Genomic DNA, 144179 nt, shown 5'->3' with positions numbered 1-144179 from the left:
ATTCTTTTACTCCTCTTGTGGAATCCTCTTGTCAGTCTGATTAAAGTATAATTTGTTTTGCAGTATGGACCAACATGGTTGTCTTTCCATAGTTTCCAACTACGTATTTTCAATCACCACTGAGTAGTAGTAATTGTTCTAGTCTTCTGGGTTATTCATATCTTTTTAGGAAAATATAATGTTTTGTAAACTAAGGTTCCACTATCCAGCGACTTTTCTTACAATGGTTTGCTTTTAGGTGATTGATTTCTTCTTCTGCAGATCAGAGAGAACTGTCCTGAAGCTACTGAAGCTGTTGTGACCTCCAGGTCCGGGTAGAGGAAGGCAGCCACGCAACTTTAAATTTTGGAAGAAACAACTCAACCTCCAAATGCGCAGCCCAGCACATCCGCTAAAAAAGTCCCAGACCAACCGAGGGTAACACATGCACAGCAAACGCTTTGGGCTCTTCAAATTAAAAAATCCTTTGATCAACTTATTTTTCCTAATTATTTGTACATTATCAATATGCACATTTGTAACCACATTTTTATATTTTACCTTGTTTAATAAGTGCAGATGTGTAGGGCTAATTCTGACTCTGAGGGGTTATATTGACTCTAAGGGGTTATACTGAGGGTTTTACTGACTCTGAGGGGTTATACTCACTCTGAAGGTTTCAGCTTATGCATCCTCACATTGTCTTTGGGGAATACAAGACCTCTAAATAAATAATTTCCTGATTAAATCTTAAAGCGTGCTGGGACACATCTAATATTAATATGATTATTGATACAGCTCTCCTACAATGTGCACAAAGCGGAGAATGCAAGCAAATGTAACTCCGATGGGTGGCCCTATTTTAATCACGTATTCATAGGGCTACTCAGCATGCTATGAAGTATTTACTTCAAGGCCCTTTCTAAAGCAGTCTACATCGTGGAGCACTTAAGTTAGCTGCACAGCCTGAGGGAAGAGCAGAAGCAGGAGGCCACTGCAGATGTCAAAGCCTTCGCTGATTACCAAGGTCTGAAAATCACTACAACCGACACACACACACACAGACACACGCGCACAGTGTGTCCGCCTCCATCGGCTGCACTCCTGTTACTTTGCTTTGTGTCTGTCTGTCTGGGCAGACTCTACAGGGCAACAAAAAAAATGGCCGCACACAGATGTTTGAGTGTTTCTCCGAAGCATTTAAGGCTTGATGTATGCTATTATAAAAGCAGTGTGACGGCGGCTGCATTGTCAGCACTCTGCAGCTCTGCTGGCTGATGGGAGGCTGGGGGCTGATTGAGGAGCGGATGACTGAGGACATCACCAGATAAAGAATATGGAATTACGCACCCAACATTAATTAGATTTTGGAATTAGGCGTTGACGTTGTTAACTATATTGTTAACGCTGTACCCTTTAATTTGTCACGGTAATTATTTTCCACTGAAATGTTTTTGTTTTTCGGGAAACAATGGCAAAATAAAGCGTTGCATTGTTCCGGGGAGAGATGTCGCTGCAAGCAGAGCTCATTTACTGATCCAGCAGCATGACAGATGTCATCATGGGAATCACTTTAGGCTCAGAAATTCAACTAAGAGCTTGGGATTCCATACATTACTGAAGAATAATCTAGAAATGAGCGTGGAGATGTATCCGTGACCCTGAATTGGTTGTTATGTGAAGACTTCCTGATCCTGAGCGAATAGTCTCAGGGTGAAACTGTGCGTGATATGTTCACTCAAGCCTGTGACAAATCCCACAGCACTGCCTCCGCTTTCTCAGATTTTTTTAACCCCTTCAGTGTAGGACAGAGAGATCTGGGATTCTTTTTTCCCCCCAAACAGAGCATCAAACATCTTTATCATTCAGAAGAAAGTCCTAGAAAGGTGTTTGAAAATCCTCAACCAGACCACCGAAACAACTTTTAGCATGTTAGCCATATTTTGCACCAATATGGCTTTTTATTAGAGCAGTGGTTCCCAAACTTTTTACAGTCCTGTACCACTTCAGACAATTAACCTGAAGCCATGAACCCCCTACTCATGTACACTTAAAAATATATAATAACGTAATGTCATTTACAATGTAGCCCTACAGTGCAATTTGTCCATGAATTATACATTCCCGTCAAGGAATATCAGAAAGAATACTAATAATAATCTGTAAGTACACAATAAAACATGTTATTTAGAATTACCACTCAATTTATTTAGTTAGCCTACTGTCATTTTCTGTGAGACAAAATCCCTCTTTTTTATCACCCTGAAACTGCCATTTACAAATATGTTATTCCCTTTATTTTCATGAAAAAGTGGGGAAATGGCTGAATTTGAGAGAGTATGAGTCTTAAATCTCTCTACGTAAAGTATGGTTCTATATTTTGTTTTCATTTTTGTCAAAGCTGAAAATCTAATTTCACACAACTACATGGTGACAAAGAGCATCAGTCTTGAAGGCATGTTTTGCTAGTGCAAAGCAATGTAGCTCTTGTCATATTTACATTTTTTGATAATATTGTTTCACTGCCACTACTAGTCTACACATTGGCGTCTTACAGGCGCCAATGTGTAGTTTGTGGCAATGCATGGAGGCTCCTGACTAATGGTCCATTTATATTCTAGTTTCCGATTTTTTTATTTTTATTTACTTTATTCACGTACCCCCATCACTATTAGTAGTGTTGTGTTCAAGACCGCACTATCCGAGACCAAGACTTGCCCGAGACCAGCATGCACCGAGACCAAGACAAGACCAAGACTTTCGGGAGCCGAGACCGAGTCAAGACCAAGACCGAGACAAGCCGAGACCAAGACCAAGACCATAAACATTTTTTTTTTCAATTTAAAAAAATAAATAAATAAAATTATGGCAAGGTTCAACAGTTAAATAACATCTCTCTTTAATTTTAGTTTATTTTAAATACATTTGACGGACAAAAAAAAAGGTGCCTGCAAAAAATTAACTAAAATATTAAAACTACTACTGCTACTGATAAATTCACAATTATTCTACATATTTGAAAACAAGATTTTTATGTCAGCTGAATGTACAGCAAGTGTTTAAAAGCATTTCTGCCAAGAAATAATGATTCTTTATTCTGATTCTTTGAGTTGTTCAGGTTTAACAGGTCACAGATTTCACAAGATAAGATTTTAGTTTGAAAAAGCCTTTACACAGGTTATTTTTATTAATTCACTTAGTTGATATAGTTTAATTTGGTTGCTGTAATATAACTGGATATTCAATTCACAAAGATTTCCAACTGTAACTGTAAAAGTGAAACTTTCTGAAATAAAACTAAAAACAAGTTGTCAGCAGTCTAAAAAACATAGAGCTACAGGTAGATGTGAAACTAAATAAAACAAACTCAAACCCTGGAAAAGTCATGTAACAAATTAATCAATAGTTATTATATATATATATATATATATATATATATATATATATAATTATTATTATTCTGGATACAGTGGAAACAGAAACTATAAAAAATAATTATATTTTGAACCTGTTTATATTGTGGGGAACATATTATATACATACATGTAATTGGAGTCTAAAGACACAAAAAAACCACCACTTTAAAAATATTTAATATTATTTGAGTGCAACTCTGCGGCGATGACGCGCTGGTGACGACATAAACCAAGATGGCGGCGGCCCGGACTACAGCCGACATTATGTAATAAAGCCTTAAAAGACATGGATATAATGAAAAGAGTGGATGGACAGATGCATAAACATGCAGACTTTCACACGGACACACACGGACTTATTAAACACACACAAACTTATTAAACACACACGGACTTATTAAACACACACGGACCTCAGTAAACACGGTAAACGGAACAGGCTTCATCGCTCGGCTAGCACTAGGACCCAGAAGCAGAGTAAGTGCGTCCCCTATCCAGCATTCACAGACTGTAATATCATCAGTTTATCATTTTACCAGTTGTTAGAGCTACTGTCTTTACCAGGGAGATAATATTTATTACTGGTGATTGTTTTCAGGAGTTTTACTGGGATTTTTACCGGTGATTAGTTCATTTCTCCCTTGCGCTCCGCGGTCCAAACTGACACCGGAGCCACACAGTATGAATGTGTCACACACGTCACTCAGTCACAATAAGGAAGGTTGTGGTCATTATACGGGGTGGATTAAATAATGACTAAAGGATTGTTTTATCCCGTTCTTCTCCGTGTTATTATCACATTATAAAAATGTTTAAAAATAGCAGGAATTAGTGCTGGTCTCTAACGGTCTTGACGGAAAATCCCGAGTCCGGGCAGCCCGAGTCCAAGACAAGACCGAGTCAAAATGCTTCAGAGACCGAGACAAGACCAAGACCTTTAAAATTTGGTCTCGAGACCGGTCTCGAGACCAAGACCGGTCTTGACCACCACAACACTAACTATTAGCGTACCCCACACATTAGAGCATGACTGACAAAACAGCTGGTAAGCTGCGAGTCAAAGTTCAGTCAATGCCATTGAGCCAAACAGAAATTATTTAACATAACTTTTTATGAAGTCAGATCCCACTGCAGCTCGTTGCAATAGACAGCTGATTTACTCAGTTTAGAGTTCAGTGGTGTTTAGTGAAGCTCACTGGTGTCACTACAGGGTGACTGTCACTGCAGTGTGTGTCTGACAGACTGACAGCACTGCTCTTTGTAATGCATTCATCTCAATGACTCCAAAGTGATTCTAAGTAAATTCATAGTGGACATTTACAGTTTTTTTTTTTTTTTTTTTCATGAAATCAGCCAATTCCTAATGCATCACTATAGACTGCTGAAGTGCTAATGGCTTAGGTTGATGTGCACCTAAAGCACATCAGGTTGGAACGGAAAGTGCAAAATGAATAATCTGGATTCCTCACAACCTCATGCACTATTTAATTTGGAGCTTTTCCCAAAAAATACTATGCAATGCATCAGATTGGATGTAATTCAGCATTAATTTCTTTTTCCCTTTCACTACTGACCAAATCAATCTTTGTTTGCCTTAAATTAGTGGGACAAACTGAACCTCCGGCACAGCCCCAGACTCTGTTTGCCTACACAAAGCTATTGTTTACAGTCTGATGATGACACACGTTTGATGAAAACTTGTCTGATTTGAGTCGTTGCAAAAATCTAGTTTGTGGTGTAAAGCATTTCTTCTCATAATTCTGACTTGCATGCATTGTAGTTGATGTATTTATTCAGAATTTTGAAACCAAGGCTTTACATCACTCTTCTCACATAATTAAACTAAAATGGTAATGGTCGTGACAGAGATAACTTCTGATTGGCTCATTGAACATCATAAGGATATTTCAGAAAAGAGGTTCAACAAACTCTGAGCCTATCCATAAACTCTGAGTTAACAAACCCTGGGATGGGAAACTGAGAATCCAGTTCCTTTACAGCACGTGTAGTTGATCAATCAACTCTGAGTATGTAAACCTTGAGTTACTCTTAAAATAAAAAGCCATCATTAATGGAGCAAAGATACTACGAGCTCCCATGAAAAGGAGCAAGAAGAGAGCGATGTATTTCACCCCGATGGAGTTAGAAGTTTTCTTGCAGGTTTTAGGGGAATATGAGCCTATTCTATTCTATTGGGAGGAGCTTGTTGCTCGAGTGAATGTGTACGTTAGAATGCAGTAACTCAAACACTCAACTGTACTTAAAGCTGCAGTTTGTAGAATTCTCTCTCCGCTCTGTTGTGAAACCGAAACTGAACCTTCCTTATCGGTGTGTGTGGGGCGGACCCTGCACAGTCACGGGGATCCATGTGGACACAAAGCATTCCTCCAAAGTATGTTACTGACTTAATGGATGGACGTCATTACACTTTTTACTACTGAGGGTATGTGAACGCGCCTGACTTCAGTCGAGCAGCCAATACAAATGCCCAAAACAGCTCATGGAGCACGAGGGATGGGTATCGTTAAGGATTTAGTGGTACTACTACTCTCATCAATACTTTCCTTTTTTCTTTTTTAAAAAAAAAAAATCAATGGAAAAACACAAAATAACAAAAAACCCAAATAATGAACATCTGTTTATTTCTGAACATTTTTAACAATATGGCACACAAAATAAATGAAAACAAAAAAAAATACAGAATAAATAACTTTTATATTAACAAAACACTAAACAAATATAATATATATATATATATATTAGGGATGCTCTGATCAGGTTTTATGCTGACGATCACCGATACCGATCACATGGATTGGCTGTAAATTTTGCATTGTAGTATGATGAGTGCTACCGGCTCGACGGTTTGGAAAAAAGAACCATAAAATCACTTTGATTTAGAGAAAAGCATGTTTTTCTTTTTCAAAAGAAAAAATACTAAAACCTTGCAGGGACAATGTAGCAACTGAAAAAAAAAAAACAGTTAAAATGACCTGCTATCAGTAACACAATCTTTAACAGACTGAAAACATTAAAGCTCTCAACAGGCTGAATAGTGCAGAAAATCAAATAAAAAAAAGTATATCTCACAACATGTCAAGTAACAAAGGATACATTCAAAGTCAAATGCAGATTGAATTCAAATAAACTATCATTAGTTGCTAAATCAAAATGCCCGAGAACATGGCTTGGCAAACTCTGTTGTGCCTTGTCAAAAAAAAAAAAACTACTTAGTACTTACTTTTCTTATGATTTATAAAATAAATATAAGGGGTCTGTTGCTTCGTATGTAAAAAAAGTAAAATAAATAAAAAATAGCCCATTTGTCACTTAAATAACATAAATATGGTATTAAAGACCTTGAAACAGAAAAATAGCACAACTGAACGTAAAGTGCGTTTGCTTTGAAGAAAAAAAAATATCCTAAACAGCATTTCCACATGCCAAATATCTATGATTTGTTGAGAAGCATTGTGGGAAGATTATTTTTAATAAAGAGGAGCATCTCTGCTTTTTCAGTCATGAGTCTATTCCTGTGTTCGTCCACCCTCTGGCAGGGCTACGTCTGTGAAACATTTACGTCCCGGTAGCATGTAGCGGGGCTCCAAGTGAGAGAGTAGTCGGCGGAACCCGGTGTCCTCCACCACTGAGAAAGGCTGGTCATCTAGTCCGATGAATTCAATTATTTTCCTGGTTATTTTCTTAGCCTTCTGACGCTCATACGGACGAGTGTTGCCAAGCGTAGGCTGCGTTTACTGCCTTCTGACTGTTGCAGTCTTTTTTTCTTTGTCTGCCGTGAGCCTCGAAAACTAACCATCCTCCGTCAAGTGTTTGTTCTTCAAATGTCGGATCAAGTTTGTTGTGTTGAAGTCTTTTAACGTGCTTCCCCCGCGAGGTATTTTTTCGTTGCATGTGTTGCAGGATGCAAACTTTACATCACTCTCACTGATCTTATAAAAGCTCCACACGGCAGACATGTTTGTTGTTGTGGTTTACCACCGCGCACCTGCGCAGTGTGAAGGAAAGGGGGAGGAGACACTACTCTGCACACAGAGCCTCTGCCGGCTGCAAAGTATGAGCTACAGGACAGGTGATCAGTTTTTGTGATCGGCAATGTAAGGCATTGGTCGGCGAACGCCGATCACATACTTTTCCACGGAGATCGTCCGATAATGATCGGAGGCCGATCGATCGGAGCACCATTAATATACATATATAATATAATGTATAAACAAATATTCAAATCAAGCATATCAAACATAACTTAACAATGAAAAATTGTGCAAAAGGAGAATTGTTGAGCTGCGTCTCTGATGGCTGAAGCTGTACTAGCTTGTGACAACGAGGCAAACTATGTTGATTTACCCCTGTTTTGCCATATTAACTCGCAACGTTTTAGCTGTAAGATAATATATAATCGCAAGTCACTACTTGAACTAAACGTTGCCAGCAGCCGATGAACCCTGCACGGCGCACACACACAACTCATCTGCTGCTCTGGTTCTGCAGCGGAACGCACTTTTATGACTCAAAATCACAATAGCCGCTTAAATGACCATGTGTTTTACTGTAAAGTGCAGTTTTTTGGCTGAAAACAATAACAAGAGTGTGTGGATAGCGTCTACAGACACGCCTACTCATGAAGCAAGGCGAACAGGCGAGCACTGTCTACAGTAGCTCCTCCCATCAGTCAGCTTTGTATGTGGGTTCTTAAGGAGGACTGACAGGCAGCGTGGCAGTATTAATGCTTGTCTGAGGCTTGAGGATTAAAGCGACCTTAAAAATACCGTTAACAAGACCGATAAGGATGTAGCTTGTCGGTCCAAGAGGAACAACAGACGTGGCCCCGTTTGTAGAAAGATCTCTGATTGGCTGACGTCCAGCGTCACGCTCCTGGATTTATAAACTTCATTGACAGGGAAGGAGAATAGATTCACTGTCCACTCAGAACACTGATTACAATATGCTCAAAGATGATTATTGATTTTTGACCAAATGATGCCAAAAAAAGTTAAATATTGCAGCTTTAAAAAATCCTATCATACATAACGAATAATTGGTAAAAATGTTCATCTAGGGTAAATCCTACAGGAGAAAAGCGCATTTGGCAGAAGCTAAAAATTAAATATAAAAACGGTAATGCATATTTAGGTTTTTATTGGACTTTTTAAATTGTAGTATCATATTGAAGGGTATAAATGTGTGTTCCTTTAAATTGACATAATAAAAAAAGTGATTGGAAGCCAAACGACCTTTAACTGTCCTCATCTTCTGTAGGCTATTTATTCTTCTGTTTAGGAAGAAGACGGCAGTAGGCGTTTTAATGCAAGAGCAACCTTTCTAATTGCTCTCAGTGCCATTCCTTAAATGCTCTGCATCCCTGCATGTAAAGAAAACAACTGTTTGCAAAAAAAGTGTTTGTTAGAAGCGGTAGCTTTTCCGAAGATATTCCTCAGGAAAAGAAAGATCATCCGGTATTGAATGGAAACACATCTCTAGAGATGCGTAAAGCAGGGGTTCTCAACTCGTCTCATCCTGGGACCCACATTTTGCCTTGGTCATCAAATCGCGACGCACTTTTTACATTTTTTTTTTAATTCAACCATCCATATTTAGTTTTTTTCAAAGATAGCTGTTGAAAACACGCATATATAATCTTTATTAAAACATAAATCTATATTTTTTGCTGTGCAACATGGTTTTCACAGCATGCCTGTCAAAAAAAATATTTTCTTTCAAAATAAAAGACAAGTCCAACATGACAAACATTAAGTATTTTTTATTTTTTTGGCCAGCTTTCCGCAACCCACCCAGTATTGGTCCGCGACCCACTTTTGGGTGCCGACCCACCAGTTGAGAATCACTGGCGTAGAGCATCTGTAATTACTTGAATCTCAACCTTAACTTTTAGTATTTCAAATTATTTGGCCCGAGCGGCATGAGCTGGCGAAGGGCCTCGTGCGCTAATAGTGGCCACGAGGGGAGGGGCGGAGCCTATGCAAACGCCACATGTCCGTCAGTGACCAGAGACCCTTGTCATGTCGTAGGCATGCCCCCGCGCTTTCCGAAAATGTATAGTTCATGGTACTCAAAATGGCGGAAACCTCGTTATTATGCTGGAATATTGTTTTTCTTTCTTTCTTGTTTCCCGATGTCAGAACCAACTCACCCACTTTTCACCCACTGAACCATTATGTGGAGTCTGGCTATTTCCGAAAATGCATTATGAAATAGGAATTGCCCACAAAATTAATTCATCGTAGAATCTTGAAAATTGACACAGAAGTAGATAATGAGAAGTCCAGAATCTTGAATAACAAATTGCTGACACGTTTCACTGAAGGAGTTCACAATCGCAGGAGATCATCTAGAGAAGTGGGACACCAAAAACATGGATTTTGAAAACTTTTACAGTGTTAACAGGGCAGAGCCGTTAATTTTGGGCAAAAATTACAAATTCTTTTTTTTTAAAATGCTCCCATTTGCGTCAAATGTGAATCAGTTGTTAAACTCTTGGCCCTAAACCAGCTCAATGTGGAAATTGCCTTGTTTTTGGTTTTGTTTCTTACTTTTAAATAAGAATGTCATGCATTTCATTCATGAATTTAACAATCCTGCCTTTGTTTTGCATTTGGTATAGAAAACAATTTAGGCTGAACAACAAAGTCTGTTTAGATAGGTCTACATGGTTAGGGAAGGACATTTTCTACAGTTTTTAAACCCAGCTGCCAACAGCCCTAATTGATAAAACCAACAGATAATGAGGATTTCCTCCTAAAATCTAATCAACATGTGTTGCTGCAGGTCTCACTTATGATAATCACAGCAAGACAAACTGTCAGTGATTAATATTTAGACATTGCCTCTCCATCACTCCAAACCTTGGCTCTATCATACTAATTCTTCACTAATAAATTGTATATTATGCATATAATCCTGTCTGATTGTTGTGGTCCTATACGGTAACCATAGCGACCGAGTGAACCGCCTGATTGGTAAATCATCCCTTTCCTCAGCGGTCATCACTCCCCTCTGGTATAACAATAACAGCAGTGCATGCTGGTCTTTTTATCTGCCCCCTGTTCTCTCTACAAAGGCGATGCAGTCCTGTTGTGTAACAGAGGCTTTGATTCACCGACGGCCAACTTGCGGCACCTAAGCAAACACAAATTTTTGTGATCCAACTACCTCTCCACCTAATTAGGCACAAATCACAAAGTGCATTTGAAAATCATCACTAACCTTACCTATAAAGAACACCAATAAAAATGAGAAGGTCTTCGATTAAAGCGTTTAAACCCCATATGTGGAGTGGTGCAGTAGAGTACATTAAGTGATTGTAGTGGATTTCTATTGACGAGAGAGGAATGCACACATACCCACACAATACTGCATCCATGAAGTATGAGCTCCATGCTTTCCCTGATAAATCATTTTATTATGTGCCACTGGGGCTTAAAAACTTACCCTGGCAGTATTTTAATCAATCCCTTTATGTCTCAAGGCCCACAAAAACAGTTTCTACTGTAAACCTGGGTTGGGGTCAATTATAATTGTAATCATGATGTATGTATTATGATATAGTTATATGTTGTCATTTTAAAAATCTGTTGCCGTTGTAATCGTAATTAAGTTGAGATAATTGATTTTGTAATTGTAAATTGACATGAAAATTCTGTAAAAATTATCAGTTAGAATTTAACGCAAAAGTGGGGAACCATGTGTATTTAATCAAAATCATATAAAGATTTGATACAATTAAACTATTAACAACAGCAATGGCTGGAAAACAGGATGCTGAAAATGGATTATTTGTAACTATAATGAAAAGAGGTGGAACTAATAAGTCTATTCTTCCACCCTCTCCCTTTAGAACAAATTGTTTATTTTTAGCAATCTGCATCAAATATTTTGTTTATTGTAATATTGTTTTTTATATTATTGCATTTGTTCGAAAATAAAACACTATATCATATCATCACCCCAACCCTGCTGTAAACCCATACAACATTAGGAATACATGATATATTAATTTTGGTGTCAAGACACACATTGCTACATGAAGCTGAAAACCAAAAACAGAAAAACATTATTATAATCAATAGCATGTTTCCCAAACACTGAATATCCAAATAACCTTTACAAAGGCTCCCTTGCACAGCTCTCTGAAACTATGCTGAACTCATGAATCTGTATATACAGTATGCACTATAGTAAGGCATGTTGCTTCACAGCACAGAGGAAGACATGTAGGAGACATTTCCAAATGCAGAGAATATGTCTGACTATTTGATTAATGCCACAGTTGGGAGCAGGATCTAATTGTAAAAGCAGGATAAACACTTACTCGGAGAAAGGAAACGGTGCAAATCAGACCCCTCCCCAGAGTATTGAGGAAGGAAATTGGTTTAAGGATGAGACACGGGCTTGCTTACCAATACAGAAGCTGTCACAATGCACGTACTTGCTCTGCCTAACCTTTCCTTTCCCTGTACAGAGGTATCTTTGATTAAAAATTTTACAAAAAACCAAAGGTGACATACCTCTCAATCTAAAGCTTTGCATGTGTAACCGGTGTGGTTTTCCTTCTGTGTTGTGATTTGTGTAATAAAGACGATCCCAGAACCAGGTCTGTCCTCTGGATCACTTTCATTTTCTGTTTTAATGAAGAACCACACACTACCGTGAGCTAGTGTGCTCTCAGCGGCACATCTCTTCTTCCTCTCTGGCCATGCAGATTACAGCTCTACATACAGTATAATTATACATGTACAAAATAAAAAATTGTCTTACAAAAAAACATTTATAAAACATAAAAGTAAATTTCAATATCAATGTAAAGATAATACATAGAAAAATAACTTCAAATAAATGAAATATTTTAACGGCAAAATAAATTAAAGTACCCAGAAAACTTACATGATGTACCTAACATTACTGAATAAGACAACATAACCAGCTATTCTTGTACCTGTTTGAATGAAAAACCATACAGTACAGTGAGCTGGTGTGCTCACCTTTTTTTCTGTAAAAAATACATAAACACGGATGTGATTTTTGAGGTTTTTCTCAGCAACCGTGTACATAACAGGTTCCCACTTGTCAGCCAGTTTCTTCTTTCCACGTTCCCCTTTGTTAGAGATGTATTTGACTTTCTTGTTGTATTGACAGGCCTGGTGTTTCTGCTCTTTGCTGGCATGTTGCTGTGCAATTTTGGTGGCCTTGGGTAGGTAGGATATGAGAGTCCTTGAGTAGTTGCTGAAGTCCATGACAAGTAGATCGTGCAGGACGGACTGGAACATAACTTCAACTGGGAGCCTCAGGACACGGCCAAACATCAAGTAGAATGGAACATAACCAGTGGTCTCATGAACAGTAGCATTGTAGGCAAATGTCAATGTCTGGATTTGTTAGGGTTATTCTTGCTTAGTTCTCATATGGAACTTTCTATGCCCCCATTACCCATGGGATGATAGGCTGTGGTATGAGTCTTGGCAACATCCGACAGCTGCAGCAGTTTAGACAGTAACTCACTCTCAAAGCCGGCTCCCTGGTCCAAGTGAATGTGCTCTGGGAACCCATACACACAAAACACAGTCCCACAGCTTCCTGGCGACCTGCCTTACAGTCTGGTTCCTACAGGAGAAGGCATATGTCATTTTGCAAAGTGGTCAGTCGCCACAAGGACGTCAACAGACCTCTTAATTTTGTCTTCCGCCAACCAGAAGTCAATGCAGACTAGCTCCATGGGTGCTGTGGTCTTGAAGCTCTACAGTGGTGCTCGTGCTGCAGGCTCTGGGGTCTTGGCAAGTACACCTCTCACACCAGAATACATACTTCCTTACCTCTCTGAATGGTAGGCCAGGGCGCATGCTGATGGACGAGGTGAAGGGGACACACATCGTGCTTCAGCCACAACATTTTTGGGACCTTGGATGTACTTCATGTCAAAGTTGTACGACGACAGTTTGGCCACCCATCTTTGCTCATAAGCATCAAGCTTGGGCTTGGTCAGTACATGTGTTAGTGGTTTATTGTCTGTACACACTGAAATCATGTCGTTTAAGCCAGCAGCTGAACTTCTCCGAGATACACCACTTCAGAGCCATAAACCTGAGGCAATGTTCAGGATATCGCTGCTGAGACTTGAGGGCTTTACTTGTGAACACGATGGGGTGAGCTCCATCCTCCCGCTCGGGCAGTTGGGACAACACTGCACCCAAGCCATCTAGAGATGCATCTACAGATAGAATGAAAGGTCTCGAGAAGTCCGGATGAGCCAGGACAGCACAGTTGAGGAGTTCACTCTTCAGCCTGTGGAAGGCTGTCTTACATGCGGGGGTCCAATCAGTGGCGATCTTTCTTCTGAACATGCCAGAACCTCTATTGGCGCAACTAGCCTTTCAGAGCCAGCTGTCAGAGCAGACAGAGGCTTTTCAACAGCAGAGCATCAAGGGAAGAAACTCTGGTAGAAGAAAATCATGGCCAAAAAGGACTTGAGTTTCTTCACCAAAAGAGTGCAGCCATCCTCCATCACAGTTTCCATTGGCATTGCAGAAATCACCTCCAACTTAGCAAAATCCACAGTGACACCACTCTAATCAATGACATGGCCAAGGAATTTGACAGACTTGCATAGCAGGTGATGTTTTTTGGGGCTGAGCTTGAGATGGTCTCTCAGTTTCTGAAACACGATTCTGAGCCGGCTCAGTGCCTCCTCATCAGTTGGCGCAAAGACGAGAAGGTCTTCCAAATAACAAAGCAAACAGCTGAAGATGAGGTCTCCAAAGATGTTCAACATCATACACATGAATAACGGTGGACTGTTAAGTAGCCCTTGTGGCACCTTTTTGTAATCGTACAGGCCAATGGGTGTTGTAAAGGCGGTGTACTTCTTGTCCTCCTTGCATATGGGGAAAACCTGGAGGTTAGAACCATAGTGCTGAAGAAGCCATTGCCCCCCAGAGCTGCAAGACAGTCTGCTTGATGGGGGAGTGGATGTGAGTCTTGCACAGTCCGTGTGTTCAACCACAGGAAGTCTGTGCAGATCCTGAGACTGCCTTCTTTCTTCCACACCATGACGAGAGGCGAAGCATAATCGCTGACAGACCTGCGGATGAACCCTTGCTCCTTAATATCTGAGAGAACCTGTCAAAGCTGCTGGTAATGAGCAGGGGGCACTCTCCTGTAGGGCATGCAGAACTGCAATACAGGGTGAAATATCAGCGACTTTGAAATTTTGTTTCAAAATGACTGGTTTGGGCGATAGATTGGTGATCTTCATGGTTATCAATCAGTCACCCCAAATGGGCATGATGACTCGACCAACAAGAATGTCTCTCGGTCTGGACTTGGAGGGGCTAGGTTGTACGATGACTGTGCTGCCTGGGGACACAGATACGTTGCCGAGCAGCCTACCCCACAAGTGTTCACGCTGAGGGAGTAGCATAACAGCATTAGGTAGCTTCACAGTGCCCATCTTATCCGGGACATCAGGGCTCCTCCATCTTGTGGTGCATGACATCATATCCAAGAAACACTAGTCAGGAAGATAATGTTTGCAACCTGTGGATATGAGCTTCCAGTAGTAATTTCCTTTCATGCAGCTCATAAGGTGCTTGAGAACATTAGAGCCAATGATGAGCTCATCCCGCTGGCCTGAAACCACCAAGATAGGAACGATGTATAGTACTCATGGTCCATGTCAGATTATAAATACAGTTGGGGCGAGACTGCATTCTTCCAAAGCCGACTATAGCACTATCTTTTCTGCCAACCGCAATTCCAATGTAAGGGCTCCAGCATCTCTGAGTAAACATACAGCCACATCAATGAGAGTGCAAACCATGGACCCGGAATCTATCATGTCCTTCAGTGTAACCTTGTCATTCACTGCCACCTGAGTGTAGAATAACTCACTATAAACTGCACCTCTGCTGGTCCCTGGACTACCACCTGGTGTCCTGGCGTGACTGAATAAGTGTTGATGTAAAGAAGCTCAAAGTCTGACACACCACTGCAAAGGGTTTTAGGTCCACCTCCCACACTGCCCCAGTCTTCAAGTGTGGGTGGACAAGTAGCCTGACCCTTTGGTTTTTGATTATATTTAGTGGAGTTTTTTTTTTAGTGTCCAGGGGCAAAGCATGAGAGACAGCTTCTCTTTTCTGCAGTGCACAAGGGTAGAATGCCTGGTATCACCAGACTCAACAATTCCGTCCTCGAAATGCGCCTTGGGCAAGTTGTTGTGATGGTGCTGGAGCTGCTACCTGATGTGCCATTAGCCAGTCCAAAAGGCTGATCAGCGTATACATACCATTCACATCGAGGGCCAGCGTGGGGGTCGGAGCTAGGATAAACTGGGCTGCTCTGGGTGAGAGTTGAGATTAAATGACTGGATTTGTCATCGGCACTGATTCTGCGCCAAACGTTGCTGTCGACATGGGCTGTGAAGAGTGGCACGATGTAGAGGGCTGTGAGGTGGGACTAACCCATAGTGGTTGTGATCACTCCAATCCAGGCACTTCAAGTCTCTGGATGTGGCAGGCAACATATCTCTCTGAAACTTGAGTGCGGGACCTAAGCTCACGCTGGAAGCTGTCAATGCATTCTTGGACCTCACTTGTTGTCCACTCCTCTGCTGCTTTAAAGCAGTCTGATGCAGAGGACTGGGTCTGGACAGTATTTGATAAACATCATTGTCACTGCACAACCTGGGTCTTCAATACTTCGGCCCCGCCTCAGCAAACACTCATTAACAAAGTCAATGGCATTGTTCAGTTTGATCCAATATTCCATAATGCCCTCATCATGCAGTGGCTTGTTGTTATAAAAGTAGGCCATCGGCATAGAGGAGTAAGTCGGGTCACTAAAGTGCTGTTTCATGATGTCAAAGATCAGTTCAGGAGTCTGGATATGGTCAATTGAGAGGTTGCGGCTCAAACTAACCTTTACTTCATCTTTTGCCTTCCCCATTAGCCTTGCCAAGATCTCACGACTGAAGGTTTTTAGGTATGCTTCTTTTCAATAGATTAAGCTCCACTATTTCCACCCACTCACGTGTAGAGTATCTATCACTGCTGTCACCTCTGAAAACTGGAGGCTCCTTAACATTAGAATGCATAACAAGTCTAACTCCAGATAAGTTTATCTCTGGAGGTGACTGCTCTGGCATAAGGGTCTCAGCTGAGAGAGTACACATTACTGAACAAGACAAGTAACATAACAACCAGCTATTCTCGTACCTGTTTGAATGAAAAACCATACAGTACAGTGAGCTGGTGTGCTCTCAGCAGCATGTCTCATCTTCCTGTGTAAAAATACACAACACACCCATTCAGACTGGCGGAGGAAGCTGACTTCTATGTTAGTATAGCTGTTAGCTTTACACCCACCTGGGGATGGGCGATATAGGAAGAAAAAAAAAAAGAAAAAAAATCACCACGATTTTTTCTTTGTAAAAATCAGAATCATGATTTTATCACAATTTATTTACCTCAATTCTACCTAAAATAATTGCCCTAAATGGAAAAAAGGAATAAAAGATAATTTAGGACAAGGTAATTTTCAAATATTTTTTTATATTGTATGCAAGAAATTCATCAAACTGGTTCCAAGTACAATTAACATCAAACAAAAGGGATTACATGTTCTTTTAGTCACAGTCTTTTTACTTTGTTTAACTAAAGTAGTATAGCATTAGCATTACTTGCTACATAACAAGGCAGCAGATCAGTCGAGTGATTTCCATTAGTTTTTTAGGTAACATATGTTAATGAAATCCTACTTTAAGCAGTTTTGAACGCCTCATTTCACAATTTGGACAATAATATCCTTTACAAGATAAAACGTTACTGCTTTGGTTACATTAGGCCTAGGTGAAATGGACCAATATTCATATCTATTTTTCCTCAAAATGGCACTAGGTGATATAAATTCTTTTTTTTTTCCCAATAGTTTTACAAAAAAAAAAAATAATGGGTCCAATTATGTGGAAAAAAATGCAACAAAGACCGTTTTATTAATCACTAGCACCACAATATCAACATGTTATGTCACTTTTGACTTTTTCCTTCATTAAGGCTGAAATGTGTGATTACATTCTGTATAGTTGCTTCTTTCAGGGCAGTTCTGAGTTGCTGAAAGTAGTTTTTAAAGTAAATCCCATTCAGGACACTGTCCCTTTAAGAATGTGTAAACAGCCCTGTGAGCTGCAGCAGCTCTGCGCTGCGGAGCGACAGCTTTAGTTACAGAAGAGAAATACATGCAGCGTCTTTCAGTGCTTCAACTCTCAGAACTGATGGAGTTTTACAGACAGACAGACATCTACACTGAACCTCTGCCAGAGTCGTTAACACAAAGGAAGCGGCATAGCGAACTCTGTGTGTCCGTGCACTGAGGGGGAGCAGAGTGTACTTCTGCACTGCTTAAGCACTTAATAATCCTCTAATGTCTGTAATGTTGACATGCTGTGTGTGATTTAAAAGAGAAAAAAAAAATCTTTGGATGTGCTGTGTATGGACCACAGACATGACGCAGACACGGCACCGCAAGGATTAAAATTTGCACGACAGATGGTTCTACGATCTCTGTGATTTGGGAGATCGTCGTCATGTTTTAATCCTTAACAATCTAGTATTGTCAGATCGCACATCCTTACACCCACCCCTACGGTAAAAGTACATATTTTACCGACAAAACCCAGCTAAACTGAGGTAAAATAATGTTCACACTGGCCACAATCACCCACAACACTTAACACCACCCTTAAAGGGAACATATCATGCTAAATCCACTTTTTTAGCCCTTAGATGCATTTTGTTGTACATTTAGTGTTTAGAAGTACTGAAAAGTTCAAAGTAGTCTCTTCAGGTGCTCCGTTGATATCTTTATATTCTGTTTTGGTCATTTTTCAATCTGTTTCAATTTTTCGATTCTCTATTACGTTTTTTGAACAATAACGTCACATTATTTGCAGCGGAACTGCCAAATTAGGACATCGACTCCAGGCCCAACACTTCGAGCAATCCGCCATTATTATTTCTCGCTTTTTTTGTAGTCCAAGCTCTAGGATGCCGAAGTTACGAGAGGATAAGTCAAAATGTTTGGTTGTTGGATGTAGTAACCCACACGCTTCATTACACCATCTCCCAGCATTCGAACCTTTTCAAAGTGCCTGGTTGAGTTCTATTTTTCACGGAAATGTACCCACATCTGTGGGTAAGGTCATTTTTGTGTGCGCGGTAAGCTGTAAATAACGCTAAAAAGTGTGATAAGACGTCATTGTTTTGTTAGCATTAGCACCGTCTTCATATGTTAGCGCTGTGTGCTCGTTTTAGATCCTTGATGATATGGCCTACTTAATTTAATTTAAGTTTAAAGTTTTCATTAGTCATTTAATTTTGCCGTTTTTGTCTCAGAAAAGACTATTAAAATGCATTTCGTGACGTTAGCTTGGCGCTAGCGTTAGCTCGGTGCTTGTGTTAGCTCACTTGATAGGGTTCTGCAGGTTCATCATCTTCATTTTCATCTCGCTCCGCTGGGTCAGACTCTGGCTCGAACATGTAAAGGCTGGATGGACAAGTCTTCCGTTGTTGACATTTTGTAAATAACGTGTGAATAAACATTTTCTGCGCCGCTAGACAAACTACAAAAATGGCCGAACAGGGTGGAGTTGAACCGAGTGTCACCTCTGCAACCTGGAGAAGGGGCGGGGTATGGAGTGTCTCATTTGCATTTAAAGAGACCGCACCAAAACGAGTTGCTCTCAGAAGAACATCAGAAAAGGGGTAGAAAAGGGGTCTGTGGAGCTATAATAATGAGGAATTCAGACCCAAGCATTGCAGTTCCACTTTATATAGACCACAACTGTATGATTTATATGTAAAAAGGAAGGATTTAAAAACATGATATGTCTCCTTTAAGAAACAAATAACTCAAAACTTCTCTCAGAGGTGTGTGCTCAAACTGTGACGTACCTCTGGCCATGCAGATTACAGCTCTGGCCTGAGTACGCATGCAAGGAGCACATTGACATGGCAACACACAAAGACCCTTAAAGGGACAGGCACGCGAATAGCATACATGAAGAAGATACATAACAAACGGGGGATTATAGTGAAATACAATCGTTATGCATGACAATCTGTTACATATGTCGAGTATGCACAAAGTCCTTTCCTGGAACCTAATTGTAGCTGATGACTTGAGAAGATATAAATCACACTTGAAGTGCAGCCTAGAGATGTCAGCCATTAAAATACAGTGCTGGCTGAAGTGAGTACCTGGAATACATATGAGGTGATTGGTAGTCAGCAATGCAGAATGACACTGCAGTGAATGTTTCATATCTGAGTCTGTTTGAATAGCTGTTAGGGTGTACGTTTATTACCGCAAAGGGGAATCTTTACATTCTACGGGAGGGTTTGAGTATTTTAGGCTGCTCTCTCACTTCCTCACAGGAAAGAGCCAAGCAGCGGATCGAACGAGTCCAGCTTGAGATGCATGGATTTAGGTGTTTGCAAATAATCTACGTACTGGGCCTTGACTGGAGACAACACTGTGCCATGAGGACAACCTGACGGACACAAATCACCCTAGCCTAAAGTCAATTAAAGAGCCAGCTAAAAAGCATTTTACATCTAATTACATCACACAAATCGTCCCAGACAGCGCACACATGTTCACAACCATTTATCCACAAACCACCGACAGCAGTCCCCAGTGAAACGCTCACGGTATTCGACCGTCCCTGGTTCTCCTCCAAGCTTTCATTACAAAAAGAGTTTTTAACATAATTACCAAAGTCTGTGGCACTGCTGATTCTATTACTATTTACTGCTCTTTTTTGGAGGATTCTTTGGAAGCTGATTAGAGAAGTGACTTTAAATGAAATGATAGAGTTTTATAAATGGCTGCACGATTTTACTGGATTGTATAGCATTCGACCCTACAGTGGTTTCAGACCATACAATCATGGGAATAAACATCCCAAGCCTGCACTTACTTTAGAAAGAGGTGATTTTAGGATGTAGTTTCTCCCTAACTGGTCTCCGAGGCAGTGCCATAAAAAGGTGAAGGTATGAAATTGTGCCTCAGAGAAGCACGACCACTGAGGTAAAGGAGACAGTAATGGATTTTTCAGCCACACTAGGTGTTTCTCTATATTTAGCTCCTTAGCAATGTGATTGTCAAGCTGCAGTTTTATGTTCATTTCAAATCAAAGTGTTCAGTCATAGCTCCTGGACTACGGCGAGGCCTGGTTGTCTGCTGGAACTGCTTCCCGTCTTTGGCAAACATGCCTCACTGCTGGCAGACTCATGCCTATTAAAAAAATGGCCATAAGACTCTAGAGTCTTAATAAAAGCCTGTTACTGGCTTACGGGGGAGGTTTTTTCAAACTTTATAAGATAAAGGCTGAGAAGATTGAAAGCCCCCGCACCACATCGCTAATTACACTTCCACAATGAAAACGCAACAGAAATCCCCCAGAGGACAATACTCACAATGAACATGACAAGTGTGTAACTGTGTTAGTATGACCTAACAGGGCAGCTAGCGTCTCTGTGAAAGTAACTGATTACAAGTACTCAAGTTACTGTGATTGAGTGGTTTTTATGGGCACTTGTACTTTGAGGATATTTCTAAATCAGTCATTTCACTTGTACTTGACTACATTTTAAAAGAAGTAATTAAATAAATTTCTACACCCAACCATTACTAAGTAAATTATTATTTTTGTGACTATTTTTTTATTTATTTATATTTTTGGTCTCTTCATAAATGACCTCAGGTCAGTTTATGAAGAGACCATTGAACATAATCCATATACTCATAGTAGTGCCTTTTCTAATCAAAGCCCAGCCACCTTCTTTGGTTCAGGTTGATATTTTTAATTTTTTTTATTTTAATTCATTGGTGTTATTTTACTTTTTAAAAGAATTGTACATTTTGACAAACCTTTTATGTATACAGATGCCTTTGTGGAAAAATAAATACAATTCCAATTGTCCAAAAATGTAACTAGTAACTTTTACTTTGAGTACTATTTAACTACTTTTTTTACTTGAACTTTAATATTTTATGTATGACTTATTTGTACATCAGTACTCTTTACACCTCTGCTTTCAGGTAACCAGCACTCTCTACGGAGTTTATTTGGACAAGTCTTTTGACTAAATACAAAATTATGTCATCAGGACTGAATCAGTTAATAGCCTATTTTAAAAAACATTAAAATTTACCACAAGTTACCACATTTGCAAACTGTGCATAGCATGAGGGGCACTGGTCTGTAACCAACTAAACATAGGGTTCCCTATTAATGAATGCCCAGGTCAGCCCCATAATGAACACAGAGAGATGTTACTGTACAATCATAGCAATATAAAATGACTTTATTATTATTACTATTTGTTTTTTAAAACCACAACACAAACAATGGTGTATCCAAACAATGAAGAGGTTACAAAACCAAATCAAAGTAAACTAAATTAGTAACACACACACACACACACACACAACACATCAAAATAAACTGTACAAAACTAACCAAGATGCTTGAAGGTTAACTAAGAAGAACAGAATAGAAACACTAAACGAGAGAGAATAACTCAGGCATAAAAGTGAGAGCATAGCACGACCACAGGGGCATAGCTGTAACAGGAATAAAGCTTTAATATTAAATATTCACTGCGACATTATGTTAGTTTAGAGAAAGCACCTGATCTAACTCTATTCCAGCACCACATGACTCTCAGGGTAGTGTCTTAAACAGAATTCGACACAACCCCAAAACAGGAGCTAATATTAATGTTTGTCATAATAAAACAGACATTCCAATAAAAAAAAAGAGCTACTTACATCCTGCCTCACCAAACCAGACCAACAGTTCAGACATGGCCAAACCAAAGGGTGCACATGTGTTCTACATTACCTAATTAAGCATGCAGCAATGGTGCATTCAAGGACACTAGGAAATGTGCAACTCAACTCACCTCGCTACACTAAAATAAACTGATATGGGATGGTAATAATGTTTGTAAATATACACAAACTCATTTGATGTGATGATCAATACTAAGACCACGATTTTATCCCATGTGACAACGTTATAGTTTAGTTTGTATTAGTTGCCAAAAATATCGAGATATTTTGATAGTTTGGGCTCGTTATTCTCAAATGTAGTTGACGAAACACTTGTAGCCTCTTAGTTTTAACTTTGCTTTGTAACCTTTTGTTTGGCAAACAGAGAAGAAATGTATCTGTCTCTGCGAAGAAACTCACCTCTGCCAATTGCCTTAAATTAACATGATGGAAAAGAAAAGGTCCATTTTTTTGTTTATAGAGGGTTTGAAGGGGTTTTGGCTGTTAAAGGTGGAAGCAGTGTTCTTATAACAGGTGGGAAAATATCCTCCTTTCTATAAAAGTAGATTGCCTTCCTCCTGTTATAGCCTGATCTCATTTCAGGTGAGTTTTCAGTGAATATTGAATAAACCCTCTCTCTTAAACAACCTTTTAAAGTGAATTTCTCCACAGCTTCTCCAGCTGTCATGGTGGCTGACTTATTAAATATGACAGCTGATCAGCTGAACCCTGTGACCTATCGGGAAGCAAAGTATTTCAAACTGTATTTGATGTTCAGTGTGTGTCAATCTATTTTTTTTAAATACATAAAAGTGATTCTATAGCAGTCGAAAATGGTTGGTTGACAATAATAGTTGAGTTTTTGAAGTTGGGCGAGTCCCGTTCATACAAACGAGACATTCACTGACAGACTGACAGTTTGGCTCCTGTATAAAACCATTTCTCTCCTGCATTGATCAGGGCTGGAACTGCAGACGACTTCACCCCCCCCCCCCCCCCCCCCCCCCCCCCCCCCCCACAGCTCCAGCCTGCCTCTCCCTCTTTCAAAATAATGTGAATCTCTCAGAAAACTTATCCTATTGATTAAACTGTCGCACTTGACCGCTGTGACTGATAAAGCTTCTTTCAATTGTGTCATGTGATGACAGCTGTTTGAGTGATACTGCAATACACAAATGTGTGCGTATGTGAGTGTGTGGGTGGGTGTTTGTGGTAGGGGAGGGGGGTCGGTGGACTCGCATCAACGTTTGGACATAAGGAGACATTCCGTGTTGTCACCTTTGCATCATTTATGCATTCTGAAGTCTCTTAAGTGAAACAGCGAAGCGCGGTCTTCACTTAAAACCTCATTCCTGATTGAACACCATCACAGCAGCCTGCATCCGTTCATCCGTCAGAATTCTGATATTTCTCCTGGGTGGCCATCGTTGGAGACTCCTGGGTGCCTGGGGACGATTTATGGTGAGTTCTGCATTAAACAAGAAGGGATAAAAGCAGAGGAGCACTAAACCAGGTTTAGCTCTTTAAGCCAAGCACATTTGTTTTGTCCTTTCCTTTGCTAAGAAATAAAAATGTATAGTTTTTACAGGGAATTTATATTTGATAGGTATGGGGCGCCAACTGTAAAGTTGCGCACGCTAAAATAAACAGCAACTTTTTGCACGCTTACAAAATGGAAAATTTATTTTTATGTTACTTTTGACCAGATTTACAGCAGTATATGTGAAATCTAAATGTTAGATATAAAATCTAAATCTAAATGTTACATTTAAATATAAATGTTAAATTTAAATATAAATGTAAAATTTGAATGCTAAAACTTAAGATCTAAATGTTAAATCTAAATGTTAAATGTTGAATCTAAATCTAAACAATTAATTTGCATTAGCTATATATTTAGTTTAACCCATGATATTTAGATTTAACATTTAGATTTAGATTTTATATTTAACATTTAGATTTAGATTTAACATTTAGATTTAACATTTAGATTTAGATTTAGATTTAACATTTAGATTTAGATTTAACATTTAGACTCAATATTTAGCATTTAGATTTAACATTTATATTTAAAGGCACACTGTGGAACTTTTGGCCACTAGTGGCGCGAGACCTGTAACTTTCACGTCAAGCGCCCCTAGTGGCCACAAGCGCCGCAGCACTGTCGCAAAAATCAACAGTCAGTCGGGCCCTTGTCTTTTGATTGTGTATGCAGACAGTAGTTGACCTGTAACTTTGGGATAAGGATTGGCTCTAAGGGCTGGGTCAGTTGGGCTGGGGTGCGGAGCGGGGTTGGGCTCACTCTGCGACTGGAGGAGCAGCAGCCGCCGCCGCCGCCGTAGGCGCTTGGCCCTCCTTGCCGCGGCGAATGGGGGGACCCCAGCAAGAGAGATCCGTGAGAAGGGCCCAGTGCTCATCCAAAGTCGCCACCAAGACCTGACCCCAGACACCGCCTCGCTACCGGTGTCCTAAGCAAAGGTAGCCGACGACGGCGGCGAGGCCAGGGAGTAGTGGGGGAGCGGCACCAACGTGTCGAGGTGGGCCAAGCACCGGTTCTCCACCAGCGGGGACAGGTGGGCGGCGGAGGTTGCTCCTCCAGCCGCGGTGCGAGCCCAGCCCTGCTTCGCACCCCAGCCCTGAGAGCCAATCCGTATCCCGACATTACGGATCTGACTTGCCGACTTCCCTTACTAAAGAATTCCCGTCTAACTGAACTATCACGGCAATTAGTGCACCATTAACCCAACGCGAAACTACCATATTGTGCTCGTTTGGCTGTGAACAGAGGCTAAACTCGTTTCAGCTGCCCACAGCAATGGCACCCGGTCGGGAAATGCCTGTATGTTGTGACGTCATGAGGGAACTATATATAGCCGGGCCTATGATCACGGGACTGCCGTAAAGTGAAACATTCTCCAGGTCACGTGACCTGGCCAAAGACGGTCCGTCTCTCCAAACTTACAAATTCGGTATTTTAAGAGGGCAGCCCCGCTCGGAGCATTGATACTGTCAAATACTGTATATTGGCCTGAGGAATCATTTAGAATAACTCATATGGATCAACTCTTCAAAAACTCCACGGTGTGCCTTTAATTGTAACATTTAGATTTAACATCACATTTTTACGAGAAAAAAACATCACGAATTTCACAAGTATTGCTCTAAATCTGGTCAAAAGTAACATAAAATAATTCACATACGTTTTTTAAACGTATTTTAAACATATTTGTTTTAGCATGCACAACTTTACACTCGGCACCCCATAGATATGCTGCAAATGTTTGAAATCCATGCACAGCATTCTTTTAACGTCAAGTCAGTAAAAGACGTAACTCAAACTCTCATTCTGGAGATTGACTCAGCGCTTTTTACATCTACAACCTCCCTCTATTGCTTGTGTTATAAATAGTGACCAACCGACTACATCGTAATTCTTTTCTAATGTTATTCTTTCACTTACATCTGTGAAGTATTGGATGCTGTTGCTTTTGTTGTTTGCCTCAGTCCGTTGCCTTGCTAGTAGCCCTAAATCCATCCCAAGTCAAAGTTTTGTTTAAAAGTTGAGATGACATTGTCCTCCCTGCATTTTTGGTACATTCATTTTAGCCTTAATGGGAGTGAGAGTGTTCCAAGAGCAGCTGTCAACAATCATCCCCGTATGGCATCGTCCCCACCACACGGTAGACGAAGGATGGTCATAATTGATTGATGAATTATAATGTACTGAAGGGGATTGGGTGGGAAAAAAGCCACACGCACATTTCAGCACCACATTCGTACGGACAGTTCCAGCTGATGCAGAGGAGAACTTTAGTAGCACAGTTTCAAAGAGGAAATCACGTATTCCTTTCAGGTGAATAAGATTAGCAAGAACATATTTAAATAATTCTCTTTCAACTTCATACACGTCTGCATTTTGATGTAAACCGTGACAAGAAAAGGTGTTTTTTTTTTTTCTTTTTTTTCAGAAAAACCTATCACACGAATGCTTTTATCAAACCCACTAGAAACATTTTCACTCAGTAAAATATTTAAGCTGGATGTGCCGAGCCTGCGCTGCTCCAAAATTCATTGCTAATTCAAACAAAGACTCATCGTTTACTTTGTAGGGAGGAAAATTACTCACTCAATAGAGGAGAAGATTTATTTCTATTAATGTTCTACTTATAACACTGACAATAGCTGATAGCACACAGTGGCTTGTGTGCTGCAAAGTATGAGACCTTGTTTGTGTGTGTGTGTGTGTGTGTGTGTCATCATTCCACTTTATGTGAGAAACTCACCAACATAATATGTAAATGACCTCATAAACTTTTATTTTGTTTAAATATGTTCACAGTGAATTTGAGATGATTGGTTTTAAAATGAAGAACATTATGTAGTAGTACGGCTTATTTCCTGTCAAGAAGGTTTATGTCAGTGGTTCCCACAGTTTTTGGCTCAAGTCCCCCGTTTGTCTTACAGTATTTCTAAACACAAGTACCCCCTTTGTCCAGCTACTACGTTTTGCATAGAAAACTATTTAAAAACACCTATAGAGCATAATGATGGAATGAATGAGTGATAAAACACATTTCATAGAATGTCATTGTGTAAATAAGTGGAAGGAAACAGTTTTTATTGCAGTGGTTCCACATGTTTTTTGGCTCATGACCCCATTTTGATACTGATAAACGCCTGCGACCCCATTTTTTACAGCAATTTAGCAGAACTAGACTCAGATTTCACAAAGTGAAAGAATAGAAATACAGTTGTTTAAGATTGTTTGTTGTTTTAATGAAAAAAAGAACAATAATTTAAAACATTCAAAAATCTATTTTAAATTTTCAGAAAATTCAGGCAACCCAATTTTAACTCCAGGCGACCCCAAGGTTGAAAAACACTGATTTAGTGGTTCCTGAATAGATTATTTACCTTTTTTTTTTTTTTTTTTTTTTTTATCATTTTGGGTCATCTCACACTTAATTAATTAATTTTCTACTCTCTTTCTCTCAAGTACCCCCTGTAGTGCCATCGCGTACCCTAATTTGAGAAACATTGCTATGAGCCAAGTTCAGCCCACGGGAAGATTTTGTTCAGTCAAAATTACAGTAAAAACCAGACATTTTGTAAATGATCATAAGTTGTAGACAAAATATGATACGGTTGCAGTGCTACATTATTGCAGTGATATTTAATTGCAATGATTTTTAAAAACCTGGAAAATTCTTGCAAATTATCCCACAAATTACATTGCAAATTTCAAGAAAATGTGTTGCAAAGCCAAGGAAATTTCACCAACTGCTTAACATTCAAGATTTTGTTTGAATTTGTTACTTTTTTCTTCACAAAAACATAGATTTTTCTGGTCTGGCCCACTTAAGGTCAAACTGGGTCGTATGTGGCCCTTGAACTAAAATGAATTTGACACTCCTGCTATATCACAGCTATGAATCTACCAGCAATGTTTTCCTCTCCCTAACTCCCCTGTGCTGTAAACACTTTTTTAAGTATTAAAACTGTTGAAAGTCAGAGTGAGTTTTACAGTCAAAGTTTCACAAAGTCCTCACAGAAGCACTAACTCCAGTGTTGCACTGCTGTGGCTCTTCAAATGCATGTTGGCTCCCGCTGTGGTCCTCAAAGGAACATGATAAACAGAGACGCTGTTCAGCTAAACGGGGGACAGGCATCGCCTCAAAGGCAGATGCACACATCACTGTACATGTGAAACTAGCACAATGTGTGTGTTTTATCGAGGTCATGCAGATGAACTCTGTGTGTTCTGTGGGACTGTGGCCCTGTTGATGTGCAGGGAAGGACTTTCTCAACTCATTTCACTAGGTCAGAGGAGTTAACGCCAGATTCTCCAGGTACCGTGAATGAAAGTGACTGCATCCACTCAGAGAACACCAGGCACAAAGGAAATGTACTCCCAAACCTTAACTGGATTTTACATTCAATAACAACTTACTGGTTAAAATGGGAGCCTGGCTGGAACTCTATTTTGAATTGTTAATGGTTAAGGGCTCCATCACTGAACTGCTAACAGAGGCAATATCTTTTTGTTTCTTCAAATAAAAACACCCTGAGCGACTCCACGCTGGCTGTTCTACCGGTAGTTTTACACACCTAGTAGCCTTCAGTGTGATGAACAGTCTCATTTAGAGCACTCATGATACAGATTTAGTCATCTTGAAAAGATCCAATTTAACTTGGCTTTGAACAAATGGGATAAAAGTAAGATGGATTTTGTTAACCCGGATATTAGATCAACAGCGTTGCCACGGTTACTTTGAAAAAGTAATCTGACTACTGATTACGGTACTGGTTACACTGATTTATACTGATTAGTCGATTCTAAAAGTAACTAAGTTAGATTACAAGTTACATTATTAGTTACATTCGGCAGCTACTAATAACACCCCAATGCCTCAACGTAAAACTGACAACTGGTTTTGCCTTTACATTAAGTGTATTTTAAACAGTAACGTCAGCAATGTATCTCCTGACAGGTCCTTATTTTATTTTATTTTTATAAAGACAGTCTTTTAGACTTCACCTAACATAAATACTGTTTTTTTTTTTTTTTTTTTTTTAAACAAAAAATGTTAAATAAATAAAGTCTTTTTTGGCCTGACATGGATTGTCTGAGTATATTACACGTTAGTTTTCCTCACGCTGAAAACGTTCATGAGGAAAATAACAAAAATAGTAACTCAGTGATTTAAATAAGTACTTGTAACTTTAATCTGATTACTGGTTCAGAAATAGTAAAACATTATTCATCACTGAAAAAAGTGATCATATTAGAGTAACGCATTACTATGTAGCCTAACTTAAAGCTGCAGTTTGTACAACCATGAGGCGCTCCACGCTCCCCCCTCCCCTCCTGAAAAACTCACCTGTCTTCATGGGAACTCTTACGTACACGCGCACAACTGTGGAACTCTTTGTGACTGTTTTCTGCATAGAGACGAGTAACAAATGTACAGACTTTATCTTGAGTTATTGGAGGGTTTTCTGAGGTTTTAGAGACATGAAAGCACGTATCACTTGCTGCTGCCAGGACAGTGAGCGGCTCACAGTCACAGCCGCTCCTCACACACAAGCAGCCGAGCTGCAGCTGATCCCAGCTGATCAGAGCAGACACACTCCACACTACAAATGAAATGGGTCTGTTCTCTGTCTCCACCTTAGATAATGTTTTTCTTAGTTTTACAAGCTATTTATCCCGTCTGTTATCACTATCTCCCTCTGAACCTGACCTTTTTCTTGGTAAATGGTAAATGGACTTGATTTATATAACGCTTTATCGTTACACTGAAGTAGTCTCAAAGTAAAATGAGGGTTCAGTGTCTTGCCCACGGTCTTGTAACCACTGTGCTTAAAACCACGTTAGAGACTTCAGCTTGGAATTTAAGTCATGGGACTGTCCCTACTCTCAGATCGTGAACTTGCATAGACCAATAGTAACGCTTAAAACAGCTCATGGGATCGCCCTGTTGGTAGAAAGATCTTTGATTGGCTAAGTGTCACGCCCCTGTATTTCTAAAGCTCATTTACAGAGCCAGAAGGAGAATGGATTGACTGTCCACTCAGAACACTTTGGATTACAATATGCAATACAATATGCAATACAATATAATAAGATGATTAAGGATTTTTGACCAAATAACACCCCAAAAAAATTACATATTGCAGCTTTAAGGCGGGCATACACTGTGCAGTTTTTTGGCCCATTGTGATCCAGTTTTTCGTGAGCCAAATGGTGTGTTGTGCATCATGCAGTATTTACTGGGTTACGAGAAGTGATTAACACCTCACGACCAGCTCTCGATCAGCAATTGTATGGTCGCGAGAAAACCTGTTTAATATCGTGGTTGCTCCTCGGAATCAAGACCCCGACGTATGGACGTACAGTGTGAGCAGTCAGATTGAGTCAGAGTGTCTGTCCGTATAGTGTAAGAACACGAATCGTGAGCTGTGGACAGTCGGACAGCAATTAAGTCGCACAATTTGAGTTGGAGCCAAGTACGATTGCAAAAATCACACAGTGTACCGTGTGCCCGCCTTTAGGTAACTGTGAGATTTATGGCCCATTTTGAGCAGATTTTTCACTCGTGTGTCTATTTTTGGTCTCTGCTAAATTGTGTGCTCTGCAGCAATCGTATGGTCGTAAGAAAATCAAACCTGTTTGAAATCCTGGTCTCTCCTCGTGAGGTTATCGCACTGTTGAAGCAGCTCATCTCAAACTCTCACACTGCGCATGCACGACCACCGTAAGACCACTGTCGAATTGACGGATCGTACTTCCCACGTCTGTCCAGCCAGTTCCTGGTCCATCACATTGTTGCCTTTTCCTTTTTAAAGATCTTTTTGCATAAAATCGCGAGTGTCTCTCCACTTCTGGGTTCTTCTTCTTCTTCTGTTTTAATGGCGATGCGTCAGAGTTCTTCGTCTTCTTCTCGCATTTCTGGAAACAAGAGCCTGATGCATTCAGATCGTGTCAGAGTGTCGGTCTGTGTAGTGTGAGAACATGAATCGCATACATTCAGACTCTGCAAATAAGTCGCACAGTGTATGCCCGCCTTACGTTGCTGGCATCTATGGATATTAATCAATAATAACTCACCATTCAATTATTTTAATGATAGCAACAGAAAACTCCCTGTTGGTTTATCTTTTGTTCACTGAACTATGTGATTATTTCTGATTTATTATAAAACCACAAAAGTATATTTCCAAATAATTTAACACCTGTTCACATTTTGTGGCTGTTTTGCTTCTTTTGTTTGCTTTCAGTTCAAATATGTTCATTAAATGTAGGAGTAGATGCACGCGTGTGTGTGTGTGTGTGTGTGTGTGTGTGTGTGTGTGTGTGTGTGTGTGTGTGTGTGTGTGTGTGTGTGATTGACAGGCATATATTGTCCAGGGTGTAACCCTGCTCTCGGATACGCTACATGGGACCTCCATCCTGAGCAGGATCAGTGGATGTAAACAATGGACCAGGTAGGTTAGAGTTATCCACCTGTGACAGGAACAATGGCAGTTTGCTGAAAAATGCACAATAGCAGCAACAACAACAAAAAAAACAACCTAATGCATTAAATACATTCTGATAAGGAAAGTTTTGGTGATCACATCAGCAGCTGGAGCTTTTTTTTTTTTTTTTTTTTGAGCCTCCTGCAGCAGTCTGTGAACAAGAGTTAAAGCAAGCACGTGGTTAATTAGTTAATTCCCATAATCTGGGCCGGGGCTTGTTTCTATTTCATCCTGGTGCCACTGGCAGCACCTCTAAGTCTTTATTAGGAATGCAGACACTGCAGGCACATCCACCAGCGCCCCAAAATAACAGCTCATCCAATATGCATGCTATCAAATAACAGGCTGTTTGCCTGCTTTACATTACGGCAGATGGTTTTCCCACAACATTGCATGTTGCAGTCTCTGACTTTTTTACTCGTCCTGTGTTTTTGGCAACTTGTGCTCATTCAGACAAACAGCTTTCAATCAGAGGCACATTTAAGTCATTTTTAAATTTGTTGCCAAATAATTTACGTTATGGTTTTCTTGTTTAAAACTATAGGAAATGCAGACAAATACAGGATTTTTCCCCAGAAAATGAGTGTGAAGAGATGGGACATGAACTCATTTTAGTTCAATAGGGTTAGGGTTAATACGGACCAGTTCGATCACCAGTGAACAATTTCAACATTAATGTGGCCACGTTTACATTTTCAGTTATAAATTAGACAAAGTATTGAAGGCATCAACAATTTCTAAGCAATAAGTGACAGAATTTAAATGTCCTGTGATTTTTTTATTTCTTTCAACCAATTTGTGTCTAATTTGGGGAGATTTTGTGGAATAATTTGAGGAAAAATTGCAAGATTTTGGAAGTGAACTGAATTATTTGGTCATTCACACAATGATTCATGTTTTCTCTGTCATTTTCTCTTTCTCCAGAGTGCTGAATCGATGCTCTGAAGGGCCAGATTTGGCCCCCAGGCCTCGAGTTTGACACGTGCTTTATGCAGAATGTTCATGGATCTTCCTGTTGGCCAGTCAATGTAAAAAAAAAGTATTCTTAAATAACTGTAATCTTTAAAGCTGTGTATGACTAAAATTTAAAGTCATTTGACCTAAACTGAACTAAAAAAATCAAGAGCGAGAATGGTTGGAATCTGTTTTAGAAATTGTGGTTTGGATCTTACAGTCATAAGTCATGTCTGATGTAAAAATATTGAAATACACTGACATCAGTAAAGAAAACATCAACTACTGTTAAATGTTTGCAGATGCAAACAATCAAATATAATCTCAGCCAGACAAACAACTAAATAAGGCATCATTGTTTTGACTCTTGAGTCTGTTTGCACATTATCCCAAGTTGCTAAAACCTGCAGATGAAACACACTAATTAGCTACTTTTGTTATGTCTTTGCTGAACTTCATCACCATGAAATTGGATACAGTGTTCAGCTACTGTGCCGAGGTTTTTTTGGGGAATAACACATATTTATAGAAGCATCTTTTTCTGGCGTGTTTGCAGACATTTAGAGCTTGGTTTGAGAACGTCTTCCTTCAACCCAACATAAATGGCTTCTTAATGGAAGCCAAGTCATCATGGATGCTGTTAAAAACACCAAAGTGCTTCTGGCAATGAGATCAAAAGGTGCAGAAGTAATAAGAAAAAAAAAAAAAAAAAAAACTTCTTTATTTGTTCTTTCAAACCTTTGATGCGACTCTTGCCTTTGACGCACACACAAAGCACTGGCCCAGTTTGTGAGGTCATCCAAGTTCTTCCAAAACATTGCACACTAATGCGTTTTCTGCAGCTATACACCGCTTTCATGGTGAAAATCCTTCAAACTAACTCATCTCTCAAGCACATGTGATCCTGTGACCCATATTTCTAAAAAAAAAAAAAAAGATTTCCTCAGCTTTTCGTTGATGTTTAGCCTTAATGTCAACAGCAACGTTTATTTACTCATCAAACAAACAATTTTTTTCATAGTTTTTATGTACAACTCTTTTTGTACGAGACAAATATCAGCCAAACACCAGTAAGAATTTTATTGGCTGGTTCTTGTAGACGAAAACATTTGTTTAGTTCGAAGAATAAAACTGAACAAACAAGAGCAGTCAGGGAGAGCAAAACCTCCGAGAGCACCAAATAACCCTCTTTGCCAGATATTGACAGTTATCCCGATCGTTCACACTTTAAAGACAATCACTATTAATCAGTAACTTCAAATGTATGGGCAGTGGCACCCCCATTTTTTTTTGTTGAAAACTCGTGATAAAGAGATGCGAGAGAGAGAGGTAAGTCACGCGAGATGATCTGAGTCACGAACACTCTGTGAAATTCAACATGACGACCCGCTGCCTTGACTAGTTTACCAACTCTGTATAACTTGCACATATTAACGCTTATTACCATTAAATCCACGCCACCAAACGAGAGCCGACCACACACCCATTCACCATCCAGAGTGGAGGACCTCAAAAAGTTCATCGACTGATATTACGCCCAGTTAGCGTAGGCTCATTTGTAATTTTGTGTATTTTTTTTTTTTGGTAAAAGCAAAACCTCAATTGATTTTTGAAAGATGTCAAGCTTTAAAGAAAAAATTAGGGTGCCATTTTATTTCCACATTCGAAAGGCTTGAAATCCAAGATGGCGTCCAAAATGGCCCCCATTTAGCAATAATTCAATATCTTTGCTTGTACACATGATGTATTTACAAACAAAATATCTAAACATAGGTTATGTGACACAAGGAAACCAAGAACATCATCAAATTTAGGCTAAAGATATGATTTACCTGAAACACTTCAAGATGGCATCCAAACTGGGAACAATTTACACTAAATTCTACTTATTGCAACACTGTAATCCACACGATGGTATTGGAAGTAAATGTATAAGCTACATATCTATTTGATCAAAGCAATGTATTGACCACGCTGTGTACATTTTATGAACAAGTCAATAAGCAAACCTGTATAACTAGTGGAACCAGGTTAGTTATTCTACGGAGATTATGCAAAAAGTCACAGAGAACAGGTGCAGTTTTATCAATGGACTTCTAGTGTGTTCACACTCATTTATCTCTGGTTGGCTTTTTTTCCCACACTTCACCAGACTGGCTTGATTACATAACACAGTAAGCACAATATGCACAACTATAACATCACATCTTACTCTCACTTGAAATCAGTCAACTCTTCCCCATCCCTTCAATGTCCTACCCTGACTCCCTCTTCCCTGCCCCCTTACCCAGGTGAAACACTGCTCTCTCTTTTTATATTCTCCCTTTAATAGTGTTTCTTACCCTTCCTTAGGGAGTAGTGGTGATGGTCACAATTATGCAATAAAATAAATCAATTTATTTAATTGCAATAACCAAACATGCATTGCTGTCTTAAAAAAAGAATGCACTACTTGTAGTGTTGACCTTCAACAGCATATGCAGACAAACAAAAAAGAAAAAAGAAAAATTGTGATAAAACATTCAAAAGTGATGTTAAGTTACTGCGACATGTTAAGCTCATGTGCATCTTATTAAAGGTAAAAGTTGGCATCACCAAAAAAGTTGAGAATGCTCTTGTTTTTTGGGGAATATAATGTATATCTACAAAGTGAGAATGATAAACATGTTGGAGAATAAATTAACCCTCCCATCATCCTCAAATATTACTAACACATTTTAACCTTGGGGTTAATCTGACCCCAGGGATATTTACCACCAGAAAATGATTTTCACAAGTGTGTTGTTCAAATTTTTGTGTCAGGCACTTTATTTGTTGAATACATAACCTCTTGATAATGACTTTTATATATTCCTCTGTTGCCTTGACAATGAAAAACTTATTCAACTTATTTCTACCTCATTTTTTGTAACACATTTAGGTTTATTCACTATAAAGTGCTCCTCTACAACATCACTTTCACTGTGAAAGAGCTGTTCCAACATGAGGATATCCCCTCCATGTCATTTATCATGTCATATTCTGCACCAGCAGGTGTGGGAATGTAAGGTCAAACATGGGTCACAAGACAAGTTTTACACAGCTAAAACAGCTCGGCGTCAAATTGACCAAAGAGGAACACCAATGCATACAATATGCGTTGGAAAAAACATTTTCATTATTATTTTATGCTTAATGAATTGTACCCTCCAAATTTGGAGAAGTGATGAAATATGAAGCTGAAAAGAGTCAACTATTGTTCTTTGAACGATTAATTGAATGGGGTCAAATTGACCCCCAAGGATAATAGGGGAGTTAAGGTAGAAATGTGTGTTCTCAAACAGTAGATACATGTCCAGAGGGCTCTGAGGACACGTTTGATGTTAAAAGTTCCACTTCAATGTGTTTGTCTGCTTTTAGCATTAAATACAGCAGTCATGTTTCACTGTGGAGGTTGAGAATGTGTCTGAATCATGTTTGTATAGTCATTTGATTGTGGACACATGTATGCATTGACTGAAGAGGAGATAAACAGATTCAGAATGCTAGTAAAAAAAAAACAAAAAACATATCTAATCATTTTTAATTGTTTATTAAGATATAAAGCAAGCCAATTATAGGAAAGGTGTGGAGTAAGAAATGGTCATCCATCTCAAAAGTAAATCAAATAATACACAGCAAATAATATTCAGTGAGCAAACACAAAAAAAAAAAAAAAAAAAAAAAAAAAAACAAACAAACCATCTGCTTCTACCATGAACAAAAAACTGAACAACCTGCGGTCCATCCATTAACAGTTCACCTTCCAGCTCATTCCAGCACTGAAAGAAAACTTTCAGATATAAACACTTTTTCCCACTTATAGCTCTCTAATATCACACATACTTTCTGAAACTTTAACTCGTTTGCGCTCCCGGAAATCTTAGTGTTCAACCTTAGAAATGAGTAAAATTCAAGGCAGTGAATTATTCCTCCTTTGCCAAAATTCGAGCTGTAAAGAGAAAACATATTCATCCCTCCATTTGGCCACATTCAGAAAGTGGAGGTGTTTGGTCTCATTGATGCACACTGAGGCCTATTGGCGGTACCGACAGTTTTGTCATTCCTAAGCCTGCTGAGTTCTGTCAGACGCACACACGGAGCGTGTGGGAGAAAGGTGTCGGAGCTAATCTGCCAAGTCGGCCTGAACTAAATAAAAAAGGAATGAGAACACGTCATCTTTGTTTCATCAACATAAAGAACTTAAAAATACATTTCAGATGGTAAAACTAAAATGAAATAATTTGAAGTTGTTTAAGCATCAATACAAACACAATGAATGTGCATTTATGGTGTCAAATATGTATGTTGTATAAATGTAGACAGGCTTTATTGCATGTTGAAAGTTTTAACAGGTTAAAAATGATCAATGTTTATTGTGGTTTACTTCTGAAGCTAAAAAAGCAAATTAAAGTTTGCATAGTTGACATTTTAGTACAAAAGTTATTTTGCTTCTATCAATCAATATAGAGGAAACACCAGAGAACCAAGTTTCACTGTAAAGCTGGTTAAAACACAAAAGAAGAAGCCACAGCCTTCAGGAATTAGTCAGCATCATATTAAAAACACTCTATTACCTCCCATAGGTATGAAGGAAAAGTCAGACGTGTGGAAATCAAATAGATCTTTGTCCAGTTGATTTCCCACTGACATACATTTTCCCAAGAGGAAACGTCTAATAGAGCAAACCTGACCTTATCCAGCAGAATAAAGGCAGTGTGGGAATATAGTCGGTCAGAAACACCATGTATGAAAAGCTAGAGAAAACAAACACATTTTCTGATTAATATTATAAAATAAACTCATTGGTCGTGTGTGTGTGTGTGTGTGTGTGTGTGTGTGTGTGTGTGTGTGTTCTAGATGCTATCCATGGCTTTGAACTCGCTCAGAGCCTGCACAGGGTTGACGTGCTTCTTTTGAGACGACCTCTTCACTCTGTTGGTCTGCCCGTCATCCTGCTTCTCTCTCTTCACCAGAGGCTTCTTCTCAGGGGCCTTCATCCTCCAGGAGATCGCTGGCATGTTCAGCGCCTCCATGTTTTTGCTCTTCAGGTACTTAGTGGATGCAACGTAGGAAGCCTTGACGGTGGACACCACCGTGTTCATCAGGTTCTTGGCTGCTTGAATGAGGGACATGGCACTGTCCAGCTGTTGGTATGAAGGAGACGATTAGAAAATAGAAAAGAAAAGATCTTTTTAAGGCCTGCTTGGACATAAACAGAGTGTTCGAAGAGCTACAGAGCTTGTATACACAAATTTTAACAACCCTTTCAGGAACATATGCATCACATTTTTCTGACAGTGTAAAAAGGTCACAGTGATTTATTCTCCACGCTGTAATGAGCTCAGAGACAGTGTTGACAACTGAGTTCAAGTTTGGGTAAAAGGCTGCTTTTAGCCCCACAGAGTGCCAGTAGGGATTCGCTACCACATGTTTTTAGGGAGTTGGTTTTTAACTACACAGTCTTTATTGACCCTTTATGTTGATTCAACTTAAAGCAGGATAATTCAAAGATCGTCAAATGTGGATTTAAAAACCAGTTAATTAAGTTACTGTTATCAGACTGTGAAGTCAAAATAGTCAACACTTTAGTTGAAGTCTTATACATAAAGGCTGACATTACGCTGGCATTATTATGACATGACACCTGTCATTAGCATTGATAAGGTGTAATGAAGGCTGTCATCAAGTGTTGATCGTTACCCTAACCCAGGGGTCTGCAACCTTTACTCTAAAGGGAACCATTTAACCTCATCTCACCTGAATTAAAGTCCCCCGAAACACAATTAGGGGAAAAAAAATGTAACATCAATTACATAGGATTAGGGTACATTTTTTCCAGTGTCTATTGCAGACGTGCAACTGGCGGCCCCCAAAGTAAACACACAAAAATACACAAAATGACAGTAAAATACACGCACACAAAAAAGACTAAAATAATTAAAATCACTCAAAACACACAAAAACCATTAGGAACCCTGTTCATTACACCTTATTCATGCTAAGGACAGATAAAGAGAGTGATGTCAGCCTTCTGTATAAAACTTCAAGTAAAGTTTTACCCAAACATCTCATATGATCCGAGCTTCTTAACCCAGAGAACTGCACTGGTTCCCTTTAGCAGATGATCCTGACCATATTTACATGTTTACACTCATCAACAGTCAACAGGGCTCCCTAATAAAGTGTATATACAACCATATCACCATAGACGACAACAATAAACAAAAAATGAGACTTTTACAGCATTAAACCACCAAGTCTGGACTGTTTTGAGTAAAGCACTAGAACTATTATTAACTACTGGTTACAAACATCCAATAATGTTGTGTATTTACAATATGGTGGATTCAAGTAAATCAAACTTTATGGTTTTAGAAAGCAGCAGCTGAACGTTATTGATTAAGTCATAACCACGAAGAGAGAAATGTGATGTGTGCTGTGGATTTTTCCTCTGAAATAATACGCTACTGCTTAGAAAGATCATCTTAACCACACTTCAACGCCTGAGAGTCTGTGTGCGTCAAACAGAGGTGACAAGTAACAAAGTACAAATACTGTACTTAAGTAGTTTTTTCTGGTATCTCAGTATTTTTTGGCAACTTTTTACTTTTACTCCTTACTTTTTTGAACAAATCTATACTTTCTACTCCTTACATTTTATAAATGAGCTCGTTACTTTTAGGAACTTCAAGAATGACGTCACAACGTCTTGAAACATTGTATTTACAAATTGTATCTATAATGGGTGCTAAATTATCCAGGTGTTCATAAAGGGTAACAGATTAATTTATTTCCATGTACTAGTTTTCTACAAGTTCTTAAAAATGTTAAACTCAAAGCTAGGGTTGGGAACCGAGAACTGGTTCTGGAATCGTTACGAAGATGTTTGCATTTTGATTTGTTTTTTCCGATTCCTAAATGCTTACACTCGTTTGTTTCCGCATCTTGCTCTGTTTGTTCAGGCAGGGCTTGTATGAGGTGCGTTCAGACCGCGACTGGAGTGGCTGCAGTGTGTGTGTGTGTGTGTGTGTGCACGTGTGCGTGTGCGCGCACGCGAGAAAGAGAACGCTTATCACTTATTCTCCGGCCATATCATAGACAGCGCTGCTTCTACGGTTTAAATAATCAACCTAGGGAGTTACTAAAGGATGAGTTCATCCAGAATGTAGCCTTATTCCAGAAGTTATCCGTTTTAAATTCAACACGCTACATGAGAAGTGTAGACAGTCCTTTGCTGCTGCTGTCTGTTTTTTAATTGATACGTGCACTCCATACAACTATTACCCATTTATATAAAACATATACATTATCTACAGTCATATACAACTTACGTATGTATGTAAAGAAACAAATACTTGGGATACTTTACTTTAATCAAAAGATTTAAGGATTCAAAAATGTCCAATGTTTCCACTGCTCTTTTGTCTTATACTCTATGTAAAAAGGTCTTGTATGAGTCTATTTTCTTTTTAAAGTGGTGCCATTTTTGTGGCTTTAGACTCCAATTACATTTATGCATATAATATCTTCCCTACAATATAAACAAGTTCAAAATATAACTATTTTTCATAGTTTCTGTTTTCACTGTATCCAGAATAATAATAATCTTCCTCAACAACAACTGTTGATTGATTTGTCACATGACTGTGCCAGGGTTTGGGTTTGTTTTATTTTGTTTCACATCTACCTGGTCTGTAGCTCTTCGTTTTTTAGACTGCTGCCAACTTGTAGTTTTATTTCAGCAAGTTTCATTTTTACACTTACAGTTGTGGACCTTTGTAATTGAATACCCTAGTTACAGTTCAGCAACCAAATTAAACTGCATCAACTAAGTGAATTAATAAAAATGGCCTGTGTAAAGATTTTTTTCAAATGACAATTCTCCTGTGAAATCTATGACCTGCACAACTCAAAGAATCAGAATCGAGAATTGTTTAGAACAGGAATTGAAATTGAGAATCGGAATCGTTAAAATCCATACGATGCTCAAAGCACTCTGGGTTTTATTGAGCATTTGCACTTTTTTCCCCTTGACACATTTTTATTTATTATGAATGCTAAATTCTTGTTTCCGCGTACCAGTATTTTACAAGTTCTTAAAAAAAATAAAAGTTATAGAATTTTCTAGTTTAAAAACACTGTCTTATTGAAAAAAACATTTGTTTTACTTTTTTTTTTTTTTTAACTTAAGTACATTTAGTAGAAGGTACTTTTTACTGAAATAAGGGAGCACACTTCAATACTTTTACCAGGTATCTATACTTTTAATAGAGTATTGAAGACTAGTACTTTTGCCACCTCTGGCGTCAAAATGATATTATTGCAACAATTTTGTGTTTGTTTTACCTCCTTTATTTACAACAATTGTTACCCAGGGACTAAACTGTCAGCTATTTAAACATGTTTAAGAACTGTTTTTGCATAGCATTCTTTGCTTAGAGCTCTTTATATGTATAGGGTGTAAACGAAGGAAAGATTCAAATGAAACAAACGTTAAGGAAACTGAACACGGCTGATATGAAATTTCCTTTAGCAAAGGGTCATTTAGAAATAACATGCACTGGTGAGTGAATTAACTTACCCCAGACACGACCAGCTCTCCTCCCAGGTTCTGGACCTCTGCTTTGACTTTGCTGCAGATGTTAAGCTGGTGGCAGTAGAGGGCGATACGCTGCAGGTACGCCAGCAGGTCATTTTTGCAGGTTGAGTCGGGACACTATGCCAAAGAGAATTCACAGTGGTGCATCAGGATTCAAATAACTCATGGTTGAATAGTTACATGAGCTTAGGAGATCCTAAAAACTCCAATGCCATTAAAAAAAATGAAGGGGAAAAACAAAAAAAGTGACTCTTGTGCCTCCAAACTGGATTTTGTTTTGCAGACAGTAAGTAACAGGGTCTGTTTTGGGTCAGTGAGTATATGCTGCTCTTGAGAATCTGTCGGTCCTCAGTGAGCGAAGAGTCATGTTTTACTCATTTGAGTGCAGATGGAAAGTAGCGTGAGGATGGTGAACCGTCTGTACAATGTAAATAAGCAACACAAACTACTTTACAATGAAAAGAACCCAATACTTTTTGTAATTTGTCTCATTAAGAATGAATGTTATGCCACATGTACGCCATTATAAGAGCCAACAGAAATATGTCTGTAAAAGCATTCACAGTACAATAATAAACCTCAGTCTAATAACTCCCACTTAACATTATAAATCCCAACTGTACAAGCCAGAATAAAAGCATGAGCAGGATAGCTGTTGCATTACGACCCAATGGGAAGGTGCTAAGAAGAGTCACTTGCTGACACAACTCAATCAGGATATTTATGCTTGTCTGCAGGGGCGGCGATCTCACACTTTATCAAGATCAGACAGAAACAGTGTGACAGGCAACGCAGGAACTCGCACCAGGGATGAGCCTTAAGGCCACAATGACAAACACAAGCCCCCACTTGTTAAATCGCTAAACCGTCTTTAGTAAGGTTAGGTATGATCCAAGTTGCAAAGGAATGCAAATCCAGCTCTGAAGCAAAGAGTTGTCAATCAAGCACAAGGTGCTTCAAAAGCAAAGTTTTTTTTTTTTAGAGACAGAAAGACTTGATAGAAGGTGGAGACAGAGGCAGTACTTTAAGATGAAATGCTTTCAAATTCTGTACTTCAGCCATTAATGATCTGTTATCCACAGACTAAAAGGAATTCACTATTAGTCCAACAAAAGAATTTAAGAAGAGACCCTTAGTGTGAATATGTAGAATACCAACTCATGATGGGAAAACCTTCAAACTGGGTTCTAAAAGTCATCTCCCATGATAAAGAATCCAAAAATCTGTGCTAACCAATCATCAAAAAAGGAAAAAATACATTTTAATATCTGTTCTCACAAGGCTTACAATGCAGAAAAAACAAAATACTAACATAATAAAGACATTAAAATTCATCAAGCTGACAATTAGGAGTGTGACAATAACTCGATACGGCGATATATCACGTTTTTTTTTTGTTTTTTTTTATCGATATGCTCGCACTAAGTATCGATTTATGTGCAGGTAGGTCTTCACATAAATGTTGTCACTGTTTGTTGAAGGAACCAATATATTGTTTACTGGAATATTACACTATAATGGTGTCACTGGTAAGAAAGACCCTATTTTTTGTTTACAGATAGCACTATTGGAGATATTTATTAGTTTACATTGGTGTGTTGACACCTATTTACAGAAATGTTGCACTAAAATAGTGTCACTGTTCATAGGACACTTTTTGAATTTATTGTCTTTAAGAGATATTAAATAAAAATAGTATTTATTCACATAATCTGTTTTTTTCTTGTTATGTCATAGATTATCATATATTGATTTCTGACCTATATATCGATAATCGCAGTATTGTAGCGCGTATCGTATCGTGAGGTACCCAGAGGTTCCCACCACTACTGACAATACCAAATGAATCACAATAAAACAGTTTAAAGAGACAACTTGTCTAGAGGTTTTTTTTTTTTAGCATTTAGCAGCGACAACTTTGTTGAAAAAAATCATTTTGTCAATTACACTCTCCATTAAAAAAAACTACAAAAAAAAAAATCCAAATGCTTCCTTTAAGTCTCGTGCCAGCACATTAATGGTAAATTACCTGGTAACCATCTTTGCCGCTCATCAATTGAATAATTTAAACACTTCGTTAATAACTTAAAACAACTGGAAATGCATGATTCATCTATTTTCTGTTGTTTTGTTTACAGTCACCACATCTTCTACATAAATAATCATCACCTAATGGACGTCAAAGTGGAACTTTCATTGTCTGTTTGCTTTAGATCTGCCTCGTAGGGTTCCTTTTGAGCAAAACCTTTTAACTTCAAACCCCTTAAACTGCAACTTGCTCACCATGTTTTGCCACAATCAGGGAACAATTATCCTCCTTTATTGTAAAAAAAAAAAAAAAAAAAAAAAAAAAAAGTGAATTAACATTCTCTAGTGGTAATATTCTCCATTAAATATGCATTTACAACCACCAGGCTGGTAAGCGCACACAGCAATGCTGTGTATTACAGTTATATTTTTTAATGAAAAATAAAACATCATTAATTTCAATGATAATGATTATAGAAATTGTGTAAACACTTGCTCGTTACATACTGCATTAATAGGCCGTACACCAGTCTGTTCCTTGTGTGTCTTTTATTAATAAATTATCAACAGTGAAAACAGAGTCCTGTTTGTTTGGTGGGAGGGGCTAAAGTGGCTCTTTAAAGTTGCCAAACCCCTGGTATTGGACAATAGAAAACAAGAGATTCAGGGAGATTGGTAAGTGTCAAAACAGTAAAAATGTGTTGCACAAAATATATTTCCATGATAAATTAGTCTATTAAGATAATTTATGATAAAAATGTAAAATTTTAAAAATCAATTTATAAAAATTTAAATTGTTTTGAAAAAAAAAACTCTGACACCAACATCTTTGCCCAGCCCCCGATTAAATGAACGCACATAGCACTTTAGAGAGAGCAATGAGCACTTAACTCTGATCACAGCACTTATGTAGGCCTATTGTTTAATGCTCTGTTCTGTCTTCATTTTTGTCAGTTTGATTTTTCCTCTATGCTGCAATTATGCCATTGAATTGCCCCTTGGGGATAAATACAGTTTTATTCAATTGAATGAAATATACTGTATACCTATGTTTTGAAGAAATAATATTTTATTTTTCCAAAGATGAACACAGCCAGGCATGCATGTATTGATACATCTGTGCACTTTTACACACAGTGTGGATTAGAGGGATGTGTATATGCTATGGCAAAAAATAAAATCTAAAAAAAATTATATATATATTTTAGAAAAGTAAAACGTCACAACTTCCTGCAACTCTTATTTAAATGTGACAAAATCCAACACTCGTTTTCTCAGATACTCAATGAAAATGTTACTTTAAATATTACTATCACAGCCATATGATGCAGTGTAGTAAAAGGAAAGGATGGGTTGAGAGAAAATAGATGTGTTTAAAAAAAGAAAAAGGTTGCATGGGGAAATGGAGAGACAGTGAACCAGAGGCAATGATGATCACACAAGAGGACTAATACCTGGCTGTTAGAGCAGAGAAAATGGGCAAAAGATGGAGGTTAAAGAGAATGGGTAGGAAGGAGTGAAAAATAAGTCGGTGGAAAAATGGGTTGAAGAGTGAGTCAGATGGAAAAATTACAAGGGGGGGGGGGTAACTAAGTGGGAGAAGTAGAAGGGAAGAAAGAGATGCAGACAAGAAGAGCCAACTGTGGAAGAGATTACCAAGTTGGGATGTGTGGACTGGACACATGTGCCCACGTGCAATAGCAGAAACCTGCGATGAGACTGAATGCAGCAGCCATGCTAATGAGGACTCAGGGAAGTATTGAGACGGCTGAGAGCAGTGCACTGTGAAAGCATCACTTGTGCTCATACTCAGCTCAGCTGCTGGCTTCACTCAGCAGTCAGGAAACTCTGCGAGGCAGCACAGACTCTCACACACATGAATACATAAACTGCGCAGGGAAAAGACAAAAACACCTGGGATTGTGTTGGTAATGAAAACAGAAGCCCCATGTGTGATTAACATGAGAAGCAGGCTCTGTGTGAGGAGGACACTTTGAAGCCAAAAAAAATGTCCCTTACCATCTACCCTGATTAATGCATCTCATCCCAGGTGACTTAAATATAAAGTCAACTCGTATTCTACAGAATCATTTATAAAACTACATAAAAAAGCTTTCAATTTGCAACATAATTTGCCTTCAGCTGCCCATCAGCTAAATGGTCAAGATCAAACTCTGACCCCACTATTTACACAACTCATTTCCATTTCAAAAACAAAGTCTGCTCGTGCGTGAAGAGATCGAGTGACTTCAAATATTAAAGCACAAGAAAGCATTTTTTTGTGTCTTGATTGCTGCTGAAGAATGTTGGTCCTAAGTCATCCCTTGCTTCTTGCGTTTTGCCTGAAGCTGTGAACTCAGTTACTGACTGGGACAGTTAACCTTGCATGGTCAGCTACCATTGAGAGATAGCAAATCAGGAAGGAGAGAAGTGTGACTTAATCACAGGACTCTGGACATTTTTTTCAAGGCAAACTCATAAAAAAATGTGAGTCACCATCTTTCAAATAGGAGCCAGTCGCACAAGCAGAAATGTCTCTGATTTTTCTTCAGTTGTTCTTGACTCACAATTCCTCACAGCTGGTACAAACAAAAACACCAGCTTTTTAAATGTTCCTTATTGACGAAGAACTCTCAAGAAAAAGGTAAATCCACCTTTACACCTTTGCATTTCATTTAAGCTGTTTCTTTGGTGAATTAGTCACAACACTTGCATTAGTAGAAGAGACACGAGGAATGACATAGCATGAATGCACATTGTGTTGAGTAACTATCAGGAGGATAACTGATCATCAGTATGGTCAGGTCTCATCATTGCTAATGCAATGCACTTCCTGCGAGTTCCATTATTCAGAGCAGGGACAGAGGGACAGCCACAGTGCTGCTAGCAGTGAGCCCTGACCTTTCTCCATGCATCACCCAGAGAAAATGCCAGTTCCCAATATTTACAAGCAGGGCAGCGTTCCAATATGTCGCTGTTTGCGAGGACCAAGAGGCAGGGAAACCAGAATGTGTTATATGTTATGCTTCTTCATGAATTCATTGTACAGTGGGTACGGAAAGTGTTCAGACCCCTTTAAATTTTTCACTTTGTTTCATTGCAGCCATTTGCTGAAATCAAAAAGGTTCATTTGATTTCTCATTAATGTAGACTCAGCACCCCATCTTTATTATAAATTAGAAATGTATTAAATTTTGCAAATGTATTAAAAAAAGAAAAACTGAAAAAAGTATTCAGACCCTTTCCTCTGACATTCATATTTAACTAATATGCTGTCCATTTCTTCTGATCCTCCTTGAGATGGTTCTGCTCCTTCATTGGAGTCAAGATGTGTTTAATTAAGCTGAATGGACTTGATTAGGAAAGGTACACACCTGTCTACATAAGACCTTACAGCTCACAGTGCACGTCAGAGCAAATGAGAATCATGAGATCGAAGGAACTGCCCAAGGATCTCAGAGACAGAATTGTGGCAAGGAAAAGATCTGGCCAAGGTTACAAAAGAATTTCTGCAGCACTCAAGGTTCCTAAGAGCACAGTTGCCTCCATAATCCTTAAATGGAAGAAGTTTGGGCGACCAGAACTCTTCCTAGAACTGGCCGTCGAGCCAAACTGAGCAATTGTGGGAGAAGAGCCTTGGTGAGAAAGGTAAAAAAGATCGCTATGGCTGATCTCCAGAGATGCAGTAGGGAGATGGGAGAAAGTTCCACAAAGTCAACTATCACTCAACTATCAAACCAGGCACTGCTCATCACATGCCCAATACAATCCCAACAGTGAAACATGGTGGTGGCAGCATCATGCAATGGGGGTGTTTTTCAGCTGCAGGGACAGGACGAATAGTTGCAACTGAAGAAAAGATGAATGTGGCCAAGTACAGAGATATCCTGGAAGAAAACCTCTTCCAGAGTGCTCAGGACCTCAGACTCGGCCAAAGATTCACCTTCAAACAAGACAATGACCCTAAGCACACAGCTAAAATGACAAAGGAGTGGCTTCAGAACAACTCTGACCATTCTTGACTGGCTCAGCCAGAGCCCTGATCTAAACCCAACTGAGCATCTCTGGAGAGACCAGAAAATGGCTGTCCACCAACGTTCACCATCCAACCTGACAGAACTGGAGAGGATCTGCAAGGAAGAAGGCAGAGGATCCCCAAATCCAGGTGTGAAAAACTTGTTGCATCATTCCCAAGAAAACTCATGGCTGTACTAGCTCAAAAGGGTGCTTCTACTAAATACTGAGCAAAGGGTCTGAATACTTATGACCATGTGATATTTCATTTCAGTTTCTCTTTTTTAATAAATTTGCATACATTTCTGTTTTTTCTGTCAAGATAGGGTGCTGAGTGTACATTGAGAAATAAAATAACATTTTGGCTGCAATGAAACAGAGTAAAACATTTAAAGGGATCTGAATACTTTCCGTACCCACCCACTGTATGTCAGATAGTTACACCTAGTTTAAAATCTAAGAAAAAAACTGTTTATGCTCATAAAATTAATCTCTCCATCTCTACTTGGTGCCTGTCTTCTGTTATTAAGCATCATCCATTTAATTGTTTATTTCATACGTTTATCCACCCTATATTGAGGAAGCCTTATAGATATTACAAATAGAATATGACAGAATGGTACAATGGGTATCATAGTGGGGAATGTACAATTGTGAATATGCGCTTTCACCCAATCTATTGCCAAAGAGCATGACAGGTTGACAGCCTAATTTGTTTTTTCTGCAGCAGCCTTCACATAGTCTCAAATACACACAATGCCTGCATTTATATGTACTTGAACCTGGTTTTGTGGAAATTTAACTTGCATACAGGCACATACAGCACATCTAGACAAATAGTTTATTTTTCTTTTTTCTAATGATACATTCATTCTTTAACTAATAACTACTACTGTTGAATAAAATAAAATTAAAAGCGCTTATTCACTGCTCTTGTAGATTAAAAAACGAACATAAAGTAACATTGACCGTTTTAAAATATATGTTGGATGGCATGCGGAAAAGCAATGTGGATAAATAGAGTAAAAAAGGAGAATTAAGGAGGGAGGAGATGTGAAAAATGTGACTTTTCTTTGCATTGAGTAAAATGTAACAAAAATTTGACATTACTAGAAAAGAGAAAATGGTTTCAAAAGCTTAGAGGGTTAATATATGACAAAGATATTAGATTTATCACTGAATGATCTGATTAACATAAATAATCTGCACAACACGTTCTTCTCACTTCGTTGTCCTGGAGAAGATTCTTTGAACGATTTAGGGCTGAAAATAAAACTGCCATAGTCTACTTTTGTCTGTCATATTTTATTTAATATCAAGCCGTAACGGTGTGATCTTCTCACAGTGCATATTAAAAGTGCTTCATGTGTAAATGGGATCAAATAAATCCTGGTAGCACTTGGGACTATTAATGTGAAACTGAAGGCAGACAGAAATTCTGGGTAGGACAAAAAGAAAACAACCAGGGGACAAACCAAAAGAGGAAAAAGAAGAGTTGAGGTAACCACAGGGAACAATTAAAAAAGCCCTTATTCATTTTTAATGTTGGTTCTGCACCTGTCACTCAGACATTATGCTATTGTAGTTGTAAGGGAAATTAACAACTTAATACAACTGTAAGAGAACAGAGGAGTACAAAAAACCCCAAAAAACAAGTTTAAACTTTCTTTAACCTTTCATAAATTATCCTTTACGTCAGACAGCTTGCCTGCATAGATCACAACCAACTTGGTAAATGTTTCTACTCGTGGTCACAAACGTGATCCTCTGGTCTGACATGGGCAACCAGCAGCCCTCGATTTAATTTTGTGCTGCACCAAAGTAAATGCAAAAAATGACTCTAAAACACAATTACAGAGAAATACACACAAGGACAACAAAAATACATAAAAAGAGTCATAAAAACAAAATGCACAAAGATGACAAAATGTTTTTTTTTCTAAATGCCGACAAATTCTAATAATATGGCCAAAACAATTTTTTTTTCTGGCCCCAACTCCAATAAAAAGTTGTCCATCTCTGTTCTGGGTGAATATATGTTGTTTTAAAGGGCCCATGTTACGCTAAATTGACTGTTCTGTGCTTTAAACAACATAAAGTGCTATTTGTGCTTCATACACATGGCCAAAGTGTTTTTTTTTTTTTATTGATTCCCTGAATCGTTAGTTAGAGGGTGATTTGCTCCTTTCTTACTGCAGGCTGAGCCCAAACACCTCACTCCAATTTGATGACGCGTTCCCACTTTGATGATGAATTTGACGCAGCTCTGAGCTGGAGAAGCCGTGCCTCCAGGAAGCTCTGCCATGATTGACATGTAAACAGACACACCCACAAAGGTGAGCATTTCAGCGTCGTTTGCGTAGTGCTATGTTTGTGTTTTCTAAAGTCTATGTATGTACCAGCGATCGCCCCGCCCCCACGCTCTGTCTATGTTTATAAAACAGCATGAGCTCTGGTACGGAGTGGGTGGGAGGAGGGCGGGCCGTCCTCTGGCCCTATGTCACAATGCGGGGAGGAGGAAGTCAGTGTCCCGTCTATAGACACGCTCACTCATGAATATGCATAAGTAGGCAGCAAATCAGCTTGTTTGTGTAGAGTTGCTCAGAAAGTGACTTTTCAGAGGCTAAAACTCTGGAAAACAGGCACGTTTGAGAAAATAAATCTCAAATACTATGTTTTTGGGGTTCTTAGAACAAATGGAGTTGGGTGAAAAACAGCATTACATGGGACCTTTAAATGAAATCCATTGTAAGCAAACCTGACCTGACTTTACAGCCTCTTAATTCTGTGTGCTCATTATGCCAATTGCAACCAGAAGGCCTTTTTAAAAAAGTTGTGAAATGAAAAGAGCGTTCGTTAAAACAACAAAAGTGTTAATGGCAGGATAAGGACATTTCTATCTATTCAGTGAAATTGTTGCACAAGTTGAACACTCTTCTAACAAAAGCTAACCAGGTACATTTAGTTCTGCATTTGTACTTGCATAGTAATGATAAGGTACTACAGCCATATTTTGCCTGTGCTTAGCATTTTGTTTAGTAAATCTTGAACAGAAACACATCAGAAATATATATAAAAAAAATGAGGATAATGATATAAACAATCTCTAGGGTAGTGGTGAAAGCCACCCAGCTTCTCTCTGTTGTTTTTGAACTGCTGTTGACTGTGGGTTGACCCTTGAACTACTGAGCTGAGAATATGTGAAGTCTCTGGGTGGTTTTATTTCTCCTCTGCAGTAGGTAATTTACAACTGTGTCTGCTGTAAAGCGTCTCGGGCCAGAGCTGGGATTAGACTGTGACCAGCAACAGAGCCCATGGATCACCATAAATCTTTACTGATTGAAGGCAAATTGGAAAACTACACTTTGTGTGTCAGTATACATCATGAGGATAAAGCTTGCACAACACACAATCACACACACAAAAAGTGCAAGGCTGTTCTCTAATTATGCAAGCCTTCTTTTATGCGTTTGTGTGAGTGCAGGTGTTTGTGCAGCAAAAAAAAAAAGAATGCAGCAGAAATTTATGGGCTACATAGTGGCTAACACATTTGCATTATAAATCTCAATTACATAGCATTATTTGTTTACCAGCCCACTCAGATGGAATTCTCATAAGGTGCCCTGTCGAGGAGGGTCATAAATTCTTAATAAACTGCAGTGCAGACCTTTGTACAGCATTGACCTAAATCCTGCAGCTCATCTCTACACTACACTCATTTACTTAAACTTTTATAAGGCTCCATTACCCGCATTAAACAGTATTTCATAAAAACACACAGAGACTGTGTCCACCAGCACCCTTTGAGTAAAGCTCGGTGTGCAATTACAAAATGACATGCCAGTTGCGTGAAGGAGAATGTGGGGTGAGATGCAGTGCTACCAGTCTGGAACCATCTGCCAATGTGTTTTATATCAGAGGCAGACCCTCACAAAGCCCGAGTGATTAATATGCTTTGCCTAGGTTAATGAGCAGTCCCAGCTTTGCCTTTGTTCCTCTGACTCAGTCTGTATGTGTGCATCTGGGTAGTTGCTGCTTCACTTATCTACTTATATAGTGCGTGTGGTCCATCCTAAAGAGTCAAAGCTTTAGCTACATTTGAGCCTGTGGCATCTTCTGTTCCGTTACATATGTGGTTCTAAATTAAAACCTAAAAATGTTTGAATTTTAAAAAAAAAAAAGGAAAAAAATGCTGCCACCTGGCAATTATACTGCTAATTAAAAGGCAAAGTGCTCTTAATGGATTCATCTCTCAGGAGGGACGTATCTCTCTTACCACAAATGCACTACCCCTTATTGGTCTCGCTCCTATCCCCTCATCACCATCCTCCACTTTAACCCACATTAATACCTGGAAGCCCTTCGTGATGTGTTTATGAGCCAGTGTCGCCTGCCCTGCAATTGTTTTGGTCTGTGCCGAGAGCAACAACAAAACAGGGACAGCTGGATGTGTGCAAAGACTAAAGGGGTCTTCACTCTTGGCAAAGACTTGTGGTTCAACAGCCAAAGCTCTTCATTTATTCATACCTCGAGTACTTACAACCTCCAATTCTTCTGTTTTGCGTGCACAAACACACAAAACCACACTCCCACAACACTGATTGCAAAAGACAAAAACGTGCATCCACAATAACGGAAAGACAGCAGTTAGCTAAACTAACAGATCCATACACATGAGGGAGGCAGTGCTGCAGCCTGTGCACACAGATATGCACGCTCACACACCGACACAGCTGCCCATCTGTCATCTTTGGGGAATAACAATATTTGTTTCCAATAAAGTGAATACGCATCTTTAAAAGCAGCAGTGTGTTAAAAAAAAAAAAAACAATCACTCTCCAGGATTCCTGTTTTCTATCCAGATGATTCTACTGCAGTTGAGTCCGTACAGGTAAAACGGTTGGTGACAGACCTCGACAGTGCAATGTAACAAAAGCTAAGGGCCTGTTAAATAAAACATCCAAAGTGTGGACAGGGCTCAAGGAGACCAGCAGCTTCTCGGCGACAGGAGAGACACGAGGCAAGGAACTGAATTTATTTTTTTCCCCAAGTACAGGATAAAATGTTTGAACCTGCTACCTGCGTTGGAAATCACAAGAGGGGGATTTACAGAATACTACAATTTAAAAAAAGACAGGAAAAAAAAACTAATACATCTTGATAGATTCTTGTTCTTTGAGCAGCCTTTAAATAAACAGTCATGGTTACAAACCTATAATAATAAATATAGCAACTCAGGGCTGCCAACAGTAAATACCTTAAAACCCTGAATTTGATGCACACTTCCCTGTACAAAGACGAGTTCTTGGAAACAACTAAAAGAGTGCCAAGGCTATTAGTTCTCAACATCTACAAACCATGCAACATCCTCACTGTAAAAGACCTCAATCTGACAAACACATTACATTACAACACCGAGAAAAAAATCGTCCATGATTTAACAACAAAATGTATGCATACTGCAAACACTAAAGCAATAAGTCTCTGCCTAAGAGATGGCACATGCATGAGTTGGAGGATAAATCATGCACAGTGTCTCCCTAAGGAGCAGCACAGTGCAAGTATTTAAGTGAAATATGAGGCTATAGATAATTGAATGTGTGTTTCCCTATGTCAAGGACCATAGTCTCAGAGGTAACGAATAGATGGTGGGAGATGATTGAACTGGGAGTTGGAGAGAGTGTGATAGAAAAACCAAAGTGCTTGATTGAGAATGGAATTGGTAATGGTTATAGTATTTATTTCAAGGTACATACGTCAGTTAAAGCTAATAATCGATGAAGCAAAATTATTGGGTCGATTTTAGCCATCACCAATTAATGGACACTAGCCAGCCTGGCTGATGAGTCGGTAAGGCTGTAATATGTAACTTTTTGGCTGCATGGAAATTCTATGGCTCCGTGTTGTGCTTTGTGCATTATAACATGCCACTTACAAAATTACAACAGTTAGTTCATTGTTTACAGTTACATTTGACCTATTTTGATTTATATATTTATTTAGAATTTGAAATTTGAGCAACTTTGCTTTTCAATTTTTAACTGATAAATCTTTTATCGGCAAATACATAGAATATCGGCGCTTTAATATCAGTTCTAAGATTGTCTGCTAACTGTTAGAATTAATAGAACTGGAGGTGAAATGTCAAAGCAGGCTAAAAATGTATTTAAAGGCCTTGTTTTATAAGTTATGTCAACAAGTCTTCAGAAATAATACAAATGAACTGGTCAGACAGCCAACCTGTTAATTCACAGTGTTGTCGACAAAAATATGTATATATATATATATATAAAAAGGGGGTTGCCGGACCAAAGAGGATTTACTATTTTTAATTTAAAAAAAAACAAAAACAAGCATAACTGTAGTGTTTTAAGCATGAACATTGCAGCATACAGTAATGCCAGTTCAAGACATACCAGTCATGTGATAACATGAAGGTATAGTTTGAAAATTACAAAATTGTTATGCTCCAGTAGATTGTAGTTCCGATTTCCAACAATAAACAATTTGAAAAATTCTCAAAACATTAACTGTCACGAAAAATTATTTACATTGATTTATTGTGACCAAGCTACGCACTTCAGTGAATTTATAGTTGGAAATGGTTCATCTATTACATTTATAATACCGGTAGGAGAATAAAACATTATTAATTATGATTACTCACTTGTATAGGCATAGAATTTTATTACATAGTAGTTACTGTGACAAACACAAAGACAACATGTTTTCCCACTTATCAAGAACCCTGAGTGAATGTCACCTTACAGCAAAGTATCAATGGTCCGCCTCCTTTTCTTCTTTAAAATCAGTATACAACAAAAACGTTGTTTTTTCACCAAAAATTGTTCCACTGGAAAAAAAATTTCATTACCTAGAATCCCCATATTAGTACCAATGTTTTGATGCATGAATTGTTGCTGGGTTATGAATTCAGATTTACACCTACATAGTCCAAAAATAGACTTTTTTTTAAAAATACCATTTTTCACCAAAAATGATCAGATCGAAAAAATTGTAGCACTAATCTAAAGCCCTGAGTGAATGTCAACTTACAGCAAGAAATTCCTTCTTTAAGTTCAGTCAACATGACTGACCGGAATTTTTTTTTCCCATTACCTGGAATCCCCCCATTAGTACCAATGTTTTGGTGTGAGAATGTTTGGTGGGTATTGCATTAAGAGACCTACACCACTCTACACACACACAGACAGACGGACGACGAACTGATGACAATACCCTTTGGCAGAGGGTAAAAACCATGTTCATGTGCACTCTAAAGCTGGATCCCTGCATGCAGCTAATATAACTGGTGTATATAAATTGTTTGACATGTGAAACAAGTCCAATAAAGATTTTATTGGGGTAGCATGCCCTCATGTTATAAAACAAACTTAAAATGAAAAACTCATGTCAAGATGCTAAAGCTGTTTTTTACAGCCTCTTGTTTAGGCATAGAGTCTCTTTACTTAAAACAAGCCAGGTTAAAGAAAACATCATGCTAATGGGTTTTCTAACCTTGATTTCACAACAAATAATTTATTTTCGTTACTGCCCTTCTCACTGATTTATTAGGCCATGACAATGTCGGTGCACTACACAGGAAACAAAGTAATCATAAAATTGGGTTGATACTACAAAGGTGCAGCTAATAATAAAAACTTAGTTATGTAGATTAATTAAGACTTACATTGTCAGCGATGGTGCGACCCAGCTTGTCCATTCTTGATCCAGCCTCTGCAATCTTCTTGGCAGCGCTGATAACATCAGATGTATTTTTTAGCGGCCCTTTCCCCCTGAGCAGAAAATGTGGAGGGGAAAAAAAAAAATATTTTATCAACGTGGATCTTATGAGGATTAATTAAACTGCTAGAGATTGAAAAAAAATTTGACTCAATGAGCTTTTAGTAAGAAACTGAGTAAAGTTTTAGTATTTCATGCCAACTCATACAAGATGGTCTAAAAATACAGACTAAACCACTCTTCTACATCCAATCTGACAGCACTTTCAAACAGGCTTTATACCAATCTGATCGGCATTATCGGATCGACCGATATTTAGCATTTTATGCAATTAATGTGATCGGCTGTAATGTCTTAATTCGCCTGCCCGATCAATGACGTCATTGTCGTTTATGTAGATGCTCGGTTTGCAGTGTTTTATCCATCTCATTTACACCGAAGGGTTGTTTGCTTTACGTGGCACGGCTTTATTTCACTCACATTTGTGCACAAAGGTTAAAACCTATGAGTGAACGGCAAAAATGTGTCTCGGTTCTCGGTTGCAGCAAAGGAGCTGAGCAGCGGACTTCTTCCCCAGTTTACCGGCTCTGAAAGCAGGGGCTGCGGCAGCTGTTAGTGTATGTGAGTGCGTGCATGCTTTGTTTATTCCCTCACTCATTCATTTGCAGTTAAAGGGCCACACACTCACACACACAGACAACAAATGTTATGTTCTGTTCCTCCATGGAAATTCTTCAACTCACAGTCACAAGGCTGCATTCAGGTCCCGAAATATGGTACCGTTTGATTTTCCATGAATCTGTGTCAGGTAGTACCAAAGGGGCACATACTATAAGAGTAATCTTCTCTTCTGCTTTTTTTCATTCAAAATTTGTTGAATCGGAAGTTTTGTTGCTTAGACTGTCTATTCTTTTTTTTTTTTTTTTTTTTTTTTACTTTTGAATGAAATAAAGACCAAAATGAATAAATAAATAAAATTGGTCGGAACCTCACTGATGGGTGACCGGCCCAAAAATATTGACCGTGTAAAGCCTACTTTCAAAAGTCACAGCACAAATTGAAAAACTATTCCGTCCAATTATTGTTGATGCAATCTATGATTGTTCCATTTTAAAAGTTCCAGAATGTAAGCATTATGAATAGTAGAACAGGTGTACCAAAAGTAGAAAAAAAAATATAGGCATAACAGTCTCTAGTGCTGTATGCTTTCATTTGCAACAGAAATTCCCAGTACGAGCTGATTAAGTACTTTTATATAAGCTGCTTTGAAGGGTTTTTAATCAGAACTCGATGACACAAGCTTGTACCGTTATCGTTAGCTTGAGAAAAAAAAAATACAATTGGATTGCTTCAATTTCATGAAATGATCAGCTTTTTGTTTGCATGGTCATTTCTGTTCCCGGTCGAAACAAAGAAGATGAGTTGAAATAAAGTAAATCAAATATAGAGAGATTACAGTTCAAATTCAAAACAACTGTTCTAGTCATTTGTCCAACATGCATGTGTTCTTAACCTTTGTAGAGCTCAATAAAGCCCATCTTAACACAGGTCAGTCCAGCTCTGACCTGACCCACTACAGAGCTTGTAAGCCATTTGCCATTTTTCTGTTCCCTCAAGTGACTCTGGGACACAGTTGGCAAGAGTCACAATTTGGATTGAAAGCCTCACTCCAGGCAAAAAGAAAGAAAAAAAAGCCATCCAACGCAGAACAGATGGAATTTTGTGTTCTGTAGTCTCGTGCTTTCTTTCCTCTAGTCATCTTTAAACCTTTTCCTTCCTCTGCTCTTCTTGTAAAACATGCTTAGAATCTTTAAGGCCCAGTGTCAATCAGTGTGCCCTTCATTCTTTGGTTATTCCGTTTCAAAACCAAATCAAATTAACAAATAAAAGGTGGGTTATTTTGTTTTACTGACTTAAAACCAAAGCAGAAATTCAAAAAAATCAAAAGCCAGACAAGCAGTGTTTTTCTGTTTTAAATGAAATCTTCTGTTTGTGATATTTGGATATTTAGGGGAAACAAGGAAGAAAGCTTTGTGTTTTAAGCTCACCACACAGAGTGGACCCACAGACTCTGCTGAGTTTGATAAAATGATCTTACCGATGGCACAGAGGCGTAATTTGTGTGTCGATGATGTTTTCGTTAAAGAGCTGTTGATGTTGGAAGTCTGAATCTGTGAATATCTGTCAACTAGGGCTGGGCAATTTTGCCTTAAAAAAATCTCCAATATTTTAAAGAAAAGTTCGAGTTTCGATTCTTGATTTTTTTAAATTTTTCCAATGCACTTCAAAATGACAGCAGACAGATATATTGTCAAAAGTGCAACTTTATTGTTGTGATTGTCCTCAAGCGGTAAAATGCATAAAAAAATCCCAAAATAAAAAATTAATGAGGCTCTGTCATTCAACAATTTCAAGCTTTAACCAAGGTTTAAGCAAAAGTGCAACAGCAACTTCACAGTAGCTTCAATTTTCTGATTAAGAAATCAGATAACTACATATTCTCTAACATATAACATTACACTTAAAAAAATAAATAAATAAACTCTTCTCTGAGCATCTCAGCATAGTGCGAATAAAAAATGTAACATGCCTGTGGCACACACATAGCCTACTCAAAGAGTAAACAAATGTAAACAAAGAGGGGGCTGGCTCACATCAGAATGCGAAAAAAGTCAGGAAAAACTATGGTGGGAAAAATAAATAAATATATTTTTTTAAAAACTGGAATTTGCTAAATAAAAATCATTTTTATCTAATCAATTTTTTGCCCAGCCCTACTGCCAACTTCACTGAACTCGTGTTACAGTCCAAATAGTATCCAGATAAACAGCTGACTGACTATCGACTGTGAGGCTGTTGCAAGGAACAGATGATAGAACTTCTACGTTTTGACCCTTTTGCTAAAACAATTACAGCTTTTTTGAGAGCAGTAAAAATATTTATTTTGAGCGTTATAATACTGCTAGTCACTAACGGCAGCTGTCAACACAGACAAAAATTAAACAAGAAATGAGGAGCACTAGTAGATTCATTACACCACCTCTGGTTCCTTGAATCGCATATCATGTGCATGTTTTATATAAATATTTTTTTTATTCTTATGCATGCATTAATAATGTTTCGATTCACCAGTTCATCAGTAATGTTACTTATTGCTCCTTTAGAAGTAAAAGTCCACCCTCATCTGTGGGTCCCCTCTGTGTGGTGAGATTAAAACATGACGCTCTCAGTTTCCCCACAAATGTCAAAATATCACACAAACAGAAGATTTAATTTTAAAACAGAAAAAGTGATTGTTTTAGTATTTCTGATTTGGTTTTAAGTGAGTAAAACAAAAAACCACAGAAATGGAATAACCAAAAAAAAAGGGTACACAGATTAGTGTCAAAACACAGACTAGATTTTCGTAGTTGCCCTCGGAAATACAGTAATCTTTCCTGTTCACACATTGTGATATGGTTTCTCTGCCACACATGCCTTGCTCATGAGAAACCCCATGCAACCATTATTGATGCGGGAGTCCACCCTCTGCAGATTTGTCAGGAGAGAGGTCCACATCTATTACCCCATACAACATTAACCTTGCTAGGGCTTTGTGCCAGCTCAAGGTTGTGGGGGCAATAATTTGGGAGTGGGCTGAGCAAGTCAGCAAATGACCTTCTGTGAGCGGCTGCAGAATGCACGAGTACCAACACAAGGGAGATAAATAATCTGCCTGACAATGTGTTCTCAGACAGTCAGACAATTGGAGTGCGAAGCATAGACTCCAATATCGTGACTTTTCTTCTCATCAACTCTTTCTGAACTATGGTGAGAGGCAAACACTAAAAGTGATTAGGCCCTGCCATTTACACAATTTAAATCTCTTGACATCCCTCAAGAAATATTTGAAAGTTAAAAAATCTTTCACAGTTACCTCAGAACCAGTATTGAACAGTGGTCTCCATTAAGCAGCAAAGCAGATTTCCTTTCATCTCCTCTACTGTACATCCACCTCCAGTTCAAACAACACTGTCAAATGCCTGAGAAACTGCCTGTATGCAATCATAAAGATGATGCTACAAACCAACTCTGTCATTATACAAGCATGAAGCTTTCATCCAATAAACATTAGATTGCTAAAGTCAAATGAAAGCAGCACCATTTCCGTTTATTAAATATGCTTCTACTGCCACTGTAATAGAGGGCTGTTTTTTTTTTTTTTCTTCTCGTTGGTGATTTGAATGAAGAAGAAGCAAATAAAATACCAAATTAATTATGTGCAACCACAGTCAAATGAGGAGCCTCGATAATATTTGGCTTTAGTTCAGATTTTACTAGACTTTGGTAAGTGACTTAAAGGTATAGTTTAAAATTCAGTTCAGACCACTTTTTGTTTACACTGGGTGAAATGGTTCTTCCATGTTCAGACTCGTCAAAATGTACTCTGAAGAAAACAAAAAACAAAAATCACTCCTATCCTTATTGTGTCTGAGCATTGGGATGTTTTGACCTGTAAAATTATCTATACATATTTCACCATTCAGACTTTACTGCGCTACACAATAGTAGCTCTCGTCTTTCTTTGTCCTGTCCTCACTAACTCCTTCACTCAGGTGTAACATCCTTAATATAGTCTAGCTTATCATTTCTTAGGGAGGGCTGGAAACGGACACAGAGACAGACGGACACAGAGACAGACGGACACAGAGACACACACAGACACACTATCTTTAGATTACTGTGCTATAAGAAGACTAAATATGAGAAAATTGTAAACCTTAGTAATTAATTATTCGTATTGTGCATTATGTTGTTAGATTTTGATGGTAATGTGCTTAGGTGTGGGTGATGCTTTTTTTTCCACATTATGTTCCAAGACCATGGTGATGTAGACTTCAAATATTCATTTCATTTCCCAAGAAACAAGCCAAAAAAAGCACACAAAGCTATTACTTATCATTGGGTGACTATTTTGAAGTGTTATTTACTGCAATGAGCGAGTTGCTTGTACACATCTACCATTTGCTTTCAACATTATGCCAACAAATCTTAAGGCCGAGTTTAAAATTGAACATCAGTTAAGCTTTGCCGGGGTACACTGTCTGTTTACAATTTTCTACAGCACTGTAGCTTTATTCATGTGGCAGGAGAGAAGGAAATGTGATGCACTGCTTATGGCTGTGTATATTAAGATTAAATAGGAAAATCCCTCTGAAGAAAAAACAGAGCAGTTAGAGCATGAACTGTTGGTTTCATACCACAAACATGAGTAAATGTTAATAACTAAATACATATATAAATATCAACATTTGTTTGATATTAGACATTCAACAGATTTGTCTAAAAATGCTCAATTTCTGACCAAGGTTGTTTGAATGTTTTTAAAGCTCTTTGGTGGTTGGTTTGGCAGTGGGATTAGACATTTCAAAAAATATTTTAACCACTTTAGTCAGAAATATGAAAGCTTACAGATTTTTTTGATAAGGGAGAAATAATATTACAATTATCAAAATGAGTTTTACTTTAATTAACACCACACTATAATGAATATGTAAAATCACATGAACACTCCTCATTGGTCTTTATTTGCTCTCAACAAGGTAAAGTAACCAAATAGTGCAAGAAAAATGTTAATAATCCCATTTGGAATTTATCAAAAATTGCATCTGCTGTGTAAACACTCAATAAATGCAATAAATATATACAATATCATAATTAAATAATATCAGAATATAAATATAATATGAATTATATATATAAAATTATAGTTACATTTCAGAAATATATAATCTTGTTTGTATACAAACAATGAAACTACTACAGCCCTAAAGGCATCCTCGTCTGGTTAGTGAACTTTGTGTGTGAATGAAGCTGTTAATACACACTCACCTGGTGAAGTCAGTCATCTCCATCATGATCATACACATCTGCTTAGCCAACACAATGATGTCATTGCCACTGTCGTCCCACTTAGACACCTCAGCATCCAGCTTGCTCTTCTCCTCCTGGAAGCTAGCCACTTGTTCTGCAATCTTTGCCTTCTGCTCCTGGGGCAACTGGGCCATGATTGCCTGGAGAGGGAATCATAAATCATTACCAACATGTTCAACTACTAAAAACTTATTAGTGAAAGATTGGTGCACCGCACCCCGGAAAGCAGTCCGTAATTTAAATACAATTATCATTAACAAAATTAATTATTCAAAAAGGACAACTACAAAAGAAAAAAAGTGAAATACGTTCAGTCAAATAATGTCCTTTGAATACAAAATAAATAAAGCTACCAGTTGGTGTTAGAAGTCAGAATGGACAATACACTGATTGATCAGAGTGATAATTCTAAACTGTCCTCAACACAGCAGTGTTTGCCATCGTGCGTAGAAGTGTTTTACACGTTTCTATACATCCTCTGAGGCTGCAGAGTAAAAGTGCAGCTTCCAAACAGGCAATCAGACATTCAGTGAATGAGTCTGTCAGGTTGAAGTAGGCAGACACTTAAGAGCAGGAAATCGAATATCATCACACAAGTGTTCATTCCATTACTGGTAAATAAGACTGTCTCTCTAGAGCCACACACGCCTGAATAGAGCTGTTTGGGCCATGTGGAGATGAAAAGACCCTACCTAAAAACAAGTCAGATAATCTTCGTAGATCAAAACAAATCACTTGGAAAATTATTAATGTACCGCCCCGCCTTGAGAGAGTTCCAAGATTACCCTTTAACAGTACTCCTATTAGAGTCAAAATTATAATTTAATTGAGTGTAAAATGCACTGAAGTGGTTTAAGGTACAACCACTAACGCACAAGGACACACACATTCCTAAATAATATAGCAAGATAAGACTATTGACTCAAGGAGATAAACTCACAGAAGCAATTTAAGAGCATGAAAACCAGACTTTCTTCTTTTTTCAATTTACATGAAGCACTGTGCATTATCGACTGAGCCTTTTCTGTCTGCCCCTCAAAATTAAACAGAATTTATCACTTCTCTTACTGGTCCAGATGAGTACAAGATAAGACTAAGCAACACCGACTACTGAAATCCTCAAAATGATCTACAAGCTTGAAAAACACTTAGTTTACATGTTCTTTTGGTCCAATAAAACTGATGGGACGCAACTGAGAACAAACACTTGCACATCCTGACACTAAAGCCTCTGTTTAGAATGAATATATAAAAGCCAGAAGCAGATTATATGTCCATGCTAAACATTTACTTGTACAAGCCAAGCAATGACTTTATCTTTGTCAAACATGGCACTTGCTGAATGGCAATTCTTCAGTTTTCTATTTCACACAACAATGCTACATGTTGATGTGTAACCATCTTCAAAAGGATGTAATTTCTTTCAAAACTGTGGTGAATTTACAACCTGCACGTGTATACTTGATAGGGTATACTTATTCCCACATGAAAAAGGCCTGAGCTGAGTCTCTGACATGTTAAATAATCAGAGGCACACTGTAAAACGTACCCGTGCACTTTGGCCAGCAATGAGCTGATCATCCTCCGTCTGCACACTGGTCCTGCTGCGAACGTCAAAGTCTTCAGTCTCGAAATCAGAGTCATCGAGTTCCTCTGGAGTCTGGCAAGTAACCACAGAAAGGGAGAGGGCCATTTTGAGAAAAAAAGGCAAGAAGACATAAAACATAAAATAATATTGGCATGCCATTACATTGTGAGCACTATTAAAACGCAGATCTGCTTACTATCCTTGAAAAATGTGGTGGTGCTGCCAGCTGAGGCAGCATTAGATAAATGTCCCCACCCTTATAGCTTCCTACAGAAAGTTTAAACTCAATGAATTTGTAAATCAAGTGTAACAGGCAGTCTGGGAGTTTGGAGAAGGACAATTAATGTACAAGCTTGGAGAAAACATATTAGGAGCAAAAACACTTCAGAAGCCAATCTGTTGCCATCTGTAGAAGAACGAGTGAGGTGTGATGTCTTTTTCCTTCTGCAATTTCACTACTTCATCTCTTAGCCCTTATACCTTTTTCTAGTAATAATGACTGACAAGGTATAAGATGTGGGCAGGTAAAGGTACATCATGCCTGTGCACCTTCTTGTGCTTATCCAGCTGTCACTATTTGTCCCCACTGTAATGGATTTGGACACTGCACATCTAAAAATAGCCAAACATTTCTGAACAACCATGTGCTCTTTTTTATGGAAAGTAGAGATGCTTTCGTTCTCCAGGGAGTACGGATATGGTTTCAGATACAAAGCTGTAGTGATTCAGAAGCATCTCTTTGAACCAAGGCAATTCTGTTCAGTGGGGCAGGGATATCACCTGTTGTGCCCTGTGCAACAGATAACACGTGGGAGTGGGTGCGACAAATGCTTTGTTTCGCAGTTGTATTTCAGGTTCACAAATACGCACGATCTGTTTCGCAAATATATATATGTGCATTTGTGAATCTGAAATACAACTGCGTAACAAAGCATGTGCATTTGTGAAAAACCCTGCAGGAGTTCATTCATTATGATACTGTTCTGATTCCATAAAAATGACTGTACAACAGTGTATGCCATTTAAAATGCACTTTAAGTATAGATACAGTAGTTTGGCCGCATGATTAAAAAAACCCAACCTGAAATAAATACCGTAAGTCAATAAAAATAATTTAAACCTGGAATAAATACATAAATCTGGATCACAAATAGCCATCAATTACAAATTTACTCATCAAAAAAGTAACCTCTACCACTTCCATATCTTTAAAAAAAACTGAAAGCAGTTTTGGAAGCCGAAATAAAGTTTCAGTATATATATATACATATATACAGTATATATTTAAAAATTAAACTTTTTCTCATAATATTTATTAGTTTTATTTAATTATTAACTATTAATCCATTAGTATTATTTGTTCTTTAAATTGTCATTATTTACTCATGGTACTGTATAAATGATCATTCAAATTTACAACCTCAACATCCTAAACAATCAATAGTAAAATAAGCTCTGCCTGTGCATTGACGTCTTCTGGTAAAAGCAAAACCAGAAAAGATATTGCATCAATCATAACATATTGTATCATATGGTATCAGTCTCAGAAGATGGAAGTATAAAAGACTGTGACACTGATGCTCCGGGTGTTCTGTGTTCTTATGTGTCTGCAACAGTGTTGCTCTCCTTGCGCTCTCTCTTACACTGACACCGAGTGCCACTAAAAACAGTCACCAACACATTTTACCAGGCTGTTAAGGATGTCGCAGTGGCCATTTTGAAATAACGCGGGTGTGAGGAGCCCTTATTATTTCCTGTGTTATGTTTCATCATTATCACATTTAAATGTGTGTGTGACAAAAATACGGAACAAAATTGCATCTATTGCAAAGGTGAGGCCCTACGCACAGTGTGTGTTCTACATTAAGGATGGGGGGCACTGCCTGCACAAGACTTTTAAGAGAGTAACTGAGGTGTAATGAGAAGTAAAACTGAAATGGAAGGAAAAAAGTTCTCCTCTGGGAAGTTATCGTTTTGCTTTTCTAAACATTCCCTCCCAATCATTGAACAACACTTCAACAAGCAAAGACTTAAAAGAAATAAATGCCTTGGATACACTTGTAATCTTATAAGAGACAGCGATTAATAGGCAACTTAATGAGACTGCTGGGGAAATGCTGCTGGAAATTCATCTGAAATGCAACAAGGTTAAATCTTTCCCTGCTGGATGATCATCAACGGAGCTGTGATTACATTGATCCCAGTCAGAATAACCCATTGGATGGACTCATTTTTAGATGACAGATGGTGTTTTAGGTGAGGATCATTACTCTCTCCCAGTGGCAGAAAAAGGCAGAATCCGTCCGAGACATGCAACCCTAGCAAAATTCTTGGCCTTATAATAGATGCACACCAACAAACCCAGAAGGTAGCTTAGCTAGCACTGCCCCCAGTTTCATGTTATTCAGATTGATTAAGGTGCTAACATTGGGAAAAGCTGGGAATGGAAAAAAATGTACACATCAGGGTTGGATTCCCATGTATGGTAACTAGAAAGGGATCATAACCTTCTTCTTAAAACAGTAGTTTTTTTTTTTTTTTTTTTTAACAACACAAAGACAAGCATAATGAATCATCTTTTTTATCGTCTTCGCCTGAGCCTCATTATTAATGCATGCTAACACCGTTTTTAGAGAAGCAATGTCAAAACAAAATAAGCTGTAAAAAAAAATGATGGCAACTCCCAGAAAGTTGACAATAATGTAGGACGTTAGATCTTGGCTGATTTGTTGCTTGTATTTGTTAATATAAACTGACTCTGGGACATGCACAAAAATTCTGTTGTACCTGTTCTTTTTTGGCATGTGCATATAGCAATAAACTTTATTCTATTCTACAAGAAATGAAACCTTGTATCTCATGTTTAATACCACAATACCATGTTTCAATTCCCTTTTCCCTATTTTACTAAATAGGTTTACCTATAGGTCCTTCAGTTGTTTCGTCTTTAATGCTGCAGCAAATTTTCTTAGTTCATTGTCAGTCAATTAGGTAACGCTTCAATGGCAGCATACTACCATCTGTTACAGTTATGGTTCTACTCAAGCAAAAGCCATTAACACACAGACAACCAAGAATGTTGTTACTCTAGATTGCAAGTCTGGTCAATTAGGTCGGATGTTGCCTGAGACAAGTTATTAACTGGCTTCATGGACGGTATGGATTCATTTTCTCACATACTATTAAAAGAAGCATCTGGTGCAGAGAAGACGAGGCTTTTTATTTTTTTACATTACAACCAAGAATGACTCCTACAGTGATTATATAAGTTTGAGTTTAACTTCTTGTATGACAGCCGTGTGAATAATGCGAGCAATGGAATCATACTCTTGTGGGAGATTTTAAGTTCTTGAGAGGGTGTGGAGGCTTCAAGAAATATAACATTTACCGACTGTCTCAAAATGACCATTTTAACTAAAAGATAAGAAAATAAGATACTGGCAAATATATTAGTTGAGTAGCAGGTACTGCCATCATAGTTGAGTAGAAAAAATTAAAGTCCCTGTAAAGGAAAATTACATTTGTGTTATGAGTTTGTCACACCACAGAAACCTGTGTCATTGACCACTGAACCCAATTTGAAAGATAAAAAAGATAATCGCTAAGTTTATAACTTCCGAAAATGGTCGGATCGGGCCAAACAAGGTATCAGCGTAAAGGTCTGCTCCGCCCGAGTCCGGATATGTGCATTCCTCCCAGGTAGGTCAAAAAACAAAATTGCGGTGTATAAACGTGCTCATTTCATGGAAAATGTTGCACCAGCAGACACGTTTTATTCCCCTGAGTACGACAATGTGGTTTGTTTTCAGCTATCAGGCGAATTGCACCTGCTGGAGGCCGCAAAAGTTGGGTGTGCTTCAGCAGAAGGGGCGGGTTTATGCTAATGATGGCTCCGCTACGCAACGCAGCTATGATTTCTGACCTGCCCATTAAATCCTAAACACAGAAATTTGAAACAGTTTTTGAAGCCTAGCTCCACAATTACATTCTAAATGGTTGAATGGCTTTATACGTGTTTTCAGGAATACATTTATGACTTATTTAATGTGTTTAGAAGAAAATGTCAGAATTTGCTTTATAGGGACATTAACCCTCTGGGGCAGAGGGATGCACCGGCATCTTGGATCTCCTTGGATCTCCATTTCAACCCGTGTCGAAAATGCGGATGTCAAACTACAAACCACTCTTTAAATCATGGTGATAGGTCAAATAAAGTGGAGTTATGTAAATAGCTCTATATAACTGTTTTTTTTATTCATCTGTATATACGTTTTTGAAATATATAGTTTAGATTTGCTATACAAGCAATAAAAAATAATTCGTTAAAAATGTTTGTGACTTTTATAGTAAAAAAAAAAACAAGTTTTTCCCACTCAAATTTGAGTTTTTATAGTTGTTTTAGATCCAGTGTGTTAATACAGAATGCCATAATAAAGAAAATACTTCACATTCACATTTGGGAGGTTCTCCTGAAAAAAATGATACCAAACCAGCAATTTTATAGATTTCCTTATATGAAATATAAAGGTAAAATGAAACGCAACAAAAAAACATCAAAAAAGCCTTAGGCCTCAGAGGGTTAAAAAGGAAAGAGTAAAACATTTCTACTCCAAACCAAAAATGTTTTAAATTCCATAATGTAAACTTACCCTGATCATGAGGACAGCCTTTCGAATATCACGAATACCATCATAAACCAGTCGAGAAGCATCAATGAACTCGTTTTCATCAACAGGTAAGGTGGGATTGGCACTCAGAGCCTCCACTGCAGACTCCACTTGCTCCGTGAACCTTGGCATGACTGAAGAACAGATGAGGGGTGAAGGAATGTCATTTCTACCATTATCTACCTAATACACACCATACACAGCCTTAAAGTAAAGCTGGACGATTTTGCCTTAAAAATTCAATTTGATTTTTTTTTTTTTAATGCACTTAAAAATGACTGCAGATGTCAAATATATTTTCAAAAAGTGCAACTTTATTGCTGTGATTGTCCTCAAGAGTTAAAATGCATAGAACAATCCCAAAATAAAAAATAAATGAGGCTCTGTCATTCAACAATTTCAAGCTTTAACCCAGGTTTAAGCAAAAGTGCAACAGCAACTTCACAGTAGCTTCAATTTTCTGATTAAGAAATCAGATAACTACATATTTTATAACATATAACATTACAATTAAAAAAATAATAAACTCTTCCCTTAGCATCTCAACATGGTGCGAATAAAAAATTGAACATGCCTGTGGCACACATACAGTATAGCCTACTCAAAGGCTTTCTTTAATGTTTAGGATGCCATTTATTATAATATTTTAAAAAACAAAACTTGAATTTGCAAAATAAAAATTGCTTTTATCTACAAATTCGATTCAATCAATTTTTGCCCAGCCCTAAGTCAACAGGAAGGAATGCCCTAACCCAGATGTGAAAATTTATCTGAGAAGCTCACTTTGCCAAAATATTCCAAGTTGTTCTTAATTTTGATATTAGGATTTACAAAATCTACCTAGGATCCACTCTCTTTAGACCAGCCTTTAAAGGCACATGAATCTGAGAATTTCTTTAAGAGATCTGCTTAAATATAATAGTGAGAGCTGACAGCGTGCTGCTGGGGAAAAAGTTCACCTAAATATATTCATCTGAGTGAATAATTAAAAAGTGCAGATATTACATTATACTTGGACAGATGAAATCATCCGCAGTTGGTCTCCTTACTGTCTCTGATAGCTGCATGGGGAATGTAGAACAAAGTGCGACCGTGGCTTAGAGCTAGAGTGGCTCATCTAATAACCAAAGGGTTGGGAGTTCGATTCCCGCTCTATCTAAGTGATTGTCGTTGTGTTCTGTGCATGACTGTTGGTGTTGTTGAGAGTGGTCGTAAATGTGAAATGGCAGTCACGCTTCTGTCAGTATGCCCCAGGGCAGCTGTGGCTACATTATAGCTTACCAACACCGATATAACTATGTGAGTGACTGGTGGGAACAATTAATTATTTCTGTACGCGCTTTGAGTTTCCTCGAAAAAACGCTATATAAATCCCAGCCATTATTATTGTTATTATTGTAATCATCTAATACCTGTGTTGGTTAGGAGCTTTGTGGCCTCTAAAACCTTCTCTGTGTAGATTCCAGGTTCATAATTGTCCATTTCAGATGTGACCACATGAACAACTCTGGCAGCACGACCTCGAATGGCACCAGCAGTGCGATCCAGACCATCAACATCTTTCTCTTGCAAAGCAATGACGCATTTATTCACATCCTCCAGGATATGATTCTCTGAGGAAAAAAAAGAAAGTGTAATTAGTTATATGTAGATGAGGCAAAAACTATGCTAAAAACATGCAATTAGTAAAACTGGAAAACAATGTTGCCTATAGAATCCTCCAGTTTCAATCAAATGACTTGCTCATCTCAAACATGAAACATTTTTTTGAGTACCAACAATACAATGCACAGCCATGATATTCTTAGCCTTCTGTTTGTTTGTGTAGCTCTGAAATTAAAAGGGCCAGTGAGAAGCTAAACACAATGTGAGGAGGAGTGAAACCAAATTTGCCGTCTGCTTATTAATGGGACGCCAGTAAAATGCAAATGTCCAATGTGTAAATCACAGCCTGTCCTTGGCTGGAGGTAAAAAAATTCACACCGCTTAATGAGAACTCCTTAAAACTATGCCTGACAAACCATTTGTGTGCTTTAACACATGTGACAGGATGTCAATTTTACATGTAGTTCTGCTGATGCCACTGGGCTTCTGTGTTTGGACTAATGAGCAACGTTACATATGGCTGCTTACAAGATGGGGCTCTAAATCTTCTCGAATGATATAAATACATGCTCAACTGTCTTTTTACAATAATACAATGGGACAGCTGTTTTTAACCGTATTGAGGTATGAAAAAGGTATTATAAACACCATTTACCTGACACACAAAGGAAGTCATCAATGGAAGTTATGTCATCCACTGCATCAGTGAGGACGCGGACCTGCTTCTCCCATTGCTCCTTGAACAGATCCATATTGTCCTGAGCCACTTTACTGTTGGGCTTCGCTGCGAGGGCCAATGCAGCATTAATCACCTGTAATCACCCAATTACAACTATTAAGGCTCAGTTACAACACGGCCTTAAACCACATTAGCATAGTGAGAAAGCCCAAAAAACCCACCCCCACCCCTTCCATAATGTTAAAGGATCAGGAGGTGAATTCATTCCTTGGAGAGGTTTGAGACATTGAGTGTTTTGAAGGACCTAATGGAACAAAAGTGTTGTTTCGGGGAGGATAGAGCTGTAGATATTAAAGCTCAGTATGAATAGGAGCCATTAGATAAAATTAAAAGAGAGGCGAGAGAACTGGTCTGGCCCTGAAGTACAGAAGAACTGCAGGTCTGGTTGTTGGCAAGGGAGAAGATGGTTCAACAATAGAAACAGTTAAGCAAACTGGATATAAAGGCTTTATTCTCAATCACACTTTTGTTATCAAATGAAGTAGCACATAGAATCTGAACATTCATGAAAAAAGTGAGAACTTTGAATATCAATATTATCTGCTGACACTGTCTCTATAAAAAAAAAAAAAAAAAAAAAAAAAAAAAAAGCAACATTCTTCCAATGAGAGCAGCCAACTGCTAGTCCTCCAAAAAAAATACAGTGGAGCAAGCTCTGAAAGATGTTCTTAATCAGTGAGCAGGGGAGATGTGAGGGCTGAGACAGCTAAGTACCTGAGGGCATAGAGCTTCCAGTTGAGATGCTGCCATGCGGACCAGCTTTACTCCCTCCTCATTGTTGGAAATGGAGCATGCCAGGTTGGCTACCTAAAGGACAGACACACACCACACAGACTTCAGTTAAACAGAGAACTAACAATATTTTAGAGGAAACATTTGACTACAGGTGTACGTATAGGTGGGATCACCATAGTAGCTCACTGTGAGGATTTGTCAATAAGTAAAAAAAAAAAAAAAAGGTAGTCCTGAAACACAAATCCACAGCTGAGGTTTAAATGATAAAGCAGTAAAATTGACACAATCTAATGGTGCATGGATTGATTAAGTCAGATGTTGAAAGAATAAAGCAAAGATTTAAATTAATGTAATGGCAAATTTGATCAAATGCAGGTTGGTAGCTGGTAAACCAAAATGAGTTATTGACAGTGAATAAATCACAAGTTCTCTTAGAAAGGCAAACATTTTCGAAACTTTAAAAAAAAAAAAAAAAAACAACAACAACAAAGCAATAGCATAAGAACGTGAAAGCGGAGCAAAGCAATTCTTCCTCCCAGCAGCTGACATTTGTGGTTTGAGTACATTTTAGAGGCCAACCAAGAAATCAAGCTTTTCTGCAGTTGTTTCACACATCCTCCAGTGGAGCATTTCATCTTTACTGCTATTCACAAGAATTTAGGTCAGAGCATTAACACTGCTTTAACTGAATGCATGGAACTTTGGACATAGGCCCAAATGTTATTGTTTTATGGAGAGAGGAAAAAGAAAAAAAGGTGCCAACATGTAATCAGTTCTTAATAAAGATTACATCTGTGGGGATATGCAACAGTTTTTGTTTGAGTCGCACAACAGCAGGATTATATTGCATTTGACTTGAGTAATTTTGTTTTATTCTAGCATTTTAGATACATTACATTTAGTGTACATTTTTATTATTTGCTTGTGCTGAAAAACATTCACTGTTTAAATATATCATGTCATTTGGGATGATATACATATATTTTATCTTTATTTTTACCTGCAATGTTTGTCGCTACATGGTGGCACATAGCGCACAATTCTTCATTGGTCTATTTTTTCTGCAAGTAAATGTGTATCACAATGAGTAGTTTCTCTCGAGTATGGCTGGTGCCGTGGAAATCTGACTTAACTTTGCTAAGAATTTAATGCAAGATGTGAATTGCTTATCAGCTTTCTTTTTTCAGATTTTTGTAATGGAAGGCAATTTGGAAACATGCAACAAGTTTGCAATAACTAGTCAGTAAATAATAGTTTATTTTGTTTAGAAGGGGTGGGAGGTTTGAATAGCAAGGTATCATCACTAGATAAGTTAATTTGTTAATGTTAAGTTAATTATGGCCAGTAACAAAAGATCGAGGAATGAAATTAGCATGATGTCCAATACGCTTTTAGGAACATTTCATACTACTAAATAAAAAAAAACCTTTGTCACTCACATTTTCTTTGCAGAAAAACCTTAAATCAGATACAACATGGTACAGACTATGCGATAATAAATCAAAATCAATTAAAAATACATGTTCTTATTACATTTGCTTTTGCTTTTAAGAGCAAAAAAGTTCCTATAAAATAAATTGAACTGGTAAAGGTAAAAGCAAAGAAATGTGGGGCAGACATATACAAATAGTGCTTGTGAAGAAGAAAAACTATGTAACTTAAGTGATGGTGATAGAATGCTTGACTGGTTATGGAGATGGTAATGTGAAAAAAGTACGAGTAACCAAGATGCTCTGCTAAGTACCAACACTGCAAGAGGAGCCTGCCCCACCGCAAAATTCCTCAGCAATTCTGCTGATGAGAGGCACTTATTCGACGGTGCTAGTAAAGCACTGAAACATTGATATAAACACATCCTGCATTACTATGCAAACACATACAGCCGACCACGAGAACAATATTGAGTAATCCTCTAAGTTAGAATGGGGGGTTGCACTAAGAAAAAAAACGGCACTTTATGGAGGCCTGTGATTTAGTTTTATGATATTTCACAAAAGCTTTTACCAACCATTTCTGTATACCACTGGGAGAGCAACTAATTTAGCACAAATGGTCAGAGAAGGAAGTCAAACGTGGAAATGTTACCCACAAGTCAACACTCAAGTTCATCTGCAGTGTGATGTGTATTCCATTTAAAGCGTCAGGGGAGCAACTTCCCAGCGCCTATGCCAACACCCCAATGCACATGTTGGCAATACAAAAATAGTAACTTCATCCCTCCATGACGCATATTCTTATCTGAAAAACTATTATTTTTGTGGCTTGATCATCATTTGGTTCTTTGGAATGATCACTCCAAATGTTAAATCAAATTGATAAAAAGAAAATAAAGTTAATGTTAAACAACAGATATTACACTGAAATGTCTAGTTATAAATAAGAAAAATATTTGCTTCAGTAAACAAATGAATGAACCATTGCATTGAAAGAAACTGAGGCATAGAGTTATTTTCTAACACTGAAAAAAGGCCTTGAGCAGGAGGCAAGAAATAAATCTCACTATTGCACAGCTGATTAACATAATCCTTTGAATCACTAGTCCAGGGGTGCATCACTGATTCGCTTTTGACCAAGTAGAGCATCTTTGAGTGATCGACTTACAATTTTCACTCAAAAGTTCATCATTAAAACAGAATAGGATTTCAATACTAACATTCCAATCAAAATAAGGTAAACCAAGCTGCTATCAAATGGCATTACCATCTCTTTGCCTGATTCAGAGCCTTGAAGCTTGATGCATGTCAAATTGAATTCATTTCTTTATTCCCATCATTCTCTGAATAAGGGTCAGTCATAATGTGCCTTCCAAACAAATGTGTGTGTGAACTAATGGGCCATTTGCCCTAGAGCGGCCCACACTAGTACATATAATACTGTCATACAAACAGAGGTTGTGCTGGGTGGCTTTTTGCTGTTCCTTCCACTGAAGAGGGAGCACAGTACATTTACAGAATATTCAACCCCAATATGACAAAGTAGTAAACATGCTGTTACTTCTCATGCTGGACTGTACGGCTCCACTCATTTTTATCTGTTGAGTTCAGTATGTGTGCACAGTGCTGCTAGCTGCTCCGCACTATGTTTTGCAGTAAAACGTATTCAGACAGAGGTTAACAGCTAGAGCTCTACAGTGAATTATCGTTACCGATTGTCCAGCTGACTTGGTTTGCTCCACAACAGAGTTTTTCCCCAGGGCGGTGGTGACGTAACAGCTAAGGAAGCGGACTTGTAATCGGAGGCTCACCAGTTTCAATCTATCCTGGGCTTTCACTATGGGATGTTGAGCAAGACCTTCATCAGAATCAGAATTCCTTTATTAATCCCAGGGGGAAATTGCTTTTGTTACAACCGCTTACATTTTATTTTTTTTAAATAATTCACAAATAAAAGAATAAAAACATTTCAAAAAAGACGATAAATGTAAGTGTATAAATAAGTGTATAATTAAGTAAAAGACTGTTAAAAATAGGGATCAGATACACACACATTACAATAGTAAAAATAAAGTAGGATAGATAATACTAATAAAAATACAAATATACAAATTATATATATGATACAGATATTAACAAAAATAATACAAATATAAAAATTTGATAAAGATATTTACAACAATCAAGCTGACTGCTTGTGTTGTACGCCGCTTTGGATAAAAATATCTACCAAATGAAATTGCAATCCCCAGAAATGATCGTACTTGAATAACCACTGTTGCACATAAGCTGCAGCAAAAATAATTTAAAGTCTGTTTAAAGCAGAAATACATTTGTGTTATGAGTTTGCCACACCACAGAAACGTGTCATTGAGCACTGAGCCAAATTTAAAGATGAGAAAAATCGCAAAGTATATAAAATTAGGCCTCAAAATCATAGCAAAACAAGCACTTCTCTCTGCTCTTAAACGCTGAGGGCGTGTCAGTTAGAGGCACTGAAACCACGCCCACGGAAGGGTGCCGTCGCCGTGCATTAACCCTATGGGAGAGAGCAGTGTGAAAGACCAAGAAACTTACAAAAAAATCAAAAAATGCTCGAATCGGGTTAAACAAGGTGTAAAGTCAGAACTGCACCCGCTAGAGGCCAAAAACCAAATTGCTGTGCAAAGAAGTGCTCATTTCATTTAAAATGTGGCACCGGCGAATGCGTTTCATTCCACAGGTCCACAATTAAATTATAAATGGTTGAATGGCTTTTTATATGTTTTAAAGCAGCGATTCTCAACTGGTGGATCGCGAACCTGTATTGTGTGGGTCGCGAACAGCTGGTCAAAGATAAATAAAAACTAAATTTCTCTCATGTTGTACTTGTCTTTTATTTTGAAATAAACTTTTATTTTGACAGGCATGTGAAATGCAAGTTGACCAGGAAAATATGTACATTTATTTTTTTTTAAATAGATTATATACAGTATGTGTACGATTTAATGACCGTTGCCAAATGTGGGTCCCAGGGTGAGACCCCCTGTTTTAGGGAATACATTTATGACCTATTTAATGTGTTTAGAAGAAAATGGCTGAATTTGCTTTACACAGACTTTAAAGATAAATATCAAACATACAGATTATTACCCCATTAACCTACACCGCTCACTTTGTGCGAGATGCTCCCATATCTTGTTTAATACTGGACATTTCTGTCTGTTTTAGGAGGTCGGTGGATACAGGAGCGCGTGTGTGCATCCCACCTTCACTTTGCGACAGCCACAGAACCCAGAAAGCTTGGCACTCTGCTAATGAAGTGTTGCCTGCCGTAACATATCTACAAAGTTAAAATGTTCAGTCTTAAAGTCACTACAGCACACTGTTTAGTGGACAAATTATATGGTTTTCAAATGTGGAAGTCAAGCTCTCATTAATAGCAACCATTTTTAGCAGGGAGATGTAAATGTGTCTGCTTAATCATTTGTAGGAATAAAACAGATGACATTTAATAGAAGGGGAATTTTTTTGTTTCTTTTTCATTTTTTGAACTATACAAACTACCTACATATTGTGTACCTTATTTTGATGCAGCACCATATATTCTGAATTGAAGCATCACATCCTGCACTATGAACCAAGCCCCAATAATGTTGTGCTCTGAGGCTGCATTTGATAAGTCTGGCATTCCAGATGTACTAAGGGGTTGCCCTGGTGACTGAATGCGCTGCTATGTACTGGCTGCACCAATCGATTCAGACTATCAGCTTATTAAAAGCCACATTCAAACATAAGCATAACGCTGTCACACAAGTGTTAGACTATTGAAGAGAAGACCACTAATGAACCCAGATGCTTTCTCAATTAGATTTTTGTAAACCAAAGAGTATCAACATCTATTGAATGTATTATCCATTGCTTTGATGCTCTACATTCACAGTGTTGTGAAATATCCATACAATGCTAAACATGCTCCTATATGCATTCTTTGCACTGCTTAGATTTGCATTAATATTTGAGGGTAAAAACTGAATATCATTACCTCAATCAGTTTGTTGGCATGCTCACGGAACACCTGTGCATACTCTTTGACTTCTTTTTCATTGCCATTCTTTGCAGCTTCAATAAGGACCAGGAGGGGAACATTGGTTTCCAGGAAGGAGTCAGAGACATGGTCCATCACCGCTTTACGCAGCTGTGAAATTAGAAATTCAAAAAAGATCTCAGTTAAAATGCATACAATGCCAATAGTGCACATTACCTGAATTCATAGTTGCTGACTCGGCATTGTTTGCACACTAGGCTGCAAATTAGACTAAACCAAAGTATTTCTAATAAACTTTAAGCTAAAAATGCGTTTCTGAACATTTCCAAAAGCATAAAGCACTAAAGGCACATTAAGGACATTGAAAGAAAGAAAACCTCATTAAGAACAACAAACCTGTCTTCGAAGGTCTCTGGTCTTCTTAGTCATTCTGTCAATGGCTGTGTTCAAGGCATCACTTCTGTCCTTCCTTCCAGCCTGAAAAGAACAAATGGGACAGGAATTAATCTAGTTGAGCTGCGTTCAAATTCATTATCAAATTAAATACTGACAGTAAAAACAGAGTGATGTGCTTTAAAAAGGTGCAAGATCAAAACATGCCAGCATTTCCTATAGATTTCTCTAGTAATAAATGAGGGCTGAACACTGTGCTTCCAATAAGATGTTTTTTATTTGGTGTAATGATTGGAGGAGCAGCCAGTTTAAATTTTCCTCTGGGTGAGACTAGGGTATACAATTATTTTACAATAAATGCATTCCTAAACAACTCCTACTGCCCGAAGTCGAGGAGTCTGAAAGATATCGATTGAGCAATATAAATGTGTTACTAACAACAAGGATGTCAACAATGTAATTCACTGTAACTGAATTTTGAATCATTAAAAACATGTTGCCATTTGAAAATGTGCACTTTTAATAACATTTGTCATTAAGGTTTGTAAAATTTTAATGAATTATTTGATAAATGATGATTATTTCCAGAAAGAGGTGTGGCAGTATATGAAACTACTGAAATTCTGGTTAAACCTTGATGAATGTTCATAAATCCTTGACAAAAAAAAAGACCTCACGCACACAAGAAATTAATCATGTATATACATTTACCATGATGCAAAGCAAAAGGTTTCAGAATTTTAGTCCTGTTGGTAATTTACAGTTAAGTTTGGATACTGACTTACTTTAAAAATATATGTTTTAGCTTGAAAGTCTGACCGTCAGAATAAAATAGTAGTCAGGTTTATAAGGTCTACACTATCGGCACCAAAATACTAAAAACAAATCTAATTTTTGTGCTGTGCATTTGGTTGGTGGCAAGTGGACTTATTTTCTGTTTTATTTTATTTTTTTGATTGAGCTTTAAATAGCCAAAAGCATAATTTAGAATAATCGATTGAATACTTGATTAAGAAAAAAAAATAATCAATAGCTGCAGCTCTACTGACCAGTGTTAATTATGAGAGCAAGTTCTGATTTCCCAATAATCGCACCCTTGCGCCCCTCATTTGCATGTTCCCAATTAGGGGTGTGAGAGAAAAAATAAATAAATTTCACGATATATCGCAATTTTTTGGGTGTAGATTTTAAATACATTTTTTTAAATAAAAAAATAGATTTAAAAAAAAATAATTAATATATTTTTTTTCTGATATTTAATCAATATTTGTGTGTATTTGTGCAATATTTCAGCGGTTACAATGCTTTCAATGGTTACTTGATGCACTTGATTTTATGATGGCAGTGTGTAATGCCTGCAATATTTATGTGTGCACAGACATATTATTTTCATATAATATGTTCAGATGAGCGTTTAAACTGATACAATAGGAGAAATGATTTTTTCATATTTTTGTGCATTGTCAGTAACTCAGGGTGATTTATCCTTAATGTTCTCACTTACAGTTGTTACAATGCCGTCATTATGTTGTCATGGTTACTTTGAGACTTCTACACGGTAGATTCAGTGAAAAGAAACTTCTTGTACTTTATTTTATGATGACAGTGTGTAACACTGCGTTTTCTTTTTTTCAGTGAAAATGTGCAAAGACACTAATAATAAATAATAAATAGGATGTTTTGAAGCAAATAGTTTTGACTCAATTTATCCTCTGAATGATCAATATCTTCTGATGAACATATACAGCAACTTGATTTTTCATCTATATGTTTAATTTCCCGATGAGGGTACGAGTCCCAATTCTCTCGAGTGGTCTTTCGCCCCGCCCCCTATGCACCCCGATCCACACTTCGCCAAAGCCTGCAACTAAACGGACTTCGGCGAAGCATATTACCAGTGACGTGCCGTCAGGGTAGGCAAGGAAGGCAGTGCCTACCCAAGGGTGAATTGATATTTTGATTATTTTATTTTTGATTATTATTTTTTTTTTTTAATTATAAATTATTTATTTTTCCATTTCCAATAGCCTACAGTACCTATAAGCTTGAAAGTGTCCGAATTTTGTGCGTTTCATAGCCCAAATTACTAAACAGCGCTATTTCCTGGAACGGCTGCAGTCTTTTTTTTTTTTTTTTTTCGCTCCGCTGTAAGGCAGAGGGAGGCCACGCCCCCTCCCAAAGGCACGTCGCTCCTCTGCCTCCGTTCCCATTGCGTGATTTTACGTGTTTGTGCATGCGCAGTCAGGTCCCCAATATGACATCCATTTACGTGTAAAGGCAGCGTAGAGATGTGCCTTTGCACGTAACTGCGCTATGCTAAATGCTATACGTAAGTTCACAGAACATTAGTGAATAGATGACACGTGACAGCTGCTGCTACGTTCTCTAGCTAGTGGGCGGGACAACACTACAGTGTGGATGACGGCGCTAGAGATGATAGAGAAACTTTGTTTTGAGGAAAAACGACAGCTTTTAAAAGATGGAGACCAACACCTGAGCTACCAGAGCTTCAGCTAAGGTAAGATCAGAACATGTTTCATACTTTTCACAGTGAATGGAACAAAAGGAAGGATTGGCTTTGTGGATGCTCCTCACTGAGGATGTTCCAAGTTGTCATTTTTTCCGTGTTTCTGTGTTTCCAACACAAACAACAGATGTGCTGCCGTGTCATGAGATATATCTCGTTGGGAGAGTATGAGGCTATATTAAATAATTGTTTATGTTTCTTTAATGGTGTTTATGATGTTGATTTTGTTAGATGATAAATACTTGTTCATGTGGATCTTGTTGGGTTTTTTCTTTCTTATAATGAATTTTATATTTTGATAAGCGCATTGAGGTGACTTTGTTGTAAATTGCGCTATACAAATAAAGTTGAATTGAATTGAATTAACACTTGACAGCAGAAACATATGAAATTGTAATTGGTGGTCTCGATTTGCAATGTGCCTACCCAACCCTAGTGGTCACGGCACGTCACTGCATATTACCCATAATGCTTTGCGGTATAGAGGCTTTGCACCGACGTCACTGATATCACGTGGGTTTTGTTTATCCGTCTGCGGGTCCTGTGCTGAAAAAATTTGCTTTTAAGTGTAAGTATTGAAATATTTTAACTTTTCTTATGCTGTATATGTGTAAATACAATCAAGGTTTGCTATGTTACTTGGAAAAAAGCATAAATATCTGATGAAGCATTAGGGTGATTTATGCACCAGTATTTGCAGACATTCTATGCAAACAATTTCATAACTTTTTTGTGCAATCATTCATATAACATCCAATTCAAACTTTATACTTGTACAATAATTTTAGGATGTATGAAAACTAAACTTTAACACAAAACTTACTAGATACCAGTTAGTTACCAACTCTTCATTTAAAATTTAAATTATACAGCTACCTCAAATAAATTACTAATAACCAATATACATTTCTTTTAACTTGTGAGGATCAACTCATATGAACTATTTTTTTCCCCCACAGGGCCTGATGAAATGACCTTCAACTTTATTTAGTGTACTTTTAAATATTTCTGACCCTGTAATAAAGGCTTTTTCTATTTTTGCATATGATAAGTGCATGGTTTAAAAATCTTTAATGAAATATGCAACGTATCTATTTGTGGCATTGGAATTACAACAATTGGGCTTTAAAACCTTAAATCTGACTTGTTGCGACCTGTAGAAACTCTATATATTATTATTATATATAAGCATTTGTACAATGAGATAAACTGTGAACCACTTCTTTATCGATAATTGTTCAGTATGACCATCACTTAATCAAATAAAAAAACTGAACAGAATATGAATCCCTATTTAATTTATATTTTACTCTTGAAATCGATCAAAGAGTTGTTACAATATTAAAATTTCACACTCGAACTGCATAACAAATACATTCTAATCATGAAACTAAATCATGTTCAGAGAGATGTGCTTGTAAGGTAGTGGAGCAGATGCCTGGGCAGAATGTCGCAGATATGACGCAGCGGCGTAAGTCGATGACATAAACCACATTGTCCCAATTCTGCAATTTTTGTACACTTGTAACCTGCGCACTCGAACCTTTTGTCCACTTCTAACAAGTGCACAATTCATACAGGAGCATAGGGTGCAATGTGAGTATTGGGACAGGGCCTTAGTTTTAATAGCAGTCTTTTGACTAAAATGCTAAATTTCAGTGTTAGTCTAGTTTTAGTCAACTAAATGACATTAAGATGTTAGTTATCTAAATCTGTTAGAGATATAGTTGACTAAATTATAAAGCATAAGAGCTTATGCATTTTCTAAAGCTTCAATTAACATTATTCAAGATGATATGAGATGGTATTAAAGCTTGTCCTGCCTTCCATGCTGCAAAAGTACTTTTGATTGGATAGCTTCCAAAAAGAAACTTAGTTCTGATTTCATTTCATGTGAACATTTTTTATAAAGTTTTAGTTCCAATGTGTTTTTTTTTTTTTTTTTTTTAGAATTAGTCAGTCTAGTAGTTGTCACTTAAAAACAATTGTTATCAACTATGATGAAATATTCTAGACAACAAATTTAACACTACTCAGAGCAGTTGCTCATGCAAATGTTGACAGTCAATAAAGACAAGTAGAAACTAACTGATGGTTGAGGAAGACGTAAACAATCAGAAAGAGATGCTCATGTGCAGCTAATTCACAGATTTGGGGCTATCGGACTACACATAAAGAGTCAAGAAAAAGAAAGTACAAAATCAGATGGACACTGGAGCACAGATTCTGTCACAACAACCTAAAATTGAACCCCTGCCACTATATACACGGTCACTACTCAAATAGTCAAACATATGCTGGATGTTTCTGTCAGCAAGTGTCCAACAGTGAGGAAAGTCTGGACATTGTCACCACAAAGTAACAATTCTGCCTTCTACTGTGCTGGGTGAATAAAATGAAGCATCATCAAACCTTCCACTTTCACACAATAGCAGAAGGTTGATTGCGTGCGTCTGAGTGATGACGCTGCACCTATCAAAGCGCTCCAACAATTACCGTTACATTTTAGCCCTGCTGGCCAGTAGGTGCGAGAAACCGTACTAGAAAGTACACAGTAGTACCTACTTTAGGTCAATATAAAAAGGGATGAAAAACAGTGTACAGGGACCGTCAATAGAAATACGCCATAAATCATCTTTATCATAACAGAGAGAGCTGTGACAACAACCTTCCCCCTCCCGATTGCCTTTTCTCCACTGAAGGGATTCCTCAGAGTTGGAGGTGAGGGACCTCCAGCAGCACTAATCCTTATGATTTTGTTGCGACTGGATGCAATGCAGTGATGTGGTTTTAGCCTACTTAATTATTCAATACTACTTCATTGATCCTAAACCATAATTTAGGAATGAGGTTAACAATAGGAGACAACAACTCTCCATGAATATATAATTGTGTATTTGTTTTTAGAGGTCATTAGCAGTTTGTTGCATAGACTTAACAATTTATTATGCCATCTGTTTCTGCTGCAACCGACAACTTGATTATTTTAATTTGTATGACCAATGGACAGTTCATTTAAAATCTTGATTTTTCTTCTTTAAAAATATTTTTTTTCACTTTTCAGATTAGCCAAGGTTTGACATCTTAATATCTTTATTTAAAAAAAAAAAATTAATGTTTTTCATCAATTGCCAAATAACCTAACAACTATGACAGGATCGAACTCCATGTGCGTCTATTTCGGTATGATGTACCCAAAAAAAAATGTGTAAAAGGTTGTAAAGATAAAGGTATGTGTTTTTTGGTTTTTTTACTGAACATATTACGCTGCAGCTGGCTATACATCATAAACTCAAAAATAAAAGTACTCAACTCAAGATGTGTAAATTATGGAAATAAGCAATATACTCAATGTTCACACAACTACAGTGGTACTCGAGTCAGATAAGATATAAAATTCGGCTGCACACCTTGATCCCGTGTCTTAAGACATAGGTTACAGACTACAGATTGGTTTGTTGTGTCATTTTGTTTATGCCTCTAATATACATTCATACATAGTGGCTGCCAAATAGCAGCGAGGCGAAGCTGAGATTTACAGCAGTGGTTAATTTCAACAGCAAACTGCCGCAACACGTTCAAGATATCAATATTCTTATGGTGACGAGCCAGTGGGAGGAAAGGCGGGGTGCAAAAGGGAGGTGGAGGAAAACTGAGGTGCACATAGCACTGTGTATGAGGCAGAGAGCAAGTGGTTGAGCGAGAGAGTGAGAGGGCGATTGCGTGTGTGGGAGAGAAAGGGAGAGGAGAGAGAGAGCGAGAGAGAGAGAGAGAGAAACAGCGGTGATGATCGACGCCAGGCTGCCACCACTCTGTAGCAGTGAGTGGCTGCAACAAAAAGCACAGAATAACATCGCAGACTCCCTGCTCTGTTTTTTTCCCCCTCTCCCTGCATATCAGCTCGCAGAAGAGGGCTCCGCTCAAAGCTCTGCAGAGGCTATGCTGAGTCTGAGCCGGCGTAGCAAGCAGGACCCCGGGCAGCTTTCAACAAGTTAAGGTGGGAGGACCAGAACCACGAAGCAGAAAAAGCTTGATCTACAATTAACCATCTAAGCTGACATCACTGCGGTAGAAGAGAAACCCAAAAGGAAGAAGGGAGGGGAGGTCTCCTTCCTGGAGTCGCTCTGAATGCAACTGATCAACTTAAAATATATAAATATTTATTTGCTGGATTTTTGGGTTGATGGGAAAAATACTTGTCTCTTCTGATGTGGGATTGAAAAAGACTCAACTAAAATAGCCGGAATAACCATCTTTGGACATGGAATTTCATATTTTTTTTCATTTGGGTGGGTTCAGAATTGCTATATTTTCAAAGAGCCTGATTCCTTTTGTGCTCAATCAAAAGCGCCTTTTCCCTTTGGATTTCTCTTCCATCTGGTTGCTCCAAGAGTCTGCAAAAAAGGACAGTTGAATGCAGCCTCCGATGTGCACAAAAGAATGGGTAAGTTATTCTCTTTGTATGGCAGGTCTAAGCATGAATAGAAAACGAAGTAAGAATGAGGAAAGCTAAGGACCAAAAGCTACATTTATAAAAAAAAAAAAAAAAAAAAAAAAAAAAAAAAAAACAGTCATCCTTTTACGCACTGTCTCTTAGATGGCAATCCTGAAATAATAGAAGTCTTTGAGAAATGTCAGTTCATTAAATGACTATACATTTTGCTTTTATCAGGGCATCTTAGATGCTCAAAATGTAAAATCTTTTCATTTACAAACATAGCAGTAACTGCTGAATGACATTATTCAGGAGGACATTAGTATTCAAGTCTAACTGCAGATCACGAATGGAAAATTATAAGAAACTAGGAGCATAAAAGTATATCCATATTCATTTTTTTTTTTCCTATGGGTGACATCCACCCAAAAAACAAACATGGTTTTGTTTATATATAATAAATTATTTGTCAGAGAAAAATGTCTCAACATATCTATGGGAAAATTTGAGAGCATAAAAGAAAAGAAAAATCCCTCCATAAATTAGTAATAAGTGAGCTGCAGAGATTAGCTTTCCCACCCCACTTATTCATTTTTCTCTCTTTGAACCCCACAGGTTTCCATTCAAGGTGGCCATTGGTGGGACCTGCACCGGCAGCTCTATGTGTGATCAGCATGCTCCTAGCGTGCCTGTTTCCTGCATCGTGCACAACCTGCCCTCAAAAATGCCGCTGTGAGGACCTGCAGTTCTACTGCGACACCCAGGGGCTTAAGGCACCCCCAGATGGCGTGGACAAGGGAGCCTTGGGGTTGTCACTACGACACAACAGCATCACTGAGCTTAGCCCTGATCAATTCTATGGCTTCAGCCAGCTCACCTGGCTACATCTTGACCACAACCAGATTACAACAGTACAAGAGGATGCATTTCAGGGGCTTTATAAACTTAAAGACCTTAATCTGAGTTCCAATCGTATCACCAAGTTGCCCAACACAACCTTTATCCACCTCATCAATCTTCAGATACTGGATTTGTCCTTCAATCAGATGACTTCACTGGAACCAGAACTGTTTCATGGACTGAGGAAGTTACAGATACTTCATCTCCGCTCTAATTTACTGCGCACCACACCTGTTCGAGCATTTTGGGACTGCAGGAGCTTGGAATACCTGGGCCTAAGCAGTAATCGTCTGAGGAGCTTGGCTCGAAATGGATTTGCTGGGCTCATCAAGCTTAAAGAACTCCACTTGGAGCACAATCAGTTGACCAAGATTAACTTGGCTCATTTTCCTCGTCTTGTTGCCCTCCAGTTTCTATACCTTCAATGGAATAAGATTAGCAACCTAACATGTGGCATGGAATGGACCTGGATCACTTTGGAGAAGCTGGACCTCACAGGAAATGAAATTCATGTACTGACACCTGATGTGTTTCAAACACTGCCAAACTTAAAGGTTTTGCTGCTGGATAACAACAAACTAAGCAGTCTGGATCCTCAAGTCATGGAGATGTGGCAGTCTTTGGGTACCATTGGGTTGTCCAGCAACCTTTGGGAATGTACCAAAAGGATTTGCTCTCTGGCCACTTGGCTCAGCACCTTTAAAGGAAGATGGGAACATTCCATTCTCTGTCATAGTCCTGAGTATGCCCAAGGGGAGGAGATACTTGATGCCGTGTATGGATTCCAGCTTTGTCAGAATTTTTCAGCACCGGCTGTTCAGACAATTAGCTCTACCACAGATGCCACTACAGTTGCAGAGATCACAAGCTCCTTGTTTGGAATTATGCAGCCAACGCCAACGCAGGACTATGCAGAGGATTTTGGGAGCTTTACCACAGTCATTACTACATCAACTACAACACAAACACCACACACTGCTCAAGCTACTACTGCTCCATTTGAAGAGGTAGCTGTGACAGATGATTTCTCAACGATGGACAACACTGTTATGACTCATAGGGTTATCATTGGAACTATGGCCCTGCTATTTTCATTCTTTTTCATCATTTTTGTTGTGTATATCTCACGGAAGTGCTGCCCTCCTACCCTACGCAGAATACGCCACTGTTCTGCAATTCAAAATCGAAGACAGATGAGGACCCAGCAGCGACAACCTATGGCAGACCTTGCCACACAAGTACCATATAATGAGTATGAGCCCAGCCATGAAGAGGGGGCACTTGTGATTATCAACGGCTATGGGCAGTGCAAGTGTCAGCAACTGCCTTATAAAGAGTGTGAAGTATGAACACTTATTTATTTCTTGAGCATAGGGTTTGTCATTTGACAATTTCAGATGATACAGGGTTAGCTTTTTGATTTGTTTTCTGATTATGTAAAAAGCATAATTTCTACAGAACATTTCAGATTGAGATTTGACAACATGTGAGGGAACCCGAATGCTACAATATTTTTGGTTGGCCAGTTTAAGGGTGATGTCAGGAGAGTCACAAATTTATTTTTCTATGAATGCTGGGTTGTCAACTACAGGCTGGGGCAATCATTTTAAAGAAAAAAAAAATGTAAAACTGTGAGATTTGTCTTCACTTTGTCTCTATATTCTGCAGCACAGAGAAACCACTGACAAATGGGCCTCTGTTAACAGAATAGAAAAAGTGATTTGTCTTTTTTAAAAGTAAATATTTGAAACTTTGTTTCCAACCGCACCACTTGCATTGTAAGATCACCATTTAATCATGGGGCAAATGAACTAAATCATTGAACATTGTTTCATGTTTTATTTAAAACTTTTCGGAAACCAAGACCGATCTGGTGTGGGAAAGAGGATTATTTTAATCAGTGAACATGAAGTCAACTTTATCCAATTTAACTTTGGTCAGTTTAACAACTTATAGGCCTTTTGACATACTGATAACCTGCCATGGGTTTACTCCGCCCTGTTTACTGCATTATTGGTTTTGTGCACCACAAGATAGAGTTATGAGTGTAATGACAAAAGCATAGACTAACTTTCCTTGATGTGCATTAAATTATGATGTCTATTTCGAAATCTTATTAAATTATTTCTTAAAAGAAATATTTCAACTTCTTGGCTCAGAAATCCTTTCTGCCACAGATTTCTTTGCACACAATTGGGTTTTCACGTATCAGCCTTAAATTCTAAACAATAGCTCATAAATGCAGTGCCATTTTGCTGCTGATCCACTATTTGAGCTCTCGACCACGAGAGACGAGCATTACCATTAACATATCAATTTTGGAATTCACTGCTTTGCCAAATTAAGTGTTCACTGTATCAGGTGTAAAGAGATAACATTTTTCCCTTCTAAATTTAAAGGAAGCTTAAAAGATAATCTGCTGACCAATATAAGAATCGATACACTGACGAGCTTTTGTGCAATGTGAGGATAAAACGTGAAAGGATAATGCACAGTACACATGGCAGAAGGGAGAACATTTAATTCTGAAACTAAAACCTCACTCTGTAGCTCATGCTCTCCACCACTCACACACTAATCAGGACTGACAGGCTCAAGATTGAACCAATTAAAGCCAGGAAAAAAGAATGTAATATTATGTCGCCCAAATCCCTGATTCAGAGACATCCATCTGTTCGGCCTCTCAAAAACTGTCATTTTATCCTGATCTGGACTACACAAACAACATCACTGAACCCTGTATTTGAGGACATTGTTCTTGTCTGAAATCGGTCTTTTACGGGAGTAAATGCTTTTATAGTGAATAATAAATATCATCTCAATTCCTGAGTTAGCACTCGCAAGTGTCAAGTTAAACTGCGGTCAATTCTCAGAGCAAATAGAGATCCTGTGATAAGCAAACAGTAAGCCTGGGTCAGGACACATTTGTATGCAGCAGGGAGAGGACATGCATTAGCATCAGACTAAAGCTGCTGCCGCAGCTTCGCACTTCTTTGTGTTCAATTTGGTAGTGGGGGCAGGGTGAAATCAGGGAGTGAAAGGAACTGATAGAAAAGGGCAAAGATTGGCTATAAATCCAGTTTGATAAAAGCCAATTCCATGCCAAATAAGCCCAGAGGAGATTTTAATTACTCAATCGTGGATGTGACACACATGTTGACTACACAACATCAGCACAGCAGGTGTTTTAGATCCAACAGCTAAACATAACCCTTGAACATTTTTGAAACATTTTATACACACAATTTAAATTATAAACAAATAAATAAAAATACACAATTTTGCATTTAAATCTCTTGATTAGGATAAGAAGCGGATTCGGATTACAAAGGCCATCTCGATGTTTTTTTTTTTTCTTTCTAGTGTTAAGCAATTAGAGTGCACCGTCACTGATGAGGAGGTACAGTTTAGCTCTTCCTCTTACTTAACAAAATTTGGCTTGAATCCACAATACATGCTTGTGTGTCAGTGTGGTTAAGCACATTATCATATGATGCCTACACTAACTTATAAGTGCTTCTGTAAACCAAAAATTGTTACATGTTTGCATTCAGTAAAATTCTGCATACATGGTCTTGTTTCTAAAGCCAGACATCACACAGCTTTAGTTTGAGTCCAGCTTCTCTCATCTGTTTTTATTGCCCTTTTATCCTGCCTTTGCATGTTCAGTGGTCAAAACTGAGTTAAATATTTCTTGATCTCATTTACTACATCACAGGGAGACCTCAGTATTAAAAACACCATAGATGGGGATGTATTTGAAAATCATGACAAGGTTCTTTCAATCAACCGACATTTTACTAAGACTACAATTGTACTTAGTGACAGAACATCCACAAAATTTGTAGAAAAATGCATCCCTTTGCACTTTGGCTCTTTGTGAACTGTTTGTTTCATCCTCTTGTCATACTTGTCCCCACTCTGCTAAAAAAAAAATTAAAATTAAAAAATAACAAAATGACAAAAAAGAGGGAAAAAACATGCTTAACTTTTACCCAACCTCTTTGTGCTAAATGAATGCTTTTCTCTTTCCATTTTTTCTTTTGTATTGTAAAATGTACAATTTCATATCTGTATAGTGGATAAGATGTGCCAAACTGAAAAAAAAAAACCAACATTGTCCCCTAAAACATATATTTTTTAAATAAAATGAATATAATATACAAGATGGTTGATAATGAATGCGTACACCTTGGTTTCTGTGTTTTTTTAACAATACTTAAGGGATAATTATTTCAAAAGCCCCTGACGCAAACACTATACATCAAAACTGGATGTTCACTAATTACTAGGCATATTGATTTCAGTTTTTTCTCATTCCCATGAGAAGGGATGAAAGCAATAAATTAATCTTAAATAACTTTTTTAATATACATATACAATGAGGATTACCCTGAAACACAGAATGGCAAATCAGTGTAGTTCAGGGAAAAGAATGTGAATATTAGCAGTTATGGAAATATGACACCTTCAACAGAAAAATCTATTTCAGTTAACAAATGGGTTATTTATATATACCCATTAAATGCTGCAAGTACTTTAGGAGAAGTGTTTTGGTGGATGCAGTGTTAGAAATGGCAAAATGTTTTCTAAAAACATGAAAAAATAATAAAATACCAACTTTTGGTTACCCATTCTCCAAAAATTCTGGAATACTGGAAATTAAAAACTTTGTACATGTGTTTTTCAAATATAATACACAAATACTGGATCACACAGCTGCCTGAACAGGTATTTAGCAGACAAGAAACAGATGAAACAATTGTTCACTTTGCATCATTAATGTTATACATGTGACTAGTTCATAAAAATAAGGTGAATGACGCTCACCAAATATGGACTGAGTGAATATTCTGATATTCGTGTATGATGTTTATGGTATATATATAAAAAAATATATATAATATTTAATATGTAAAAAGTTGAAAAGCAATTTACCAACAAAAAAAACCCCAAAACATTAAAGCAACTACAAAATGTTTGACGACTACTTTTCTACTCTATAGTACAACATTCCTTACATATGTCAAACTGGTTTTTACATACATTTTTAGAGCAAATACGTACAGATGGATTTATTGTTAATGTCTTCAGGTTATATATATATATATATATATATATATATATATATATATATATATATATATAGTGTGCTCTTTTAAATACTTTTTTTTTTTTACATCCTTAAATTATAATCCAAATAGAGACCCCAGACTGGAGTGTGCAAAACTTTTGTTTTTTTTTTTGCTAGGACCAAACTACACTTCAGTTGTTTTAGGTCTTGATCATTTAAAAAAAGGCTGTTCAAAGTTAGGTGATTACATTAGCAAGTACAACATGTACTCTGTCACATTGTTCAACATTTTTTCAGGTGAAACAGTCAATACTTCGATATACAGGTTGTAGGGGAATAATGTTCATTTCCAAATTATATCCTTCAATTACAGACAAAAGTACAATATTGCTGTTTGCATGATACTGAAGTCTCAGAGAGCAAAGTGTGTAAATTGCAGATTATCTTATTGAGGTTACCAGTTTAGTACATAATGCGGCACAAAATAGTTCATACCGACTATTCTCGTGGTGATTGCATCAACTAATTCAAAGCTTAATTTACATACATACAATGCTTTATTTCTGGCTCAAGGCCTCAGAGCTCTTGTATGCTTCAGGCATTCATTATGAGGCCTTCAATAAATCTAGAAAATGCTTACAAGGAAGGGCATTAGATCTGGATTCTCAGCAACACTTCCCCTGTTTGCGTTTATAGCAGGTCAAACACAAAGCTGTTTTCCAAGCTAATCACTAGGGCATTTATATGTCAGACATTTCAAAATAAATTTGTAATTTTGGCGTCTACCAGCCTAATTGACTCAACACCAGTGGTTAAATTTGTTAGCGTGCAGCTCAAAGGGACCAAGGTAAGGTAATGGATTTGTTCTCTTTCAATTAATTAGGTCTTTGCCCTAGTGTAATCGCTCAACCCAAGTTTTCAAAACATACAGATGAATTGGAAATGGTTGCAGCAAGCAAATGTGGTAGTATTATTAGTGTGGTAGAGTCACTCATTTTGATGAACGGATGCAGACGACACAAAGCCCTGGGGAAGAATAATTGTACAAGCACAAAGACACCTGAAAAACTGTGGAGTTGAGTTGAGGAGGGCCTTCTATTGTACAAGAGCAGTGCCCTCAGGATGAAAAGCTTTGACCTTTATTTTGCCCTCTCCTCCAGAACGAAGAGGACATTTAAGAAACTATAGAAATTATCCCATGTCTTCTGCAATATGGTGTACAATAATTATGGAAATGACATGTTTTAGATTAGGATTAAAGAGTGACATCTGTTTTCATCTGGTGCTCTACATGAATTAATAGAATCATATATATATATATATATATATATACACTTAGAATGGGCGCAGAGGATGGAAAAAAAAATTTTGTATTCTGTAGATCTATAACAAGGAAAATGTAAAACATATTCACTAAATATCAGGACAGGCACAATTCTAAGGAGAATGGCATGTGTGGCTGTCCAAAAATGATGACTTGCCAAGTCACTGGACCAATTTAAAGAGAAAAACTATCCCATGTCACAAATGCTTATTGTAGGGCCATGATCATATTTGAATGAAAAATGTGTCTTTTTTATACAATTACATTTCAGGCCAATCAAAAGACTTGATTCCACCAGGAAAACATCTCAAGGCAAGGTCCAAGAACTGTTGCCTGAGGGCCACCTAATGACAGGCCAGTGTTTTATGACAGCTATAAATATACCAAAAGCCTTAGGGACACTAAATCTTATCCCCGTTACGTTGTGCGGAATGTAATCTGTTTTAACTACGCATTTAGATAAGATTACAAATTGATAAATTGAACTTCCTTCACAAGGGTCATTCCTACTTGAATCAAAATAGTTTTCAAATTGCTGGTAAATAAAATATTCATTTTTACTTCAAGGTTAGTGTTAAAATATAATGTGGTACTTTTGAACGTAACATTTAATGTTTAATGAAAACCTTTATCCTAAAAAAATAAACAAAAAAATTTCTGTGTCATAATCTACTTTAAACAAAAACAGTAAAATTGCTTGAAGTTGTGACAAGTTGGCGGGCAGGTCTCCCGCTGTAATCTTTTCATTTTAATAAATTAAAAATATCTCTTCCAACATGTATGAAATGTATTATTACGGATTCAAACAGTAAACTTCACAATGTCTTACCATGTTCAAGTTCATTATGGAGTACTACTGAAGCAGAATTACTATTGCAACAACACATAATCAGTAGGGTAAAACTAACAAGAGACCGGTCTCACGAGATGAGATATCTCTTATTGAGTCGATTTTATTGTCTAGTGACAAAATCTACAAAACCCATTTCTAGGCACAATCTAGAGCCAAAAATAGGAAGCAGTTTTCTTAAGGCTCTTTTGAAATTCTGTACTCGTAAGAATGGAGTGAATGGACAAATGACCCAAATACCCAATGCCTCAAACTACAGCTGTCAAATGTGTGGACTCATTTCCAAGGTAAATACGATTTAGGTCATTACATTTTTGTGGTTTATTAATTCTGGATGGACAAAATATATTTAACCTCTGGGCAAGACATGACAAGGCAATGTTTGACAAAACTTGTCAAGGCATGAATGTGGGCACATGGGATGCCAGCTACTGATCCAATTAGTACAATATTTTTTCTTCATCCAAAATACTTGACATTTTGTGGCTGATTGAAAAGATGAGGAAAGTGTCAACAAAGCCAAATATTCTAAGGTTGAAACTAAAGTCATTTGAATTGAGTGGCATATAATACCAAGCAAAAATTGAAAAACTCTGCTCTTCACTTTAGATGCCTGAGGCACATAGACAACAAGCCTGATAAATACCAAGTGTGTTAGGAGAGGGAACAAAACAAATAGAAAACTGCAGAGAGGACAATGTGAAACAGGAATAAGACAAACTGCACAAAAACGAATGTTGGCAACCATTTCATATAATCAAGTTCAGAACTTTTTTTTTTTCTTATTAATGTACACATGGCACCCCACATTGACAGAAAAACACAGAATTGTATATTTGTTTGCAGATTTATTTAAAAAAAAAAAAAAAAATTAAATGAAATATCACATGGCAATAAGTATTGAGACCCTTTGCTAAGTACTGAGTAGAAGCACCTTTTTGAGCCAATACTGCCGTGAGTCTTCTTTGGAATGATGGAACAAGCTACACCTGGATTTGAGGATTCTTCCTTACAAATCCTCACCCGTTCCATCAGGTTGGATGGTGAACATTAGTGGACAGCTATTTTCAGGTCCCTCCAGAGGTACTCAATTGGGATTACCGTAAGTCAGGACTCTGACTGGGCCATTCACGAACAGTAACAAAGTTGTTCCGAAGCCACTCCTTTGTCATTTTAGCTGTGTGTTTAGCGTCATAATCTTGTTGGAAGAGGAACCTTTGGTCCAGTTTGAGGTCCTTAGCACTCCGGAAATGTTTGTCCATGTTCCCTTCAATTGCAACAAGTTGTAAAGCCCCAGCAGCTGAAAAACATTTTTACAGCATAATGCTGCCACCACCATGTTTCACTGTTGGGATAGAATTAGGCATGTGATGAGCAGCGCCTAGTTTTCTCCATACATACCACTTAGAATTAAGGCCAAACAGTACTATCTTGGTCTCATCAGACCAGAATCTTATTTATCATAGTCTGGGAGTCCTTTATGTGCTTTTTTGGCAAACTCTACGAAGGCTTTCATGTGTCTTGCACTGGGGAGAGGTTTCCGTCGGGCCACTCTGCCATAAAGCCCCGACAGGTCGACCTTCGAGAACATTTTTCCCATCTTCCGAGTCCCCACTACATATCTGGAACTCAGCCACAGTGGTCTTTGGGGTCTTCTTTACCTCTTACCAAGGCTCTTCTCCCCTGATTGCTCAGTTTTGCCAGGCGGCCAGGCCTAGAAAGAGTCCTGCTTATTCCAAACGTCTTTGACAGGTGCGTTTCCTTTCCAATCAATATAAACAAACACAGCAGGACAAATTAAATGCAACGTAAAGAATCTCAAGGAAGATTAGAAGAAAAGGACAGCACCTGAGTTATACAAGTGTGACAGCAAAGGGTCTGAATACATTTTCTTTTTTAATAAATCTGCAAAACAATCTACAATTCTGTGATTTCATCTTAATGTTGGGTGCAAAAAGACAAACCACTACAGAGGAGGCAATGAACACGAAGAGTATTTCATTATTTTTTACATACAATTGAACAATAAAAATACAGATTAGAGTGAAGGTTGGAGCCACTGTGACCCAGCAGACTAACTTCACCTTGTCCCTAACATTTGTTTTGATCGTGATAGAAACTAAAGTTTAAACAAGCATGTGGAAAACATGCAAAGGTCCACCTATAAACAAAATCCCTATTTTTATGTTTTTAACCAAACACTATTTTATAGTAATTACATAGAAATGTTTTCCACTGCAATGTCTGACACCTGCTATCTACACCAGCATGCATAGCCGTAGAATAGAAGAAAAGCAGAATAATGTAATCTGTTTTTATTAGACAGGATTGTTTCATGTGATTTTATCAGAAATAATTTTGTAGTAAAAGACTGGACGGTCTACACGACAAGTGACTTTTATAAGTTAATGTAGAACCCTGACATGGGCAAAAGAAGAACATTTCATCCACATGACCAGGACACGGTTTATAATCAGAGGGAGAAAACAAACATCAAGGCGTGCAAGTGTAGGGGAAAAAGAGCAAGCCCCTCCCACAACCTTAGCTATTAGTGTTAAATAAGCAGTAAAACTCACAGCCACCAAGTCACATTGAGCCTATTTCCCAGTAAAAAAAAAAAAATGGTGTTAAGTAGAGGCTTGTAGTGAATAATCTGCTCATGGAGAGATTTGGCTTTGCTGGATTAACTACATATATTTCTGCAGCTCACTGCAACTGGAGGCAGATGGACCTCTTTTCTATCAAATAATGAGTGCTTTTTTTTCATTTTTCATGTTTTTGTCACATAATGAAAAACAAATGAACAAATGATACACGGATAAGGTCTGACCTCCTGAGTAGCACTGTCTCACGTGAACATTGTGCCATCACTGTGTAAATTACGCATCTGATCAGCTAATTCTGGCCTGATGCTGCTTCCATCAACGCAACACGAGAGTTTGACAATCAAAAGATAACTGGAGCGGTGCGTCCATTACGTGCACAGCATCCTCTACACTGCAGCCACACCAGACTCCACACGCACCACCGCAGGTGTCCAGCTTTTTCTCTCCCTCACACATTTCCCTCTGCATTTTCTTACTTAATGGCTGTTAATTTAAATAAATCGTCAATATTTTTCTTATACTATAAAAGTTGACTGGAGCATTTTTTCCATAACTGTTGTGTTTGTTTTGTGTCAAAATTTACTAATCTAACATTCCACACCACAAAATAAGTAGTTTTTAAAAAAAAAAAAATGTTAAAGTACGATTCATGCTGATATTGGATCAATATCGGTATCGGCCGATACGCAAGGTTGCAACATCGGTATCATATCGAAAATGAAAAAGTTGTATCGGGACACCCGTAACATTTACTGCAGCGGATCTCTGCGTGTGTTTGCACCTGCTTGTCAATCGTACTATTTTCCGGTGGTAAAACATTCATCGATCACTCGCTTTTTTTGCACCCCTCATGAGATCCGCCTACTTTACATATTCAGAGGGAAACACGCTAAATGGATTGAGGGCACATTGTGACGCGCAGAAGACGCACAGTCCTGATTCCCTGGGGTTTGTACCCCTAATTAATGCGTGGAGTGACGTTTGCACACATTTTAATACCCCTAAATCTTGAGTGAATCCGCCCCTATGTGTTTAAAGCACCTGGTCAAGACACTGGCTCTGTCACTACCCTAACTACATGTTATACGACACAGCTGCCAAAGGCTGTACTTAGTGATTACATCAACCAACACAATCAACAATGATATATTATGCTCATCACTTTTCATCTGGACAAATGAGTAGTCATATCCCTGTCATGTCTGTTCATCATCACTAAATGATGATCTGCACTGCCTAGTAAATCTAAGTTTTCAAGTCAAACCAGGATACATGGGAAAAATAGAGCAGCTCAGTGATGTAGAAAACTTGTTTTGAAGTAAATTGCTGTTGCTGCTTGAAAAGCCTGAACCTTAAACTAAAAGGTCAATGTCCTGGGTGGGCAGCAAGAAAAATCCACCACTGGGTTGTCAGAGCCTGGAATTTGATTACAATAACAGTGATAGACAATGCCAATTTGCATTACACATGATATGTACCGGTCGCCAAATGTGTTTGAAATCCTCTTAAGAGTTTTAGTAGGTTAAAAAAAGAAAGAACAAAAATCTAGTTTAAACCTTGTATTTTCTTCACCTGCTAAATTATACTAGCAACTATTTCTTTGTAAATACAAAATGCCTCACAAAATGTAAACATCTCAACCCTAATACCTGATATAGGGTTCAGCGTCAGGACCTACACCGGAGGCATACCGTCAACGTGACGCAAAGTTGGCCCACTGTACTTCTGCGTAGAGGGAACGCCTTGCTATGGGATTGGCCGCCCTGCCGCTAGGGGGTTGTTACATGAGCATTAAAAGCCTTTGTTTATCTTCAGGTCACAGAAAACAATGTTTTATGTTTAAGAATCTTAAAATGTAATTTATTTCCAGATTATTACTGACCTATTGTACCAAACCATGTGCTTTGTTGGACACAAACTTTAAAACAATGGTTTCAAAACTTGCCTTTTATTTTTTAATATAAACATGGGCAACTCATTTGGCGGTGCTTAACCTGCTGCAGCCATGAAAGGAAATAATAAAACTCAGGCACTTTAATCTGTCTCGGTTCTCTCTTTCCACCGTAGAAACAACTCTCGTATCGCTCCACAATAAGTTGAAACCTAGCGGTGTGACTGGAAAAGGCTGTGACCGGGGCTAAGGTTTGAAGTGAACTAATCACAGCCCTTGTGTTCCACAGCCTTGACGTGTAGTCAGGAATTTTGGGAGGAGCACGCCAGGTTACGTTGGAGGGGTTTACGCCGCTACGTGCGTCTATGGCGGAAATTTTATGCAGAACCATATATCAGGCTTCAGTCATTAAAAGTTTTCTCTCACACCTCTTAAGAGATGCTGAGGCCACACTCCACCTACTCAAGTGTTTTCTCTTAAACAAAACCATTTCTCATTAACAAGATAGGATTTGAATAGAGAAAGTTCCAAATAATATACAGTATGTATTGTATTCGTGTTTCATTTGTGGTTCAGCTGCACCTGATTTCAATTACTCCTCTCCTTGATTGTCTGGGCTTTATGAGAGGCCAGATGTGGCTCTTCACACTCTCTTTTCCCAGGCAACAGGTTATCGGTCTCCAGTTGTGTGTTGGATTGAACAAAATGTTAACTAACATTAACCCAACCAGTGATGTGCCGTGAGCACTAGGGATGGGTAGGCAGGGCGTTGCAAATTGAGACCACCAATGTCAACACCATAGACAATTCCATATGTTTCTGCTGGAAAGTGTTAATCTAACAAAATCAACATCATAAAACACCATTAAAGAAACAATTATTTAATATAGCCTCCAAACTCTCCCAACAAGATACTGTATATCTCATGACACATTGTGTTGGAAACACAGAAACATGGAGAAAATGACAACAACTCAGAACAGCCTCAGTGAGGCGCATCCACAAAGCCAATTCTTCCCTTTGTACCATTCACAGTAGAAAGTACAAAACATTTTCTGACTTTACCTTTACTGAAGGTCTGGTAGCTCAGGTATTGGTCTCCCATCTTTTAAAAGCTGTTGTTTTTGCTCAAAAGAAAGTTTCTCTAGCGCTGTCATCCTGACTGTAGTGTTAACCCGCCCACTAGCTAGAGAACGAAGCAGCAGCAGCCACGCTTTATCAATTCACTAATGCACTGTGAACATACATGTAGCATGTAGCATAGCGCGGTTACGTCCAAAGGCAGCATAGAGAACTGCCATTTTACGTAAATGGTTTTCATCTTGGGGAACTGACTGCACATGCGCAAACACATAAAAACACAGGCTATGAGGCCAGAGGCAGAGCAGCAATGTGCCTTTAGGAGAGGGCGTGGCCTCCTCCTGCATTACAGCGGAGTGAGCGTCTCTGCCATACCAGGAAAAAGCGATGTTTAGTCATTTAGGTTATGAAAAGCACAAAATGCTGACACTTTCAAATTTATAGGTACTGTAGGCTAGGAAATGGAAAAATAAATAATTTATAATTAAAACAAATAATCAAAATATCAATTCACCCTTGGATAGGCACTGCCTACCTTGCCTACCCTGACTGCACGTCACTGTACCCAACGCTTCATCACATCCATACACTCACTACAAGACTGATATTACAGATTAACACATCTTTTAGGATAAATTTGTTGGGTTAAAATAAATAAATTGTATTTAATCCATATCTGTGGTCTCTCTAATGTTCATAACACAGTTCATGGCATCCCTTTTTAAAGTAATGAAATGTTGTTAGCTGGTGCAATCGGAGGTAAACATTTTTGCATTTAGACCATTAACTAATCTGATTTATGGCCTGCCCTGCCCCGAGGTAGAAGTAGATGAAAGTAGTTGAAAACGTATTGTACCACAAAGGGAAATCATACGAGTACGAGGCACTCATGTAATTGTGGGTGCTCAGCTGTATTCAACTAGTCATGCATTGAAAGGAATTTGCTGACCGTGTAATATCCAACAGGGAAAGCAACTGCTATTCTGCTTAAGATGTACGACAACAACAATTGAAACAAAAGCACTGGTAAACAAAAACAAACAACTTAAATCTGATATCTTCTGAACCTAAATTCTAGAAACTTGAGGGTCTTCTATTAGCAACTTTCTCAGTGCTTTTTTTCTTTCCATCCAAGAATTATATCTATGCATACAGAAATCCTAGGGATTGATGCCTCATCTTTAAGTACTTCATTGACTGTCAATGGTTAAGTCATATTTCTCAGCTATAAAGGATCAGTATGTTAACGATATCTTCATATGGTGTGATTATAAGATGTGCTCATAAAACCATTCTAATGGTTTTCATTGAATTCCGTTGGCCTTTTTTCACTGCAGAACTACTAGGTGATGGTGTGTCAATAAGAATAAAAAACTGATGCATACATTGCCCATGTACTCAGACAGAAGGTCCTGAAGAGCTTGGCGCACGGAATTGCATTCAGCCACGATCCTCTCTCTGCGATCGTCACGTGTGCACGAAGAGTCAGCCATGAGGGCAGCACCGCTGATGATGCTCTCAAGGCGCTCCTCCAGAGAAGGACGGAAGCGCTCTTCACTAAAAGCGAGAGGGTCCACAATGATTTGTTTCTGTAAGAAAAGGTTCAAAGAAGAAATTAAGTTAGCAGAAACATGTAAAAAGTTTTACAGGTGCACATTTTTCCTACCAGGAGGAGGAACATAAATCATTTGACAAAGCAACACAATAGAAGAACAAAAAAGAGGAAAATCATACAGGTGCTGGTCATGAAATTAGAATATCATAAAAAAATTGATTTATTTCAGTAATTCCATTCAAAAAGTGAAACTTGTATAATGTATACATTCATTTCACAGAAACTGACATATTTCAAGTGTTTATTTCTTTTAATGAATGATGATTATAACTGACAACTAATGAAAACCCCAAATTGAGTACCTCAGAAAATTAGAAAATTGTGGAGAGGTTCAATATTGAAGGCACTTTAAATGGTCTCCAGTCTAGTTCTGTAGGCTAGACAATCATGAGGAAGACTGCTGACCTGACAGTTATCCAAAAGACGACCATTGACACATTGCACAGTGAGGGCAAGACACAAAAGGTCAATGCTAAAGAGGCTCGCTGTTCATAGAGCTCTGTGTCCAAGCACATTAATAGAGAGGCAAAGCGAAGTTAAAACTGTGGCAATAGGGTTAACCACGTCCCGGAGAGAACTATAAAAGAAAAAAAACCCATTCAAAAATGTGGTGGAGATTCACAGAGAGTGGACTGCAGCTGGAGTCAGTGCTTCAAGAACCACCACGCACAGACGCATGCAAGACATGGGTTTCAGCTGTCGCATTCTTTGTGTCAAGCCACTCTTGAACAAGAGACAGCGTCAGAAGCGTCTCGCCTGGGCTAAAGACAAAAAGGACTGGACTGCTGCTGAGTGGTCCAAAGTTATGTTCTATGATGAAAGTACATTTTGCATGTCCTTTGGAAATTTAAGGTCCCAGAGTCTGGAGGAAGAGATGAGAGGCACAGAATCCACGTTGCTTGAGGTCGAGTGTAAAGTTTCCACATTCAGTGATGGTTTGGGGTGCCATGTCATGTGCTGGTGTTGGTCCACTGTGTTTTATTTGAAATATATCAGTCTGTGTGTAATGAATTAATATACAAGTTTCACTTTTTGAATGGAATTACTGAAATGAATCAACTTTTTCATGATATTCTATTCTAATTTTATGACCAGCACCTGTATCGAGGTAAAGTTCCTCTTCCTCCAAAAGATAGGAAGGGGAACTTGGGAGCAGGAATGATATGCCTACTCTGTTCCAAAAATAGGCACAAATGGACATTAACACTATACATTAATATAACCCTTTTTGTCAGAGATTCAAAAAGCAGAGTTTACTTAATGAAGGAGGCTTTCAGGGTAGTGCCTAAAGATGCACAAATTTACTGCTTTAAAAGCTTTGGTACAAGTAAATTTTTTATTAGTCTCATTTAACAATGCTGAGTCTAATTTTAAAAAATATATATAAATTAACTTGAACAGGAACAAGCATTTACTAATTTAGCTTCATTGGCAGAGCCTCTTAAATAGGAGGAAAAATGCAACATGGCTGAAATCTTCATTGGGATGCCAGCTGTTGAGTAATTCCAGTGAAAGAAGTTCAATATTTTTGTGACCGGTTTCATTTAGATGAAACATGTCACATTAGATGTTGTAAGACCAGCTCATTCCCAAAATGTAATGACTTGTTTCTTGTTCACTTTCAGACAATTCCTGAAAATTACACAAAAATCAGTCCATTTCTTTTTGTGTTAGACTATTCACAGACAAATAAATAAAATAACACCAGCAAAAACATGATCTCCTTGGGTGGAGGTCATTGCATATGTATTAAGCAGAAAAAAGTGGTTTTGGGATTTAGTAAAACAGTTAACCAACAGCATTGTCACAGTACAGTGATAAGCAAAGTTTTTAGCACTTTTTACATAAGAGAACAATTTCTTCAATCATAATTTGATATGTGCAAACCTCTAATCACCTAAAATTGCAGATTAATAACTCTGGAAATAAAAAAATATGACAATGACAATAATTTGTTATTTTTTGTAATGAAATCATTTATAATTGCAATTCTTAAAATATTTCTTCAAAGCAGGTTCTCTGAGAGTATTCATTGTAGTCATTGAGTCAACTATTAACTAACACTAAAAGAACATCTTATGAGTGCATGTGAGTCCAGACGTGACAAATGTTGAGCCTTATACATGCTTAATCGCATGCATGACCAGTATCACAAAAACAACAGACTAAGTGACTTACTAAATGACTTAACAAAATGAGTGACGCATCGGCGAGGCACACAGAAGAAAAACTTCTGCTAAGATCATGTTAGAAATGCGTGTCCTTTTGCATATTACAAATTATCTCATTAAGACAGTGCTCGTCATCTCTACTTAAAGTCAGTGTCAACAAAAGGAATGGCAGCAAGCAAATCGTTTTTGGATTTATCACCACAGGCAGCATTAAGATAATTAACACAGTGTCGCCTTTAGTGTTACACGTCAATAGCATGAATTGTGTTGTACAGCAAACCTTTGGTAGTGGACATTCGTCATCAAACAGTTGACCATTTTTCATGAGTTTAATGATTGCAACTCAATCATGTCGCACAAGATTCTCGTGTGCAAAAACAAAATAAACCTTCAGGGATATGATAAAATTTCACATTTAGGAAACAATTTTCACAAAAGTATATAAAATAAATGTTTTAATGCAATGTGATATTTGTGTTTAGTTTGTTATTTCACAAATATTTGCCTTGGTAAACTGTAAAGCATGTGTATAAATGCCACCTGATGCTTCCATTTTACAATGTCCTTCAAAGGACATGTAGTGATAGTGACTAAGTGCAGCTCAAAGCTCCTCTCCTATTTGTTTCTGATTGGATGCTACCACTCATCTTCAGGGTTGTGTATCATTAATCACATAACTACGCAACAAATAAAAAGGCAAAAATGTCACATAACTGCATCCAACAGTTCTATTTACATTTCTGTTTTTCTCAAATTTTGAAAAACATTTCTGAATACAAAAAAGCAGCTTAGTAATTAAATTGACTTACATCAAAGTTGTTGAGGGCATAAGCAAGCTCCCCACCCCCTCCTGGCTGACTGAGTGCAGAGTCCTCAGTGGTTGTAGCCTGTGCAGCATTGGAGATGCCAGATACCGCATGCTGCAACTGCTTGTAGATCAGGTCACGGTTGGCCTTGTAGGCTGCCACGTCAGGGTGCTGCAGGCAAGCACGAGATGCCGTGTACAGCATGGGGATGTTTCGCTGCAACACACCACGGGCCGCAGCCATTTGGTCCTTATGGTGTACGTCCTTCAACTCCTAACAGGATGAGATAAAACCAAAAAGCAACAAAAAGCAGAGGTTAACTGCACATTACATTTCTGCAGGCAGTGTTGTTGTGCTTTACTATATGTGACCCAGGTTTAATTTGGACCCATAATCAAGTCATTATAAATTTGTCATTAAAGTCAGTGTAATAATGGATTGACTTCCAAAATGCAAATAAGCTTGATGTTAAATAAAATGCTCCCTGACCTCTTTACTAATGGGCAAATCCTCTGCCTGCTTTTACATAAAAACACTTTTTGTAATAATACCAAACAACCATTGAAGCAAAAATATTTTACTTAAGGGTCAAGTGAGAACAGTTTTATGGTAGGAAGACTCAGTACCATATCCTCAAGTCAGGTAATTAAATTCAACAGTTTTCTCTGTCCCCACCTTTATAATGTGGTTTGAGCATGCTGTTTTATGTGATGGAGATCCACTCCAAACTCTTCATTAATTGTATGAAAAAGCCTTTTAAATCTATTGGAAGTTATGTGTTCATGCTGTTTGACATTACCTGCTGTCTCTTTGCAGCCATCATGTTGAGTTTGTCCACTTCTGGCTTCAAGGCCTTATATTGGATGCCTAGGTCCTGCTCAGTACCTGCATTGCGGACTTTAACTAGGCTGTCCTCCACCTAAGACAAAGAGAAAGTAATAAAGCCAAAGAAAAATAAATCACCAATTCAAAATGTAAGAAAATTAATTTATTAAGAGAAGACAACTCTCACCAGTTTAAGTTGCAGAAGCAGTTTGTAGACATCAGACATGTCTGCCAGCACCAACAGATGAGTGACGGCTGAAAGCAGAGCTCTGGCAGCACGAACCATATTACCTCTCTTAACAGAGGAGCAGGGGTCCTCTGCAAACTCTCCAGAAGCCTGTCTCATCGCCTCACCTAAAAAATAGAGACAACCAATCAGTGGACACAATATTGCTTCAACTTTATGAATCATTATTTAATACATTATACTAAATTTATTCCGTCTGTGCCAAAAAAAAACCACTGTTTACTGTCAACCTCTTCTGATGTGAATCTACAAAGAGAAATATGCCACAGCAATCCATTCATAAAAATGACAGAAATATTTCTAAACAATGACCAGACATTTCAAATATGGACACTGGCTCAAAAACAGATGTATTGAGGTTACACAGAAGCTTTCTAATCTCTGTTTTTCCTCAACAATATTTGCACAGATCTGTAGTCACACAGTGAGGCTTACAAATAGGAGATATACTTTATGGAGAGAAAAAAGAATTCAGACATGACAATTTCAACAAAGGGAAGCATAATTACATTATTTTATGTACATATGATTTAAAATTGAGTTGGTCCCTCTTTACTGGCTGACAGACCATATTTGTCTATCTGTGACACTTCTAGACATTAAATCACCTGTTTCACAGTAAAGAATAGGAGTGACGATATCTCGATACTTTTCTGCACGATCGATTATTGATATGCTCCCGCTAAGTATCGATTTTTATATATTTTTTTCTTAAAAACCTTTTCTGCTTTTTCACTAAAATGTGCAGGTAGGTCTTCACAGAAATTTTGTCACTGTTTGTTGAAGGAACTGGAATATTATACTATAATGGTGTCATGGTGTAAGAAAGACCCTATTTTTTGTATACAGAAAGCACTATTAGAGATACTTCATTTACATCGGTATGTTGACACTTATTTACAGAAATGTTGCACTAAAATAGTGTCACTGTTCATAGGACACTTTCAATGTATTGTCTTTCAGAGATATAAAATAAAATGTTTATTTTTTTACTTAATCTTTATTTTCTTGTTATGTCATAGATTATCGTAGATTGATTTCTGACCAATATATCGATCATCACAGTATCGTCATATCCTGAGATAATCGTTATTGTGAGCTTTGCATCACGTATCGCATCGTGAGGTACCCAGAGATTCCCACCACTAGTAAAGAATAACATGTAATAGAGCTGGGTATCGCCAGGTACCTCGCGATACGAAATAGATGTCAGATTGATTTTTCCCATTTCAGAATGTAAAATCTATTTTTTATGTCCGTTTTCTACTGCCTGTTGTGGCATGTTTGACCATCTATTGTTGTTCAGTCCTTTAAACGATATAGATGCCATTCATTCCATAGCTTACTGGTTTCTTTTCAGTGTGATTAGCTTTCGTTGATTCATTACTAAGGAGAAACCTTGATGTGTTCAAATGGACACAGTATGCACGTCTTAGTGATACTAACTTATAACTTGGTGCAGAGGATGTTTTCAGATGGTTGCTAAATGACAATATTTTCAAAGATAATGTTTTGACCTTGTAGATTATTTCATGCTTAAATTGAAACATTTTCATGTGTAATAGACTAGTCGACAAGAAAATATCAGTGGATTTGACAAGGAAAATAGTCAGTTAGGATTCCTGAGACTTTTAGATGTGTCCCTGCTCCAACACACCTGAATCAAATGAATGGCTCGTTATCATGCTTCAGCAGAGCTTGATGACAACACATTGGTTTCAACCAATGCTTGCCTGATGCATATTGATCAGTGTATTTTAGTGATTCCATATTAATAGTGTTTAGAAAACTAGGCTTCAAGCAGTGAGGTCAGCACGTGCCATTCACAGCATTTTACCGGTACACAGACAAGCGCATGCAGCGCTCACAAAAGAAAGAGGTCAAAGCTGTGACAAAAGGCTCACTCTCTTATTTGTCTGGCACCAGGCTTTGTCCAGTCCTGGATGGGGCTGCACAGTTGACTGGGCACACAAATAGACTTTGTAGTCTCGCAACATGAACAAGACAGTAAATTTGTGGTTGACTGCAGTAAAGGCAGAGCCAAACTCCAAGTCTAAAAAGGGCTTTCGACTTGCTATGTCTACTTTAAAAAGCCCAAGCCAACAAAAAGACAGATATTTATCTTGTCTACTTTCCTCTGATGCAGTGCAGCTCGACAGAGATTGAAACTAAAACAAGCAAGATAACAGAAGGGCAAAATGATTGTCCTCCAAAAATGTCACACTGTAGAAATCAAATTGTTTCCTTGTCTTTCCACAATATTTTAAAACACCACTGCAAGATTAAGGGGAAGTATTATGAAAAAAACACTTTATAATAGTTTTGCTATCTCTTCAGCCTCATTCAGAGGGCCTAAGTTGAAAAAGTTCTGTTTCCTCCCTCGCATGTTATTTCACATTTTGTAAAAAGTCAGCTCCAAACAGGCGAGTTGGATTTACCCCGTCCCGTGACGTCACTCACCGGGAACACGATGGTTGAACAAAACAGTGGACTATCACCTTGAATGGACTATTCCTGTAATCACTAGAAAAGATGATGACAAGAAAGTGACTTAGGAGCTTTGTTAATTGTTTGAAGTGTTTGAACTTCTCTGCTGCTGCTCTGGCTCTGCAGACATACTTCTGACAACTCAGTCCGTTTTTAGAATTGCTCAGAAAGTGATTTTCAGAGTGCTAAAACTCCAGAAAACAAGCAAGTTTGGGAAAATAACCTCAAATACTATCTTAGAACAAATGGAGATGTGTGAAAAATAGGATAATACTGCAACTTTAAAAAATAAACCAAATTAAAAGAAAAGGGCTGTGTACAGAGTGTCAGAAAACAAATTACTACCACAAAGATTAAGAAGAATGAGAGGCACCATCTTGACTTCAATCCACGATTGCTGGATAGAAAACACTTGTTTTTTACACTTGTTGCACGAATGTTGCAACTGACTGATATGGATCATCAAGTGTCTACAAACTAATTCAGATTTAGACCTCGGCCTGAAGTAGCAAAAGTTAGTCACAATAATACCACAACAAATACAGTGGTTGGCCAACAAGAGGGTCGCCATTTGGATCCAACTAAACAAACAGGCAAGAGCCATGTTCGGATAATTACTGCATGGGTGATTGTCTTTCAGCTGGCTACGAGCTATTAAACTCTAATCAGGGGTGTCTAAACACAGTCCTCGAGGGACGCCAATTTACCAGGTTTTAGAGGTGTCCTGCTCCAACATAGCGCGGTGCTTCGTTAGCAGACTTTCTGCAGAGATGCTTGATGCCACTTCAACAGATTCAGATTGCAAGTATAGTGAAAAACATCTTCAAGGAAGGATTTTGGCCAGAAAAGAATCTTGAAAGATTGTGATTGGAGATCCCAATAGTTAACTGTAGAACTTTGGGCTTTTTTTCTCATAGTCATGGTTTACCACCACAGCCTCCAAAATATTCAGAAAGTGCTGGAGAAGACACTGCACTGTGCTTTGCTTTTTATATATTCACGACAAGATCTTGGCGAAAAATGACTGCAACTGCACAGAAATAAATGTTGAAAAAAGGCAGAAGCTTGTGGAAATGATGCCATAGTAAATGTGTCCAGTAATCAAAGCTAAAAGCACTTCAACAAAATAGTATGATCCCAACAGTGGGGATTTCATTAGTCTAAATAAGAAATTAACTAATAAAATCTACCGCAACATGCTGTTTAAAATTCAAGAAAAACACTGATACCAGTTTTTTCAGCAATGGATTATGAGCAAGGTATATTCCTTTACAAAGCGCTTGCCTTTCACACATAAGATAAAACAAAATCTGGCTTTGACAAAAAATATTTTTCAGCCACCAGAAGTGAAAACATTTTGCAACTTTGAGTACAAGAGAGGACAGAATCACAAAGTGAGCCTGTATCCTAAACTATTGCATCTTACTTTTTTCACGCCCTCAAACTTCCACACAAAGTCTACATCATGCTCCTACCAGCCACCTGAAAATTCATCCACAATATTTATAGGCAGCCTGTTACACAGTAGCTTGTTGGTGACATCAAACTACACAGGCTAGCCTATGCCTGTGATGTTTGTTAGTCACCTTTGGCAGCGCTCGACTCTGTTAGCGTTTAACAATTTTAGATGGATATTAACCACTACATTGCTGGAAACGTCCCTTCAAATTTTTGAGATACTCTGAACCAGTCAACCCTGCCTTCACAAGCTCCCTTTCTATCTTTCTTTTAAATTCAAGTGTTTTAGTAAACTCAGTATTTTTCAGTCAGAGGGAACAAGCATGTAAGCAGCCTCTCGCATCCATTTATGTGCAGGCTAATTTCGAGAAGCCATAGTGCTGATACTTCCATTACTCACAGTAGGTATGGGCAACTGCGCTTAGTAAATGAAACATCAATAACAAGGCATCAATAGACTCCTTCCTGTGGGTAAGTACACTGACAACCTGTGAGAAACAAATGTTGATTGCTGTGGGGTGGACACAGTCCCCACAAACAGTGCTAATGCAGGCATCCTACAGCCTAGAAAGTAATTGTGGTTTGAAATCTGTGCACTTTCCATGATTACTAGCCCACACCACGTGGTCACTAAATTAAAAAAGGGGTACAACATGTGAAACATCACTTCTCATACATTTTGAAAGCTGATAAAACCCACTGCATACATCAGAGTAACCAAGGATATTTTACTTTTCTACTCAATGATATTACATTAGAATAATGTCAATTACAATGTAAATGGACTATACATATGGAGCCTCTAATACTACAGTAGCTCAAAGCGCATTACACCGTTGGTGACTGATCAGCCCGCCAATCGGAGGCAACTTGGGGTTCAGGGTCTTGCTCAAGGCACAGTGACAAACTGTCATGGAGTGAACTGCTGACCTGCCAATGCACTGACCACCTGAGCTTCTAATATATAAAACATTGTAAAATGTCACTTTGATGCAGGTCACACGTTGACACAATTCTGCAGAACAGTAAATATATCCTTAAATGCAGCGACACATTTTTTTTTTTTTTCATTTTCTTGATCTGTAGATGTTATAATTGCCATTCAGGTTAATTCTCCTTGTGTTTGTCTTTCTCATTGTAAATGTTAATCGACCACCTACGGTTCACTTAAAGGGGACAATAAGTGACAAAATGTGAAATACATCCATCCAGTCCTTTGTTTGCAGTCTGTGTAACACAGAAAAGTGCTCCGTTTCAAATTTTCTACATTTGGCACTTGGCAGTGGGACCAAGATTAAAAGGCCCAATTCTTTTTTCTAATTCATTGACATTTTAGTGGTTCAAGCAACTCAGATGAATATTGCAAAGCTAAACCTTCCCCACATCATTAGCAAGTGATTAAAATTCATTTTCTATATAGACTCACACAATGATTTGAGCAACAATCATAATCCTACACATACCACAATGCAGAAATCGCAACTCTTTAACCACAAAAAAGTGGAATGAACAAAGAAACCATGACCCTTAATCAACAAGTCATCCTTCAATCCTTGTTCAAGTCTAGGGGCAGTTTTTCAAAACGCACTTTCAGGGAACTTTTGTTTCCTTGACGCATTGTTTGATATAAGTTTAAAGCAGACAATTGCTGCTTTTCAGAGAACTTACCCATTTACCTTTGAAGAAGCACTAAGGCACTTTGTGCAAATGATCGACAACACAAATCTCAAACACAATCCGCAGTCTCGGACTGTTCTCTCTTCCATGTGAGCAAAATCAATAAGACCATTTTCAGAGGGCAGATAGCAATCAGCGCTCCTTTAATAAACTATCTATCCAGTATGTACCTGTGGCCCGCCAAATGCTAGATTAAACTATTAAAATGTATATGCTACATAAAGGTGCTTAAAAAGCAGGACAGCACAAACAAAGGTAAAGAGGCTTCAGTGTGATTCGAGGTCTCTAAACAATACATGACAAAGTAATAACATTTTCTATGAGCTTCTCCAACACAATCAACCTTTACTGTGGTGTTGTACAGTAATTGTCCTCCATCCTTGACAGAAGGTAAGTCACAGCCAGCTTAAAAATGCTTTTGAACTCCAGGGTGGTGGGGGTTGTAACCACACTCAATGGTCATATTATCAGTCGATGCACGCTCCACTGAGCAGCGTGGCATAGCTGACAGCCAGGACTAGGCACCAGTTAACAACACAGTCACACGATCGCAGCACAGTGACAGCCCAGTACAACTACAGTAACATTCCTGGACACTAAGCAGTGCACGGGCTATCAAGTAGCATGTCGTTTGGCTCCTCACCACCCTGAGCACAGCTCGGGCAGAGGACATCTAACTTGGTAGGCATCTGGGGAGAAACGACACTGCGACACAGATGTCACATTGGACAGTGATAAAAGCCACCCTCGAGTTGTAACTCCGAAGCCCCTGTGGTCTACTAGTGTGTCAAAAGAGATATTCAGCGCAGAAAGGAGCAGATGAGACCCGCTCACGTTTTTTTTTTTTTTTGTGAATGTGAAACCTGCCGTTGCAAGACTAATTGTAATCTCATTGGCTGGTGCTGCAATGGTTGATTCCTTTTGCAAGCTTGAGGAAGTCATGAAATTGAAGTGTACTTAGGTGGACAGCCCCCGTTTAGAAGGATAGTATTGTAAAGACACCCGACAAGGTCAGTTTCAACTGAGAACTTACTTCCTCATTACTCCTCTTGCTTGAGTTTTTTGTTTTAGTTTGACCTTGCAAAAACAGTACCGGACTTAAATGTTACTTCTGCTGTGAAAAAAATCAAAACAAACAAATGAGAAATTATCTTTAACAAGAGAAAGGAGAGAGTGTGTGGATTCATGCATGTTTAGTCCTCAAAACTGAGACGACAAACCTCTTACGTCTGATGAGAGCTTAGCCATTGATAGTTCTGGAGTTAACTACCTTGAAGTACTGCAGTCACTTGAAAAATGTAGCAGTCATTTGCCAATCCTGAAGCCAAGGACTGAACATGATGGCTCTCTTGCCAATCATGTCATCCTGCCCTCACGAACCTTCCTTTTGTTCTCTTCAGCGCCACAGCTTTACCGGCCCACCTCAACACCGGTTAAGCAAACGTGCACAGCCAAACTAACGACAAGTTGGCTCTTAGTGCCCACTCGTTGGCCAAAATTTAGCACGTGTTACCACTTCTCAGTCAACCAATACACTGGAATTGACGCAACAAAAAACGCCAACACAAAATGCAATGACTCACCAATGACAGCTTGCAATGAAACTTTCGGACAAAAAACTGAAAGGAAATAGAGAGAGTAGGAATGCTCATGGTGAACTGATAGCAAAAACTTAAACCAATTAATTTTTTTTAATTGGGTTATCGTGTCAATCAACTCATTGGGACGTTTCAGCACATGAACCTGGCAGAACTCGTCTGGTTTCGTTCAGCTTGTTTCAGTTACACTATCCACCCTATGTGAAAGAGTCTCAGAGGAAAAGCAAGGAGAAGGGGTGAAAGATAAACCAATATTGGGATGATAGAACCCTGTTTTGTTTCTACATTCATCCCAGCTGACAGCAGATGCAACAGAAAGGCAGGTTTTATGGTTAACAGACCAGGCTGACCCCAGAACATGTCAACATGTTGCTTTTCTTAATAAAAACCAGTAAAAAAAGAGAGATTAAGAAAAATCCTATACTTATGCTGCTCATACCCAAGCAAATGATAAAAATAATTGACTAAATAACTTTTTTAGCCTTGATATATCGCCATGTGTGTGTTTGTTTTCCTTGTCTCCCACCTCCAAACAGGTTGAATGACATCACTCCCAGAATCTGTGCACGCTCGTTTCATATCAGAGTAAACTCTCTTCTCTCTTGTTAGTCACCTAGTCTCTTTGTCTTTGGTTACTAGCTGTTAAAGGCGCTAACAGTCAGAGCAGTCTGATACAGGGACTTTGTAGAAGTTAAAGGACAATCATTAACTCACTCAGTGCCATTGACGAGATATCTCGTCAATTCAAATTCAAACGCTCAGCACCATTGACGAGAAACTCGTCATTTGCGTTTTTTCACGGGGATTACTAGAAAACACTCTGGCGGAGGTCCCTCATCAATATCTAAGCTGTGGGGTGTTGTAGTGACCAATTGTGTCCTGAAGATGGCAGCAGTGCACCTTTAGATGAGAGATTAGCCACTGATGCTACCCAGCAAAGGAGGAAGAAGCAGGAAAAGAAGTGGGATAATGGCGCTAAGAAGTGATATTGTGACGTATCCAGCAGCTCACAACACCACATACTAACACAGAACATGTGTGGACCTGAGTGGATTATTGATAACGTTGTGATCGTGAGATAAAACCATGAACTAACCGGGCCAAACGGGTCATCTCTGCGTGTTGGGGGGAGGGGGGTACAAAATACCCCCAGCCTGTGAGCCATATAGCAAAATAATAGGTGACATGTAGGAGGTAGCAGCGCACCTTTGGATGTGAGATCATCCATGCTCATCGGAGCTCAGAGGGAGAGGAGAAAAGGAGTTTACGAGATAGAAAATGGCGCTACGTGCAGAGCTGACGTTCCCAGCAGCGCACACTCCGATCAGAGCAAGTGTGGAACTCATGGATAGTGTGGCGATTGTGAGATAAAACCATTAAAAAACGGGGTAAGCAGTGACCCTCTGCATGTCCGGGAGGAAGAGGAAGTTATGTGTGCAGACTGATGGGAGAAAGTTGGAGGAACACCAAAATACAGTAAGAAATCCATTCAACTCTGACCCAAATAGATAAATAATAATTTTGCCATCAAAAGCCCGGTCTGTGTTTTTTTTTTTTGTTTTATATAAGGAAACGATGTTCAGATGTTAGAGTTGTCACTAAAGCAAAAAAAAAAAAAGCTTTAAAGTCACTGACAGGGTTTTTTTTTTTTACAAAAAGGCTTTTTTTCTCAGCTTTTTGTACAAAATTTGTTGTAGACCCAGGCCTAAAAACTGCATTCATAGATGTCACACAAGCTTGAGAGTGCATGCTCTGAGTCACTTATGACTTATGGGAGGACAAATGATTAGGCTGGGATGTGGTTGAGGTAAAGCAATAGCAGTGTCTACCTGAAATGAATGTGAGCTGAGTGAAAGCACAAAAGAAAAGTCTATTAATGTGCTCCCTGAAAACCACAGCGCAAAACGAAATCCATATTCTTATTTCAAGGTCTTCAACCTGGGCAGATGATCTGTATAGCTTATAATTTATTTATTATCCATCATATCAAGCATGAACTTTAAAAAAAAGAAAGAAAGAAATCACAATGTTGTAATATGTATTTTCAATATACCTTGCTTGCGGACATCTTCCACGGCAGCAGTCAGCTCATCCTTAAGGAACTGACTTTCCTTTGCAATTTTCTCTCCTTTTTCGAGGAAGTTCTCGGTGGCAGTTTCTACTGACGCAGCCAAAACATGGGCCTTTTTGGAGCGTCCCTTCCTCTTGTTAGATGGACCTTTGTTGCTGGAGTTAACCAAAGTGGTGACCTGTGAGAGAAGGACAAAAACATACTGTAACGTTAGACAAAGCTGTTTGTGTGTGAGAAACTAAGGTGAAGCCTGCAATGTAATAAATATTAAGTAAATTCAATCATGTTAGTGATTTCTCTACCTTTAATATGTATTTTTTTGGCATAATAAATACACCTTCTGGATTACTGTCATGCTGGAGAAGCCAGGTATCGTTTATATAAACCTAGCCCCTTCTTACACAATTAAATATACAATAAATACACATTAAATAACCATCAAATGAAAGCTAGAATTTGCTATAGCATTGATGCCAAAAAGGTGCCACAGCAACTGAACCAATACAAATATTATTTCTAATTCTGTCAAGTATATTCATCTGATATTACCTGTGTGACCAGGGGCTCCAGGAGCCTCTCCACTGCTAGTGTACGGATCTCCAGACTCTTAGGGTCCCATTTAAAATTGATGTTGGCTGTATTGATAGTCGTCATGGTAGCAGAATTTCTGAAAGCAAATAACAACTTAAGTAAATAAGACAGTAGAGAGGTGGCCTTTATAAAGTCTTGAGTATCCTCAACAAGGCTGGACAGTAACAGTGAAGAGGAGGAGTTAGACGTTGAGGAAATAAAGGGTTCTGAACGGGACTTTTTTTGAAGCGGTTGTATCATTTTATTTAATTTTCAAATACAGGAAAGAGAAGATTAAATAATTGATTGTTCAAATATAATAATTTAGTTTAAAACAAAGAGTGTTTGAAAAGCTGTTATTGGCATCAATGCAGCTGTTTTTTCTATTGACATATTTAATTACGAATACAAATGGCGTTGTGTTGAAATCACATTTTTGATGTTTAAGATCAATTACTTTCTGCAAGATGTAAAAAACAAGATGCTAACAAAACTTGAATAATTGTAAAGTTCACCTTGCAAATACATTTGTTGAAATATAATGTTTTTTAATTGTATTATAGTTGCATGGATGCTAGGGTGTTGAAAAAAAATCCATTCAGCGATATATCGCGATATTACGTTGCATGATTCTCGGATGGATTCTAAATGCATCCATATTGATTTTTTTTTTTTTTTTAACCTTTATTTAACCAGGAAAATCTTTTCTACAGCAGGAGACATTATAACTGCACAAAAAAGTGTGCTGAAACCTGGCTATGTTACCAGCTTGTGTGTTTTCAATAAAATCTAAAAAGAAAGAACTTTCTGCATTTATTTGTTGTTCTAGGCATATAACTCAGTTAAGTTGCACTAAAGTCAAAGTTGGTTTAAAAGCCACAGGCAGATTTTATGTTTTTTTTTTTTTTTATTTGAAGTTGTTGGCACATGGCATGTTAAAGTTAATGTTTTGAGTGTAAAATATATTTCATACATGATGTTATCAAGGTGTTCAAATTCACAGATTAGTTGTTTTTGAAGTCATTTAAAAAAAAAATCACAATAATCGCCGTGTACTTTAATATCGGGATATATCGTATCGTGACCTATGTATCGGGATATGAATCGTATCGTGACCTATGTATCGGGAAATGAATCGTATCGCCACATGCCAGGCAATACAAACCCCTAATGGATGCTAATATTTATGTTTAAATACTTATTCATAATTTACAGTTAATTCTAATAAAATTCCCATGAAAAGTTTCTATGTTTGAGTTTCAGTTCCTATGGAAATGTTCCACCCATTTGCAACCCTACAAGTACAAGCAATAGAAATTTGTAGTTTATAAAATAGCCAGGAGCCTCATTAGAGTCTGCATTGCCTGGACAGACACTAAAATCCAGTAACCAGTTTTAAATTAATCTTTTTTTAAGTGTCAGAAATGTATTTGATTAGCAATCCAAAAAAAAAAAAAAAATTCAGACTGAGAACAATCAGAAAGGCCTCAGGGCTGAGGGGCTTTGGCTGAAAAATTGATCAGCTGTATGATGAGAAGTCACAGCTTACCATTACCCTACATTGTTACCAAAGAAGACAAACTTGTTATAACTCAGGAATTAAATGACATGCAAAAAACAGCATGTGTTAGCATAGCAGGGGTGAGCATTAGACCAATAAATAGGTGCTAAGGCCAGGACACAAAAAAAAGCCAAAACAATGATGGCGGCGCTGGAGAATAACTAACGCGAGCGGCTCCTCCAAGTTTAAAAAGTGCAAGGGAGTGAAGGCACGCACTCGCTCGTTGTAGGTAGCAATTTCCCCGAGTGGAAAAATTAATCGCTAAATTAATCGGTTAAAAAAAAAATTGTTTATCCCAGCCCTAATAGGTGCCGTCGATTAATTGGGCCATTTTTGACTATCACCGATTTATCAACATCTGCCAATAGCCCAATGGACAAACAGATTTCTATTTATTTTTTGCTGTGTGGAATCGGCAGTAATGATTACAAAATCACAACACTATGAGAAGTATTAGTTACATTATGCCTTTTTGAATTTATCCATGATTGCAAATATATATATATATTTTTTTTTGTTTACATTATTTTCAAAAATAGTTTGCCTTTTCTTACATATCAGTGGCTTTGCAGTCTTTATGTTAGCAGATTTATGAATTAAAGTTCCTTATTTTAAATTTGAAGTGCTTAGTTTCCTCGTATTTAACCATATTTTGGGTATATTAAAAGTTTGTGTTTGGGTACAATATTACGGAGCCCTGGAGGTGACATGTATGAGATTAAAAAAGGAGATAATTATGTCGGCATCCAGGCTTACTAAATTGTGGGCCCGAGACATTAACTTGGGGCCCAAGATAGTTAAGCCAGGGGGTGCATAAGGTAGTAACTCAGGGTCAGATCAGCAACTAAATTAAGGGAATGTAAAAATGTGTTTCGGGATAAGTGTGGAAAAGTGTGCTTGGTTGAATAATTTCCAAACACAAACAGGGCGGACAGATCCAACAAAGCTCACTAGTCAGTATTTAACTCATTATAAACTAATCTGTATCCTCTGAATGAAACGCCTACGCATGTTTACACACTGTTGTGACTACTTCTGCAATGTGTGCCAACAAAACGCTACATTTAACACAGAAAACCCGGTGTGATTGAGAAAAACAACATGGTAATTAGGTCGAAACCCCGCAGCGGTGGGGTGGAACAACACACCTGGTGAGGTAATGTCAGAAGCTAATACGAAGCTAGGATACCTGCTGTTAATGTAACTACAAAGTTTCAAATCAATGTCAGCTCGACGTGTAAACTTTAAATGACAAACACATTACATAACTAACAAGTTCTGTCATCAATATACGTTTCAAAAGTAAGAGTGTGGCTTTTCGGGAATAGACGAGCTAACTTGGTTGTTAACTAGCTATTAGCTAACGCTAGCACGCAAATATCTAACAGAGGTTAGCACTGTTGACACGCGTTGGAACTTTTCTAGAGTTAAAAAGGTCTACAAATCCCGATATGTGGTATTATCGGTTAAAGGGAGCAAAGTTGGAAAGTAAAGTCTGATTTCCGGCTCGCCTACAACACCCAAAGGACGAATGTCGAGTTAAAAAGTTCAAAATGGAGGAATTGTAAAGTTTTCCTGCCCTGGGCTCACCTCACTCACTCACACGGGACAGCTGCGCTCTTCACTGCCCAGCTTGAGACAGTCTTAGCCACTCTTGGTTCGAAAAATATCCAGGAATAAACAGAGAAGCAGCTTTAGTGAAATCCTCAGCGGTTGATTACACGGAGGGTTTCGTGTGAGGCTGGTTCAGTGTGGAGCAGCAACAATGGGTGAGACCGAGGAGGGGGGCCGGGGCGGTGACCGAGTTCCTGAACTTCCTGGCACAAGGGCTGGGGCTGGGCGACCACAGGACTGTGCATGCCCGGGAACCAGGCGGAGATTTGGGCGTGACGCCACCTCAACGCAGCCTTATATGGAGTAATTACTGCTTACACAATGCTCGGACAAGAATCATGACGGTCAGAGACTAGCAGCCAATGTGTGTATTAAGCAGTGGTTTAGCTTTCAGGACTAGCAGGGCTTATCTGCTGGGTAAACACTTCCACATGCACTCACTTATATAAGTAATACATGTTTATATAAACATGTAACATTCAATAATTAACACATTTCAATCTTATAGCCCTTGGGCCATATTCCTGTCCCATCTGGACCCAAAACAAACCCAAATGGAAATTATAGTTGCTGCGCAGCAATGGTTAGGGCCAGGCCATTCTGTTAAAATGGTAAATTTGAATGGCAAAGTATTTATAAAGTGTTTGAAATATCAGATCATTCACACAATAATGGGACAGAGCTGCTAAGTGAGGCACTGGTCGAACATTTTGCATATTTTAGAGTTTCTTTTTTTTTTTTTGTTGTTATGTCATTCATGCGGATGTTAACATGTACAGGATGAAATTGCATACCTGACTCCCCCATTTAGCACTTTTGTAAATATATGAATAAAAAGAAAGAAAAAAACACATACTGCAGTATGAGTAAGCAGCAGAATGTGAGTGCAAACATGAAGGTGTGGGGGGGGGGGCAGGGGGGATCAGAATGGAGATGTTAGTCATTTGTTTTTAACAATGATTTATTGGCTCCATAAGTTCAAAAGTGATGTTTCAAAATTACATTTTGCGTTGATTCCATTTGTTCACATTAGTGGAAAATTGAAAATGTAGTAAAAAAAAAAAATGAGATGAAATGTTGATATTTTTCAAGCATTACCTACAATGATTTCAACATTTAAATGTATTTGGCAAAAATGTGCAACTACATGTTTACATTACTGCTTACTATCAAACATTTTGATGCACTGTACTAGGCTCATTTTTTATAAATCAAAATCTGTGTGGATGTATGACAGTCTGAAGATGTGCTTCAGCAACGTTTTACAGTTTATGGGAAAAAAAAAAAAACAGTGATGAACTTCATATATTTGAAACAGGTACAAAGGTCTCTTCAGTGTTGGGCTACATTTTTGTGAAAGATGCAAATCTGTGGCATATGTGGTTTATTTTGTAAAATTTTCAAAACTTTACAGGTTTGCTGTAGCGCCACCTTTATGACTATTGGCCTGTTTTTGCAGCTGAGGCAATCTGGCATGGGACTAGACCTTTGAGCAAAATATGGTGAAAGAAAGATACTTTTTTTTTTTTTTTTTTTTTTTTTTAAATTTGCTGATTTAAAAAAAAAAAACAAAAAAAATCAGATTGTTCAAAGCTCATAGTGATGGGGTTCAGAAAAGTGGGTAAATGATAAACAGTATATGTTCACAATCCAGTGAAAGGGAACATATGATACAATTGGAATGGTGGCGTAACAGTTAAGAAAGAGGACTTGTAATCAGAGGGTTGCCGATTCAAATCCAACCTGGGCCATCACTGTGGGCTGTTGAGCAGGTCCTTTAACCCAAACTCCTCATGATGCTTTAGATAATAGTGTCTGCTAAATTGAATTGTACTTTTGTAAAAAATGTAAAGCATAGTCAAAATTTCATGAGAGAGCACTGAACCTGAAAACAGGCCCTGTCCCAATGGTATAACCTGGAACTGATGAACATTTTATAAACCATATATATATTTATACTGTATGCCTGAAACATTTGTAATAAAATTTGATGTCGGTCCACAAAAGCATTTATTGTTGCTAGGCATTGTAACATCCTGTCCTGCCTATATATATATATGAATCTGCAGAGAGAAATGTAATGTTCTTAGGTTATCCACTCTTACCTTGCAGCACTTTAAGTAATAATATATTTCTTGCCATATTTTATCTACATGATAATTCTCCCTTTGTAAAAACCCACATTATTAAACCACTAATTTATGAATGTAGTTGGCTAGACTTTAAACCGTATTATCACATGATAAAGCTCTCCATTGTGTCTTATTCACAGTGTGGGTGGAAGTGGGCCACCTCTGTTTAGCAGTCTGGGTCTGAGATCTCACAAGACAAATTAATAAAATGTCTGCTAAAATGTGTAAAAAAAAAGAGGAAAAAATCAACACGTGATATGCGAGATGTGCTGCCGCTACTATGTGGTTGATTTCATTGATCCAAACCGAAGGAAATGAGAGGAGGGAGATCTGATTTTACAAGTAACCATGCCAATGATATCTATTTAGAGTTGCTGTGCATCTGCACAGAGCTGTTCTGGACATATTATGCCATTTTTCACCCATCTCCATTTGTTTTAAGAACCCCAAAAACATTATATTTGAGGTTTATTTTCCTAAAAGTGCCTGTTTTCCAGCATTTTAGCCTTCTGAAAAGTATGAACATTTATTAAACAGAGGCATACGTTTAGAAGTAGAACAAAAATCTCCTCTATGGTCAGTTTAGATAACATCCAGTATATTTTTCAACATTTAACCTTCAAACCATTTAAACCTGTTGCGTAACCCACTTTTTTTTTTGCGTACTGGCAAAAATAAGGGTTGAATGCATGATTTCCTTGCAGCTTGTGGCTGCACATCTTGCCGTCAGGCGGACCTTGTCATAATTTAACATAAAATAAATGTCACTACTGCATCGTTGATGTGCTGTATCAAAGAATTTATTATATATGTAAAAAAACAAAACAAGTAGAAGCTTGAATACTTTTACAGAATTTCAAGGTCAGGACAAGCAGTTCCATCGCTGTTTTGTATGCTGTTGTTGTTATCACGTGCTTATGGTCTGTTGCAGCTGTGACTGATAACACTGAAATATTTGATAAACTTATTCAGGGACCAAGCTTTTTTTTTTTTTAGCTCATTGAAGTGTGAGAGACATAAATAGATTATCCAAAGAGGTTTTGTGCCACCACCACCACCGCAGGCTTCCTAATTACAACACGCAGGCCTATGCTGCGTGGACTGTTTCCATGACTTTGAGAAGGCTTACATCTCTTGTATCTCAACTCACAGGTACACTGACATACAATATGCTTTACAGATTGACTTGAACAAAACCCTGATCAGTATCAAACCTGTAGAACCTATCTTTAGCTGTGAGTCCAAAGATTTGCATCATGCAAGTTTGGTTGTTAGTCCTTGTTGAAAAGGAGAAACTCTTCTTTAGGTATTTAGATTGAATCTGAAATTTATTCTATTCTGAATTTCTGTTTTAAAATCTTATTCCTAGATAAGACTACATTTCCCTTAACTCTCTGCATATACTAAATTGTGGTGACAAGACCTTTAACAATAATTCAAACATGTTGAATAAGCATAAAAAATGTTCATGCTCACGCAGTATATATAATACTAGTACAACCAACATGTCATAAGTGTGGTCCCACATTTCAGCATAATGTGATTAGGGCTGGCCGATATGGACCAAAACTCATATCTTGATATTTTTAACTCAATAATGTCTTACCAGAAAGACAATTCTGGGTTAAATTTGCTTGTGCCGAAAGCCACAATATGGGCCACTTTTGGCCTTTTCTCCTATAAGGGACAGCACGTGTGAGTGAATTCTGCAGTGTGGCTTGTTTAGGGGAAGGTCTGAGCTAAGACACACCACAATTATTCAAACTGTGCTTTTCATGCTGTTCTGAGGAGTGGCGAAAGCAGAGACTCCTAAAACAAGTATTTTAATACAAAACAAGCTGAAAAACATCTTGTTATAGATGATATAATTTATTTTTCCATCCATCCATCGATTTTCAGACCCACTTATTCCTGTTTGTCAGGGTCGTGCTGATATAGTTTTTGGCCAAAATAGAAATCTTGATATTTTGCCCAGGTCTACATGTGATTACCAACCACTGCAGCAACTAGTATTACTGGTCTTGAGGCTACATTTTGAGGGTTTTGGTCTTGTCTTGGACTCAAGAGCACTTTCACTTGGTCTTGTCAGGATTTTCCGTCAAGATAAACAGTCAAGACCATTTTAGATATTTTTAGATTTTAGATTTCTGTTTGTTGTGCTTTAAAAGAGTTAAAAGAGACCTTGTTTTTGTCTGTCAAATGTATTTATGAGAAAAGTAAAATTAAATAAATTCTTTAACGGATCAACCTTGTCATGGTTTTTAAAATAGATTTTTATGGTCTTGGCTTGTCTCAATCTTGACCCCCAAAAGTCTTGGTCTTGTCTTGGTCTCGAGCTAGTCTTGGTCTTGGAATGTGTGTTCTTTAGTAAAACACTAGGAGCAACTGACTTTAATGGACCAGGCTTTGTCTGGCCTGTTTGTAATCTGATTGACACAACTAAGCTTCAAATAAACAAAGAGAAACATTAGGCCCAAACATCTCAACCTTCTGCCTAATAATTTTAGGATTGAGCAGGATTTTGGAAAAAAATGGTTTCTTTCAACAATTTGAGAGCATGGGAAAACTGCTAACTGCTTCAGTTTTATTAAATTTGTGATAAATTCAGTGAAATTCCACTTGAATAATCGTAAAGTTCTACTTCCAAATGAAGCTGTTGATATCTATTTTATTGAAGTGTATTGATTTTGCATGGATACCATTGGTTATGTTTGGATATGATAGAGTGATTTGGCTTTAAAAGGACCTGTGGCTCTTTTTTCCTGCTCTTTTTAAAGCCATTTTGGAGGGAAGGGATCAATGTGTGTGTACAAACTTCTAACACACACTGCATAAGATAAGAGGTATAAGCTGAAAAACATTCTGTACAATATCGCTGTAAGAGGAACATTCAGGTACAGTATTAGTCTTTGTAAGCCCTCTCTTGGACAGTCTTTTTTGGATGTGGTTATAGTCAGAGCTTCACTCTGTCTGACATCAGAGATAAGGTGCCCTAGGCTGCATCATCTGTGCCTGGATAGCTTTGCAGGACACAGATTACAAGGCTTAGACACCCCCCTTTCCCACCTTCAATGTTCTTCCCAGAATGGAGTACTAGTGCAGTGCTTCACAACACGAAGGCCCTGGGTTGGATTTCAATCGACTTTCTCGTCCTTGCTTGGGTATTCAGACTTTTCATTAACATGAAATCATGCATTTAATGGACAAGGGTCAAGGTTGGTCATGGTTGTGGCTGCATGCTCAGAAAGTACCGTAATCCAAAGTGAGTAGTAATTTTCTGCTATCATGATGTTTGAAATACCATTAGAGAAAAATATGAACATCAACATCAGATCAGCATGGGGTAAATGTTAACGCTCTTAGCTTGCATGTTTTCTTCATCTTTGTCTGGGTTTTTCTGTACATTTCAAAATTGAATCTCATGACATGTTGGAAGAGAAATCTGCTGATAAGTGTAACAGTGATTTCAACATGACACACATACCAGCACATGCCCCATTGGGGTTTCTGGATGTTTGCTTCATTTTGGCGAATTACTCCATTCTATACGTTAGGTCACTGTGTCATGTGAAAACCCATTAACGTACTAAGGTCCCTATAGTGTTAGTGAAGGAAAATGAAATCAAATATTTAAAAAAAGGCAATGAGGCTACAGTTTTTGTCAGTGAACACAGAGAAGATCAGAAACAATAGTCTTTTGTTCTGCAGGCAAGTATGAGCAACTCACTTTAATTTGTTGGCTTGAGTAGGTGTTAATTAGGAGCCCCCACCAGTGTGTGCAGCCTGAATTACAGTCATGCACAGAATTAAATTGCAAATGCACTCACAAAGATCTTAATGAAGGCCTCAGAATATATCTATCTTCTAGAAATATAAGTCATTATTATGTTTTGGTCCACTCATTATGTCAATTGTTTCCTCCGTAGAGTTTGGCTTAGGGGACAAGCATTAAATTGGCATATTAACACTAGAAGTCCCAGGGATTTCTATATCCCCCCAGAAGTCCCAGAGCAGGGTCAAATGAACTCTAGGACCAAACTGACGACTCTGATGGCTACAATTTGCCTCTATTAATTTGTAAATGAATCACCTGAGAAATCAGCAGGGGGGAGAGCCTGACTCTAACAATGGAAGTCTGGAATGTTAGGGGGAAGTGCCCTGGAAGCTAAAGTCACAATGCCCCGTTTATTAACTCGTTCTGCTTGATGCTGGGGGAGAACAAACACAGACTACAAACATTGAAAGAAACAGAGTCACCTCTTCCAACACACCTGGTTCAAATGATTATCAGGCTTCTGCAGAGCTGGATGATCATTTGAATAAGGTGTGCTGATTAGCGGCCCTCGAGGACCGGAATTGGACACCACTGGAATACCATGTTGTCATGCAGCCTTTTGTGCTGTGGGGAATAAATAGCTGGCTGCTTCCACCTGCTGACACTCCACACTTATTCTACTCAAAATGCAGAGAAGGTTTACCACTCAAGAAGCGTTGGAATTGATCCTGAACAATGCAAACCCTTGTGACTCAGATGGGGAGGACATAAACCTTCAGCCAAATTCGGATTCGGACTCTGAGCTGTCTTCAGGTTAGATTTCCCAAACATCCTATTTTCATTTCCTGACTTTATTTTTATTTAAAACCGAAGAAAAGAATAATTTGAATTTGTTCACATTGCAGATGACGCGACTACTCCTCATCTGGAAAAGAGAGCTCGGTTGGAGAGTGAGCCCACAGAGACGGCGAAAGAGGGCACAGTGTGGCATGAAGAACATGTGGGTACAATTCTCCGTTTCACTCCAATGGAACCGTACGCTGCAGATGGAGAGCCAACAGCAAAGGCCAGAAGAAGAATCAGGAGTCGCCTTCAGAGCTTCCTCTGTTTCATTACTGTTGGCATGCTCCGTCCCATTCAAGAATGGACTATTCAGCATGCACGGCAAACGGAGCAGACGGACTGGTTCATGATCCTCCATGAACTAATGGCATTTATTTCTGTTATTATTTTGAGGGGGGTGACCAAGGTTCCATCTCTGCGTGACAGCTGGTCAGCATGCCTGGGAAACCCACTTATCACTGGAATTATGTCACGAAACCGTTTCCAAGACATCATGCGTCACCTACGATTTGATGACATGTTTACGCGCAGTGAGCGAGTGCAGACAGATAAGTTTGCTGCAATTTCGGATGTGTGGGGATCGTTTGTTACCAACTGCATCACATGCTACAACCCTGGTCGACACATCACAATTGATGAACAGCTTTTCCCATCGAAGACTCGCTGCTGTTTCCTGCAGTACATTGCAACAAAACCCGACAAATTTGGCATAAAGTTTTGGGTGGCTTGTGATTTGAAAACAAAGTACATCTGCAATGTCCTCCCATATCTTGGAAAGGACCCCAGTCGTCCCAGTGAGGAGAGACTTTCTGAGAGTGTGGTGATGAAGCTGATGGAACCATTTATGGACAAAGGCAGGACGGTCACCACGGACAATTTCTTTACATCACTGACACTTGCACGACGACTGCTCAGCCGGAAAACCACCATCCTCGGGACAGTCAACAAGATTCGCCGGGAAATTCCTCAGTCAACTAGAAAGATGGACCGCAAGGAATTCACCACTCAGGTATGTTGTTGGTCTTTTTTATTCCATCAACACCTCTGAGTGTGTCATTGTGTTTAAAACCGCTATAATAACAACAATTTCTTCTTTTTTAGGTGTTTTCCACCACTGGTGCCACGCTGACGGTGTATGCGCCCAAACGAAAAAAGACCGTCTACATTCTCAGCAGCATGCACAGCGTGGTTGAGACTGAGGAAACCATCAAAAGGAAGCCAAACACCATCACCCAATACAACACCACAAAGTGCGGAGTGGATGTGATGGACCAGATGGTGCGGGAGTACAGTGTGCGCACAGGAACACGGCGATGGCCAGTCGCCGTGTTCTACAACATGATCGACATGGCGGCACTCAATGCACATCTGCTTTATCAAGCATGCACCGGGGTGCAGGAGAGACGGGTGGACTTCCTGGTTCAGCTAGCAAGAGAGTTGGCTAACTCTCATGTGAGTGAAAAGAAGGCACTCAAAGAGCAACTGCGCCAACAACAACCGCCTACACCTGGCCCTGGGAAAAGGGCTAAGTGTCAGATCAACCATTGCTGCAAGAGCAATCGCGCAACTGTGCGATGTGTTCATTGCCACAAATACACATGTGGCAAATGTAGGAGAGAGATACCGTGGCAGTGCCAAGTATGTCACGAGTCTCAATAAGAGGATGAAGGAGATTCTTCTAAATAAAAACCATTGAAAACAAATCACAGTTGTTCTTTTGCACATTTCTCACACCACACTGTCATTAAAAATAAATAATTTTTGTGTTCTCTTTGGGTCAAATGACACCTCTATGGGTTTTATAGGTAAAAAGTTCATTTGACACCTCTGTGGGACTTCTAGTGTTAAAGGCTAAAAGGCTGTGATATAACCATGAACTGTTTTGTGTGCAATATTAATTCAAGCCAAGAACAGAGAGCTGCCAAACACACAGCTCGAGTGAGATTTGTTTATCCAATTAATGCCGTGTGAAAAAGACGAATTAGATGTGCTATAATTGTGTGTTTGAATGATAAATGTTTGTTTCCGTAGCAGCTTGACGCTGAGTTTTAGTGTCCTTGAACTTAATTTTCTTTTCTACCTGTTGGGCTCGACAAATGATAAGAGCACAGCATGCCATAAATAATTCCTTCTCATTAAGAAGAAGTGCACATGTTTGCCACATACTGAATGTATAATTGAGCAAATGCAAATTTCTGTGGTCTGGTTCATGCAATCTTAACTAATTGTTTATTTCATTATATACCGTTTAATGTTTGTTCACTAAATGGAGACAATATTTCTAATTTTTCTGACGGTGTTTGCAACTTTCCAAACGATAGGTATTAGATAGATATAATTCTTCATTTGTCCCCACCATGGTAAGGACGTCTGTAATTACAGCCAGTGTATGAACGATACGGTACCCACTTTCCATTACAGCCCCCCTGTCAAAGGAGCAACTCATTTTGACGTTGACTGATTTTGAAGCCACCTCACGGCAGGAAGATTTTGTTCGACATAAAAAACACAGCGACTCTCAATCTACCAGCATCCACCGGATTCATCCTGACAGCTGTCCATGGAGCATGATGTCATCTGCAGGCTTTGCCTTCTCTCATAAAACCTTGGACTCCTGTGATTGTATATGAGCAAAGCTGAGGCGTAGGCGTCACGCTTTCCACAGCAATACTCAAAGGGGAAGATAACGGAGTCAACAACCCAACGCTAATAATCATCCTCGATAATATTCATTCAAAATGACTTTCCTTCAGAGGTGGAAAAGACAGGCGTAAGTGACAAAATATCTCTAAGAAGGAGACTCTCAACATGTTTTTACTTCGCCATCGGTGTTGAAATGAAGTTTGAATAAGTAGCTTAGGATGTCACAGAAATCACTAGCCCGACTATTGTTGGTATGCTCTGCTCTACATACTGGTTCAGGGTCCGAGATCAGCCTTTCCAGAGTGTCTCTTCAGCTTCATGACAGGACATAAGGCAATGCATGATAGTTTCAGTTGTTAACACAATACCTGCTGATAGTGGATCAGTTGGGTTGCATATGAAACTGATTTGCCAGGCATGACTGTTGTATATAATTTAGCCAGAAGATTGCATCAAAACAAAACGAGTGTTCATAGCATTTCAGAACAGAATGATGGTGCTGATATATTTAGAATCCAGTGGCACTGACAATGCTTAAAAAAAATCTACTGCACTTTTCAATGTGATTGCATCTGTTTTGCACTACATGTTACAGAGATTATACTGTAGCATATTTTAGTTTTGTTGTTGTTTTTTTCACATAGGCACTGATTACTGACAGAATCACTATAACCTGGAGCAGACCACCCATCACCAAAACACGGTACTATTACAGATGCTTCATTTTATGCCACAATCCCCTCAGGATCTGCTGCCCTAATTTCAGGCTTTCCAAATGGGATTTGGGTTAAAAGGAAGGTGAAGAATGTGGAGGAGGCCACAAAATGAATCCTGTAATGAGTCACACGCTCAGACATCCTCTAAAGCAATTCAACAAACCTTATCCCAGAGCGTAAAAGATTCACTATTTTGAGCTCAACTTATTGTATGCTTTCAAATGACTGCAATAAATGAGTGCAGTCCTATGAAATTTAAGTAGAAGCATACAGAATGGTTTTATGATTAATTTTCTTAACGTGGTAAACAAAAATCTGCATGTGACAGTAAATTTGAAACAAGGCTACATAATTTATTTTGAGAAAAGCCTACATTTCCAAAGTGATTTATCAGTCAATTTCAGACAAAAGAGAATTTCACTTTTCAGTTAATCTGAGCTATGCAATCATTGTGCAGTAGAAAAATAACAAATTCAAAAATCACACACACCTTCTGATTGGAAAGTCATGTGTTACTTATTGAAATGCTAGATAGATAGATAGATAGATAGATAGATAGATAGATAGATAGATAGATAGGTATAAGTGGCAGATACTTTTGCACTCATAGCTTCCTGTAAAAATTTGACAACACACATCTCCTGACCTGTACCATGCAAATGTAAATTCTTGTCATTCACTTGTTGTTTTCTCTACGGTGTCCTTGGGTACCATGAAAAGCGCCTTTAAATAAAACGTATTTATTTATTTATTTATTAAGCAGGTGGTGGGTGGATGTCTCTTGTTTGCCTTCCCTTTTTACTGCATCATCATCCATCCAATTAAGAATCAATACACCAAACCAACAGGTCAACACATGTTGAAAACAACCAGATTCTTTCATGTTAATTTATCAAAAACTAATGTGAGTTATTGAGAGGTTAAAATCCGGCTGGACAATAAGGAAGGTGAGAAGTTTTCGAGGTTTTTCAAGAGAGAGATGCTCGATCTGGTCACACTCAGCCTCCACCATCAAAACAGTACAAATAAAGCTAAAAACCAACATTTTAGTGGTCAGTATTACAAAACAGGAAATTTATATATAGATTATCAAGCAATTAACATACTGCACTGCTTGATGTGTAAACATTTATATATGTTATATATTATCTGTACCGTCAATAACTTCAATTTACCAATTAAACTTGTAGAGTTAAAAGTTGCAGAATTTCATACTTAATAATAGAATAGTAAAATATAAAGTATTTAAAATAGTTTGACAAAGTTAAATACAAAACATAATTTTTAACAATCTAAATGCATACTTAATAAAAGCATCCACAAACACATTTGTTGTTTAGTGTAATTGTTATTGATGGTTTTTAATTTTTTTAAAACAAAAAAAAAAGAAAAACTTTTTTAAGAATTTGTCTCACAATCCATGTCTAATCATATCCAGGATGATTGAGGGAGAATCTGAAATTCTAACCAGCGGAAATGACAATATATTCAATAAGTAATCATTATAATATGATCAAGGCAAGGCAAATGTATTTGTATAGTGCATTTCATACACAAGGCAACTCAATGTGCTTTACATGATAAAACATTTAATTGTTTAAAATCAATAAGAACATTTAAAATCACCAGTAAAATCAATTAGTGGATCACATATTGTATTAAATACATTCATATTTGAATGAATGATAAAAAAGAACTATGATATCACCTGTTTCTGACCGGGTCCATGTTATCTTTTAGGAATGAGCCCATGTTGCAGTATGAGAATAGCAGATCACCAGCAGTCCTGTGTGTTCACTCTACATTTACTTCAGTAGAAATCTATCAAACCACCCACAATGCTTGGAGCCTGAGTCACTGCACACTGAATACAACAACAGAGGTGCAACAGTTCAGACAACCCTTCCCATGCACCACTTCTGATAATAAGTCCATTGATGTGATGCTGAAATTGTTTTTCCACATGCCCTTCACCTGAATAGAGCATATAGCGCCGCCGCCAATCATTCACTTGTATGTTTACACCACATCCCAGTCTCATCTGTACAACAAAGAAGTCTTTTTTTTTGGAGAAGCAGCTGTAAAATGGAAAGACGTAATCAGATGTGCCATGTTTTTTTCTATCCTTTAAAGTACAGGTCATTAAAAGCACAACATCCTCCTCACACATTACAGAACTTTCATCAAGGAAAAATAGATGCTTCTCCCTTTGAAATTGATTCTTTCTTATACAGTACCAGGACTCTGGTGGAACGGATGTCACCAACATCATCATTTATTTGTGCTTTTTATCTGAGAGTTGTTGTCATTCACTTTGACATAATGGGGGGCTATGGAAGTGAATGGCAATTGAGGTGGAAGAAAAGAGTGAAAAGTTTTCAGTTGCACCTGACCACAGTGAAAAGCAATCATCCCCCTTAAGGGCTTTAGAATGGAAAAGACATTTCTAACAGCACTGAATGTGTTCGGAATAATAAACACGTTGCTGAAGAGGAACCAATCAAGTGATATGTGCAAACAGGAATAAAATACAATACAAAATGGTTTGACGTCGAACGTTTAAAGTGCCAACAGTCTCTTAGTGGAAACAATCAGGTTTTAAGCCAGTGAAAGGTGCTTCCAAATCTGAGGGGAACATAAAGTGAATGTTCCTGTGAATGTGAACAAGTGAATTGGCTATAAATTACTCAGCGTGGCATTTTCTACTACACTACAAGGCGTGCGACATAACCTGTTAGGAAAGTTTTTAAGTAAAAGGCAAACACTGCAAGTGTATATTTCTGTTTGCTTGCAAAAGCGGGGATGATTAGTTGGATGTGTGTGGTTGTTCTGCCTGCACATGACTCCACAGAGTGAGATACATTGTTGAAATACTGCTGGACCAGACAGCAATAAACGCTGGTCGTTGCCAGGGTTTACCACAGTAAACAATCACTGGGTATCTGTCAGCTCGATGTCCGATCAATCATGAGAAAGTGTCTGTTTTAATGCACTGTCAGGAGAGGTTTATGGATTCTTATTTTGACAAGCGAATGTTGCCAATACCAGTGAATCCCACATGGCTATGATCAAACTTTCATGATCTGTCATAGTGAGGAATAGATTTTGTTGTAGCAAAAAAAACAAAAAATAAATAAATAGATGCATTGTTTTATCTTGGAGAAGCCCATTTTAATTGGTTAGTTTTAGTCTAACCTTGTGTTTTGCCAACCTGTTGTACACAGCAAGGGGTTCGATAAGGCATTTGTCATTGGGGATAAGAAGCGATAGCAAAACAGTTATGACACTGTTTTACGTACAACAATCAAAGACTTTTTTTTCATCCAAAAAAGTCCTTAAAGTCCAACTCAGAACACAGAGGCAATCACACCTACTTAAGATTAATGAGTAACTATTACCCTAAGAGAGATCATTCTAATGAGTAATGGGAGTAATTATAGTAAAAACATGCCAACTTCACATCAGGATCTCAGTAACAATGGGCATTTACAACAGTCACTCATTATTGTTGTCATTTGTGCACGCAAGGCAACAATCTTGTTTTGATTGTAATTGCATGAATCACCTTTGTTACAGGTTGTGAAGACCTGTTACCTCTCAATGTGAAATGTTCTCTCTTCTTTTACTTTGGAGGCTCTGAAATGCCTGTTAGAGTGAATGGCTGTGTGAACGTGCTGGTCTGGCTACAGACTGGCATCCTGTCCAGGATCGTATCCATCCATGACCCTCTACAGAGTAAAGTACTGTAGGTACAGAACATGAATGAATTCATGTAATTTCAAATACATGATTTTATTGGGATTCTTGTGTTGGGTTTTTTTTTAATTTTATTTTGAAAATTGCATTGCAAATTGCATTGCATTTAAATGTTTCCCACTTGAGGATTTGTTGGTGTTGTGTATCAGTTGCACTCAAATCAAATTTAGTCTTGATCCAAACACAATTGTAAACATGTAGAATCTGCTTAGAGGCTTTGTTTAAAACTCAATTCCTTATCCTCTAGTTCAGGGGTATTCAATGCATTGAGTTTGAAAAGGTGCTATTTTGACATCATTATGCTGCAGTTTTATCAATTCTACATGTAGAGGATACAGAGATTTCTGGAACTAAAACACACTGAGATTCAGCAAAAATAGATGTTTTTTCCAGTACACTTTTCTGTGGAGTGAAATGATCTTGTGTGCGGAATTGGATGCTCTTGTGGTCCAGATTAGAACCATGGGCAGAGTAGTTTGACAAGCCTAGCGTCATTGTTACCCTTTACCAGAGGTGAAAGTAACGGATTACAATTGAGTCGCTTTTATGGGTACTTGTACTTTTTTTGAGTATATTTCTAAATGTCATTTTACATGTACTTAGGTATGTTTTAAAAGAAGTTAAAAGTGTTACATTTCTACACCCAACAGTTACGGAGTAAATTATCATGTTTCAAAATGATCAATGAACATTAGGAAACTACCACAAATCTCTAAAACACTGTTGAATGGTGGTTATTTTACCATTTTCTTCGGTTCAGGTTACCTATTATGTTGTTACCAATATGGCAGATTTGACATGGCACAGTTTTAGAGTTCATAAATTTAGAGCCTGAGAAGTTTTTATTTATTTATTTTGAATTGAATTTATTGATGTTATTTTATTTAACAAAAAGAATTGTACATTTTGACAAACCTTTTATTTTATACAGATTCCTTTGTGGAAAATAAATTAAGTTCCAATTGTCGAAGATTTGATGTCTTTCTTTTGAAGTTTATAAATGAGATGTTTACTGTATGGAAGGGAGTCGTGGCAAGATTTATTAACAAAAATAAATGTGGTGAAAAGTAAGTAGTAACTTTTACTTTGAGTACTATTTAATTGAGCTACTTTTTACTTGTACTTGAGTATTTTATGTATGATTTACTATGATGTACAATTTCATTGAAGTAACAGTACTTCTACTTGTGTAGTATATATCAGTACTCTTTACACCTCTGCCCTTTACTGATAAACCTCCTGTTACTACTATTACAGTAATAATAATTCATAATCAGTTTGTTTTCACACAAAGTAGCAAACACAACCTTAAAATGAACGACTTTGGCTCAGAAACAAGAACTGCACATTGTTCGTTTTCAACTTATTCAACTGAGCTCGTGCCTCTGTGCAAGCGTCTCTCCAGTCGTATAAATACACAGTGCAAATCTTGTCCCAGTGTTAAACTACAATTGACTGACAACCTTTGAAGACGAAGATGAGGCAAAGTGATAATAAATGACACTGTCACACTGCACTTTCATCTGGGAAGGAACTGCAGCTGCTCCATTTAACATGCCAAGGTTATCTAGTGACAGGAGGCAAGCCTGAAAAAAAAGTTCAACAGGCCTGTGACAAATACAACACAGCTTATCCCAAAACGTGTCATCCCTTAAGTATAATGAAACCATTAAGCGTGAAGCATGAAGAGATGAAAACTAACAAGTGCAATGAGAAGATTGTCCCAGCTGTGTTTTAACACAGTCGGATGGGGGAAATGTGTTCACAGAGGTAGAATAAAGAACAGCAAAGTGCCAAAGGAACCAAATGGAAAGGGACTAGTGATCACAGCACAAGAACATGCAACACTTGCCTACATACATACATACAGTACATACAACACATATCTAGTCTGCATAGTCTCTGTGGCTGTCTTGCCCCATTTTGCATGTATATCCAGGGAGTTTTAGCTGACCTCTTTGCACATTCAGAAATACAGTCTGCAACTTTGAACAATTTCTTAGTGATTTCTCATCTTCATTTTGCATATGGTGTAAATGTTTCATATGCAATCGAAGTGGGGCTATGCCCAAAAGGAGACCTTCCTTATTAAATATTAATTCAACAGATGTCTTGGCCTTCTCCACCATGTGAGGCTCATTTAAGCCGATAGAGGAATGATTATGAAGTCACATATATTTTCTCACAAGCTGCCTTGCAGCACATTGCAGTCAAACAATATATGAGTAGCTTTGACAAAAACATCAGTGTCATCAATTTAGTTAGTTATTGAGCCCCTACATTTATTGCAAATCCACAAACTGGGCTCATTTTTTTTTGATAGCATAGCAACATGGCATTTGTAAATTATGTCTTCTCAAAAATGTTTCTTCTCTGAAACTCCTACGAATGAAAAATGAAGACATTTTGAAATTCAAATGGAATTTTACTGAAGGGAGAGTGAATATTATTAATTGTTATTATCCCTAAGAATAACTCTGCAACTTTCAGCTCCTGCTCATATTAACTTAGTCATTACCTTGTCAACTTGGTATTACGGTACATATTGTTCTTCAAGCAAAAAGGTTTTTTTTTTTTACATAATTGGCCCAAAGTAGCTTTTACAGGACAGTCTGTGGCCCATTTACAATTCCTCTTCTGTTGCAGCAGTTCATGAGTCATTTACAGTATATATATATATATATATATTTATTTATTTATTTTTCTTTGAATACATTAGTTTTAATAATCCATTGGCCTGTTCATGTCATTTTTGCTTCTAATTAATTCCAATGGGGTTAAAAGTAGATTGTTGTCTCTCACAACTTTACCACAGCTCATCAAGAAAGGTGCCAAGAGATGAGTTCCATTCTGAGGTTAACCTTAGAATCTATACACAGTAGTCCATGTCTGTTAAGATGCCAAAAAAAAAGGCCATCAGGGATAATCCTAGCAAAATACTCAAAATGTATCAACAACAGGCTTGAAGTTGTTGAGAGAGGCTTTAGAGAAAGCTTCGGTGAGGTCCAGATTCCTCCTCTTCACATACTAATGGAAGAAAATATTTGTTTGAAACATCAGCACTCAGAGCACAAACCTCCGCCAAGCAGAAAATATTCTCTTTGCCAGATATTCACAGTTGTCTGAATCAGTGGTCCTGAACATAGTACCATGATCATTCATACTCTAAGCAGGGATGGGTTATCACAGCAGGAGCTGCATTATCATCATTCATGTCAGCATTCAAAATAATGACCAATCTGAGCATTATAACGGGGAAAAAAGGGTTTTGTCTTTTTATTCTTGTCTTTGTCTGTGGTTTTGTTGTTTTGTCAGTTCTTACTAATTGTGACGTTTTTGTTGTTTTTGTGTTCTTGTTGTAATTTTGTGTATTTTTCTGTCATTTTCTGCAATTGTGTTTAAAATTTGCTTCTCTTTTGAGCTACACTGTTATTTGTTGATGTTTTTCTGTGTTTTTGTAGTAATTTGGTTTGTTTAAGCGTTGCTGTGTCTCTCGTTGTTGTCATTTTGTGCATTTTTTTAATTTTTTATGTGTTTTTGTGGACATTGTGCATTTTGCTGTCAACTTCTGTGTTTTGGGAGTTATTTTGTGTATTATTTTGGGATTTACATTCTTTTCATCTTCTTGTATTACATTTTTTTGGGGATTTGCTTTGGGGGCCGCAAAAAATTAGACTCCGAGATACACATTTTTGAAATTTTGCCAGTGTTGATTTTTCAAGTTTTGAAACTGATCCAGAATCAATATATTGATCCGGATCTCTTCCAAAATTGAATAGTGTAACGTCATGTTTTGTCTTGCTTGGCAGAGTTAGGATGAAAGGAACATAGAACCAAAAAAAAAAAAGATCTATTTTCTGTGTAGTTATTCAGTTTTCATAGTTTTTTTGTGCTACCACATACAATGCCTGAAGGACTGCAACTTCCTTATTGTTTAATTCAATGATTTTCAAAAGACATTATGCCGTGGTTCTTGAATGGATATGTAAGATTTTGATAAATATTTTTGATAGAATATAATGCTTGTTTTTTTGTAAACTAAGTTGGGTATTAAATGTAGTTTAGAGCCCTTAAACATCTAAACCAAAATCTTTTTCCCCACCAAAAATCATTAAACTAGTGAGGTGGTTTTATTATGAGGTGATCACAATCAAACCCCCAAATTCACTGATAAATGCACGATGTCAGTCTCGTACGTGTACGAATCTGTGAGAAACAAAACGCAAAGAAAATTGCTTAAAATAGATAAGCAGAGAACAGCCTCACAATATGATGAACAGCTTTCAAGTATCTGTCTTGAATTTGTGTTCTTGCACAGTGAATACATCCCATGGCATGGATTAAATGCTGGAAATACAACAACTGACTAAGTGTGTGTATGTGCGTGTGTGTGCGCGCACTCCTAAGGTATGTTCTTATTACGCATATACTTACAAAAGAGAATATGCAACGTGCAATAATTTTATAGTCCGCTTTAGAATCAAGCGTTTCTAGCTTGACGAAGACCAAAGAAACATGTTGAGTGATATGACATTGAGCAGTGAAAGCAAGGTGTTTCTTCTAAGAGCACAATAACAACAGGTTATCCATCAGGTATGACTTTCATGCAAAAGCGACAACGGCTATTCATCCAGAAAAACAATGATATGCACCCTTGCCCTTTTTTTCTTCTTCACGATCATACATTGATGGCAAATTTGCTTGAACACTTTGAACAGCCATTACACGGCTATTAACTAATACTTAATGTTCAGGATTGATCTGACAAGTATTGGAGCTGTGATCTTTGCCAAAAGTATATTGTATTTTTTTTCTTTTTTTAGTACATGCCATTAATGCAGTTGCTTGAGTTTATTAAAAGCTAACTAAAGCTGATGTGTCTCTAATCTAAGAATATGAAAATATCACTCCTGCTGATGTAGCTACCTCCCTGACTTTATCTAGATAACCCTTATGAGGGAAACCACCACACCTCATACTGATGCATGTTTTCACATAAGTGCTGTGCAAACTTCAATCTGAAGCCAATTAAAACTATAATGGTATATCTCTACATGCACTGTATAAGAAACCATGCTACACATTCCCTTCCAAACCGATTACAGTGTGGACGGTGGATCCATGTGATGAAGTTGAAATGCATAATACACTAATCATCCACAAAAAATGTAGAGTTATTCATGCATATGCTGTTAGATAACTGTGTACATGTATCTCATCCTATTGGAGCTTCTGTAAAACATTCTATATCAAACATTTTCATTCTGCTACACTAGCAAAAGTTTTGATTAAACATCTTCTTTCTAATCTCATCTAATCACATTCATTGTAGCTGTAGGACTCACAGATAATGAGAATTCAATCTAACTCTATGTTTGAAGATTTTGAGACTGACTCATCAACGAACAACTCCAAACCTCTTAAATCAGGTGAGTGCTCATGTCCTGAGACTAGACTGGAAATAAAGCCAATTACTTGAAGTGACTTATGTGTTGGTTAATGTTGTTTTACTTTTGTTAGCGTACAGGCATTATTTTTTACAGACTTCTGAAAGTTAGAATTTACCTTTGATGAGAAATTTGAAGAAAACCGGTAAGACTGTAAATCAGACGACCAGAGGAGCAGTGGCTGAGTGCAGCATGGGTTACAGATAGCAAAGTGCTATTGCTAGGTGTAAATGCAGCTATATTTTTTTGTTGACAGTTGCTATCCGTACGGTTGCCGTATCAACATACCGACATCCTATCTGTACGCAGCTCCCCTCATTGGCCAGTTTAGGTCACGTGACTAAGACTAAACCTAACCATAAACCTTTACCTAACCCTAATTCTAACCCTACGATGCTACCAGTGGCGGCTGCTGGTCTTTCATGCAAGGGAAGCTCATTTTCTGCCTACTTCAGAAAATGTATCTGTTTATTTAAATGTGAATTCTAGTAGAATTCACATTTTGTTGTCAACAACTATTTGTAGATTATCACACACGCACGCGCGTAGCTGCTGCGCGCTGGAGTGTGAGTGTTTGGTCAAAAGTCTCACAACACAAGCAGTAACAGTCTCCACAAACACCAAAAACAGACACTAGGTTTGTCAGAAGTTAATTCGCTATGAGAGGATCAGCAAAGTCTCCGTGTCAACACAGAGCAACGGACTGAAATATTTGAAAAACCCGCCTGTGTGCTTACAACGTCATACTCTCTGATTGGCTCATTTCGCTGTCAATCAAAATTGAATTAGCCTGAGACAGATCATCCAATCATCAACCATTATTCCAGCGTCCGGAACAGACAGATCCAGCCTACTGCTCCATAGACCTCCTGTGAAGCCCGGCGTCCGATGGGCGGGACTAAGTGCGTCATAACCGAGCATTTATCCAATGAGCGTCTAGTTTGACTGCAGTGGATCAACCCCTAAATCCTGTCCCATTGAAATCAATTGAAGCTGAACTTCACCACTGTTTATTAACACTGTGACGCTGCGGTAATGAATGAAGAACGTCACGCTGTCACTGTCAGTTTCCTGTTATAAGAAGCTGATTCTGAACTAAACATACATGTGTTCTGTCATATATTTAGTCAATGAAATGTACACACAACACTACATATTTGACCACTGATTTTAGGGGAAGCTGAGGTTCCCTTGTAGTCTTAAAGCATCCGCCACTGGATGCTACATACTTGTACTTCGGTAAACGTACCAATAGCACCGGGGGTGGTCCGTACGACAACAGTACAAATAGACACTTTCTTTTTTGTTGTATGATTCTGTCATTAGTTGAGAAGCAGGCCAAAGTGGTCAGTTTCAACTTAGTGTTTCTATTCCTATTAGCTATGATGCTAAGAAATGCTAATTCTTTAACGTAGCTAATATCTGTTGTTTTGTTTGTCTGAACTTAGTTCTACGGTGTTAATAAACAGTGAAGGAACTGAATTCTTGTATTCAATCAACGGGCGGTATACTAGGTGTCGAGTATTAAAGGCTCCATATCCAAACTAATGGAGGTTGGACACCAAGACAACGTTTTCAGTATAGCATAATATGTGTGTATATATATATATATATATATATATATATATATATATATATATATACATATATATATACATATATATACGATTCAATTCAGGATACTGGGTTCACGATACAATTCTCTCACGATTTATTTTACAAAATGGGACTGTAGAAAAATGTTGACTGAAAAATATTCCTCTATTTTTTGGGGGAAAAAAACTATAAAAAAAACTATATTATTTTCCTTTTCCTTTTCATTGTCAAAAGAATTCCTTGATAAACTATTCAAAACAATGCAATTTAACTAAAAATAAATCTTGAATGAAATAAATAAAGGAATGATACAAATGAAGAAGAAGCCTATTGATTTAAATTCTGGTTCTATAGTAAACAATGCAAAACTGCATAATAGTTCTTTTTAAAAGTGCAACTGCAAATGTATTTTGTGCCTTAACAATTGGACTTATAAAAACAAAGTAATTTCACTGTATTTAAGTCAGATAGTTGTTTGGACCAGCAGAGGGCGCTGGTAACCCAGTGGTCGGTTGGCATGCAGATATCTTGCAGTGAAGAAGAGATGCTATGCTAGCAGACAGAGCTAATAGAAAAATGTGACTTTTACAGATATTCACATAATATTACATTTGAGAACCACTGTTTTAAAAGATGGGAGACCAACACCTGAGCTACCAGACTTTCAGCAAAGGTAAAGACAGAAAATTGTTTGTATTTTCTACTGTGAAATGGTACAAAAGGAAGGATTGGCTTTGTGGATGTGTCTCACTGAGGCTGTTCCAAGTTGTTGTTGTTGTTGTCATTTTCTCCATGTTCCTGTGTTTCCAACACAAACAACGGATGCGTTGCCGTGTCATTAGATATATCTTGTTGGGAGAGTATGGAGGCTATATTAAATAATTGTTTATATTTCTTTAATGGTGTTTTACGACATTGATTTTGTTAGGTGGCTAAATACTTGTTCATGTAGATCTTGTTGGGTTTTTTCTTTCTTATTATGAATTTTATATTTTGATAAGCGCATTGAGATGACTTTGTTGTAAATTGCGCTATACAAATAAAGTTGAATTGAATTGAATTAACACTTGCCAGCAAAAACATATAAAATTGTCATTGGTGTTGACATTGGTGGTCTATTTGGAACGCCCTGCCTACCCTACTCTAGTGCTCACGGCACGGCACTGGTGTATATATATATAAATGTATAAAAATTGCGTGAATTGGCACATTTTCATTGAGATAACCATATATTAGACTTTATTTACTTGACATTTTCACTTCAGAGTCCAGACTTGTCTTAACCCTTAACTTGTTTCACCCCTTTGAAGAGTGGAAACATTTTCAGGATGTGCCGCTCACTGCCTCCAACAAAAAGTTGTGTGAGGGAATTAGTCAATTCTAGCCATCTGTTGTATGTTACCTTCACCTAGGCCAAACCGACATTAGGAGACACAAAATATTCTGCCCATGTGAGAGATTGGTGTTGGAAAAAACAGACCTTGTAATCACTGACAACAGCCAAACATGACAATGTTTTATTTATTTATTTTTTTTAAAACAGCTTTTATTGCCTTCAATCCATTAATCTCTGCATGAACTCTGCATAACACATCAAACTAGAACAGTCTACACTACTCCAATTTTAGATATTGTATTATGGACTTTTTCAACAATATTAAAATGTCTACATTTTCTGGCCTTTGTGACCTTTGGACACTGATAATGTGTATCCTGTAGTTAGAAAGGCACTTGTTTGGGACAGATGTAGCAGGGATGCAATGAAAAGGCTTGCGTCAAGCCCCCCTCCCCCCTCGCAATATTTCGATACCACTTGTACCATTGACAAATGACAATACATCTTGTGACGTTTTAATAGTGCGATATCTTGTCGCACAATTAGTTTTTCCTCCTTTTACAAACGAAAGAAAGTGGCATTTTTTTAACAGGCCTTCGGAGCTTGTGTTTTGTGATCCTAACGTAACAAGGTTGCCATTTTAGCCTAATTCGTAGCGTGCCAGGTCAGCATCTTCTCTCAGTGTTTGTGTGGGTCTTTTCAGCATAATTAAATTACCCCTCTCAGTCCGAGTACCTGTCGTGTTCAATCCGAGCTGAGAAGGAATTCAAAGGTTCAGCTGCTGGCATGACATGTTTCTTTAGCATTATGTTATTAATCAGTGTTCGCTGCTCACAGAATCTGCTATGGAAGGTGATCGCTATCAATCAATGCCACCGTGTAGCTGAAACCGACTTTAGATTCAAGTTTGCTGTCACTGTAAAGTGATTGGAGGCAAAGTTACAGTGTTGGCCCATCACCAGCTTGTATTTAGCACAAGGTCAGAGAGCTGCTGATTGGAATTGATTCCCTCCTTTGGATTTTCCAATTTTGGGTGTTTTTGTTAAAATAGAGATTGATCTGATCACATAAATGAGAGCCAGGGTTCTGGGTAGCTGCACCGTCATTAATTATGATGCTGTGCTTAGCGCTATTAGTGTGGCCAGTGTTTTTAGAAAAAAAAAAAGCACAATTAAGTGTTTGCAGTAACTACTGAAGAAACTAAGGATTTAAATAACAAGGCTTTTAATTAGTTTTAAAACTTCTAAGCATTTCAACTTAGCAACTAATCCGATTAAAAGAAACTTTGCATAGTGCCTCAACAACTAGTTCAATTTATAATTCTGATTATACTTCACGATACTATACTAGTTTATTTATTAAACCGACGTCATGAAAACAACTCAATTAGAGCACTAAGACAGGAACGCATGAGGAGATGAATCTTTGACATTGCTTCTCCCACTGCAAGTCTTACAGTATGTTCTTCTTCTGACCTTCCTCTCTGTGCAGCATGGAAATGTAAATTCAGTAAAGACGGAGTGGACAGGAATGCTGAGCAGCAAAGGCCCAGAGTTCAAATATAACTATGATCGCTAGAGGTATGAGTGGGAGAGAGTGGTACTTGTTGTCAGTGTTATTGTGGAGGAGAAAAAAAATTGGGATTTTCTTGAACGTCCTGCATTTAGGAGAGCGGAAAAAGCTATATATGAGATAAGAACATGTTCAATTGCATGGTAAAATATAGATACAACAACGCGGTTTCTGTTTTAACCTAAAAACCGGACTTGTTGCATAAGATTTTCATAAATATAAAGAGACCACGCATATCATTCAATCTTTAGAATGCGAAGTGTTGTGAAACCTGTCAGTGGCGTCTTTTGAGTGTGCTATATTAAACCTACAAATGTGGAAATAAATCTGCAGTCTTTTCTGTTTGTGATCATTTGTATGTGTCGCTGTGTTTGCTCAGGAAAGGAAGATCCGCCGGCAAGCGTGATATGAAACTGTTTTTCTGCCTGTTTGATGAAAACTGAAATTATATACCCAAATCACATTAACACGTGCAGTGATTACCCATTCCCTGAATAATTACAGACTGCTGAAAACTCTGAAAATACAGATCAGCAGTAAAATGTTACCTATCCTGTGCATGTGTCAGAGGGAGACTGAACAGAAACTGCATAGCTGACAGATGACCAGTAGAGTACAGTACATAACGTATAGGTATCAATACATATACATATTTTGAATTTTAAACTGTGTTTGCACCTTCAATTGCCATCTGAAATCATCAATCACTCTTGTTGTTTGCACTAAAAATGATCAGGATGGTGTAACATCTCATATGCTCTCCCACAAGACTACTGAGGAAAGTTGCTGAATGTGTCAATCTCCCATCATGTCTCTTACCTGGAGGATGAAAGGCATTAAGCTGGGATAACTGTGATATTTGCAAAACAAAATAATGGTTAAACTTTGTCATGACATTGACTGTAATAGGAAAAGTTATTGATAAATAACTACACTTGTAAGGTTTAGAGCAGATACGGGCAACTGGCCGCCCGGGAACCACCAAATTAAATCAACAAAACCACTCCAAAAAACACTAAATTACAAGAGCAATAGCAAAAACACAAATCTACTGCAAAAACATATGAACCTCTACAGACAACCACAAAAATAATAGAAAAATATACAAAAACGACTTGTCACACCCAAATCAACAACAAAAATACACAGAAAGATAAAACTAAATTAGAACAAAACGGTTATTATTTCCTGTATTAATGCTCATATTGGCCATTATTCTAAATGCTGACATTAATGTTGATAATGCGGCACCCAGATCAGACAATCAACATTTTTGTAGCACTCACTGTGCTATAAGTTGCCCATCCCTGGTTTAGAATATATACAGTAAATGGACGAATGATGAAGAATTTTTTTTTTTTTATGACTGAAAAATGTTTTACTGTATAGAACAAGAAAGTAGAAAAAAAGAATTATTTGCAAGTTTAACTTTCCACTGTGCACACACAACAACAACAAACTAGTATCACAAATTGTGGTGGGATGTAATTGAGAGATACAAAGCAGAAAAGATCATTGATGATTGTTCATGCTTTTGTTTCATCGAGGCTTGATTATTGTAATTCACTGTTTACAAGTCTTAGTGTCACTTCTGTGAACCGCCTACAGTGGTCCAGGATGCTGCTGCCAAACTTTTGACTGGATCATCCAGGCAGTCTCATGTGACACCTATTCTTAAATCTTTACACTGGCTCCCCGTCACTTTTCATATCCAGTCCAAAGTTGCTATTATTGTGTTTAGAGCCTTGCATGGTCAAGCTCCAGCTTATGCCACTGAGCTGCTGAGGCCTTATAATACCAGCAGATCCCTGAGGTGCTCTGACCAGGGTCTGCTGCTTGTTCCTGGCACAAGGTTAAAAACCAAAGGAGACTGTGCGTTTGAGGTTGTGGCCCCCAAAACTTGGAACGGTCCTCCCCCAGAACTGAGAGCCCTGACCTCTGTGGACATTTTTAAAAAATCAGCTGAAGACCTACCTGTTCAGACTTGCCTTTAGCTAATCTGTCTGTATTTTGACTGTTCTGTATTAACTCTGTTTTATTTTTTCTGATTGTGAAGCACTTTGTGATGTTTCTGCTCTTGAAAGGTGCTATATAAATACACTTTTATTTTACTTACTTACAAACACATTTCTTTGGCATTTCATTTTCGTTGCCCCACCCCTAACTAAATATTTTCACTCAATACTGTATCCAGGGAACAACTATTAAGATGTCATAGTAAGTCAGTGTTGGTGTTAGGTAGTAGTAGGTTTTTAGTGGAAGTAGTTTATTCGGTCATTTCATTCCATTAAATATTAAACAAAACATTTCCATAAATTCGTGCACAACAGCACCGAAAGGTTTTAGCCTGAAGTTAATACTTATTATGCCTAACCCTGTTTACAAACTTACACAAGACAAAACACAAAGATTTATAATAAACAATTTCAAGTGTTCAACAGAAGAGAAATACACATGTATTTAGAATAGTTATTTTCACATAAATTTCATTTTATTTTATGTTATTTTTTTATTTTTAAACTAAACCATGTCATCATTTAATTAATTTCATCCGTTATGAATCTATTAAGGTCTTTTCATTAGTTGCTACTTTTTTCATCCTGAGCTTATACGTTTTTTTAATTATAGTAGATTCATACATCTTTTTGAAAGCTGTGACTGTTACGGACAGGTAATGCTTTATTTTGAGCATTCTACAGGTAGATGGACCTGTGCAACAGGAAGAACACTGTCTGCATCAGGATCAGTTGCAAACAGGTAAGTTTGTCCTAAAAACCAAGGCTGACTTTAGACTCATTTGACATTTTCCAACCAGGCCCCACTACGCTTGTTTTTCTTTTCATGATCTTTAGCAATCATCAATTGTAATTCTTTTGGCCTAACAAAGCTGCAAATGAGAATTCTTCTTTTTTTTTTTCCCCTAATCTGCCTCTTGATAACAACATAATAAACAGTTTGGTGATTATAACAGACATGGCCGCTCTGGGTCGATCAGCTGCCAAATGAAAGCTGGATGGAACAAATGGAAATTGAATATGGAGGATCTGATGTGGAGCAGGTTGCCGGCAGATAAGATGCCCAGTAGAATTGTAGCATGAAGTTGAATTCTCATCAGTTGATGACACTTGCCAATTCAGCTGAAAGGCATAAACATTTAAGGTTAAAGCTCTAGTGAACGCCGGCTAACCAACAATATCTAGAGGGGTGAATATCGGCATAAAGCGACAGAAAACTAAACACCTTGCACTTAGCCGAGCTCAAAAACATTGCTGAAGTTGCCCCCACCAACCTTTCGTCAATGCTCCACTGACTATGATGAATTTCAGTCCACCGAGCTCCATCCAGCTGATGTACACACAAAAGTGCAGCATACACACTTGTGTAAACACCCAAGAGACATGAAGAAGAAAAGAATTGTATGACTTTTGTGCCTTTAGGAAAGGGGAAAAAAGAAAAAAGAAATCCAAGCCACCTCATCATTTTCTATCCAGAGGTGAAAAACAATGTGTGACATTTTTACTGTGACAGAGAGAGCCATGTTGCCTAGTGAGCAATGCACTGCCCTGCATTAGCGCCTTTTTAACATCAGGTAAGGGATGTTGACAAACTGTACAGCACTACACTGGTGATGTGATAAGTTTTTACCAGGAGCAACTAATACTTGAGTGAGGTTCTCTTTTTTCAGCCATTCTTCTGAAACACTCCTGGAAAGATGACATGCCATAACTCACGCAGGCGTCCATGCTTTGCAGCCGAGCCCCGGAGCTTCCTCAGAGGAGATTAAAGAAGAAAATTCTCAACGCATGGGGAAACGTTTCATACTTCCAACGCTGTTCTTCAGTGCCATACCGAAACACACGTACGATGACAAATGTAGCGGAAGACAACTGCTCACAAATAAAACCAGTGGCATATTATAGATGTTGTCCTACTTTTTTTTTTTTTTTTTTTTTTTTTTAACAGTTTTTGTTTCCTTTTCTAATGAAACATTAACTAAATATTGAAATTATCTCCCTCCTCTTTATGGTTACTCCTCTTCCCATCAACATTCACAGAATGAAGACATGAGCGTGCTAAATTAAATCCTTCCCGTTGAGAATAAGGCTATTTTTACCAGCACCATGAGACTGAGAGAGAGTCAATCCATGCTGGAGTCGCCTATAAAGAGGAGAAGCAATCTTAGTCCTGAATGGGTCCATACGCTCAATCAAGCAATACACTGTGCTCCGAAGAAAATAGAGGAACCACTTCCTGGCATTGATTTCTTCCTCTTTCCTCTTCAACATTGTCTTTATAATCTCAGCAAGTTGCATTGCTGGTAAATAGTAAATGGACTTTTATGGACTTTTTTTACTGCACTTTTATGTCTACACTGAGGTAGTCCCAATGCACTTTACAATGTCAACTCATTCACACACCAACGGGACTGAGCTGCCATGCAAGGCGTTGGTCAACCACTGGGAGCAACTTAGGGTTCAGTGTCTTTCCCAAAGACAGGCATGTAGGTATAGACTGGGATCAAACATTTAACCTCTCAATCAGAAGATGACCCCTCTAGCACCTGAGCCACAGTCGCCCCTCTGTATTATATCTGTGAAGTTTTAGATCTGTCTGTGATATTTTTGTCAGGAGAAAACATCAATCCTAAACCTGCCCTTGTTATATAGTTTTTTTATACTGTCATACTCTGTAGCTGTAATGACCCGGCTTTGTTCATCACCTTGACGACTGCAAACCAATGTAATTTTGCATCAAACCACGAGAGGGAAGGCACCACCTGTTTTATTCCCATAAGATGAACCTCAAAGAGGGTTGAGAAAACAGGCTTAATTTCAGATGCACATCCAGAATGGGATGCATGTTGTGTCATCCAGTTAAGAGTGGAAATTTGCAGCATGCATCAAAAAGGGATGTCCTGCACAAATTACATGCAGGAACACCTGAGAACAGAGACACAAATCAAGTGCAGGCCTGGAGCAGCCTGTTTTTATAACCACTATAAACCCCAGAGGCTGCCTGTGATCTGCTTCACTGACTGCAATCCATTATATAAATATGCTCAGTTTTTACATGCATGTCTACCAGCGGTCCAAATCACTTTTTTTTTTTTTTTTTTCTTATTTTCTTTGCTGCAGCAGTGATTTAGATCTGTATCTAAGCAGAGAAACAGAAGGCAGAAGGTGGTGTGCAGTGATTTCATTTGACCAGGAGGTGGAAATACAAGCATAGGCAGTGGCTGA

At 38.0% G+C, this 144179-nt stretch overlaps 2 protein-coding genes across 2 annotated transcripts; one reads left to right on the top strand and one right to left on the bottom strand.

Annotated features, from left to right (window-relative positions):
* Window positions 1-35786: 35786 nt before the first annotated feature.
* On the bottom strand, window positions 35787-115359 carry ctnna1 (catenin (cadherin-associated protein), alpha 1). Its single transcript, XM_028458808.1, has 18 exons — window positions 115100-115359; window positions 111928-112045; window positions 111361-111556; window positions 102028-102194; window positions 101815-101934; window positions 101019-101288; window positions 97809-98012; window positions 75740-75820; window positions 75341-75493; window positions 69863-69955; window positions 69065-69221; window positions 68217-68417; window positions 66787-66938; window positions 62099-62209; window positions 60508-60689; window positions 54584-54689; window positions 40834-40968; window positions 35787-37396 (listed from the first exon to the last, which is right to left on the bottom strand). Exons 2-18 carry the CDS (start codon window positions 112030-112032, stop codon window positions 37106-37108), a joined length of 2724 nt encoding a protein of 907 aa, XP_028314609.1. The 5' UTR covers window positions 112033-112045; window positions 115100-115359; the 3' UTR covers window positions 35787-37105.
* lrrtm2 (leucine rich repeat transmembrane neuronal 2) lies at window positions 82016-87698 on the top strand. The gene is made up of 2 exons (XM_028458809.1): window positions 82016-82707; window positions 83314-87698. The coding sequence occupies exons 1-2, from the start codon at window positions 82704-82706 to the stop codon at window positions 84945-84947; spliced, it is 1638 nt and encodes a 545-aa protein (XP_028314610.1). The 5' UTR covers window positions 82016-82703; the 3' UTR covers window positions 84948-87698.
* Window positions 115360-144179: the final 28820 nt, after the last annotated feature.

The sequence above is a fragment of the Gouania willdenowi genome, chromosome 10 (assembly GCF_900634775.1).
Source record: "Gouania willdenowi chromosome 10, fGouWil2.1, whole genome shotgun sequence".
Classification (NCBI taxonomy): domain Eukaryota; kingdom Metazoa; phylum Chordata; class Actinopteri; order Blenniiformes; family Gobiesocidae; genus Gouania; species Gouania willdenowi.
Note: the sequence above shows the minus strand (reverse complement) of the source record. Positions and strands in the feature narration are given on the sequence as shown.

Bases quoted from the DNA above. Each gene is read 5' to 3' on its own strand.
- ctnna1 (XM_028458808.1), bottom strand. From the start codon at position 112,032: ATGACGACTATCAATACAGCCAACATCAATTTTAAATGGGACCCTAAG. The intron at 68,418-69,064 runs GTAAATGGTGTT...TTTTTTCCTCAG, and splicing joins TGACTTCCTTTGTGTGTCAG to AGAATCATATCCTGGAGGAT. The intron at 62,210-66,786 runs GTAAGTTTACAT...GTTACTTGCCAG, and splicing joins AGGCTGTCCTCATGATCAGG to ACTCCAGAGGAACTCGATGA.